Below are 136,465 nucleotides of genomic sequence, written 5' to 3' on the forward strand. Positions count from 1 at the left end.
GTGCTGGGATGCAGGGATCGCTCGCAGGGGCCTGCTTCACCTCCCCACAGCCTGGGCTGTGCAGGACGTGCACAGGCAGGGCCCGGTGGAGGAGCTGGCACCAGGGAGGCAGCACTACCCTCCTGCCCTCCCCAGGGCTGGGCGTCCCAAACCCTCGGCCTCTGCCCCGGCGGCCAGAGGACCTGCCCCGATGCCTCAGCTCCAGCTTAAACCCCCCCCAGCCCCAGCTCCACTCCATGCCCAGGGAAGCTGTGGCTGCCCCATCCCTGGCAGTGTTGAAGGGCAGGTTGGATGGGGCTTGGAGCAACCTGGGCTGGTGGGAGGTGTCCCTGCCCCTGCAGGGGAGTGGGACGGGATGGTCTTTAAGGTCCCTTCCCACCCAAACCAGTCTATAATGAACCCTCCCCGCACACCCCACAGCCCCTCAGCTCCAGCACCCTCCCCGCAGTGCCCCCACCCCGCTCCGCAGCCCCCGGCCCCGCCGTACCGCGCTCCCGCCCGGCTCCGCCGTCTCCCGGCAGCGGCGCCCCCGGAACCTCCGCGGCCGCCGGAAACCTCCGGGCCCCGCTCATGCGCCGTGCGCTGCGGGGGGAAGGGGCCGGGATGGAGGGGAGGGTCCCGGGGCTGGAAGGATCCCAGGGCTGGAAGGGGCCGGGCTGGAGGAAAGGGGTCGGGGCTGGGGCTGGAAGGGTCCCGGGGCTGGAGGGAAGGGGCTGGGGCTGGAAGGGGTCGGGGCTGGAGAGGAGGGGTCCCGGGGCTGGAAGGATCCCGGGGCTGAAGGGAAGGGTCCCGGGGCTGGAGGGAAGGGATCCCGGGGCTGGAGGGAAGGGATCCCGGGGCTGAAGGGAAGGGTCCCGGGGCTGGAAGGATCCCGGGGCTGGAAGGAAGGGGTCCCGGGGCTGGAAGGAAGGGGTCCCGGGGCTGGAGGGAAGGGTCCCGGGGCTGGAAGGATCCCGGGGCTGGAAGGAAGGGGTCCCGGGGCTGGAAGGAAGGGGTCCCGGGGTCTCCCCGCCGCTCCCCACACCTCCGAGGTCCGCGCAGCACGGGCAGAGTTGGACCTTGTTAGAAATGAAATGTAGTGTTGATTTTGCGTCCCAGTGTTAGAAACATAGTGTCGGGTTTGGTTCATATATACATATATATACATATATACTCTAGTGTTAGGAATATATGGTTTGCTTGAGATAAGTGAGATACCTGCACATTCCGATTACACCAAGAGTGGTTTATGGCCCAAGAAACTGAGGGACTTAATTGGGCTCCACCTGGGGGATCTGGACATGGAGAAGGATTTATGGCCCAAGATCAGACCCAACAAAGCCACCTCTATCTTGCTCCTCGGGGCAGGATGGCACCAGCAGGCATAGATCATTTTGTTAATTGGGAAGGCAGCCAAGGGGGCAAGAAAGGTCAAAATTTTACCTTAAAAGGTAAAAAGTAAACTGCTAGAATGGAATGTGTAAACAGGGGCGGGAAACTTAGAGGATAATTTGAAGCGTGGGATGGGCTGTAAACCCTGGAGTGCCCAGCCAGGGGGGAAACAGGGGAGGGAACTTTATGTCAGGAATAGGGAATATAAACCGTTATTCACCTGACTATGGGTGTGCCTGCTTGCTTAGGTCACCCATTCTTGCAAGGATGTAAATAAACTGCTTCGCTGAAGGATCTGAGTGGGCCTGTGCATTGGCACGACCTGGGGCCCGGAGTGTGGGTGTCCCGCGTTTCCTCTGCGTGAGGGAACCGCGGTGCCGCTTCGTGGGGACACCTCGGCCCTTCAGTTGCACGGTGCCTCCAGCCGTGAGCCACAAAGGCACAAGTATATCTATTAGATATATATTAAGCTTTTCCTGGGGTGGTCCCAGTGCATCCTCAGGGCCTCCCCCAGCCAGCGCCGGGCCTTGCTCCCCGCCCGTGGCCCGGCCGGTGAGGTGGGGAAGAGAGGAGAAGGGCAGCTGGAAAAGGGGGCCCAGCACCCACATCCCTGCCAGCCGGAGCTCCCTGGGCAGCCCAAAGGCAGAGAAGCTCCATAATGACCTGGTCAGAGCTCCAGGAGCTTCAAAGCGGGGTCAGGCAAACTTGGGATGGGAGCGGGGCCCAAGAAGTGTGCTGGGTGTAGGCAGAACTTCAATGCTGAGCAAGGGACTAAACGCTATTAGAGGGAGATTTTTTTTTCCCTGTTATGGTTTGGTTGGGTTTTTGAGAGGACAGAAAGTCATATCCCACAGGAGTTCAGATGGTGATGCCTGACCTCTGGATGAAACTGGAGTGTGCTGTGGCCACTGCAGCACCGGCCAAGTCTTACAGAGATGAGCCAGGGGCTCCTGAGCTAACAGGAGACAGCAGGGTAGCAGCCATGAGATGCCTTGGGGGAATAATGACAACTTCTTAAGAAACTGACAGCCCTGCTGGAGGGGATTGTTAGTGGATCCGATGGACACAAATGCAAGTGAACTCATCAGAGATGTTGAAGGCAGATGTTGTTGAAGGCAGCCTGGGCTGCAGTCATCATGCACTAGTGCATTTCACTGTCCTAAGGGGTAAGAGGCAGATGAGAAGCACACTCAGGACTCTAAATTTTAGGAAAGCAAACTTCCAGCTCCTCAGGGAGTTGGTAAGTGGGATCCCATGGGAAATGGCCCTCAGGGACAAGGGAGCAGCACAGAGCTGCCAGATCTTTAAGGATGCTTTCTATAGAGTACAAGAGATGGCAAAAGCCACCAACGTACAATTGCAGCCCAGAGGGCTAACCTCATCCTGGGCTGCATCAAAAGAAGTGTGCCCAGCAGACTGAGAGAGGTGGTTCTGACCCTCTGCTCTAGTGAGACCTCACCTGGAGTGCTGTGTCCAGCTCTGGAGTCCCCAACACAAGAAGGATGTGGACCTGTTGGAGCGTGTCTGGAGTAGGGCAACAAAAATGATCAGAGGACTGGAGCAGCTCTCTGATGAGGACAGGCTGAGTTGGGGTTGTTCAGCCTGCAGAAGAGAAGGCTCCAGGGAGACCGTGTAGTGACCTTCCAATACCTGAAAGGGGTCCATAAGAAGGCTGAGGAATAGGTGGACATGAGGGAAAAGTTCTTTACTATGAAGGTGGTGGATCATTGGAACACGTTGCCAGGAGAGGTGATGGAGACCCCATCCCTGGAGACATTCAAGGTCAGGCTTGATGGGGCTCTGAGCAATATGTTCTAGTGTGAGATGTCTCTGCTGATTGTAGGGGGGTTGGACTAGATGACCTTTAGAGGTCCCTTCCAACCCAAGACATTCTGTGATTCTATGAAAAATGACTCATTTAACTCCAGTGACCAATGGACACAGACTGCAAAACGGGCTCAGTGTCATGTTGGGGACTGTCCCGGGCTGAGGGTCGCCGTGGGCAGGTTGGGTTCTGCTCCGTCCTTTTGGCTGTAACCCGTGTTTTCAGCCAGGAGAGGGAGTCAAAGACAGTCGTTCAGGGAGTGGGAACCCCAGGAGCCTGCAGTGGTAAACAAGGCCTTTCTGGAGCACCTGAGATTCAGCTCTGATTTATTTCTCTTCCAAAGTTTCATCCTTCCAAGGTGGAAAATATTTCGGTGACAGTGTGCCTGGCAAGAGATTTGCCAGTGTGGCAGCAAGCTGAGTGTGCCACGGGTGTTTATCTGCACAGACACTGCAGAGAAGGGGAGTACATTGATTCAACCCCATGCTGGTGTTGCAGTCCACCCCTGTTTTGGGTCAAGCTAGCTCAGAGCTGGGTGCAACCGGGCAAACTGGTGCCTAAACTGAGATCCGTTTGGATCTATGTTAATTAGACCTGTTCATGAAGTTGCTCCATGCCCTTTCCAGTAGATTATGGGACAAATGAGGTTGGAAGGGACCTCAGGAGGACAAGAGACTTTGCTTTGGTCCTTTTTTGATTTGTGCAGCTCCTGGGCACAGAGACCTGCAGCACAAGCGTGGGAAAAGCAGCCAGGAGTCCCAGGGCAGAGGTAAGACCCTGAAACTGGCAACTGCAGACATAGTTTGGAGGCAGCTGTGTCTGGGCAGGAGCCATGTATTGGGAAGGCAGGTCTGTGGCCTCACAGCTGAAGGGATGTGGGAGATTCCCAGGTGCACCTGATCCAGCTAATTGCTGAAATGAGCAGGGAGGCAGGGCTGATGGGAGAAAAGGCTTAAAAACACCAAAGAGCTGGGAAATACTGGAGCTGCAAAGAGGAATTTATGCTGTGGGTTGCAAAGTCTGGTTGGAATTTGCACCCCTCAAACAAGGGAGGAAAATAGAGCAGGGAGATGATGGTTCCAGAGCTGACTGCTTAATAGTTGCTGGAACAGGGTGTCAGGAGTAAGCAGGGATGTTTGAAAGGAGTGACGTGTGAAGGAAGCTCTGTTTGGGGAAACAAGAAGGGCAAGGAAACACGTGAGAATCCCCAGCAACTGCATTGAGAGGTGTGAAAAAGGATGCAAAAATAAGAGCAAGAGTCTCAAGCAGGTAAGAAAGAACAAGGAGGGAATGTGGAAGTGGGAATACTGCAAAGTGAAGAAGTGCTGGTGGTGAAATGTGATTTTGGGGTGGACCACCAATGAGGTGACTACCTTCCCTCAGTTTTCCTTATGTGGGGAATGTTGAGCTCGAGGGGAATGGTAGGTGGTGAATGGAAGTGAGAGGTCCAAGCACCAAGCCAAGTTGTAGGGGGAATTGTAAAGTACTGGCACATAAAATCACAAGAATGGTAGCAAGAGTTTATGTGATTGACTCTAACTGGTGTTGGCATCCTGTGACTAGAAACCAGGAAAGGCAGAATGTGGCTATAAGGAAGTAAAAGCTAAAAACTGAAAACAAACATCCAGGCAGTGACAGTCCTCCCCTAGCTGGAGAGTTTTGTCCTCACCCACAGCTGCAGGAGGGAGGACATACTACACCACATGCACACAACCCTCTCCAGCCGAGGAGATGAACTGCACCAGCTCTGCCACTTCATCAGCTCCAAATCTACAGTATTTTGAAGGACCTTCAATCAGGGCTTGTGCTGCCTGACCTTGAGAGCCACACCTGGAGCCCTGTGGGGAATCCAGCCCTTCTCATGTCCATCTCTCCTATCACATGTGATACGTACCTTTCTCAGCCCTACTCCTGCCGTTGTGTTATAAATGAATGGCTGTTGGTGTTGGTTGATATTTAATGAAGCTCATGTCATAGTTTTCACTCACTTACTTATCCAAACAGTCTTAATACCCAGCCTGGGAAAGTTATCTTGGCTTCTTTAAGCTTTTCCACCATTAGCAATAAACATTTTACAGTCTTGGCAAGCTGAGGCAGAAGAGAGAGCATGACTTCAAACAGTGTTGCTCACAGAGAAGGCTTTAAACTGATATTAAATCACTAAACTGTGCAAACATAACAGTCCTGTAATAAAGATAATCTATGTACAGTTCAGCTAAGAGGGGCTCTGATCCTTGGGGTGCAGGTGAAACCTCTGGGCCCCACAAATTACACAACCCTTTTGGGTAGCTCAGTGTCAGAACAGAGAGCCACTGGTCCTGTAGTTTTGGGTGAGGTCTGCCCATGTGTGGGGCTGTGTTGTGTCTCGAGCCTGAGCTGCTTCTGTTGCACCAGTCCAGGAGCATGGAAAGGGCTGTAAGGGAACAGCAACCCCTGCTCATCTCCCTGGGCCAGGCTGGTGTAAACCTGCTCCCAATGTGGTGCTTGGCTGTGATACAATCCAACAGCTGTGCCTGGGAAAATATGCCCTAAATTAGCATAAATATTCATGGTCTCAAAGCCTGGATGTGTACATCCTCCAGGACAGGTTTCCATGCCTACTCTCACCCTGTGTGTTGTTGTGTGAGAAGGGGATCTCCCAGATGACACCCTCAGTTCTGGGAAGCAGAGTTCATGCTGCAGGGGGTGGCCCCTGCTCTTCACGTGCTCTCCCCACACGTGTGGAAGTCAGAGCTGCATGCAAAGCTATGGAAACAGTCACTGACACACAAATGCACCCAAATCTTTAGCATCTGCCACCAAAGCAGCTGTACACAGGCAGGTGCCCCCCACCCAGGCACATAAAGTCAAGCTCACATGGTTGGACCTCCAGGAAGCCAAGTGTGCAGTGCAAGACAGACAGAGCTGTGCCCAGCCAAGGCTTTGAGAGAAGACTTACCCTCCTCCTTGTCTTGACTGCCTTTAAGACCAGCCATGTTTTTGCAAGAGCTTGGCAAGGGATGTGCTTGGCAGGGCCTCTGAATGTTTTAAATATGATGGGATTTTTGTAGTTTAATTTACTCTGATCTGAGTGTTTTCCCAGTCTTTCATGGTGTGTCACCGTGCCCTGGCACACTGGAAGGAAAGCAGCTGTCTCTGCAGCAGGGTGGGTCCCTGGCAAGATTAGTCCTCATGTGGGGCTGTGAAGTGTTGCTCAGGGACCTGTGCTCCTTGCAGCCCCTCCATGGTAATGCCTGCAGTGCTGCTTAGTGTGTCAGAGCAGGAGAAACTCTTGGTTTTGCTTCTCTAGGAACCTGGTTGGTAAGTGGTGTAGGATACTTTCCAGGGGCAGGGTGAGGGAATCTCTGCTGCTCCCTGGGTTGGACTGAGTGCTTTTGCTCTTGGGGCTTTCAACATGGTGCCCACCACAACCCCTTAGATCAGTGGCAGTGGGAATGTGTGAAGCAAGGTTTGGTGTTGAAGTAACTTCTAAGCAATAGCTCAGGCACTTGCAGAGCCTTGGGGTGAAGGAATCCAGCTGTGTGATGGGCTGGAAGGAGAGGGGCTGCAGGCAGGAAATAGTAGGATTTCTTTGGAAATGTAAGAGCCTGCAGTCCTGGAGCTGTGGAGGATCACAGTGGTCATCCTTCCTCTGTGCCAGAAGTGCTGTAGTCCAGAGTCAGGGATTCTGGGCCTGGCACTAAGGGCTCTCTTTGCTGCTTCTGACTCAAGCTCAGTTTTCTGTTGTTTGCCATCTCAGCATGCATGAACTGGAAATGTCCATGTCTCTTTAGGTGGATCTTTAAGGCTTTGTGTCCTCTGCAAATCAGCTCTGAGCAGATCCAGGATATGCATGAACCAGTGTGCTCCATGTCAGTGGTTAATGGTAATAACCCATGGGTAGGATTAATTAATGGCTGTTTTTAAGACACAGCCAGAGAGAGCTGAGTTACATTGTTGTAATGATTTTCCTAGTCAGCCAGGAGAAACAGGTCATGTTCCAGCTGTGCTAACACCTGGTTGGCAGCTGCAGGGAAGAATTCCTGTCTGGCTCATGATGCTTTCTGCTGTGGGTGTCTATCCAGGCATGTCCCTCAGGCAGCTCTTGCACTGCTTATTGCACCCGTGGCAGTTTCTGGCAGGAGGCAGGGAACCATAACAGCTCCCCCAGACCAGAGTCATGTAGTATGGGGTTCCTCAGGCTCAGAAGGGCTCACTGGTTTTGTGTGTCTATGGGGTCACGAGGAACTGCAGGTCCCAGCCAGGCAGAGTTGCCAGATGGGAGGGACAGAAATGGAGCATGGCTTGCAGAGCCCAGCAGTTTGTGTAACCTGTATCTTCTACTGAGCTCCCAAGTTAGGGGTGGCTTCAGGCCTCTGAAAGCTGATGAAGCAGCCATGATCAGGCAAGCCTGGCATCGCTCCAGGTCCAAAGCCAGAGTAAGCCTCAGAAACCACATTCCTTCCCAAGACCCAGGTTAGACTTGGAGCTCTTCTCCCCCTGGGCTTGAACTGGGAGCACTGTTGACCCCAGAAGCCTCTTTTCTCTTGCAGAGGACACTGAACTGAGGGACGTGACTGCAGTCTTGTTTGTGCCGAGCTCTCCTGCTCCCTCCACACCTAATGAAGCTGACACTATATTGCCATTTTTATTGGCCTGGCTGGCAATTTTTCAGGTGCTAGGTGTGTTTATGATTGTCAGGGTCACACCTCAATTAGGAATGGGGAGAGGGATTTTAAACATACCCACACCTTACCCTCCCTCCTCCAGCTTTTGCAGGTGGAAAGGGATTGTGAGGTGCATGGCTTGAATTCCCAAACTGGTTGGTGATATCTGCACTCAGCCTTGAGGGGACAGGCCAGCCTGGCACACAGAACTGCCTGGCTCAGCAGTGCCACGTTGCTGAACCATCCCTGCTGCCTCTTGTGCACGACTATCTGTGCCTGTGTGTGCACTTGCAAGTTTAATAGCAGCAATAGTTGCTTTTGTCAGAGAGATGTGAGCCATAAAACTTGTTTGCCAGTCTTTTTTTTTCCTTCCCCACTGAGATATGAAAGCTGTGGAAAAGGCTCCAAAGCCTGTTGGTGATCCCAGATGAAGATGATATAAGGAATATGAAAAGAATGCATTTCATAGTGGCCAGAGGACCTAAAAATACCACTTTCACAGCTTGGACATTGTGAAAAGATCTCGCAGCTGGAGATACTGCTTTCCAGGAAATCATCCTTAGTCTAGGTTGCAAGCACAGAAGAGGACAGTAAAAAGCTCTTGTGTCCAAAAACAACATAAGGAAGTTGTCTTAAAAGCTGATACTAGTTGTCCCTACAACAGCCATCTTCTGTGACATGGGATGTTGCCCGTGGGCTCCAGGGAGCCCAGCAGGATAAAACAGAGCCCATCAGTGGCAAGACCAGTGTCTCAGGGTGATTCCAAGCTGGAGTGGCAGAAGAGATGAGGGTTGAGACAGAATGCCACTGAAGGCCAAGGCTGTCACTGGGGCAGCGTGTGGGGTTCTTTGCAAGGGAGCTGAATCCAGCACTAAGAAACTTCCTGTAGGGACTGCACTGATTTAAGATTAACCAGGTAAAGGGCAACCTTGATAGAGCAGTTCATGGGAAGAAATCCAGGAGACTTTATTACTTCAAAGATTTGATATTATATGGAGATTTTAGGGGTTATACCCGGGTAAGACCAACTGTGGGTCACAGTATTCCTGGGGCAGGCAGAGGAGCCCTGCTTTTCACTCCACACTAAAGAGAAGGAACCAACTTCCTTTGACTGGACTCACAACTTGGACACTGTGTCCATAACACATGTCCAAGTTCTGCCTCTGCTGACCTTGCTCAGGCATTCAGTGATGGCATCAAGGCTCCAGATCATCATAGGTGCACGCACAGTAAGGACATGTCTGAGGTCTGTCCTGTTCTGCTGGGTCCTTGGCCCCAGAGTGGAAGGCAGGCTCTATCTGCTGTCTCCACACAGTGCTCAAGCACAGTCTGAATCTCATCCCTGCATCTCACACCTGCTGAGAGTTTTCACCAGCACTCTGGATGTGCAAGTGGGATGGAAGATGAGGCTGCTTCTCATCCCTCATACCTGGGATGAGACTGCCCACCTCATTTCACATGGAGGGCAGGACATGGGGGAACATGAGGGGCATCTCCTGCAGATCAGAGCTGAAAATGCTGGATGTTGTTCCTCCCCAGATACCTAATCTTTACAGCCATCTAGACCTCTCTCCCCTCTTCCTGTTATCTTCCTGGGCATGCTACAGCTGAGCGCAGGCTCCCGTGATCAGAGGAGCAGGTCATTAAGAGCCTTCTCTAATTGTTGGTGTATTTCTTCACCTTTACAACCAGTGACAAATTGACTTTCACTTTATCATCTTCTGGTGCCCTGTGGGCTCAGTCTGCCTTTGGCTGCACCTGTGCAGCGGGCTGGCTGTGTGTGAAGCAGAGCAGAATCATCACCACAAAGTACTCAGAAGTTACCTTTGAAATACAAGAGGGACTTAAAGATGAACATGTTCAAAATGCTAATATAACATATTTTGGCTTCCTTTGCTTGGCTTTCAGAGTGTGGTTACTTTTAAGTCTTTAGTCTCTCTGGAATCACGAAAGAAAATATTTATTCTTCATGTTTGTTTTTCTTTTAATGAAAATTGGGATTGTTATTCAATATTATGACTCCACCACAGGTGGCTTCAGGACAGACATCAGCTAACATGAGGCTTACCAGGAAACAGTGACAGCTGGCAACAGCATCAAACACTTGTTTGGGCTTTTTCCTCAAAACACAGATGCTTTGTGCTCAGACCAACAAGGAGGTGAGCCCCTTGGTTTAAAATAAATCCTCCCAGAAGAAAGAAATCCATCTGTCTGGGAAAAGTTAGAAAATATTTTTGCATTTATTTCTTTTTTTTTCTTTTCTTTTTTTTTCTTTTTTAAATGAATACAAACTCTAGTGAAGAAATATTCCTCTGTTTCCATTGGAAGGCAGTAACCAGCAAAAATTAATGTACAGTATTGAGGAATGCTTGGTGCAAATGGACCAAAAAGGGCTCCCCACAGAGTGTCTCTACGTACAGGAAAAAAAAAAGGTGCTGCAGTTGGAAAAGACAGCCTGGTTATCACAGGGTTGTTTGGGTTGGTTTTGGGTTTGGTTTTTTTTTGCATTTAATCTCCCAGTTATAAATAATCAATGTGATTTACAAAATAATTTACAGAAAATGATTGGATTCATCATTGCAATAAATTACTGGGTACACTGCCACCAGCCTGCAGGGGGGATCCAACACTTCTGGCACCCTCAGCACAGGGAGAGGTGTTTCATCTTTGCTTTGGGGATCAAGGGCCAGACCTGCTGCTCCTCTGGCTGGACTGGCTCAGTTTCCTCCCCACCAGGGACCTCTCGTGGTTCCCCCAGCCCCATCCTCCTGAGAGGCCAGCACCCCACACAGTCCATGGTCAGTGGGAGCTGCTGTGGGTGGTGCTGCCAACAATGGCTGGAGCCTGGAGCAGTGCAGCCGGAGAGGTGGGTGCGGGGGGGCTCCTGGTTCAGCTGTAAACCAGAGGTCAGGCTTGTGGCACAGGGAAATGGGGATGGGAGGGAGCAGGGTGGGTGGGCAGGAGCAGACCCAAGGCTGGGGCAGACCCAAGGGGCTTGGGTGATACAGGGTCTTTGCTTGAACTCTGTTCTTTGCAGGACTCGAAGCCTTGTGGTTTTGAGATTGTTATGGCTCCTTCAGACCCCAGAGGGTTGGAGAGCAGCAAATTCTGATTGTGTTATGAATACCTACAAAGCTGTTATCAGCCACTCTAAGCTGAGGGAGTGGCACTGGACTGGACAGGTAGATTATATGGGCTATCTCAGCATTAAAGCTGGGTCTGACCTCAGATCCTGGGTGACAATGCTCCCAGCATGTGGGCAGCTCAAGGCTTTGGTCCATCCTGCAAGGTTTGGGCTTTTCTTGCCCTCACAGGTCCCTCCATATCATACATCCTCCCCAGCCTGCTTCCTTCCAAATAGGCATCCAGTGGTCTTCTTCTGACCACTGAGAAGCAGTAGTGGGGCCAATGTTGTTTTGGGCAGTGCTGCTCATAGCCAGCCTGTGCAGGGGTGAGTGACCCCATCCCATGAGCTGAAATCTCCTGAATCCCATGGTCTCCCAACTTCCCAGTCCAGGTAGACAGGAGGCAGTAGCAGTGTAGGGGAAGAACTTGGCAGTGGTTGTCTCTCTGAGCCTTGTGGTTGGAGAGCAGTCATGGCACAGAAACAGCAAAACCCCTCAAAAGGCAGAAGGATCCAAATAGTGGAGAATCCTGGTGGGCCAGAGTTTGCACCAGTATCAGCTAAAACAATCTCTCAGAGCTGGCTGTGAAGGTTAGCTTTTTGGATGGGGACACCATGCAAAGACCTGGGACTAGCCAAGGCTGAAGAGCAGTTCTGCCAGTGCTGCCTGAGCAAAACCCATGTGCTTCACCTGCTGCAATGCTCCCAGGGGAGCATCCACATCCATCAAGTTTGGCTGGACTGAGAGCTGTCTGGGAAGCTGGTGTGGCTGCAGGAGGGAAGCTCTCCATTCACACAGCTCAGAGAATTGCTTCTTCACAGGGTCTGGTCTGACTGTCCCCAGCCAGTCCCTGTAACCTCCCCACAAAGGAAGGTGAAAATCTGGCTCTTCTTACAGGGACTGTGGGTTTCAGTTAGGCTTCAGCCTTAGTTCTGGGACTCGGGGCTGCCCGTGGGACAAGGTGTCCACAGCAGGAAGACAGCTTTTGGTAGTGGTGGACTAGTCCAATAAGCAAGTCCGTGTGTTTGCACCCAAGGACCTCTGGATGGCTTTTCTTTTCACAGTGACAGAGTCAGTTTGGGCTTTTCTCCAACACGGTCTTCTCAACAAGGCCAGCTGCTCTTCAGATTGCTAGATGACCTCCTGTTTTGTGATGGCAGGTTGTGGGATGGAGGTGGGCTGTTTTGCCACGGTTGCAATGGCTCCAGGCAGCAGCTTGTATTGCTCTGCTCCTGAGCCCGCAGGTGGAGATGGCTGTGGAGTTTCTGGAGTAGCTACAGAGAGAGAAACAAAATTAGAAGAGTACCTCACAGACCTGACAGCACTGGGATCTGTCCTCAGTTGTGCAAGGTTCAGGTGTAAGCAAGGTAGAGGCTTTGTAGCAAAACCACAGCTCCAGGTGGCTTGTGTGTTTGCTGCAAGGCAGCCTGGAGACACAAGCATGGTTACATGTCCTGGAAGATCCACAATAGCAAACATTGAGTGAGGGGAGCTACTGGCATTTTGACCTGTACTGGCCACTTTTTGAACAGCTGAGGTCATCTCAGCCCAAATCCCCAAGTGGTGGCCCTGTATGGTCGACCACATTCTCCTGTGCTTTTGTAGATGGCAAAGTGAGGTGTGTCTGAACCATTCAAGGGCAGGGAAGCCTTTCCACTGATTTCAGTAGGCACTGGATGGGATCATTCATACCGGAATTTAAGAGCTATGGAAAAGTTAGAGGCTGCCAGGGAGCATCCTGTTGAATCAGTCTAGCCTAATCTAATCTAACCCACCTCTCTGTCTTTCCCTCCTTTCTGCAGAGGAATTTCTCATACATTCATTATCAGAGACTCTGTCTTGCATGGACATTTCCTTGGGTAAGGGTAGAAGCCACCTCCACAGGCATGCTGGAAAGCTGCTGGGAGCTCTCAGTCTGGCAATACTCACACATCTGCCCGTTGTGCATCTGAGGAGGCATTGTGTTGGCCACAATGACATTTGTTCCCAGGTTGTTCTCCTGGATCAGGTGGGGGTGCAGGGGGTGGTGAGCATGCGGCGTTTCACTTGATGAGCCTAAAAATGTGCATATGACATCAGTTGCCATGATGACAGAAGGAGACAGTTCAGATGGGCAGACTCACTGCACCAAAACAGCCAAGGCTTTTTGTGTGTGATCAGCTGGTGCATATGTGATTGTAGCACACCTTTCCTCACATCCTCCATGGGTTCCTTGGCTCACTAACCCCTCCCTGCTGCCTGCATCTCCCCTTAGATGGGATTACACAACCTCCTGGGTCACATGTCCACGTAAAGAATATGACACAAAGAAGCGTCAGCTTCTCATTTTGTTTTGTCTCACTGGATGTTTCCAGTAGAAAATCTGGGACGCTCTTTCAACCTGACCCTTCAGACCCTTTTGTTTTGATGACTCCCTTCTGGGACTGAGGAGGATGAGTGAAAGAGCTGCTGGTAGGATTTTGGTGATTGCATAGCAAAGGTTGGCCACGTGCAGAGAGCTGGGGATGCTTCTCTGTAAATAGATGCACAGCTAACACATCTCTTTGGGGGAACAGAAATGAGGACACTTCCATCACCAGTGCCAGTGACTGGGGGAGATGATTGTGTGTGAGTCAATGCCTAACCTGCATGCAAGCTACATGCACAGTTTTTGGGGTAGGGAACAATGGCTGTGGAGGTTCTCAGAGGGATGGTGGTCAGGGAATGCTGAGAGGCCTCTCAGAACCCTCATATACTCACCTCCCAGCAGCATCTCCTGGAGCAGGTTGTCAATCTTAGCCATGCCGAAGAGCTTGACAAACTGGATCTGTTCTATCATCTGCCAGGTGATGCTCTGCAGCACGGGCAGCAGCAGCAGCAGCTCCCCGAAGCGGCCCCGCGAGTCGTACTGCCGGTCGTTGATGTAGTCCTCCAGGCTGACCTGCACCTGGTACCGCATCCGCTTGATCTTGGAGGGGTCACTCAGTCCTTTGGCATCTGAAACAACCCACAGAGCAAACTATCCAGGCTGCTTCCCTAGGAGCTGCCCTTCAGTGGGAGCGTGAAATCCGGGCACAGGCCGAGGTGACCTGTCTCTGATGACCACCTGCTGCCCTGGGTGGTTTTTCTCTCTTGTGGCTGACTTCTCCCTCCCTCTGACAACAGTTTGGCCCAGAGAGGAGACCAGGCAGCATTTCCACAACTCAGTGTTGTCAGCCTAATTCAGACTTAGCCCCCTCTGATGGTAACTCTCACCGAGCTGGAGCATACCTGGGTCAAAGAAGATGATGGCTTTCAAGCAGGCATATTCGTTGTCATCTATCTGCAGCTCCTGGAAGGGCAGGACCAACTCGTCCAGGATGCGGATGGCCACACGGTTCACCTCCACCAGCTCAGGGCAGTTCCTTGGGATGATGTGGTCATTTCCTTTGGACAAACACCACAAAGACCATCATCTTGTCATTGCCCAAGACTCATCAAGGGTAGCAGGGAGTTCAAAACCCAGGTAACCAATGCTGAGATCATTTTGAGGAATGGATGAAGATGGAAGTTCCTCCTCCTGCCCCTTTCCTGGCTCAGCCTGCCAAAAATGCTGATCTGGGTTGCCAGAGCAGCCCTCTTTACTCAGGAGTCACTCAAGCAAGGAGAAGCTGACCGTGGAGCAAGAGCCTTTTTCTCAGTCTCACCACAAAGCTGGGGGCACAATGTGAACTGTCACATTGTTCACAACCCAAAGGTTGTGCCAGGCTCACTAAAATACAGAAGACATCAAGAAACCACCCTGCACGAAGGATGCCCACAAACACTGAACCCCCCTCTCCTTCACCCTGGCAGGGAAACTTTGCAGAAGCAGAGGGGACAGGAGCAGAAGTGCTCCATTTACCTAGCAGCAAGACATCCTTGAACACCATGGACCTCTTGGCAGCTCCCAGTAAGAGATGTTCTCCTGCGTGTGCTCGCAGCAGTGCTACCTGCAAGGGCAGGGAAAAACTTTTTTGGTGATGCAGAGACAGAGACAAGCTGTGATTTCACATCAGCAGGACAGAAAGCCCAGCATTCCTGTCCTGCACTCGAGGATGGGGAGTGAGAGCCCCTCTCCAGTCACAGTAAGATGTCAAAAATTGTTTACTCCTGTGCATAAACAACTATAAATCCAGCAGAACCAGTAGATAATAGCACCTGAAGCATCCCATATTTGTGGCACATGTCAGGACCAACATGTTAGCCTGTTCCAGGACCTCAGGCCAGCAGTGGTTCAAGGTCCCACTGGGCCATTTACAGACAAAGCAGCCAAGAGCAGAACCAGGGACCATGCTCCAGCCTGGGATGTGGGGAGAAGTACAATCTGCTGCTGTGGCCAGTTGCTGTCCCACTGAAATAATGTTCAGGAGGGACCCACATCCACCCAGCTGCTGGGGTCATCCTCTGACCATTCCTCCCCTCCACAGCAATGGGCATTTGGGCCAGGGAAGCCAAGGGGATGTTTTTCTGCCTTGACGTTAATGATTGAAGTGTTTCATTTTACACCCTCCAGTGGCTCCTGAGAATGTTCTGAATCTTTTGCCCTCCTTCAGTTAAAAATTTCAGAGATTTAGGGAGAAACAGAAGTTAACAATTGGACAGCCTGACACAGAGACTTCTTAATGTCCAGCCAGGAGCCTCTGCTGGAGAAAACAATCATTAAACATTAATGAAGAGGTACTGAAAAGTGTGTCCTGATGGGAATGGTCCCCTCTTTCAGTGTGTTATTCCTCAGCATCAGACAAAACCAAGAGAAGTCCTACCCTGCCAGAAATGCCAGGAGAATGTGTCACCTGTAGGACAGAGTTCTGGTTAGAAAAGATGCTGGTGCCTGAGAGAGGCTTTTGGGGTTTTTTTGCAAAGGGTGAAAAAGAGTTATGCAAAATAAACAGAGTGGAGTTCCTTGCAAAGACTACACACATGGTGCTGGGGAAGCTGTATCTATGTGCCCAAATCTAGCCTCTCTCTATCCCTATCCAAACATGGGTGAATGTGTTGGCTGAGCTGCTTGTAATTTCCAGAGCTGCACAAACCTGAGCTTTCCTGTCTGATGAGCCTTTGAGAAGGACAGAAGAACTGAGTCCCAGGGGTGAGCAAAGCCCTCACTCAGACATTTCCTACCTAATGCAAGTTCAAGAAAGCTCAGGTAGGAACCACCATTTTTGCTTCCATAAAATTTACTTGTTTGAGCAAGGTTAAAGTAAATTAGTTCCAACAAGACAAAACCATCTCATTTGATGTTTTTGTGTGCAGTGATCAACCTGAGATACATCATTCCATTGTGAACTGGGATAAATATAAAAACTGTAACACAACAAAGTAGAACTTCAACTTTGAAATGGCTTTGCCCCACCAAACCCAGTGCTTTGACATTTTGGTGCAGAGGAAGAATGAGGGGTTAGATATGACCTTTCCTATAAAAATGTTGGCAGAGATGATTCATTCTCAGGCAACATTTGAATGGCAACGTAACAGCGTTTCCCAACTTTAAATGTTCCCACTGGACATGTCTTGACTGGCTCTCGTGACCCTTGGGCAGCTGCCTTGCACATAGTTTTGCTCATTCCTGCTCCTTGGCATTTCTGTCCTTCCTCCTGCACTCCCCTAAGTATCTGCTGCCTCTTCTCACACTGTCCTTTGAAAGCACAGATGTCCTTAATTGAGTAGTTTTCATGCAGCCCAGTTTTTCGTCTCCAGTCCTTTGGGACAGATTGGGAGCTGCTCATCATGGGAATGGCTGGTCATAACAGCAGACCTGTTTCAGTTGAGTGGAGCCTGTGGAGCATGCTGAGATCAGCCTCTCCCCTGTGGGAAGGCAGGGTTCAGACAATGACACCTTTAGGCTTTATTTTGTTCTTTGAGAAGTTTTGCAGCCCCGCTATTGTAAAGTGAGCTCACGTGGGAATGGCTGTAGTTTGTGGAGTTATTAACCAGGGTTCCTGCCTCTGTTCCAGAAGGCACAAGGATGCAGTGGGTCGTGAGAGCTGCCCCAAGCCTCCATGGGCTGCAGCCTGTTTGCTGTGTAAATGTTGTTTGCCATTGGACTCCATTTTGCTTTTCATCGTTTTTGAGTTGTATTTGCCTTAGGAGTTGAACGGATTTCTTACCATTTTGAACAATTCAGCACTTTCACTCAATAGAAAAAAAGGGAAATATCCTCCTGTGTTAATGGTTCTGAATTCCCTGGGCTCTGTGCTGATGGGTGATGACTGAAGAGCTCAGATTTAGCGGGTTTTGGTCAGCTGGATACTCTCACTTTCTGGATGTACTTTTTCTTCATGATATAAAAGCTGCCTCAAGGCCAGTAGGGCTGGAGCCTGATCCTGCTGCCTTTGTGCCTGTACACTGGGCAGATTGGAAATACCTTCCTACCTGTGGCAAGACCTGTGCTGGCCACTGCCAGCAGCACCCTATCCCTTCCCTCTGGAGCCTGCCCACCATCCACATGTGCTGTTCAAGGCTGGGCAGACATAATGTCACAGAATCCTGTGCTGCAAGACCTCTGAAATTTAGACTTACACAGGAGACATCTCCTTGTATCTCTTTGAAACTGCCTGAAATCCTGCAGTGCAGTTTTGTAGAGGATATCAAGCCCACTGTGCTTTCCTTGGTTAGGGAATCAGCAAATGTCATTTTAGTAGTTTGTGTTCAATGAAAACATACTCCTGTTTTTTAACACTGAAGGGAGATATTCTTATTGCCTTGGGAGCAAACCTGTGTTTAGTTTCAACAATTCCACACTAGGAGAATGGATACAAACATGCTGTCAGGCAAGAAGCAGAAAGATAAGCAGGGAGATTTGGTTTTAAGTCTTCAGCAGACCTTAGGCTAGAAATCTGTCCTACTCAGTCTGATGACCCCAAGCTTTTGTAAAGCACTTCAGGTTTTCAAAGTGCTGCCCAAACTATGATGCATAAATCACTGATAGACCCATGCAAAATGCTCACCAGATTATGTATCTAATTTGAGCTCAGTCTTATCATGCCTGTGCTCATCGACTGATTAGCTGCCCATGCAAATGCCATTGTATGGATGCCATTGCCAATCAGCTGCAGCAGGTAGGATAACAGTGAACAATGCCTATTTTCTCTGAAGGTCTCAGCTGCCTGGCTCTCCTTTGGCTCCCTGCTGCCTTGACCAGGGCAGGGCAAGGTGGGGTGAATGGGGGGACTTGCCTGGTCATCCAGGGGCAGCTCACAGAAGGCAGGGATGTACTTGGCCCACTCCACCAGCACCAGCAGCTGCTGTTTCATGGACTCGCACACGTCAGAGATGTTGGCAATCTTCTTCCCTCGGATGTCTCCATTGATCACAGGAACTGGGGATGATATCTGGAAGGAGAGAAGAGATCCTTCAGCTTTCAGAGATAAAACAGACACCTTGGATGTGCTGATGCAGACTCCTGTATCAATGATTACTTTTTCCTGTTGCACACGCAGCCCCCAGAATATGTGGCCCAGCACAACTCAGTTTAAATTGAGATCAGCTTGAGGATCTGTGAACATGAAACACTTCAGAGCTGACACTGTGGATCATCATGATAAACTGTCGTGCCTGAAAAGCACAGAAGAAATGTTTGTAAAGCCAAGATCTTCCTCCCACTGAACGAATGTGCTCAGTCAAGATCCAGGAGGCAACAGAGTGGCTAGTGTAGCAGTCAGCCTCACCAGCAGCAAGGACACATCCACCAAGTGCTGCTGCATGAGATACTTGGTCCCACCAAAGGGCAGAGAACTGCTCCCCTTTCCACCCTGCTCTGGAGCCAGTGCTTGGCCAGACCTGCCTTGTCTGCTTTTGACAGGAGACATGCAGGCTCTACTTATCCTCCTGTCTGAGGCATTCTGAGCACAAGAAGTCTCTGCTGCAGGTAGCTTTCCAGGTCTGACATTGCTTCCTTCTTCACCATTGCATTTAATGGTGAGCACCATTCATATTTGACGTTATCCACTTTGAAATGCTAAAGACAGAGTTTGAAGTAAAACATCTCCCACCCATTCCCAACTTTAAAGCCCTTTTGGCAAAGCTGTGTATGTGCAAATGTGTCCACAGGACAGTTGCATTTTTTGCATGGTGAATTATTTATGATTGCAAAGGCAAGTGGGGCCATTTCATTTGCAAAAGACAAGCCTGACAACTCTGCAAGTACCATCACACGGAGCTGGAAAGCACATCTCCCCCAAACCAGGCACCCAACTTCCTGCCCAGTTCTCATGCATAGCTGCTCACCCAGCTCATCTAAAAATTTGCCCTTAGTCACTACTTTATCCTCATGCTCCTGTAAGCAATTAACTCAAGCCCATCACTGCCCTCCGCCTGCCCTTTCTGCTCTTCTACAACATCAGCTTTTCCTGTCCTGTTCCTGCCAGCATTTGCAGCTTGGACCCTGCCAGCCTCCCCAAGGAAATGGAGTTCAAATGCCACCTACTTTTTTCTTTTTTTTTTTTTTTTTTTTTTTCAGGTTGCAGCACCTGGAAGCTTTCCAGCTCTCAAGCTATTATTGAATAAATAAGATTGTAAAAATCTCACCATGTATTACCCTAATCAGGGAGCCCGGAAGGCTTAGCAAATAAATAAAGACCTCTGAGTGAGTGACCCGAGATCTTGGAGAAAGCAGCTCCTCAGCAGTATCTTGTTCTAATTAGCTAGGCACAAAAAAGTTACCAATTACTGTGCTGGAGCCTGCCTTGTTTAATGAGTCTCCCTGTGCTCTGTGGGAGAGCAAGAGCTCCCCTGGATTTGTCGATGGTTGTAGTTTTTATCAGCAGACCCTGCTTAATTTACACATGATGCCACTGCAGGACTCAAGAGTCCCGGAAATGTCCTTCACTTGTAGATCTGGTGACTTGAGATCCCATTATCTCACACCTCTGGGAGCAGCACCAATCTTATTTTTATGGGGTATATAAATATATGAGGGCCTGCGTAAGACAAGGTGAGATGTGGGATGAGATTGGAGGTGCTTCTCGTGCACTGGATTGGCCCATGGCCCTTCTGGCACATCCCTTCCTTGAGGAAGTGGACCTTGCAGCCTGAGCCCTAGTGTGGAGCCCAGAGCATGGCACATCCTGGCCTGGAGCATCTCCCTGGACAGCATCTTCCTTCAGGGTAATGTGACCCTTGAAGCAAGGAAGATCATGGACTGTCAACTCGAATCCCTCTTCATTTTTCCTGGGACAAGGAGTGCTGCTCTCCCCAGCTCCCTTGAAGAGTGGCAGCTCTTGCCTCCAGCACAGCCCCATCCTCATCACTTGTTCTCACAGACAAACCCTCCCCACAGCCTTTGTGCTCCCCTCCCATCCTGTCCCCTCCCAGACAGTGCTGATCTGATGGACACCATTTGCAATATCCAGATTCTTAACTCAGAGTCATCTTTCCAGGTGAACGCTCTAGGAAACAAGTCTTGGCAGTCTGCTGGTGAAATGGGGAGTTTCCAGCAAACACTGGAAAGAGTATCTGTATAAAACAAACCTGAAAGTGATTCCTTGTGAAACTGTGCAGGAAGCCAGAATCCAAAGTTCCTAACTTTGGGCAAAGGAGGCTGCTTGTGTGAGGCCAGCCCCTTAGCTGGCTTCGGCAGCCACAGCTCCTTGGGTTGGTTGTACCCTGTTTTCTTCAGCAGGCTTTCCAGCCTTCATGTGTCCCATCAAAGCAGAACTGAATATTGCATATTAATACAGTTGAGTTCTGGACCAAGGAAGGATGGTTTCAGGTAACAAATGCCTTTGGAAAACCAGTGTTGACTTGGCAGAGAAGTTACTCATAAAAGAGGTGGTAATTCGAAGACTGGGTTGTTAAATACTCTGGCTCTACTGGCCAGATTGTGCCTGATGCTTTTGGATTTCCCAAAAAAGAAGGAAGAGGTACCTGTTGTGCCAGGACTTCTGCCTGCAGTAAGACATTGATGGAGGGCAAGCTGCTGTCTTCATAACTGGATCTCCGGGTGCTGATTCGGTCCCGTTCATTTTGTACAGCTGCAAGAGAGTATTTTTGGCTGAGCTGCAGGTCGTTCGTGGCAATGCAGCCTGAAAGCTAGCACAGACTTTTAGCATTCCCCTTCCCTAGCTGCAGTTTCCCAGCTTCCCTGCCTGGCAGGGGTGCAACTGTGTCTGGTTTGTGGTGGGATGCCTGTGGAGATGACTACATCTGGCTGCGCTGTTTTCACATTTGTTTTATTAGGCTTTCCTGGGATGGGTTTTTTTCAGAACCCAAATACCTGATTCAAAGCCTGTAGAGTTAAATGGGAAAGTTTCCTTTCAAAGGCTCTAGCACAAAGTTTTTTTGTCAAGAGATGGGGTCTGAAACAGTGGCTGTGCTTACACATGCAGCCCAGAGCTTATGTGTGAAATGGAGGAGCTGAGTATCTGCCTGGCTGCTTTGTCCACAGGACTTCTGTGAGCTCCCCTGGAGAAGCTCTTGCACTGGGTACGTGCAGCTGGAGAACTTCTGTCTAAGCTACAGTAAGGAAGGAAGTGCACAACAGCTCCTGCTTATCTCTCCAGAGCAACAGAGCTCTCTCATACCTTATTGCCAGGTGTCCCAGAACAGATTTGACCCCAACGTGCCTCCCTGCTTGGTGTAGTCTGGAGGAGCTGGGCTTTGAGTCTCGAGGTGGCAGCAGCCAGAGCAGAAGCAGTGGTGCTGAGGGGGAGGATCTGCCTCTCCCTGCCACAAGGCTCTGGGCTGGCCATAACTCACCACGGCCGTGCCAGTCAAAGCCATCTGCTCAAATAAGGTATTGATCGATGGCAGTGGAAACAGAACAGTCCCTGCCTTAGGCTGGTGGCTCTCTGGATTGATATGTTCTCAATGTATAAATCCACCTGATAAAAAGCAATAATGAGGCTGGGCCAGAAGAAAAGCCCTGCAGTCAGCGGCTGTAAATAGGAGCTCTCAAGGTTATGCTGCTTGTTATCAGTAGCAGGCCCCCGAGTTCAGTCACGCCATGATGTTTTCCAAATGTTTGCTCAGTATTAGCTGGTCATGCACCTAATGTAACTTCTATTGAATATTAACAGACAGCAGCAAAGCTCTGGGCATGGGATGAGCAGGCACTACAGGGAGAGGAGGATTCCTATGTTCTTCATGAAGAATCAAGCCAAGTTCCTTGCAATACCTTATCCCCTTTAACAGGGAAGAAATGTTCCTGCTCAGAGGTGTTCCTGCAGGCTGGTGTTGCTGGGGAAGCCACCCACGTACCACTGGTACCTCCCTGTTGTCTTCAAGGACCCTTTTTCTCCTAAGTTTCTCCTTGAGGGGGTTTGAACCGGGAGGAGCACAGGGTTTAATTTCTCTGCAGGGAACAACAGGGCCAAATGTCTCCTGGTTGTCCCTTTGCAGACATCTGTGGGGTGAATGCTGAGAGGTGCCAGGCAGCTTCTCTGGGCTGCTCCTGGCAGTTTGTCCCTGAACCAACAGGGCCACCTCTGGGGCCACCAGCAGGACCACAGCAGCCCCAGGTTTCTTTGCCATTTTGAGTGCTCCTGAGAACAAAGCAGGGAGGAACAGGGTGAGTCCTGTCACGTCTGAGTCATGGGCACCTGGGAGGGCTGCAGAGACAGAGAGGCAGGGCAGTGGTGGGGTGGGCCTGGGCCGTGCAGAGGGCTGGATATCTTTACTCATTTTATATGGAGTTAAATAACCAAAACGTTCCATCTTGCTCTGGGACCTTTTTGTCATGGCTGATCTATCAGATAAAACCAAGCTCTCTGCAGAGGAGCAGCAAGAACTCATATGCCCATTAGGAAAAAAAAAGGGGCAAAATGACAGTTGGACCTTTGCTGGTCTCACCCAGCCAGCTGTAGATTTCATGGTGACTCTGAGGCAACAGCACTTACAGCAGTTTTCCCAAAGTGTTTCCAAACTGTGCAGGACCTCTTTGGAGTTTCTGCTTCTCACTGATGTTGAGAAGTGTTCCCAGATCACTCGGATGCCCCGGCTATGTGGGAGCTCCGGTGCTGTTTGTCAGTGTGAGACAGTGAGCTCAGCAGCCCCTGCTGCAATTTGTGGGGCAATTCTGGGACACAAGCACGGCCCTGTGGCACTCTGATGGACTTGTCTTTGCTGGTATTTTGAGAGGTGCCCTAAGAAGGGGCCCTGAATTGAATTTGGAAGCACACAGGCCACCCCCTCCCCAGCCACGCCTTGCTTCCAAACCATCCCTACACCCCCTGTGAGGAGGGTCTGGGTCTGTGCAGAGCAGAGCACTGTGGAGGGGAGCCAGGCTGGCTGGGTGAGCATGTACACAGCAGGGACTGGCCTTGGCCTGCCCGGGCTTCCACAAACAGCCAGTGTGGCTGCTGCTGCTGCCAGGGGGAGTGCGGGGAAGCCCGAGCCAGCACCCACCTTCCTTCTTCATTCCTGCCCGGAAGCACTTCTTAAGCCTGCAGTATCGGCACTGGTTTCTTTTGTCTTTGTCTACCACACACTGCCTGTTAAACCTGGGAAGAAAGAGAGGTGTGAGGAGCAGCAAGACTGAGCCTGAAGGCAGGACAAGACAGAGCCTCAAACTCTGAGATACTCTCAGAGCAGATTCTTGAAGCTGACCCTGAGAAAGGAGCCCCAGTTTGTGCCATTTTCACCCTTGCTTTAACCTGAGGTTTCTTCTTTGCACTGAACACCTCAATACCTTGCTTTACCTCTGGATGTTTAGTAAGGATGGGCCAGAGCTGACAGCCACATGCAGGAGCTCAGGCTAACCATGAGGCACAGGATGCTCATGATGGACTAACAAGCCCGAGTGGAGTTAAAAGTGTGAACCAGGAGGGTCAGAGTCACCTTGGTAGCCTCTGTTTTAATTTAGATCCCAGTGAGAAGACAGGAAGAATGCATTTATTCTGGATTTTAAAAAAGGGTAGAAGGTTGTTCTGGAGCTAGTAAGGTTAAGAAGTAGGTTTAAGTTCCTGCATCTCTCCAGGGCTTGCTTCTGATCTCTGGACAGCATCGCTGGTGTGTGAACAGCTCTGCAGCCTCAGAGAGGCCTTGAGAAGCAACTGGCTCCTTCCCTCCACATTTGTGTCACCAAATCCATCACACATAGCAGGGCAAGCACTGGTCTCCCATGGATGTGGCTCTTGCATGCAGCACGAGCCTGGCAGCCATTGGCAGCATGAATTTCACTTGCAAATTTGCTCTGATTTACTGTTGATTGATCAAGCTTGTAAAGACAAAGGCATACAGAGCTGGGAAAGGGCTCCCAGCCATGGCCACTTCTGGAGCTTTTGAAAACCCTTGTCTCTACTGTACTTTTTAAAGCCCCAAGCTAAGATTTCCCCAAATGGATGCCTGAAAGCAGCTTTTTTAAGCATTTATGTGACACTTACATAAAAGCCTTGGTCTCCAAAGAGCTGGGCACTTTGGCTTTTCCCACTGGAGCTGTGGGGAGTGGGCTCCCTGGACAGCCAGCCCCCATAACCCTGGGATGCAAGCAATCATCTGCTTTGTGGGCACTCTTGAGCCTAGGACTTCCTTCTGTCACTCAGAAGTGAGGGTCATGTTGCTGTTCACATTCCCTGAGTGGCTGTCAGGCCATGAGGGGTAAGTCACTCAAAAAGACCAAGTGATTTAGACACTGAGCTGAGAACTTCTTGGTTTTCCTCCTCCACTCTCTGTGTCTCAGTCACTCAAGGAGCAGGCAGGTCACAGCTGCTGAGGGCACAGGAGAGCCATAGGCTGCCACCACCAGCACGAGGTGCAGTGTGTGAGCTGCAGGAGCAACATGGGTGCCTCATCCTGAGGCATGCACGCTGTGCTGCCCAGCTTGTGTCCTGGGATGGTCTTTTGTCACGGAACAGCATTTTAGGTAGATGGCAGACACGCTCCCATCTCGTGTTGGAGAGGGATGGGAGGCCACTGAAGTGCCCCCAGGGGGTGCCTGGGGTTTGTGCTGCTCTCAGAGCACAGAGTAACAAGGGGTTTAGCCCTTCTAACAAAGTTTCCCCTCAGCATCACCTTGCTTGCTGGTTGCACCCATGGTTGGCCACGTCCATTTGCAAAGAACTTGTGGTGAACCTGTAAAGAACAGGGCAAGACCCCCCAGGGTCTTTAACCAGGGATCATTACAAGGCAATCCCAGAGTGAGGACTGTCTCTGACCCTTCCCAGCTGGGGGCGCGAGGTCAGGGAAGACGATGGAGGATGCAGGGAGGATGAAGGACCATGCTGCTGTGCCTGAGGGCTCTGCCAGAGATGGTTTTGTCTCAGCCACGTGCCTCTGTCCCCTCTGTCCTTACCTGCAGGAGTACATGTGGTTCTTCCGGACGCTCCTCCTGAAGAAGCCTTTGCAGCCATCACAGCTGGAAGCCCCGTAGTGCTTCCCCGTGGCGCGGTCCCCGCAGATGGCGCAGAGCGCGCTCACCCCGATGCTGTTGGAACTGTTGAGGTTGGCTGCTTCCGATGGAGACGTGTCTGCTTGGGGAAGGAGGACACAGGGAGAAGAGGACAGTGAGACAGACAGCCAACATTTCCTAACTCCTTTTCCAGTGAGAGACTTGCTTGTCGGAGGAACCGGACAGCTGTGGTCAGGCTGCGCAGCAGGGGCCGGTCTGAGAGGTGTGTGAGGAGTGGTGGGTGCTCCAAGTGTCTTAAGTCATTGCATTTTGAGTTTGCAAAAGGTCCCCACGTGCCAGGGTGAAACAGCTCTTCCCAAAGGCCTGACTCCAGCCACACCCTCAGACAAAGCGAAAACCCATTTGCAGGAGTCACAGCACAGAGCCAAAATTCCTCAGGGATTTGCAGACACTTTGGCCTGCAGCAGCATGGCCAGAGAAAAACCTGGTGCAGAGTGAAAGCTGAAGTATTACAGCTCAGGGTGAGCAACTATTTGTGTTATAGCCCTGAAAAAGCCCAAGGGAGTGCTGAGCAGATGCTTTTAGAGAAACAAGGTGACCACCTCCCTTTGCTGCAAAGCCTTTCTGCCAGGCATGGAGCTCCAGCCTCTGTGACAGTTCTTTGGGAGGGCAAAACTTCTAAGTGCACAAAAACCTCAAATTACTTCATCTGGAAAACTCAGCTGAGCAAACACCACCCGTGCGAGGAAGGACTGATCAAGCTAACCCAGAAAAAAAGGGTGATGTATTGCATGGGGGAGCCTGTACACTGGTTATCTTCCAGACTCTGGTAGCACCGTGGCTGACACCGATGTGTCTTAGAGCCCTTGCAGACCAAGGGAGCTGGGATTTGCAGGACTATTTTGGGAGAGCAAGGAATTGCAGCACCCTCTGTAGGAAAGGACATCAGAAAGGCTCACAACCATACAAGCCCTACACTAAAACCCTTCCAGCAAGCCAAACAAACCTCAAGGCTGAAGGGATAAGCCCTTAATTCAGTTGATCTAATTGTCCCCTCCCATGCACATTTTCCTGTCTCAGCATGGGCCACATTCCCCTGCCTCAGTGGAAATCCTGGCTGTAGATGATACCCAGCATCTATAAAGCCATAGAAACCTGCTGGGATTTTAATAGGAGAGTCTGTTGGTCCCTGGTCTCTGGGTTTGGCAGGGACACAGTTAACTCTTGCTCAGGAAGGGTCACAGCTGCTCCCACTTGGCACCCAGCAGAAAGGGGGCTGGGTGCTATAAAAAGGCTGGTCCAAGCAGAGCTCTCTTTGGTAGCTGGAGCAAGGGTGGTGGGGGAAGCTAAGGTAATGCTGCCTGGGGCAGGGCTTCAATTTTAGCATTTATTTTGAAGAGAGAGGGGTGTTGGCAGCAGGTGCCTCACGGCCTCCTCCTGCCATCCCCTGGCACAAGTAACCAGGAGTGGATCTTGTGATCTCCAGCAGTGAGCTGAGTCAGCCCTTCCCTACCTTTGGCAGCAGCTTTTATTTCCCTGCCTGCTTTCTGTCTTTCTAATTCCTCGTGTTCCTCCTATATTGCTTTCCTGAGTCAGTTTGCTGCCTCTGTGCCCTTGCCTGGCACACCCTGTCATGCGTTGCACTCTGTGTGTGTGGTGCTGCCTGTGCAAAGCACCTTTCTGCTCCCAAAGCCCTGAGCTCCTCCCCAGCCTGCCCTGCCTGTCTCTCATCCCTGCAAGCAGATTGCCTCCAAAACCATCCTGCCTCCAAACACGTCCCGAAGGCTCGCCTGGATGAAGATTGTTCCAGAAGGCAAGTTAGATACCCAGTTTCAGCTAAACACAGGTCTTGCACCAGAGAGGAAGAGCTGACCTGCCTGTAATGATGTTACTTGTCTGTCACAGCCCAGATAAACCCCCTTTTTTCTAGCATGCTGCAATCAGATGAACATAGAACAGGAAAAACTGGCACCATTATCAAAGAAATTACAACATCTCAGCTTAACAGCCAGCTGAAAATGAAGTTATTGCCTAATGGATAATTTTCCAACTAAGTTTATTTTGTAGTGCCAGAAGTGGGGGCTTCTGGCTGCTGCAGTGAAGTGGGTTTAATGGGATTGTTTTGGAGATAAGGTAAATAGAGGAAAGAAGAAATTCTACTTAAAATGTGAGATGTCACAGTAGAGACTCATGCTAAGGAAGCCAGGAGCTCCTTGAGAGGTCTCCAAGCCTGTCTGAGCATGGGATGCATTTGGTCTGTGACAATGGCAGACTTGGTCACTGCTGAGCAGCCACCTCTGGGCTGGAGCTGTGCAGGGCAGGGGCTGAGCTCTCCTGCAGTCCTCGGCCAGAAAAGGTGGTGGGGATTTTGCAGGCAGGGTTTTGCAGGCAAAAGTTTAGGCAGCTGCCAGAGTGCCAAAGCAGCCCTGGAGGTGAGACCTGCCTCTGGTCTGGAGCTGGGCAGAGGAGGAGAGGTGTTGGTGCTGCCTGACTCAGCTGCCTCACCCACCTCTAGGACATACCTTGTATTGCTTCTGATCATGACATATAAAATTATTGTGTCCCTCTGCCTTGTGGAGCCCCCAGCCTGGGGGGGCAAATCACAGCCACCTGTGCAGAAGCTTCTGTGTGGGAGATGGGCATGGAGATGGGGCAGGACCTGGGCTTGTCCTGGAGGGTCCAGATGGGTGTCAGCAGAGCTGAAGGGGGCTGCTCTTATCCTCCAGCCCCTGGGCGGGCAGGGCCAGCCTGGGGATTGGAGAAGGGCAGAGAGCCAGGGCAGCAGCAGAGCCACTTTGGTACCATGGTGTCACTTCTGTGACAGGCCAGAACCAGAACCTGGGAAAGACCCACACGGGCTGTGAGGGGAGAGCCCACACTGCCAGCACAGCCCTCCCAGGACAGGGGTGCAGCAGGCAGGAGGAAAGGGCTTGGGGGGTCATTTCTGCTGCTCGCTTCGTTTAGTCATTAACCTCGTATTTAGAGAGACTTTAGGGGGGACTTGGAGAGGAATCTCCTGTTATCTCTAAGCACTGAATCACCAGGTCCCCAAATGGGTGGACCAGCTTTGCAAATCCTGGTGGGTTAAGTGTGATCTCACCCTCCTGAGGGGATGGGAACACTTGTCTATCCTCGCCAGGTTCCCTTGCCTCTCTTCCCGGGACTGGGAGTTGTGCTCCCAGGAAAGGGGATCCCACCCTGCACCCCAGCACTGCATCGCAAAGGGCTGTGGCCTCGGGGCAGCTGCAGGGGCAGCACATGAGTTGCTTTTCATAGTGATTTCCATCCTTGCCAGGTGCTAAGTGGCTTTCTGTTCTGGCAAAAGCCAGCTCCAGCTGCTGCTGGGATGGGACTGGCTCATGGCTCTGGAGCCAAGAGCTCAGTCATCTGTCCAGGGAGCTGTCAGCAGAGTTTCACTCAGAAACTTTTGGCTGGTCATTTCTCTTGGTTGGGGTCAGGGGGTGGTGAGACCCCCCCACTCGTGCTCTGTTCCAGCCCTGCTCCCGGGGCTGAATGCCCAGGGAGGGCCCCCTTGTTGCTCCTGCTGCATGCCTGCCCCCGAGGTGTCTGGGCTGCAGGGCACCATCCTGCACAGCATTGCTCCACCACCTCTATTTCTCCCCAAAGGAAGCAGAAACCCCTCAACGAGCTGCCGGGAGCCCCCCTGTCTAACACCCCTGCCATTTCTCAGCCCTCCCAGGGAGCGTTTTTGGCGCCCGCCCTGGGGACTTCCCCTCCTGCAGCCCCCAGCTCATCCCACCCCAGCGGAGGGAAGAAGACTTACCATTGCCCATGGCCAGCACCTGCATGTTCTCAAACTCCAGAGTGGTGTACGCCGGGTCTAGCGCTGCGCTATAATCTGCCATCTCCATGTCTATGAGGGCTTTGGAAAGGCGCATTATCATCAGCAAACACAGGCCAGATTGTACCGATTCCCTCGTCCGGGGCTATTGGCCCTTCTGCCTCCCTCTGCCTTCTCTGCGTCCCCTATCTGTTGTCTTCTATTTCAAATATTTCTCTGAAAGGATTTGCTGAGCCTCAAGGCCTATACTCCCCAGAGGGGTGGAGGCAGGAGGCAGGGGGTTAATCTTTAATCATCTCACCCACTGCCGAACGCTGCTAAGCTGTTGGTTTGTGGTTTGTTTTTTTTTTTTTTTGTGGTGGAGCAGCAGTGATTCTTGTTGACTGTTTATTATTGAATCTGGAGGCTCTTGGCCGAGCCTGGCTCTGGGTGCAGGCAGGACCATGGGAGCAGGAGCTCACCAAGGAGGGAACACCTTCCTGGGCTGTTGACCTTGATGTTGGGCTGCTGGTGTTGGTCATACTTGTTGTACCTGGGGTGGAAAGCTTGGAAAAAGCCCTGCTGGGAGAACAAGGTTGCTCTTTGCTCATGTCAAGGTTGCTCTTTGCCTTCTCCCCTGCACCGCTGGTTGCCTTCTCCCCATGATTTTCCCTTCTCTTGCTCCCTCTACCCCTCCCACACTTTTTCCTTTTCCTCCTCTCCTGTCAGAGAAGGTCAGTGCCTGACTGGCTATTTACACGTTGCTACACAAAGTAGCAACATACAAATCCTTTACTTCCCTATAAACCGAGTTTTACAGGGACTGGATGCTCTATAAACAGATCCCACTCTGCAGCTGTGCTCAAACGGGGAGCAGAGCGAGCAACAGAGCTGCCCATGCCCTCCTCCTCGCTCACCTGGGTGCTCTGCCTCCCAGCTGACCCTGGGCACATCATCCCTCCACTTTAGACGGGATCAAGACGTTTCAGTGTAATTGCAAGATCAGTGACTAGGAATTTAATTGATTCCTGAATGGCATTGGCTGGATGGCGCAGGAGACCCGGCCGTTAATGGTTCAGCATCAGCAACTTTGCATTAAAAACATGCCCATGATTTCACAACCAGCAGCCAGTGGCTGAGTCCACAGGCTGCTGATCTGGGCTCCCAGCTGGTTTGTATTTTTGCTTCCCAGGCACCTCAATGCAGCCCTGGCCCCACTGGTGCCCTGAGCCACCCTGACCATGGTGGCATCGCTGCCACAACGTGGCACCAAGGTCACTGGCTCCACAACAGCATGTGCCCGTGGGCAGTGATGCCAGCAGTGATTTGCTATTTACATTTTAGAAGCACAGGGGACTATTCAAGCAGCCCTTGCCACCCAAAACTATGACCTACGAAGCACTTCCAACCACTTCCACTACCCTAAGGTCTGCAGGAGACAAGCTTAGCACAGGGGAGAGGCCCTGCACTCTCATTTGGAACTCGTAAAGGGTCCTTTGCTGCAGGGACAGTTGTCATCCCATCTGTGCCCCTGAGAGAAAGGCCAGAGCTCTCTGCACTCATGTGCCAGTGGCTCTTCCCTTTGGCAGCAGCAGCCCTGGGCCAAAAAAAAGGTTTAATAATGTGCACACTGGGATGGGGATGCTAAGGTAGAGCATAGCCCCCTTTGTGGCCTTGTCCCAGGGACCTCCATCCCAATCCTGGCCGGGCCACAGTGATCCCTTTGATTAGATAAAATGCTACAGACACCAGGTCAAATATGTGCAGGATTTGCCACAGGGTCTAGTAAAAGATTGTAAAGGCGCGACCCGTTCTGCTCTGCTCAGCAAAACACACCGTGTGCTTAAATAGCCTGCTGAGCAAGGAAGGCTGCAAAGGCCGTTTGCTCCCTGGGCAAGAAGGATTAGTAGGGCCAGGAATAGACACTGGAGAGGCAGCACGTGTGGGAGAGCAGCAGATAAGGAACGGGGAAGTTTGGAGAGCATTAGGCAGCTCACAAGGCCAGGACCATCAATGGGACGTGGCGCTTCCCGCCCCGGCGTCGTGTTTACTGTCGTTTTCTTGCTAGCAGTGTCCCCTCCCAAATCCCTTCTCTGTGTGAAGGTGGAGAACCAAACCGGCCAAGGACATCCCGTGCCTCCTTTGTGCCCAAGGCTTGTGTTGGAAATGCTCTGGCTGCTCCCCAGGCATGGCCTGCTGCAGGAGACGGATGCCTGCCCAGGGACGTGCCGCCTGGGGAGTCCTTGCTCCCTTCAACATCCCTGCAAGGTGGGTTTTCAGACAGCTTCCCAGTGTAGTCATGGCCTGTATTAGCTAACAGGACCCTGCAGATGCTTTAGGTTGAAAATGTTCAAGTCAGCAGGAGGTTGTGGGGCTGATTCAAACACTTCTGACCTACAGAAGATGTTTTGGCATTTTTTTCCAGAGAGAGACAACTCGGAGCTGGCAAATCCCCACTGGTAGGCAAAGGCTGTTCCCAGAACAGATGCTGAGGGGAAGTTCAGCTTTCAGGCCCTCTCCTCTCTCCTCCTGTCCCCATTTTCTGTCTCTTCCACCCACTGTTTCCTATACCAGGAGATGACTGCAAAGGAGACCATGACAGCTCCAGGGCATGAAGTGTTCTGTGCCAAGTGACTATTTATTTTTTATCTGTTAAGCAGTAAATCCTTTCCCACACTGACACATCATGACACCAATTCTGCCTTATCTGTATGTCACTGACTGGCAAATTAATCCAAATCAAAAGGGTGTTCCCTGAAAATAAAATTTGTACTTCTCAGTAGATGAGGATCAGGAATAGGCTGTTTAATAGAGTGTTTATGATAAGGATACTATCAGCTACCATGCTTGCTAGATCTTCTTGTTGAGTGGGTTGAACAGGGTTTTGTAAGATCAAAGAATAAGTGAGGTTGGAAGGGACCTCAGGGTCTCCAACCTCCTGCTGGAAGCAGGGCCAGTTGTGAGAGCAGCGTGGGTTGCTCAGGGCTTGGTCTTGTTGGGTCTTGAACTACTCCAAGGATGGAGATGGCCCAGCCTCTCAAAGCAACTGATGCTTGACTGTTCTCTTAGTGAGTAAGTTTCTTAAACACTGAACCTTTCTCCAGTTTTTATGCCCATCAATCTCCTCCTGCCATGCACCCTGTGAGAAGCCAAGCCCCATCTTCTCAGTGTCCTCTGTGGGATATACTGCTGAGGTTCCTGCTGAGGTTCCTGCTGAGGTTCCTGCCGAGGTTCCTGCTGGCCCATTTCTCCAGCCTGCTGTGGGGCTGGGTCCCTATCCTCCAGTGTATCAGCCAGAACCCCTGGTTTGGGGTCACCTGTGGACCTTCTGAGTGTGGACAGTGGTCAGGCTGGAGCCTGGGGCCCTCCTGCTCTTTGCTTTTCCCTCTCACAGCTCTGCACTCTCAAGCAATCCCCAGCAGAAATGCCAGTGCCCAGAGCCCACAGGACCAACCTCGACTCACACCAGCGATGCCACTGCTGCCCCAACTCCAGATCCCTCCTACCATGGCACTCACAGCTCCAAGGCCACTGCAGGGCTGGAGTAGCTTTTCCTTGGCATGCAAGTGAAGCAGAGACAGGCTCAGCTCTGAAACCTCTGCAGAGCAAGAAGTCCCTGAATGAGGTCGAGGCCCCTGCTCAGCCCAGCACTGTTCGGCCGAACGAGCGGCTGGGGAAGCCTGAAGCGGAATCACAGGGCAGAGAAGAAACGTCCCAAGGGAACGTCACCAGCGTAGTCATCTCCACACATGCAAAGGTCCCTTCTGCCTTTTTTTTTTTTTCCCCTTTGAAATTTCAAATTCCAGTTTGTGGACAAAGTCCTGCCTATCTGAGAATATAGATCTCCGACCACTGACCAAACTCCACTCCAAGCAGTCCTGAGGGCTGCTCTTCCCTTGCCCATGGACACCTCTGCTCAGACCCTGGATCTGCCAGGATTGCGCCCAAACTTTTGCACCGGAGCAGAGAGTTCCTCCTTGCACAAAACGGATTTTGTGTGTTTCAACCTCAACATCAGCAGCTCCCTTTCTCCACATGGAATGGCAAGGACCATCAGGAATAACCAGGTAGGAGCCTTATCACCTGCAATGTCTTTGGGCAGCCATTGCAGATAGAAGATGAGGAGGAACAAGGGCTTCCATTGTGCTTATACCAGCAATTTTAGCTCATCATTTAAATTAGGAAAACGGGGGGGGGCAGGGGGAGAAAGACAGCTTCAGAACAGATGGAAAATGAGAGGAAACATAAAGGCAGATCCCCTCTGTGTGGTTAACTGATAACTCCAATTTGCCTCTTCCCTCTCATCCTTTCTGATTCTCCCGATTGAGCTCAACTTATTCTCATGCTAATAATTTCTTGACCTGTTTATTCTGCATTAAAAAATTAACAGAGAGCAGTTTACTGCTTGACTTGCTCACACAAGACTGCTGCAGATAGGCAGGCAGGCTTGAAACCTCCCTGCAGGACTTTTGGGTCTAGCAGCCAGTCTGCGCAGCTCGAGGATGAGCTTTTTTTTCCTGTTTTTAAAGAACAGCTTTTTCTAAAGTCAATATAAATCCCCCTCCCTTCATGCCTTAAGTATATTTGCTCTGTGGCTATTTCCAAATGGGAAAGATAAAGCCAAGGGCTTGTGTTTTGTCAGACTTTTTGTAAACATGGATATTTAGGCCAAACTGTCAAACCCCTTTGCCTTCTGCCTCGGCATGCCGTGACTCCAGAGCAGAATTGTCAGTGTGTTAATAAGCAGCTCCAAGGAATTTGGCAGGGACTGGGGGGCTGCAGGTCAGTGCAGATGACACGAGCCCCCAGTTCAAGCAGAGGATCTTTGCCTCCACTCCAGGCAGTCATATAATGGACACACAGACCAGGGTTTGCTCCCGGGTCTATCCCCAGCAACAGTGAGAAGCCTCCAGGAAAACTGATGACTCAGGAGAAGCTGTTTAGGGTCTGTTTGCCCCTTACCAGCCACACACGGCCCATCCCTGGCCCAGAAAAACACTTTGTGGAGGTGAACTAGAAAGATTCTGGCTGGTGGATCAGAAAGATCCAGCTCCAAGAGGCAGGTGGTGGCCACAGTCACATGTCAGACCTGTGACCAGGGGAAGACACAGGCATTTTATCATCCTGTTCAACAACAAATCACTCTCGGTGATTTATTTTCCCCAGCACTGAAGTGCCTGTGGCTGTGGTTGGGACAGATGCTGTTTGGAGCTGGGGGTGATGCCCAGGACAGACAATACTTGAGCAGACACTGGACGTGCTGTTACTGATGAGGCTGTGACATGCAGTGACACCCCGAGCTCCCTGGCACAGCTAAGGGTGACAGAGGCAGCATCACCACAACCTCCAGCTATTTCTCACCAATGCCAAAGTTATCAAAAAGTGGCCAAACCAACCAGAACTGTGCAGGCCCCAGGCCATAAAAATCACTGTAGAGAGAATAAAGGCAGATTTTGGATATGGGGAAGAGTCACTTCAAAGGAGGGAGCAGGCTCTGCTTGAACTCCTCTCCAAAAGCAACATGTGCATTTCAGCCGAAGCTGGGATGGATATTGGAGCTGGAGGGAATTACTGGAGCTAAAATAAATAGCTGCTATGCAAAAGCAGTAGGGAAAGAACTGCAAACACGGGGACAGACAGACCAGTTCAGTATATACTGCTCTAGCCGTAACACTCTGGGTGCCTTTCATCCCAGGACCAGAAAGGGGTTTATTATCCTGCCTAAGTGGGCTCTGAACACTTGAGAAGGTAATTCCTAGTACTTTTGGGAGCTGTTGTTTTGCAAGGACAGTAAGTCTGAGCTGTTCTCAGAAGGGCAGCTGTGCTGGAAAATGCCAGTGCATTGCTGGGGTGTATTTGCAGTCCCCCTGCCTGCATTGCAGCCCTGGAGGACAGCATCTTGTCCTCTGGGACCCACAGTCAGCACTTGTGACTCTGGGAATCTGGCTGCTGTGTTTTTAGGTAAAATCAGGCAATGAACCCTAGGCCAAGCGAGGAGGAGGAACAGTTAGATTCATCTTCTTCCATTACACCACAAGCTGCAACTTGGCCCAATCCACAGCTCCCACCACTCATCCCACTTGTCCCACTTAAACCCCCACACTGTGAGTGTTGCACTCCATCCAAACCCCAGCCCAATGGAGACCCAGACACTTTCCAGCAAAACACTCTCCTGCTGATTTCGAAGGAAATCCAGAAAAGCTCTGACTTTGCCATGCACTGTTCCAGGTTCACTGTCTACACTGGCAGATGCTCAGCTCGAATCCAGCCCTGTTTCAATGTGGGAGCCGAAGCCACAGGGAAGCAGCAACACTGGAGAGAGGATTTGCTGACAGCAGCAATCACCTATTGCTTTCCATGCCTCGCCAGCTCACACATTTAGTGTGGCAGGGATCAGAGCATCCCACATCTGGACCTGGAGAGAACTTGTTTAGCAGGTGGATATGATCCCTTTGGAACTGAAGTAGCTTCCCAGGAAAAAGATCCCTACTGAGCTTGCAGTCTGGCAAGCAAGTAACTCTCTCTTCACCCTTGCCAGCTGTTTGCAGGGCTTTTGGGTTTCATTGACTTTCCGTGTTCAGTACATGCACATGAAACAGCCCCTGAATCGTTCCAGCTGGTGGAGCAATAGGTGGAGGAGGAGAACAGCCAAAATCAACAAAAGTTACAAAGCAAGTTTTACTTTTTTAAAAGTGCATGTTATCTTTTTGCAAAGGTGGATGCATCTGCACACCCTGCCTGCCTGCTGGATGTGACCTCCAGTCGCTGCTGGGGCTCTCGGGACCAGCTCTCACTCACCAGAAATTAGAGCAAAAGAGTGCAAAGCTGTTGGGAGTGTGGAGGGAGAGCTGCAGTGGGGTGAGGGCAGTGAGGGGACAGTCTGAGCCCATGTCCCTGGAGGAGGGCAAGTCAAGGGCTTCAAGGGCAAAAAGCAGCTTCCTGAATCAGAGATCCATGGGCTGCTCCAGCTGCCTTCCTCCTGCCCTCAGCTGGCTGGCAAAGTCAGCCCTGGCTGCAGAGCTGGAGTTTGGGGGAGCATCTAAGGAAAGGGCCACGTGTGTGTCTGATGCGAGGCAGCAGAAGGGAAGGGGAAGGCTGTCACAGGTGGGAGCACTGGTCAGGGCTGAACAGGGGCAGGTCAGCTGGGCATGGCGGGGTGGGGGAAAGAAAGGGTGGTAAGTTAAAATGGAGAGATTCTGGTTCCTGGAATCAGAAGGAAACAAGTTAGTGCAAAATGCTTTTTCTCCACAGGGTGTGCAGAATGCCTGAATACCCTGTCCTGTCCCCAGTGTCCTCAGCCACCACAGCACTCTCCTGTGCAACACAACCATCCTGACTGCTGCCACAGACACAAGAACTGCCACAGAAACACCACCAGCAGAATGCAAGGTATGGGAACATGGGAGCTTTCTTATGTGCAAGGTTTGTTGTGGTGGGGAACAGCAAGGCGAGGGGATCACATGTCTCCACAGTCCCATAAACCCATGGCCAAGACACTGTAATGCCAACTGCCTGGCTACCAGCTAACAAACAACATAGCAAACTGCTAATTAGCCTCTGAGTATTTGACCTCTGTCTCCAAGACAGAGTAATACTATTATTTGTCCCTTTACACTCCTGCAAGGCCCAGTGCCATTGGCCTCTTGTATCATAAAGAAATTAAAATATATTATGACCATAAACTACATCATTTAAGGAAATGAACCATCTCTAGTAAACGTATCATGGGATGCCAAAGCCATGAACTTTTCTAAGTCAATCACCAGCTGATAAAGACCACAGGTATTTGCTGGGAGCAGCTCCAGTACATGGCTCCCAGAGTGGCCCTGGCCTGGGGAGCTCATCCTGCAGGATGGTGGCTCAGGGTGCAGGAAGCCTGGGAGGCACAAACCCAACTGCCCACACAAGCCCTGCTTGTGGGGGATTTTCTCAAGCAAGAGGATTTTTTCTGTGCCTCAGGGTTGAACAGGGGCTGTAGGGATGTTTTGTGGATGAGGCTCTGCGAGGCACAGCAGCCCTGAGGCTCAAAACACATCTGAGTGCCTGCAGACCCCCCTGCAGCACCCTGAGCCCAGCCAGCCTCCTTGCTGCCTCACCTCAGCACCAGGGTCCCCGTGGGTGCTGGGCCCCCACAGAGGTGGGAGACCTAAAAAACTTTCCTAGTAAGAGCCCTGTGCAACTGGTAAGGTTTGCATGAAAAGTGGGGGGGTTTCTCTTAGTTGTTTTAAGCTTTCATTGTGAGGGTTGGGTAAGTCCTGCTGCAGACCTCTTGGGTAAGGAGCAGGCAGCTGACTGGTCAGGACCCTGTGACACAGGTTGGCAGGAGACATCCCCAGACCCTCTGAGGCTGCAGCACGGGGCTTTAGTGCCAGTCACTGTGAACTGGGCTGAGAACAACCAGTTTATTTCCCAAGTGGTGCAGACAGTCACCGGGACGTCCATGGGGCACCAGCCCGGCTCCTCCACCTGTGCCCCCTTGAGTCACAGCACCCTCCACCGTGGCCCCCACATTGGGGTTCCTCTCTGGAGAGCCCCAGAACCCATCTTGGGAACATCAGCCATTGCCACCCACAAACCTGGCCTGTGCATTCTGCACGAAGCCAAACAGAAACCAGAGAGGTGGGGGGTCCCCTCAGATGGGGACCGGCAATAGGTACGTGGGGGATGAGCATAATTTGGCGGCTCCAAAACCCCACTGGAGACCCGGGGGTACCTGGTGTTTCCTGGAGCAGGTCATATCTGCTGCCATTCATCTTCCAGGGGTGCTCAGCTCTGCGGGCAGATCTAGGGGTGTCTCACCCTGGGATGGGGCCGTCCAGCCAGCGAGCCCCCCGGGGGCTGCGGGGCACGAGCCATGCCCGGCGCTGGCTGCGGGGCGGCCCTGGGACCAGCTAATCCCTTAATGCTGGTCACAATGAGATTTGATGATGGGGAACAGGAGTTTGTGCCCAAGAGCTGCAGGTTTTAAAGGGTTCTGGCCACTGCCCGGAGGAGAATTAAAAGGTGGCTCTGGGTTTGCACCCAATTGCCAGTGCCTGCAGCAGCGCCCGCTGCTTTCTGAGCCACCTTTCCGAGGTGCCCTCACCCTGGCCTCTGGTCTGCCACTGTGTTTCTGCCAACCACATACGCAGCTCTAGAGGCTGCTCCAGAAGATGTGCCTGGGTGTGTTTAACAGTGGGAGCAGCTCTGACTTCCTGGCCAGGGAGAGGCTGGCTCCTTTCACTTTAAAATGTTTTTATATAAATACCCAGAACACCGTATCCTTGAGAAACAACCTTTGTCTCTGCTCCCAGCCACCATCACAACATGCAGGGCTGGGACAATCGAGGGTGAAGCAGGGTAGCAGGCAGGGAGCTGAGCACACAGTGCTCCCCATCTTTGGGCAGCCCTGAGCTTTGTGTCCTGCAGACCATGACGAGCATCTCCAGTGGTTCAAACTGCCCCAGGGACATGGCTGCCAGAGCTCTCCCACAGCTCCCCCAGGTGCCTGCCTGCTCTGTGCCAGCACCATCCTTTCCCCATCGTCTCCTGAGGAAACTGGAGAACTCTCAGGGCTGAGATTTCTTAATTGATTGTGGACATTGGTGCTGCTGATGGAGAGTCCAGGAGTCCCCATGTCCCAGGCAGCCTGAGATTTCAGCTAGTGCCTTCCACCATGACCCACCCAGTGCAAGCCCAGCAGGAAGAAAAGGGATTTTCCAGCTGCCAAACTACAAGAAAGCCCTCTCTGCCACCACAGCACTGCACTCTTTGGGTTGTTTTTTCTGGAGATGAAGCTGCTGTGACACTTTTGTCTTGACTTGTTTGGCCCTGGTCCAGAGAGGAGCATGGAGGCTGTTGAGCACCAAGGTTTTTCTCCTCTGCAGGGAGTGTGTTGTGGCATGTGTGGCCCTGCTTAGCCTGGAGGCGGATGGCACTTTTCTGGGTTTTCACAGGTGCTGAGCAGTGAAGTCAGTGCTGAAAGGGGGAGCTGGGCACCTTTGCCGTGCGAGCTCAGTCTCACTGGCCTCTGTGCCTAGAGGAACCAACTCAGGGCCAAGCCCCTCTGAAACACTCACTTTCCTGCACTTCCTTTCCTCCTCAGATGACGTTCCTCCTGCCAAACCTGCCTCTCTCTTGCTGTGCTAAGAAGGAAGGAGCTCATTCCTGCCCTCTGGAGATGTTGGACCCTGAGCACCATCTCAAAGGCGTGAGTCCAGTGGAGGAAACCGTTCCTCAACTGTTTCTGTCCTGTCTCCACCAGCCTCCACTCCCACCCAGAGCAGCCTGGAGTGCATTTAAGTTGATTGGGAGAGCACATGGCTGCAAGCAACTTCCAGAAGGCTCCTGATGGGTTAGTAATGGGGAATGACCAGCAGGTCTGTGCCTGGGGAAGGGGTGCACTGGCAAGGGGAGCTGATGCCCAGCGGGCCCATGTGAAGCAGGGAGCACCACTGAGGGCAAGACTGGGTCTGAACTGTGTGTAACACCTGCCTTCACCCCTCTGTTTCCACACCAGTTTTAATGCCTGTAATAGAGAAACACACCCAGATCAACTGAGGTTTCTCCCAGACACTGCCAGTCCCTGAGCACACACCCATAGATGGAACCACAGGCAGCACCTGTCTCTGCTTCCACCAGGGTGTCCACATGGTGGCAAAGCCACCACCTCCGTCCCACCACCATTTAGCAGCAGACCCCAGGCAGGGGGGCAGCCAGGGCTGTGGGTCTGTGATGTTCATCCCCTTGCCCCTCCCGCCTCCTTATTTCACCCTTCACTTCCCAGTGCCACCTTTGTCCTGCTGACACCAGGCTCTGCATGGGCTGGGTCCCCTGGGCATCCACTGGGGCCTTCTCTGTTCCTCTCTGCTGGGACCTGGCTGAGCCTGCCCATCCCTGGGGCAGCACCTGCTGCTGCTCACAAGCCGTGGTGGCTGCAGGCGAGGGGCTGTGCAGTTTTGCTGGACCTGCAGCACCAGCAGGGCTTTTTTCTATGGGGCAGTTGTTACTTGACACCTTCCACCAAGCCCCCCAGTGTTGTCCTGTCCATTAACCTGGCACACCACCCAGCCTCCCAGCCCATGGCCAAATTTCCTTGGGTGACCTTAGCACCAGTGACTCCTCTTCCCACACCGAGCTGCTGCTTTTCACTGGTATGGTTGGGAGGACCCTGGCAGCTGGGGCACATTGCAGAGGAGCAGCAGCAGCTTCTTCTCACAGCGGGGCAAGGCTTTGGGGACCCTGTGGCAAAATGATGAGCAGAAGGGGAGAGAAGTGGGTGAGTGGGGCAGGAGGAGCCGGGCTCTGCAGCCCCCGGAGCGGCGCTGGGCCGGGACCGCGGCGGCTGTCGCTGCTGTGTCTGCAAACACCTCGAGTGGGCTTGACTGTTGATTCTCACCATATAAAAGGCTGTTGTGGCACTTGTTCAGGTTTGTGCAGGTTTTACAGCTCTTGTTCTGAGAAGTGCCCGTGTATTTGGTTTTGCTCCTTCCTTCAGGTCTATCTGTTGACTTTGGCTCTCCTAACCAGAGCGTTGGGCCATGACAGGAAGCTGAGTGTACAGCTCTCCCCACTTTTCCCTCTTTCCCAGGGGTTATCACCTATAAAATCTTGCACACACCCTTGGCTGGGACATGTTTCTGGTGCAGAGGCAGGTGAAAGGTGCCTACTGGTCCCACGCTAGTGGGTTCAGGTTTGGCCCAGCAGGAGCTGAGCCACCCACCCTGTCAGATTAGTTTTAGGGTGGATAGGTGGGGAAGGGTCTGCCCTGGGCAGCTTGGGGTGGGATGAGCAAAGTCAGATCTGTACAGATGGAAGTCTGAGTGTCAAAGCAGGTTGGCTGGGAGGGAGAAGGTGTCAGGGCTCCCTGACCAACATCACAAAGGAGATGGCCCACACGTAGTGACCCACAGCAGAGTGTTACCCCTTCCCCACCTCCAGTCCTCTTCCCAGCAGGAGATGCCAGCACTGGCTGAGCTTCAGGGACACCTTGGTGCTGGGTGGTCAGAGAGCTCGAGCCTGGGGTGATGTCCATCAGCACAGGGGCTCCTGGTGCCATGGGGATGCAGCTGGAGTCCCTCTGGTGGCTGCAGCATTTTGGGATAGAAAGTCTTGTCTGACCCTACAGACCATTGACTTTTTTGGAGCCAGAATCTGTCTACCCCTCGACTGTGGGTGTCTTTCCACAGCCACTTGCTCTGCATGGAACTTCTCCTCTTGCACCTTTGGTGCATGATCCAGAGCCCACCATTGGTTTTTGAGGCATGCATTTCCTGAAGGGTTTTGCTGGGTGATTTCTGTTGATGTTCAGGCTGAAGGTTGGGCAGGAGCCATTCCTGGGTGTTATTACTTCTGGAACACAGCTTAGCTGGAAGGCCCTTGTGGGAATCTAGTGCCTCTGCTTGGCACTGGTGAGCAGAGCCATAAACCCTGACATGATATAGCCACTACCTTGAAATTTACCTTCTGTGAAAATTCTACATTTGCCATTTCCTCAAACATTTCTGCCAGGAACGTTATTTGCTTGGATATTTGAGGAAAGCAAACAGACAAGGAACCTGAACACAGTTGTGGAGCTTTTTTTTTTTTGTTTTTGCCCCATTCTAACCCTGAGCTTGCCAGCTGAGACACTTGCAGGTATCCCCCCCTGCCTAATGCACCCCTTGGCTCTGCCCTTTGAGCTTTCCTGTCCCAATCCCACTGCAAATATCATTTAAGAAATGCCAGCAGCAGACTAACTGACTTGCAGACCTCCACCTGCCCTGCAGAGCTCAAAATAGCTCTCAGACACTCCTCAAACCTTGCCAGCCTCCTGCTGCTCACCTCCTCGAGCTGGAGCTCCCTGCCCACTTATAGGAGCCCTCTGTGCTACCTCCCCCTTGTAAAAATACCATAGTGTTTTCAAGTGAAGCCAAAGACAAGGGTGTGCTGCTGACTTGGTAAGTGGCTGGGGTGAGGTGGCTGTCCCCACACAGTGGAAGTCACCCTGTGACACTGAGCAGCATCCCTGCAGCCCCCCACGATATGGGGAGCACTGAGCAGCATCTCTGCAGCTCCCTGTGATGGGGGGAGCATCCCCAGCTCTTAGCCAAAGAAACCACCACCAGGCAGCAGCAAACAGCACTCGGGATCAGGCCAAGCTGGCTCAAGCAGGGATTGTCCCTTTTGCATCCTGTCTAAATACCAGTGCTTATTCCTGGATGCACTAAGACCCTGCTCAGATGTTTCTTGCCCCAGTAAGTGCTGGCCCTGCCAGCACCATGGCCGCCCTCAACAGCCAGCAGGGATGGTGGGAATGGGGATGGGAAAGGAGGCTGTGCTGGGTGTCCTAACACCCACCCATCCCTGACAGCCTCTGGGACATGGACACAGAGCACAAGGAGTAAACAGGAATTAAAGAGCAGCTGACATGAGAAATGAAGGGGAGAAAAGCTCAGTGTGGGTAATATCTAGTGGAAAGCTACAAAAACTTAGATCCATTTGGCAATGGAAAACAATCACTTTGCACTGAAAAGTAAACATTTTTAGAAATTCTGCCCCCTTTTGTGTTCTTCAGCTGAAAACTATTCCCCAGATCTGACCAGCCTCTCTGAACAGCTCTGACGTCTCACATTTTTCAGCGAATTTCCAAAGCTGCTTTGCAGAGCTGGCCCCAATCATGTACTGGGCCCTGCTGTAACCACTGGCCTCAGGGATCCCCAGCTCCAAGAGCTGCTCCCAGAGTACAAAGGAGCAGTGCTGCCTGCGCTGGGATTGAGGGGAATTGCCTGGATTAAGCCCAAGTCTCACGGGGGGGTAAAGCTGGAGCTGGGGGCTCGTTGCCTCCTCGCTGCCCAAGGGTGGACTGTCCCCTCACCCCCTCTCCATCCCCTACCCTCTCACACACCCGTTTGCAGCCTTCCCTGGTGATTTAGCACCAGCATTCCTGGAGGAGCTCACTCCAGCTGACCAGTGAGTGCTGATGAGGATGCTGAATGTGCCCCCAGCCCCACAGCTCTCCAGAAGAGATGCATCCAAGATGCACCCAGGGATCCACGCAGGGTGCTGGGGACAGGAGGCATTTGTCACTGCCTGGCAGGGCGTCCTCCAAGCCATTTACACAAGGCACAGGCCTGATAGGAGGGAAATAAGTGTCCCCGAGGTATGGTTTAAGGGGAATGCTGGTGGCAGTTTGGGGCAGGGATGGATGGGAGGGATGCTCCAGTCTCTGCTCTTACTGATGCCACCTCTGCAGAGAGCGGGCTTGTCCCCAGGACAAGTGCCAGTGCTCAGCTTCCCACTTAGATTGTATCCCTGGCTTCACATGGATGCTGTGACCCTGAGAAGGGTTTGGCTACCACTTTGCCATCTGTCAGTGGAGCATCCTGGCTGCTGTGCCCACTTTGCTGCCCACCCCAGCCCCAGCCCTGAGGCACTGCAGGCTCCCTGGGAAGCCAAGCACTGCCCAGTCCCCCATCCTGGCCAGCCCTTCCTCACCTCTGTTTGGATAACTTTTTCACCCATTTTATTTGTGAGGACTCCCCTCCTTCTGCCAACACTCCCAAGTTTCCTCTTGCTTTGGTCTGGGAAGCCTGTCTTGCTTTTTTATTCTTACTCTTTTTTTCTCTCTCCCCCTTGCAAGGCCCCTGGCTCAGCAGCCTGGCCCTGAGACAGGCAGGTCTCTTTGTTTGGCCACAGGAGCAGATGGGGAGAGGGGCTGCAGGTGGGACCTGCACTGGAGACCTGCAGTGATCCTTCCCTGGCCACCCCACAGTGCCCTTCTCTGCCTGCCCTGGCTTGGCCCGTGGTTTGTTCACTGACCCTCAGGCTGAAAAATTAGGAGAAGATCAGGATTATTAAAAAAAATAAAATAAATCAGGAGAAAATTAGCAACACAAAGGGTTGCCTGCCTGTGTTTAAGGTTGCTGATGTGCTGTGGCTGGCAAGCAGCTGCTTGCATCTCAGCCAGCTGTAAATGGGCAGAACTTAATTGTAAGTGATTAAAGAGCTTGTTCAGCTCCTTAGGTTGTATCTACCAGGCAAAGCCTGTTGCTTGCTGCAGGAAGGAGGTTGGATTTGCACACCAGGGCAAAGCAGAACACAGGGACCTTGGATTTGGGAACACCTGGACCTGGCTACCACACACCTCTGTGTCTCCCAGGCTGATGGGTTCATCACTTGAGCCTCCCCTTCTGCAAGTGAGGCACAGGTCAGTCCCTACAAGCTCCGTGGGTCACAAGCCACCTCCTTGCCAGCAACAGGGAGGGAGGAGTGTCCCTTCCTGCACAGTGACTGCCTTAGGGCTTCGGCCTGGAGGATGCTCAGCAACTGCTTCTGCCAAGCCATCCCATGGAGGTGTCCTCACCCCAGGATCTGACCCTCTGAACATCTCAGAGGCATCAAGCCTTTGTTTCCCCATCTCATGAGGAGCCTTCATCATGTGGCTCCTTGCACATTGTTCAAGCAGCACCAGCTGGACACAAAACCGCAACCTGCACTGAACAGACCAAAACCTTGGCATTTTTCTGAGTCCAGCTTCTGTGAGGCCCCATCTTGCTGCTTGATCCTGCAGCTCGGAGCCCTGGGTGGAGGGAGCTCCTCCAGAGCCCTGGCTCCTGCTGGCCTGGGACTTTCAAAGGAGCAACCCAGCAATACTATTGCAGATCCTATGCAATGGGTATGTTGCCATTGCAATGGGCCATGGACCCACCAAAATGCCAGTGAGCCCTGTCTGGCTATGGCTCACCATGGGGCTGTGTGAGCTGAAATGAAAGGGATCTGGAGAGCACTGGAACTGGAGTGAGGAGGCACAGAGCCTCACTGCAGCATGGATGCCCTGCACAAGGGTGGAGGTGGTACCCACAAGAGGCTGCAGGTCTGGAGCAAGAGAAACCACCAGATGGAATGGGGCTGGTGAGGCTGGGCGTGCTCGTGGCTGGGGTGTGGTAAAGGAGAAGAGGAGCAGAAGGTGAAAAATACAGCGAGGAGAGGTGAAGTCACATGATGGAGAGCCAGGGCACACGATGGAGACCCAAGGGAAGTGATGGAGAACCAGGGAAAGTGATGGAGTGCCACAAGGACACGATAGAGAGCCATGGATCGTGATGGAGAACCTCGTAATTGTAAGTCCTCCTCTGCAGGAGCCTCACTCTGCACCCTGGCCATGCCCAGGATTCCCGTTCCACAAGGGACAGAGCCAGCCCCAGCTCCTTGCCCTGCAGGGCATCGTGCTGCCTGCTGCCCTACCCTGCAGAGCCCACGAGCTGTGTTTGTCCAGGCACTGCACTCCCTGCTGGAAAACCTGCCCAGCACCAGCGCAGCCCAGCCCTCCTGGAGGGCAGCAGGGCTGGCCGGTGCCCGCTGTGCCCGCTCCCGCAGCCCGGCTGTGCCACTGGCCACCCGCAGCCTGCGCGTCGGGTGCGTGTCCTCGGGCAGCACGTCACCTCCTTCCCAAACTGCTTCCAGTCCTGCTGCCCACCCTTTGGCAGCCCCCTCAGCCAGCGGGTCGCACCTGGGGGCACGTGCCTTTCTTCTTTGAGCCAAGCAGAGCGAAGGAGAGAAAAAGACACAGATACGTGTTGCTATTACCCTTCTTGTGCCTCCACCTCCAGCCTTTCGCAGGGGCGGGGGGCGCGGCGGGGCCGGGTGGTGGGGCTGGGGGGCTGCTGCCCGTTCCCAGCCCCACTTCCCACTCCCAGCCCCACGTCCTGCTCCCAGCCCCGCTTCCCAGGGGCGACGGCGGGGCGGCAGCGCGGGCGGTGGGAACGCTGTACTCACCATATGGAGCCTCCATCTTAGCGCTTAGCTGGGTGCTTACATTGACCATGTCTCGCCGGCTACTGCTATGGGGACTTGGGGGTGAAAACCAGAGGAAGTGGAGGAGTAAAAAAGAAATCTAAATAAATAAATAATAAAAAAAATGTCTGTCACTAAGGAACTAGGTGAAGGCAGGAGGGAGCGCGGAGAGGCAGGGCGAGGAAACCTGCCTCTCCTGTTATCTTATTGATTCGCTTAATCAGGGCTAATGTGGGTGGAGATGTTAAATAGTAACCAAGCTCTTATGGAAACCAATCTGCAAGGTGCCGTTGCTGTAGCTATAGTAACTGCTGCCAAGCTAGAAACTCAAACACGGCTTTTACTGGACTCTTTTGGGGCTCCCGTTTCCACCTGGTGTCAAGGCCAGGGCAGGCGCCGGGCTGGGGTTCATCCCCGGCCGTGAGGGGACGGGATGGCTGGATCCAGCTCTGCAGCATCCCGGGTGCTGCCAGATGTGGCGCCACGATGGGAAAACCAGGGCTGAGCCTGCCCGCAGGCAAGGGGCTAATCCTGTGCACGGGTCCAGGGGCTGTGGGAGCAGCCGTGGAGGCTGGAACAGGCAGAGCAGAACCTGGCTGAGGCACAAGGGGTGAAACACCCTGGCCGTGGGTTGGGGCTGGTCCCCTCAGTGCAAAACCGAGGGGTGACTTGGGGATGGGGAGCCACGGGGATGTGCAGTGGGATGCAGGGTGGTACTCTGAGCTCAGGGCCAGGGTGCAGCTCCTCCCTGTCTCACTCTGCTTCCCAGACTGGGAGGACCCACAGGGCACCACAGCCTCGCATGGACACTGGTGCTCCCTCCAGGACTGCAGCACCCAGGAGGAGCCACAGGGACCAGGGTCTACAGATGTTCTCTCTGGCCTTGAAGTAGAGGGCAGGAGCTCTCTCCTCTTGGCAGGACCAGCCCCTGCTCCTGGGGGGCCTGCGCTGGAGTGAGGGGGGGCACGTGTGAGAGGTGTTGCTGAATTGATGCTGAATATATGGGGGATCCAGGGCTGGAGCTGAAAAATGGCTTGACCAGCAGTGTGGAACCTCCCACCCCTCCTGTATGTCTTGGGAAGGGGCTGGGCTGGAGGAGCCAATGGGGGAGCAAAATTATGGACATCTGCTCCTCTGGATGGCAAAGAAGGGAGCGTGCAGTGGGGCAGGGGGTGAGCTGGCAGGGGCTGCCAGGGAGTGCTGTGCTGCAGGGCAGGAATCCACAGCTGGGGGCTCAGAGCCAAGGCCTGGGAATTTGGAGACCCCCTGAGTGTGCTGAGAGGTCCTAAAGAGGGAGGAGAGGAGGATGAGGAGGTGCTCGGTAGCCCGGGGGGTGAGGCAGCCTGGGTGCGACCGGGAGCTGGTGGCTCTCCAGCATCGTGTCGCCGGGTGTCCCAGCAGTGCTGGCTTCTCCCGCACGATGGAGCAAAGCGCCCGAGCATCTCCTGCCACCGCGGCCCCGCCGAGAGCTTCTGCACCTCTTCCCTCTTTACTCCCCAAACCAGAGCAGAGGCGCCTGGCTCGGTGCGACCCCGGGGCTGCGGGCTGCGAGTGAGGGACCAACACGAGCACGGGGGTCTCCAGGCTGCTTTATTGGGGGGCTCGGAGCCGGGGGCCCCGTGGTTGGAGGGGCTGCTGCGGAGTGGGGGCACACACGGGGCTGGCTCCCCACTTCTCCAGCTGCTTGCCACAAGAGGGATGTCTTGGTGTTCGCTCACACCAGCCTCTGCCTTAGCATGGGGGGCCAGCGGGGAAAGCCCCCCGCGTCTGCAAAGCAGGGACTGTGCCAGCCAGCCCCGCTCCCTCTGTGCACCCCAAAACCATCCCTCTTTTGGGAAGTAGGGGCCTGAACCATCCCTATTTCCCCCGAAGTGAAGCAGCTGGACAAAGCAAGCTCTGCTGGGGAGGAGGTGTGTTAAAAAAGCGGTTTCCTACGAGGCTCTAGGGATGCAGCAGGTTGGAGGACTGGGCAGCTCAGAGCCACCCAACGCGGGGCAGGGAGGGCTGAGAGGCAGCCAAAGCAGTTCGGGGGGTCAGTGTTATAAATAATTCTGGTTCACCCCATCCCGGGAGCTTCTTCATGGGGTTGCAGCCCCTAGAACCAGCTAACTTGGTTGGATTTGAGTCCGGTGAAGCACAGGTTGTTGGAGCAGCCGCCGCCGTAGGTGGGAGGGCAGGCTGAGCATGGCCGGCCCACCTTGTAGGGAGCTTCTCCCAGCCAGTTGCCCCTAAAAAAAAAGAGAGGAGGGCATCACCTCTGAGCACTATCACCTCGCTGCTGATACTGGAGCAGCCAGCCAGGAGGGAGGAAGGCACGGGGGTGAGGGGACTTCTCTCCACACACTTACTTGATGGCATAGTTGCAGACGAGGAGGACGGCGTGTTGCCAGGTGCTGCCCCACACCTGCACGTTGGCACAGGCAGCCAGGGCACAGCCCAGGCGACTGGAGGATGCCCACACCATCTGCGTGGGACAGACAGCAGGCACCGTTGGGGACTACCCAGCACGGGTGTCCCACAGCCCCATCACCCCGAGACCCCAGCCAGGGCTCCGTCCCACCAGGGAATCGCATCCCGCCTTCCCGAATTTCTTGTGCTGGATGCTGTGCCCCTAGTGGGCAGTGCTTTGTCACCAGAGGGCGGTTTCTTGTTGTCCTTCTGCCTGCAGCCCGTGCTGCCCTGCCAAGCTCACTTAAATGATCAGCAGAGCCCGGGACACTTCTTTGATTTATCCAAATTAGTTCGCAAACTTCACCATCACTGGCAGCTTACCCTGCAGGCAGGGAGGTGAAACAGAACCACAGGCTCCTCCTAAAGCCTCTCCGGGCTGAATTTCTTCCTTAAAAAACGTTATCTTGCCCATTTGTGACCCGGAGCAGCCCCATGATGAGCTGCATGGAGATGCAGATGCTCTGGTGAAGGTTGGAGCTGTGCAGAGGAGGTAATTAGGGGTCGGCACAGCTTTGTCACTGCCCAGGGGAGTAGCGGGATGTTTTCCACCTAGTGCTGGCCAGGTTCCCACTGGATGTGCTGGGAGAAAACGGGGGCTGCATTCCTGGGGAAGCCAGATGCAGCTGGGGGCTATAAAGCTGCTCTATCACAGAGAGGAGGATTCATGCTCAGCGAAAGTACAAATGGGTTTGTTGTTTTTTTTCTTCACCACCTTTGAGGTGCCAATGGGGTAATAATTAGAAAAAAAGCCAAAGCAGGGAAAAAAGCTTAAATACAATTAAATCCTCCTAGCTAGTTGGCCAGAAGGTCCCTGCTGTGAGCTCCTGGGACCTCCCATGCAAGCAGCCAGATTCCCACAGGGAATTCCCTCAAGGTAGGAGGGCATTGCCGCTGGCTGCCTGCACCCCTCTGGTGGGCACAGTGCCTGCTGCCACCCCCACTGCCTGATTTGAAGCAGGATTTGATCCCAGATCCCAGCTGCTCCTGGGAGAAGGGCTGCTGCCCTGGTTTGCAGCCAGGTCCTGGGGGGCTGCGGGGGGGCTTTGGTGCTCACCTGTGTGTAGTGGCTGCAGACTGAGCCACTACATTTGGAAGGGCAGCGGGGGTTGCACTCGTGGGGGTGGGGGAAGGAGTAGTGCTGCTTCTCCTGGTGCCACGATTTCACCATGTCCACAATGGAGCGGTACCTGCAAAAGGAGCTGTGTGTAAGGTGGACCTCCTCCCCCCCAGAGGTCATGGGCCAGGGAGAGGAAGAGGAGGAAGGCTCCATGTTGAGGGAATGGGGGAGAGAAGCAGGATAGAGCAGGGGCAATGATGTCCTTGTGCCAAATCCACTGTGTCCAAGGCCAGAAGACCTGGCCCTTGCTGGAGGCACCTGAGTGCTCAGCTGTGTAGTGGAGATCCAGGACCCATGACACAGCTCCATGAGCCAGGCAGAGAGGGGATTAATGCCATACGCCCCAAAACAAGCAGCAAGCACCTCTGGTTTCCCACATTTACCCTGCTGCAAGGGTTGGACCCTCCTTCTCCTCCCTGAGGGGCTCAACGTGCCTCTTGGCTCCATCTCAGCCCTCCGCTGCCCCAGCTCAGAGCCTCTGTGCTCCTCAGCCAAGGGGTTGCTCCTCCTCCAGCACCGTGGGGTGCGAGGAGTCCCCAGCAGCCCGGTCCACCTGTAGGGCACTCACCTTCCCGATTGGATGGAGAGGTTCTGCCCCACATATTTCATCAGCTGGGGGGGCCCGTGGTCCCACAGGCAGCGCACAGCCCACGCCTCTGCTGCCCCGGCCAGCTGCTCATCCCACACCTGGCCGGGAGGAAAAGAAAAGGGCAGGCAGGGATTTCGGGTGCTCAGAGGAGGGAAGAGTAGAAACCTGCTCCCTTGTGCTCACTGCGGGGCGGGAGATGTTTCTGAGCATCCATGAGGGTCCAAAAAACAACTCTCACATCAGGCTGGAAAATGTCCAGGGGAAAATTACCCTGGCAGCGGGTGCAGGAGCCATGAAACCCCCCTCAGCTGCCCATCCCTCCTCTCGGTGGTTCCCTGTTTCTCCTCCCTTTAGGGCTGGGTTATGATCTGCCCGTCGCGGCTGCTGGGCAGAGCTGCCCTGAGGCAGTGCAAGCCCTGGCTGTGTGATTCCCTCCAGGAATGAGCTGCTTCTGTGGAAGGGGGAGCTGAGCCCAGGGATGAAACCCCGCAGCTGCTGTTGCTGCAGCTCCCAGGGATCCTCAGCCCTTCCCTCAGCCCTGGCACAGAGGGAGCGGGGAGGACAGCGGATTCCTTCCTGCATTATTTAACGGTTCCTCACCCACCCTGAACCACTTGGGGGAGATGACTGGGAGTTATTTTGGGAGGTAGGGATTTAGGCAGAGCAAGAAGCCGAGCAGGGAAAGTCTGACCTGCTCTAGCACACAGCAAGCCGGGCTGCTGCAGGCTTCCCTCAAACCAGCATCCAGGGACAACCCAGTCCCTTTGGCAGAGCTCTGGTCCCCTCCCTGGAGCAGAGCAGCGTGTGGCACCTCCTGCCCTGAGGGTCCCGCTCTGTGCCAGCTGGAAATCCCTCCTGTTGGTGGCTCCCCATTTCTCCTCCCTTTAGGGCTGGGTTAGGATCTCTAAGCAGAGTGGAGACGTCCCGGGCGAGGCTCTGTCCAGGGTGGCTGGGATGCAGAGGAGGTGCCCGACCTGGTGCAGCAGCTCAGCTTTTCTCTCTCTTGCTCCTGCATGTTTCTTCTCCTGGGAGCTGGCATCCCTGGGCACACTCCTGCACCAGCTCCTGAGGGACCCTGGAACTTGGGACAGAGCCGTCTCTCCTGGCTGCAGTTGGGGCAAGGCTCCCACCTGGGTTTTGGGTTAGGACCTGAGCTTTCCATGCTTGAAACCACCTCCCTTCCCCTAACACTGCCTCTGCAGCTCAGCTGGATAGATCCTGTCATCCTGCAGCCTGCAAGCTCCCGGACATCCCAGGCATGGCACCAGGGGTCCTAAATCTACCCCTGGGTGGAAACATCCCCCCATCGGGACCCCATCCCTCCTGCATAGAGGCTGCATGGGGTGTGCGTGAGTCTGCCCTGCAGCAGGGACACAAAACATCCCCGGGCACAGCTGCAAATCCGGGGCAGCACCTGCCACCCCTACGTGTGGGTGTCCCATCCCTACCAGGTCACAGGTGAGCCCCTCGCTCCCACCACAGCTGCCAAGAGCCAGGGAACACCCCACGGGACCCCCAACTCACCATATACTCCATGTTGGCAGCAGGAGGGGACACCTGCGCCCGCGCTTGGTTGTGATAGTCCAAAATGCTGCTCATGTCGCGGGGGGAGAGGTATCGCTTCCGACGGCTGCGGGGAACCCCCGCGCCCCACAGCAGCCCCACAGCCCTGCCCCTGCCTGGGGACAGCAGCTCGGTGGCGTTGGGCAGCAGGAGGGAGCAGGTCTGCTGGCTCATCCAGAAGCCTAAGGCGCTGAGGTACAGGGGCCAGTGGAGCAGAGTCATGCTAGCCCGGCCGGATCGGCTGGTGGCTTCTTGCTCCCACACAAAGTGAGGACAAGGCGGGTCACCGGTCCCTGGCACGTGGGTCTAGGAGAGGAATAACACAGGCACCACTCAGGTTTGCCATGCACATGCAAACAGCGCTTCCTAAAACAAGATCAAGATAATTTTCCCTTTCTTTTCTTTTATAAATATATATTTTTAAATTAATCTCTTCGATAACCTCATGTATCACAGCAAATTCCTCAAAGACCAGCAGGAAGATGGCCAGGGAATTGTTTTTGGAGTTGTTTCTTTATAGAAAACAAACAAAAGGAGTATGAAGTCTCCCCTGATTTTTTACTGCTTGCACTTACCTGCCAGGCAGGGGCTGATCAGGAGCACGCTGAGGTATTCGCTGCAGCTGCCTGCCCTGTAACTTCCCAGGCATTTGGTGTGTTGAGTAAATCCCCAGCACAAATGGAAATATCAGACAGATACAGAAATGCACGGCAAGCTTGAAAAGCACCAGCAAGAAATCCTAACGACTCTTTATCTCAGGGAAAGAAAAACCAACCACCACAAAACCAGAATAACTAAAAAAAAAAAAACAAACCACAAAAAACCAACAGCAGAGAAAAAGGCTGGAATATCACCTCATCTATCAGCTGATGCACCTCCTTACATCCCTGGCAGCCCTTTCCTGGAGCAGCAGGGAGGATATTCCCCCAGCTACGTACCTTGAGGACTGAGCCAAGAGCAGCCGAGCCCGGCGGCAGCGGCAGCCGGTGGGATTGACCTTTGCAAACAACCTGCTGGGGCAGATGCAGGGGAGAGGCTCAGCCTAGCCCTGGCGGGCAGCCCGCCGGGGCCTCTGACGCAGAAGCTGCATCTTAACTCTTCCCCCCGGGAACGTCCTGAAGTTTGGAAGGAGCTCTGCTAGGAGATTTATAGGCTGGTGGATGCCCCGGCGCGCACAGGCGCACGCAGGCACGCGGAGCCCTGCACCGCGGGGGGAAGGCAGCAGAGCCCGGCCAGCAGCTCCAACGGGCAGGGGGGCTGCTCCTCCACTGCTGGCTGGGGTTGGGTTTTTCCCTAGATACCTACAGGGAGAGATTCCCAGAGTCGTCTCTCTCCTGTTCATCCCTCCCCAGCTGGGGTCTCTCTGGGAGCTGCGGAGAGGGAAGCGAATCCAGGTCGGTGAGGGATGGGGAGGGGGTTTTGCCCTGGGTTGATGGCTGAGGGGCTGATGTTCACTACAAAACCCAGGGTCACCTTGCTTTGGTGTGAGCTGAGCAGATGGCAGAGACAGCCCTTGACAGGGGTGGCCGGGAGGGGACCTGGTGACTGTGTGTGCCCCTGGGCCAGCAGCTCTCCGCGTTAGAAATGAAGCCAGTTGCCTGGTGGGCTCCCCAAGGACTAGAGTTTGCTGCAGACCAGGGGGGCTCTGCCCAGCTCCCCACCGCCAACCTGGGCTGGTGATGCCTGGCCAGGGACATCTTGTCAGGGGAAAAGAGCCCTTCCTGTGTGAGTTGTGCTGCCCAGAGAGCCCAAGCGATGTCCAGGGGTCTGTCCCCGGGGAGGGGAAGCAGCATTCCAGCAGCATCCAGGGCATTTCCCTACAACATCCCGAGCTGTCACGGTGCCTGAGACTGCCTGTTTTATTGCAGGTCACAACAATGCAAGCCTGGCAGGCTCTGGAGGGGCTGCTCACACTGCCGGTCACATCTCCTCTTCCTCCCACCAGGCCTGGAGCCAGCAGCAGCATGTGAGCCATGGAGGGCTTGCTGCTGTCACCATCCTGTGTCACTGTGTCCCAGGTGAGCAAAGTGCTGCCCCACACCTCACCAGGCCTGGGCTCCCAGGGCACAGGTGGGCTTGGAGACAGGATTTGGCTCTTTGGTTGCATGAGGGGGAGCACCAAGGCCAAACTGCTTCTCCTGACTGGTGGGAAGCACGGAGCCAGAGGCAGGGAGCAGAGACCAGAGTGCACCAGGGGAAAGCTGGTGCTTGGGCAGGGAGACAAGGAAGCTGCTGGGATGGTGAGGGAGGAGAAGGCAGTCCCACAGCAGCAGCCCACCACTGCTTCTTGTTCTCACTGGTTTGACTGGGAGGAGAATCGAGGATGCTGGCCACAAGACTCCTGCCCTGTGCTGGGACTGGTGCACATCCCAGAGCCTGCCAGCTGCAGCCAGCAGCCCAGGAGACCTGCAGTGAACAGAAGCCTACCAGAAGCTCAGGGGGGATCAGACCTGGGTGTGGAGAGGGAATAACACCCAGGTGCTGAGCTGATAGAAAGTCTCACCCTGCTGTGAGATTGTGCTGTAATAGTTCCCTGTGTATATTTTTCCTGGCATCTGCTCTCCCATAAAGCAACTCGAGATGCTGTGGGTCCTGGGCAGCAGCTGGAGACATGTTGGAGGTATGTTTCCATCTGCTCCCCACCCAGTGGATGGGATGATGGATATGCCAGAGAGGAGACAGGGAAACTGCTGCTGAGGTGTCTCTGGCCTTGCTCTGGTGCCATGGAAGGGAACCCTGGGTGCAGGGAGCAGCAGCAGCCATGGCTGGCAGGGCTGGGCATGCTGCAGGGGCCAGGCTGTGACACGGGGCTGGTGCTGGGCTCACTGGAAGGTCTGAATGGCCCCCAGTGTCTGCCAGCTTTCCAGGCTGCTTGTTGCAGGGGATCTGACCAGCTCAGCTGCACCTTCCCAACACCAGACCTCCCCAAAACACCAGCCATCTCTCTGCAGGTGCTGGCATCCCCAGCTTGCCCACACCCAGGTGGGACATTCACCTGTATGCAGGGGTGGGTGCCTGCTCCAGGGACTGGCAGCAGCTCAGCCCTTTGTGCCACACTGGGCACCTTCCCCTCAGCCCCAACTATCAAATCTCTCATTAGTAAGGCTGGAAAAAGCAGTTTCATTCCCAGCGGATTAGAAAGGCAGATGGGGACACGCAGCAGCGATTCAACTGGGCTGACTGGGGACACGATCTGGGCAGGCTGGGAGGAGCAGCCGCAGGGTAGGAAGGGCTCCGGGGTTGTGTTACGGGGAGGGGTTTTTAATGTTTTATTATTTCACGAAAGACAGAGCCCTGAGCAGCCCTGGCTCACCCGGCACCGTGAGCTGCAAAGCTTTGCATGTGAGAAATTGTTGTTAAAGTTTTGGTTTCCCCGGGGCTCAGGGAAGCAAACCCCGCAGCTCCCAGCGCCGGCAGCAGCCGAGCCCCCGCGCCCAGACAGGGCCGGGGCTTTGTCTTGGGTGCAGGTGGAAAGCACTGCTTAATCAGCACTCCGCGAGACAATCCACATTCCAGGAACTGGAAGGGGTTTGTGTCCCTGCCAGGCGTAATATCCTGCAGCCCAGACTGGCCTGGCTGCCAAAGCACACGGTATCTGCAGCGAGGACCTTGCTGGGAGCCAAGAAGCACAGGCATCCGGCTGGAGACAGCAGCAGAGCTGACAAATCCTCGTTTTAACGAGCATCAGGGGAAAGACAAGAGATAAATCACCAGGTTCACAGCACTCCCTTGGCCGAGACACCCACCGATGCTTTTACAACTGACACATGTAGCAGCTCGCTCCAGAATAAGCCAAAAGAGGACTTCTCTCTTGTGGTATTTTCTCCCAGCTGTTGGCTTCAGACATCACCCATCACCCGTGCATCACCGATAGTGACATGAGCCCACAGGGCTTTGCCTTTTGTGGAGGGATCTGCTGTGGTCCCTGAGCATCCCTGTGCCTGGAGGAGCTTGTCCTGGCTTTCCATAGCAGGAGCCTTCTCTCTGCTGGAGTAAAATAAAACAAAACCAAAGCCGTGCTTGGACAAAACTGTTTTCTCAGGTAACACACAAAATCTGTTGCTCCAGTAAAATATTCCCCTCTTATGAGCAGAAAGGCTCATTTTCCAGCTTTGCTGTTCCTTTCCCCCAGTCCTTTCCCCAGGAAGGAAAGTGGGGCCTTTGATGGCTTTTTCCATTTCTAGAGCTCTATAGAGGTCCAACATATCCAGACCTTGGTTCCTCCCCATGCATCATGAAAAAAAGATCTTCCTTCTGACTTAGAGCTCAGAAGAGTTATTTCCACATGTTGTGACATGAGAAAAGCCAGGCTGAACTCCCATACATTTATTTGTGTTGTCCCTGGAATGAAACACTCCACTGAGTGTAACCCAAGCACTTTCTCTTAGCACTTACATTTTTTCATTGACTTCTCTAAAGGGTTCTCATTACTTTTTTCATCTGGTAGGGGAGATGGTTGATGTCCTGGTATCACCCTGTCCACATGGCACAGCTCATCCAGACCCAGATTTCACATCAAGCTAGTCAGGGTGTCCTCTTGGTCCTGTTCTTAAAACTTAGGAGCTCTGGCATTTTCAGGAATCTTTGGAGCAAATTTGAAGCAAGGTGGCCCATGGGCTTTTGCCAGAGCTTGCTGGATTGTTTATGAAGGGTTCAGTTACTGGGGGTTTTTTTAGGAATTTTTTTCCTGCTGGGCTAATGCATTTGTGGCATTTGTTTGGGGGTATTAACTGAGGTGTCCCCCAAGGCTAACTTGCATCCTATGTGATCTCTTTGGCCAGCAGGTGGGTGTCAGTCTCCCCACCTCTCCCCCTGTCCTCTATGGCACCGTTGGACCTGTGGTCCCCACCACCACCCCACGAGTGCCTGTGAGGAAGCTGTGAAGGCCACAGGCTCCAGCCAGCACCAAGATATAATTGGAGCCTTTGAAAGGCAAGAAATTTTTCCACCAGCTCTAGAAATAACCCCCTCTGAAGCCGAGTGCTGCGGGCGGTCCTTTCTTGCAAAGGTGTTTTTTACAGTAACTGGGCTAAGTTTAGAAATCCACTTAACAAACAACACGGAAGCTCCTCTCAGCACCATTCTGAAGGGGGTTCATTTGCTGTTTGCTAACGATTTATTTTTCAGCCCAGCGCTGTGGCTGCAGGATGGTCCTGCTGCACTCTGCCAAGGTGAGAAGGATCTAACAGGTCAATGGAAAGAGGAGCCCACTGCACCTTGAGTCAGCTGAGACCAGGATAGACCCAAACCCTGGAGCTAAACAGCAACTGGGACCTCCTTGCCAGTCACAGGCAGGCTGGGTACCAGAACACTCCACTGACCCTATCCCCACTGCACACCCACTTGCCCACCTGCCCACAGACTCATGTCAAGGACAGCAGCCCTGGGAACATGATGGTGGTGGGGTTTTATTGTGCTGGTGGTCTGCTCTCCATGTGGTCAGCTTTTGGGCTCAGTGGTGGGAAACCCATCAGGCCCACCCAGGGCTCCTGGTGGGAGTTTTTCCCAACCCACGGGACAAAACCAGCCTGCACGAGAGGCATCATCCAGATCATTTCTTTCCTCAATATCTGACCCAGCAAGCTCTACCTGTGTAATGGTTGGGAAATGCTGCAGCTCCAGCAAAGGGCTGGACCAGCTGCTGGTTGGGGGCTATGGGATCACAGCCCTGAAAGCCCAGACCCAGTGAAGTGAACTCAGGACACCCTGGCAGCTTTACCATGTAATTTTCTTGCTTGGGCGGGTGTGTGCCACAGCCTGACTGCAGCCCCTGTGTATTCAGTCCGTTCCCCTTTTTTTTCCAAGACCAGAATTCAGATAGAAGCTGAGCCCCTGGCAGTGCTTCACAGGCGGGTTTGCCGTGGCTGCACAGGGAGCTCTTGTTCCTCTTCTCAGTGGTGGCCCCGCCGCTCACGTGCCCAGGCCCCCCGCCGTGGCACCAGCAAACACCCTCCAGCCATCCCACCAGTGCACGGTTCACTGTCTACAGCTGCAAAATGATGTTTTTCTGCAGAAAAATGTTGCTGATGTTTGTTGGTTTGGCTCAGATCAAGTAACAGTGGGGCTAAGGGAGATGCTGCTTCTCCTCCCTGGCTTTGGAGGAAGAGGGGAATGTTTGCAGTGGTTTATTGTTCCTCAGGATGTTGGGATGAGGTCTCCTGAAGGTGTAGCTTCTCCTCAGGGTCTGTCTGGGGCATGTCTGGCAGGCAGAAGGACGCAGCTCAGGTGGGTGGTGATCACTCAAAGCCTGGCCAGCTTTAAAAGCAGACTCTGGTGAGACCAGGGGGGTGGTAGGAAAGGAAAGACACGACACAGGAGTTCCAAGAGGTGTCTGGAGGAGGTGAGGGGGCTTTGGACAGGAAAGATGTGCCTACAGGGGCTCTTGGTGTATTAATATATCCTCACAAGGCTGATCAGCAGCAGCAGCTCAGCTCCCCAGGGAAGCCAGCAGTGCTGCAGCAGAGAGAGCACTTCATGAGTGAGACAGGGGTGTAATTCTGAACCTTTTGGTCACCTGAGTGACACTGGACAAACCACTTTCCATACCTATTTCTCTACCCGTACTATCACACCGATGAGGGCTACCAGAGAGCTTTGAGGGTTGCTGCTGACCAGCCCTGCATTGGAGTTGGTCCTGTCCCTCCAGAGGAGCAGGGCAGGACCACGCAGGATTTCTGCAACTTCTGCCTCTTTCTGGCATTAAAGCTGAAATGAGCCTCAACAATTTGTGCTCACTTTTAAAATCTCTTTCTGTACCTGCACATCTTGGGGCTTCCTGGCTTCTGCCAGCAGAAAAGGAGCAGCCTGATGGACACTGTATCCCGCCCCCCCCCCCCCCTTCCACTCTCCCATAAAGATTTCTTGTGAATCTTTGCCAAGAAATCTCCCTTTTCTCATGGGACTTCCAAACTTTCCCACGTCCAGATGTCTGGACCCAAGCCACCAGATTTCTCTCTGCCTAGACATGACATTTCTCAGGTTCAACCACAGAGGCTCAAATGTTTGCAAGGCCCGTTTTGCTCAAAGCTGGACAAAGGCTGGAAAAGCAGAAGATGATGGCCTCGGGATGCCCTTTTTTTGCCTTATTTCCTTCACCTTCACCTGAGGAAGATTATGTTACCCTGCAAAACCAGCTGGTGCAGCCCCTGCTCTGGCACAGCAGACAGGACACTCGAAGTGGGTGGACATGGGGGTGACCATCCCAGCAGGGCTTGACTCCCTGATGTGCGTGTGCTTTAATCTGCCAGAGACAGAGGGTTTAAAACACATAGAAGGGGGGGGGGGAGGGAAATACAAACCCACATATTTAGGAAGATACGGAAGGGAATCAGATTGCAATCAAAGCCTTGGAAGGTCAGACAAATTAGGACCACGGATGATGAGGTTGCCTCACTCTCCCCACTGCTGCTGGGGGATGTACCGTGCGGGCAAGCCCGGAACAATCCAGCTTTCATCCCGCGGAGGGACGGGCCGGTGCCAGCTCCCCCAGCTCGCAGGGAGGCTCAGGGGGAAGGAAAGCAGAGAGGGACAGCAGCAAGCACCGAGCCGAGCAGGCGGCTGTTGCCCTTGGCACGGCCCCATCCCCGCTCCGCTTCCCCCGCAGACGCGGGACGCGGTTTGACCCGACGGCTCCTCCGCTGCCGGGAGCTGCTGCCCAGCCCGGGGCCCCGGGCAGGAGGGAGCCCTGCGGGGAACAGGGGCACCCGGAGCTTCTCCTCCCGGTATCTTCCCGGAGCCGAGGGGAAAGGCTCCCCGGGGGCTGCACGGCTCCCGGTGGGACTCAGTCGCAGCCCCGGTGGTTCCTCTGGGGATGGTCACCACCCGGCTGCGGTGGTCACCATCCTGGCTGAGAGCAGGGCAGGCTGGCATTGCCCCGGGGGGTTTGTCAGAGCCGAGGGTGCTGCGGCAGGTCTGGGAGAAGGGGTGAGGAATGAGCCCGGCTCCACCCGTCTGCAGCCTTCTCACCCGGTGCTCAGCTCTTCCTAGTCTTTTCCCTTCCCTTTTTCATCCTTATGCGGGCATTTTCATGCCGTCTTGACAAGAGACAGGCAGCCTGGCATCTCTGGTGGGTGGTTTGGTGGCTGGGGCCGGCTGCTGGCTGTCCTCCTCACCCCCTCCACTGGCTCCTACAGTCAGACCCCAGGGGCAAACTGGCCCAGCAAAGCCCCTCTCTCCAAAACCCAACACCTTGGATCCCTGTCTGTGTACTGGGAAGATGTCAGAAACTAGAACGTGTTACATTCATGGAAGTGTTTTTTGATCTTACATCTTCTGGCATGGGTGGCCCACAATTCCACCCTTAAGACCTGCTATAGCAGGTGGGAGATGCAACGTGCTCTCATGCTCTGGCAACAGCTGATGCCCATCTGGAGTAACTGGGGTGAATGAGGTGATTATAAAGCCGCATCAGCAGGGCTGGGGCTGGTTCTCTTCCTTTCTTTCCAGTCAGGAGCAGGACTGTCCTCTTCTGCCTGATCCAGTGATGGAAAGGATGAGATGTCCCTGTGAGTTCATGGACTGTGCTAAGGGGACACCTCCAGATCTCCCAGCTGTGGTGTTTTGTGTCTCCCTGCTTCCCGAGGTGGTTCAGTACATCAACAAGGCTCCCCTCTGTGTCTGCTGAAACCCCTCCAGCCACCTCGCACAGATGACTGTTGAGGTGGTGAGGAGGGTTAATTGACCCTGACAAATATTTACCAGTGTCTCTGGGTTTACAGAAACCTTGCTCCAGCTTCAGCTTTGAAGTGGAGTTCAAAGCACCAGCAACTCCCACATCTTGGGGGGACTGAGCTCACGCCAGCGTGCAAAAATGCTGCTCTGCCAGGAGGGGAACTGTGTCCCACCTCTTCCTTAGAGGACACCCAGCACAGCTCTGACATCTTCCATCATCTCACAGGGTCCTGCTTGTCTCCCCACACCAAGGTAAGACCTGCTTTGCCAATTGTTTGGAGCCTACATTAAATAAGCAGCCCAAAGAAAGGCCTTTTTTTTCCCAGCAAAGTGGCAGAACATGTTTCTCATGTATTTTTTTCCCTAACCTCTGAAGGGTGTCAACAGAGATTGGGCTGAGTTGCACATCTGTGGTGGGCTCATGCTTTTAAAAAAATAGCTTGTTTGAACTGTACAAATAAACACTTGTGAACAGAATCCTGTTTCTTTAAGTGAAGCTGGTAAATGCTCTGATTTAGTTAAGGATTTGGCTTTAATCTTATTTTTCACCAAACTTAAAGCTAGGGGGTGAAAAACATGTTGTTTATTCTCTGAACAGGTAGAGTCTTAGCAGCAGGATCACAACCTTCATCATCCCCCTCCTCCTTGGACTGTTGGTGAACCCTCTTCTCTGTGCACTGTTGACCACCCTCCACATTTCCCTCCCACCATGGTAAGGAGCAGACTGGACTGCTGTGTTTTGGTAGGTGCTCTGGTCCTGGTGGACTGGAATGTGCTTCCTTCACAAGAGTTGGGAGCAGCCAGTTTGGTCTGCTTCATGTTGGGAAAAGGGGCCACACTATAACAGACCAGTTAAAAATTGGGTAAAAATTGGAACAGTTAATTTAAATAAATAAATTATTAATTTAAGCATCCAGATAAAGACTGGGATAATCTTGAGTGCACTGACCACTCAGCAAGCCCTTTGAACATCTTTTGTAGTTATTACTGTATCTACAGATGGCAATAGTGATTATGGTCAGGGCAAATTAAAATCTCATTTCCACCCAACATTATATCATTAACCAGGCTGGTAAAGCACAGATGAAATAGGATGTGTGTATGTTTTTTAGTTTTAAATTTTAATATTTGTAAGTATCTATTTCACTGAAGTGGCTACAGCTCATGTTATGTGGCTGGTTGCACCAGTCAAGAAACATGAGCTATGGTCTCTGCAGTTAATCATCACCAAGTCACTGCCAAGTTTTACACCTGAACACCTGATTGTGAGTCTTTCCTGCAAATATATGATCTAAAAATGCACGAGTAAAGCTTGAAAAGTTCAAATTTCTGAATGACAATGAATAAGTACAGACAATTTCCTTCCCATACTTGCTCAGTTCCAGTAGTTTCTTCCTTTAAAAAAAGATGCTGTAACTTGCAAGGTAGCTCAACCCAGCAAAGGGTTCCATGGAAATGGTTGTTGTGAGTTTTGCATGATGATTAATCTGTGACTGATAATCAGTATAGAAAGGGAATGAATGGAAACCCCAAACACCACCTTCAGCATGTGGCTAACAGAGAGATTAACTCGACTGGGCAGGAGTTACTTCCCAGTGACTGTGCAGCTAGGAGAGCATTGCCTGCTCAGCCTGCAGGGAAAAACCTGCCCAGCAGCTGCACCAGAAAGGCAACACTGTGAGAATCAAATTAATTCAAACACGCAGGGCTTGGGGGGGTGAGGATTTTCTTTGGCAGATGCAGAAGGGGGCATTATATCCTGTGCAGAAAAGGGGAGTATTTTAGCTGCACAGGCAGCCACCACAGCTGCTTGAGGAAGTCAGGTCATTATAGGTAAACATGACTAATTGAGACCATTTCATGCCCAAGTGCATGTACACTTAATCACATTAATTATATATTTTAAAATTTGTAATCTCTTCCCCACTTCTTCTGTTAATGGGCTGTTTAATTTGTGTTGTAGGAAGAGTAACTAATTTACATCTTGGTGAACTCTGGTTATTTTTATCCTTATCGTAGCCCTCTGCAACCTCACACTTCTCTCTGAAAGAAACTTAGGGTGGGGGAGAACAGAACATCTTCCATATCCTGCTCTCAGGGTATGGGGATGCAGAAGCTAAGAGTCTTGCCTATGGCTGGAGATGGAGTTTGTCAGAGCCACAAAATAAACCCAGCTCCTCAGAGTCTGTGCTCATCACAAGACCATTTCCCCCTGCAAATTAAAACCCATCGTTAGTCTGTTCTGCTGCAACCTGGCTGTGCAGAACAAGAAATGTAAATATTTTGGAGCACTAGGTATTAATTTGTAGCATTGGTCAAGTTTGCGCCGCTGAAAACTGAATTGATTCTTTATTGCACTTTGCCCTGTATCCCAAAATATTTTGATCTTTGGATATAACCACCAAATATGCTAAAAAATTCCCTGCAGCTCAGATCATTCCCTTCCTATTCATTTGAGGAGGGGTGGAGGGGGAAAATGTGTGACCTGCAGAGGTTTTCATTCGGGATCCAGTGATGGTGCAGTCTGTATAAATTCCCTGGGGTTAATTTCCACCCCTTGTTTTGAAATTTCTTGGTGTTTCAGGGCTGGAAAAGACCTTTCCCACAGGTGCTGAGCTACCATCATCTCTCTTTTGCCTCTCTCCTCAGCACCTCTGCTGCAAATAACACAGCATTGGCTCAGGGGAGTGAGACTGAACCTTGGTTCTGTCAAGACCAAAGGCTTGTGGGAAGAGCATGGCTGCCCAGCAGAGAAGGGCAGCAAAGCTCTAGGCCAGTGTGAGGAGAAGGCTGCTCTGCCCCTGCCCCAGGCTGCATTTCAAAGGCATCACTGGCACAAGGGAACAAAGCACAATATTATTTTTTTCCTATTTTTTTTTAAGCTGACACTGAATAGAGCAGGCTGCGGAGCTGAAAGCACCGAGGCTGATGGACAGAGTCTCATCAAAGGGCTAAAACTGTCTTAAACTCCAAGCTTAAGCTTCTATTAGGCAAAGAAAATACAGGACACATTCTGCTTATGTAGCACCTCTCGTGTGAGCATCCCAGGGCACTCCACGATCGAGCTCAAACACAATCAATCATGGAGATGTGAGCAGTGCTCAGCAAGGGCAGCAGGGAGGCTGGGGAAGCAGCAGCAGCACGGCCACTACAAGCACCTGCTTTCCAGAGGGAAGGGCTGGGGGGGCTGGTGAGGGTCCCCCCAGTGGGGAATGGGGAGTCAGGAGATGCCAGCAGGGTGTGGGAATCCCTGTGAGGCAGGAGGACAAGCTGGGAGGAGAGGTGGGGGTCTCAAGAACCCACCTTAGCCCAAGCTTAGGTTGGAAAAGAGCCCTTGCTGGTGTTTTGTGAAAAAAAAATATAATAAAAATGGGGTAGATATTTTTTCTCTTCCTCCAGGCATCCTTCCTTGGTGGCAAGAGAGGATCCAGAAATCCCACCAAAACAGAAAGATTCCCATTTGGCACAGTCAAGAGACTCAGTGTGACTGTTTGAGCTGAGGATGTGGTGCAGAGCTCTTGGTCCTGCTCCATAGCAAACCTCCAAACCTTGGCCAGCTTATTCTTCTGTGTGGGGAGGCTCCTCCACTGGGGCAGCCACGAGGGCTGAGGTCCCTGCAAGGCTTTATCCAAGGGCTGGAGAATTAAGACTCCAGCGACTCATTCTGCAAATGGCTTTAAGGCAAGCTCAGCTTTTCAGGTCTTGCCTTCTTCGAAAACATGCAGTGTTTTTTGGGTGTGTTCAGCAGGGAGAACTTGTGTGCACTGGGTCATCGTGATACAGGTGGGTGAGGCTGTGATGCTGCTGCAGTGTGCCTGGGGACACCATTGTCTTCCAAGTGACAACAGCAGCACCATCAGCCTGAGCAAGATGCTGCTGTCTTGCAAGAAGGTCTGAACTTCTCCACAGCTAACTTTAAGCACCCAGAGGAGGTGTATAGTTGCCCTAGGCTCCTGGCAAGAGTTGGTAATGTTGTCTGGCTGCACACTGAGACTGGGGTGATTCTGTTTCCAGATGAGGATCCCCCAGTTCTGCAGAAGTTATCCATACCATAGTCTCACATCAGCAAGGCACACTTCTTTAAAATCAAGCTGATTGACAGATAATCAATGGAATCACAAAAAATTAGACAATTTCCTAAGCAACTTGATGATTTTAAATCATTATCAACTCAAGGCATCATTGTTCTTGCTCCAATTAATAGAGAAATACCTGATACAACATGAACTCTACGACCAGGAAAGATTTCCCCTGAGCCTGGTCTAGCTCAGGAGTAAAGATGCTGTTCCCAGATGTGTTGGATCTTCCTTCAAATCTCTGCTCAGATGCTGGGTTCTCCACATCACCCCTCCAAATAAGTGCCCGAATTCTGGGTGAGTGGGACAAGGTGGGGACAAGGTTCACCAGCCACTCTTCAGCTCTGCAAGTGGTTCTACAGTCTCTAATGAATCTGTGCCCTGCATGATTTAGAGGCAAAATGTGGTTTCTCAATGAAAGTGAAAAAATTTGCTGGGAGTTTTGTTTCAAATTCAATCAGATAAAAAAACCAAACAACAAACCCAAAGCCCCACAACCAATTTTTTTAGTAAAATAATCTGGAAGATTTTAGCTTGAATCAAGCAGTGATTTGATGATGTTAAGGAAAAAGGTAGGAAGAAAGGGAAGATCAGGCATATCTGCTGTACCTGACAAATTAATTCAGTTTAGTGACAGGTTTATACCTGTCACAGCTCAACTAGTTGTCTGTGAGAGCTCTTGGGGGACCTTCTGCAGTCCTCCTAGAACTGACTTTATTCCCTGTTAATGAATAAAAGCCTTTCTGCAGTTTTAAAAGGCCTAAATTCCACTTCTCTGATTCTTTACAGGGGAATGGTGGCCAGCTCCTCAGAAGAACATTGGCCTTGGCTGGTGCAGATGGCAGCAAATACATGCCCAGAAGTAGAGATTTACTCTAACCCTGCAGGACACCTGGGCCCAGCTGCGCTTTGCTCACTGCACTTGCAAGAATCTGTGATTTACAGAGATAATCCTCAGACATTTCAAGCTGGGCTGAAGAGAGACACATTTCCAGCCCATGCCATCAATTCTATTCATCTGGAACAGGTGCCAGGCTTATGAAATCCTCCTGCCTGGTGGTAGACTCCACATGCTTCATTAGCAGCCAGCCGAGCAGCCACCTCCAGCTCGTCGGCATTGCAAACAGCCTGGGGATCAGAGCCCCAAACCTGGGAAGCAAAGGAGGCAAGGATTCAAAGGGAAAGGGGGATTTAGGCAGACAATGCCAGGCTCTGTGAAACCTGCTCCCAGCCCCTCTTGTCCTCCCTCGTTCCAGTGAACGCAGCTGCCTGTCCTTGCTAATTCAGGGGTACAATGCTGTGCTGGAAGTGCTAGACGTGGCCCTGGCAGTCTCATTAAAAACAACATCTAATAAATTGCCAAATGCCATTTACCCTGGATAACCTCCTTAGCTGAGACTCTCTGTATCTCCTGGAGCTGCTTTGATGTCTCCTCCTGCTCTTTCAGCCCAGATGTTGTCACAGATTTGCTGACAATGGCTGCAAACTGGCTTTGAAACCTGCTCTGGCAAGAAATACTTTCCCATCCTGTCTCAGATGGGGTCTGCTATTTTTCTTCCCCCCCCTCCCTCCCCACCACATTTTTCTTACTGAGGCCGTTGGGATGAATAAAAGCTCTTTGTTCATGTGGCCGTTTCTCTGCTCGCTGACGCTTTTTAAATATGTTTTTAAAATGAAGTTGAAATGACAGTGGCAAATAGATGAAATAGGTCTCCAATACCACAGTGGTGCTCGGGCACCACTGCCAGCTGTGAACATGAAGAGTGGAAGGGGGGCAGGAGCATTAAGAGCCCCAGAAATGCTTTCTCCCCCTCTCAGGGAAAAATAATAATAATAATAATAATAATAATAATAATAATAATAATAATAATAATAATAATAATAATAAACATTATATATTATATTATATATAATATATTATAATATTATATAATATATGATATTATTATTATTATTAATTCATTCTTATGAATGAGGAAATTCTCAGCTTTTTCTCTCGGATTAAGGTGCCAAGGTCCAGTTCAGATGTTTAGATCCACTCTCTTGGAGGTTAGGAGGGTCTTTCAGAGGAGCTGGCATCTGGCTCTGAAGCAGTGGATGCTCAAGCACAGGGTGAGAGCGACGAGCGTCGAGGGAAGGACCAGATTGGATGCCAGGGAATGCTCGGATGGGATGTCAGGGAAGGACCAGATTGGATGCCGGGGAATGCTCGGATGGGATGTCAGGGAAGGACCAGATTGGATGCCAGGGAATGCTCGGATGGGATGTCAGGAAAAGCCAATTAACGGAAGGACTGCCAGGCAGCCCCGGGGAAGGGGCTGAGCAGGCAGCCCCGGGGGGCTCGGGGCTGGACCCGCGTCCTTCCAGCCCGTTCCCACCCGCTTCCCGCCCCGCACCTCCCGGCAGCGCCGCGCGGGGCCCGCAGGGGGCGCCCTCCCCTCCCTCCCTCCCGCCTCGCCACGCATGCGCAGAGCCCTCCCCGCCACCAGGGGGCGCCGGCGCGGGCAGGGGGCGCGGTACGGCGGCCGGGAGGGGCGGCGGGGATGGAGCGGAGCGGGCGGGGGCTGCGGGCAGCGCTGGCGGGCGGGCGGCTGTGCCGGCGGCTGCCCTGGCTGCTGCTGGCCATCGTCCTGCTCGGCTCCGCTCTCAAGGACGGCGACATGGTGCCCGAGACGCCCCTGCGGAACAAGCGCAACCCGCTCAACCTGTGAGGAGGAGGGCGGGGGGGGTGGGGGGGGCGGACAGCGGCGCGGGCCCTGAGGGGCGGTGGGGCCGGGAGGGCCGGGAGGGCCCGGTCCGAGCGGCAGCGGGGCTTGTGCCGCCCCCCGGCCCCTCCCGGGCTGTCGGAGCGGCCCCGGGGGTGCGGAGGCCTCCGCGGGGCCGGCCCTGGCGCTCGGCGGAGGGGGCTGCTGGGGGGCTGGGGGGGGAGCCGGGCAGGTGGGGATGGGACCCGGCTCGGGAACCGGGGCTCCCCTCCGCTGGGGAGCGCGGCGGGGCAGGGCAGTCGCCGTTGACGGGAGGTTGGCTGCCCTGAACGCCTCCCCGGGGCGGTTCAGGACAGCTGGAGTTTCTTGCTCCGTTTTTGTTGGAAGAGGAAAAGCAGGAGCTTTATTTTGTCCTTCCTGAGACCCCAGGCAATTCCTCAGGTTAGTTTCTGAACTGATCTGAAAGCAAGCTGAAGAAAATAGGTGTTTTAGCGTCTGTTGTAGAAGCAGAGCTGCTGCCATCCTTTTCTAATACTTAGGCAGCGATTTCACTGGCTTAGTCATGGTTTAAAACTTCCTTTGGACGTTTTGAAGGGCATGAGGCAGGTGAAGAGCTGGCCCAGCACCTGTGTGCTTCCCCTGCTGCAGATCAGAAAGCAAAACTAAACTTGCTGGTGTCCCCTGTGACTTGAGGAGTTTTGTGCTCTACTGATACAGCTTTGTCATTGGGTGACGTGTGGGAGAGGAGCTGCTTTCAGTGTGATTGGAAAAGAGGATGGGCAGGAGCACTTGGAGAGTGAAATTGATTTTGCAATAAAAACACCCTGCAGTTCTAGTTCCCCTTTTTGAATAGAGTAAGGTTATCTGTAGGGACAGCTCCTAAACTATTCCCCCCGCCCCAATTACTTGCCTCCTGGATTGCTAGCAGCAGTGTTATTAGCAGCCTTTCTTGCTTTTAACTATCTCAGTAAAATTAGGATTTTACTTTAAAATACTATTCTGTGGTTGCAGCTGTAGTTGCCAGACAAATATCCCCTCCACTGTAAAACAGAGAGTAAAGCAGCTACTCCTCAGAGTCCCTGGCAGGGCCCTGATCATTTTTGTTAGGGTCTTGTTGCAGATACAGAACTCTCTTCCTGCTTGGATTGATCTTAGATGTTGAGGAGGTGATGATTCTGTGAGGTCTGTGTGTGTCCAGCTGTAGCTCAGCCACAAACTAGAATTCTGCTGTCTGGTTTTCAAACTGGAATGTGGGTGAGGAGGGGGTTGCCCAGCTCCCCTCTCCCACCAGCTGCGTTGCAAGGTACTAAGTGGAGACAGAAGATCACAGGCTGTGGTCTCCTCAACTTCTACCTGCTCCACTTTGAGACTGGAAATGAGGACTAGTTAAGTGGTGCTGTCTCCTGCTAAACAAGGTATCAGCACATCATTGGGTGGCTTTCAGGATTTTATAGGCATCACAGCAAAAATGTTCAAGGCAGAGAGTGAATTTAGAGATGGGAGGGTTTGTGTTGGCCACGGGAAAGCGCTTGTCAGCTGGAGGAGCAGGAAAGGAAGGAGCACATGGTGCTGCTTTGTGTGTTTTATTAGGTGATCAGGGAAGAGAGTCAGCCCTTCTCCTGGCTGCCTTACTCAGTACTAAGGGGGTGAGGGTGTGAAGCAAGGATTATTGAGATGAAGGGTCAGAGAAAGGGCTACTGTGGCCAGGGTGCCAAGCTAAAAATACATCCTTTGCAGCTACAGTCTGAGCAAGGCGGAGTTGAGCGGGTTTGTAGGGTAAAAGTGATTGCAAAACTGACCTGCAAGTCTGAACGAGGGCCCTGGGCCCAAGGGGAGGCTGCCTGGGAAGCAGCTGAAGTACCTGGCTGAGGGAGTGCTGAGAGGCTGAAACAGCAGGGAGAGGGTCAAGGTTTTAGCTGTGCTCTGATTGAGGGAGGGCATGAGTGTCTGATTTGGCAGCTCCAAACACTGACCTTGAAAACCTGCTTCAAGCACCACCACTTACACCACTTGCTGTGAAGTTTCACATGTGTTTTCTTTCTCTTTTGGCATTTCTCTGGCAGATACTTTGTCAAGGTGGCTTGGGCATGGACATTCTGGCTTCTGCTGCCCTTCATGGCAGTCACCACCTACCAGTTTGCCAAGGCCAAGTTCCTCTACGGGGCCACCAAGAGCTTTTTGATGGTGCTGCGGCGTCTCAGCGCCCTGCTGGTGGGCACTGTCATCTGGTATGTCTGCACTGGGCTCTTCATCTACATTGAGAACCTCACTGGTACCTGCTCCACCTCGGGCCAGCCTGGCCAACCCCACCGGGTCTATGCCACCAAGCAGGAATGCCACCAGGACAATGGCATCTGGAGTGGATTTGACATCTCGGGGCACTGCTTCCTGCTCTCCTATTGCACTCTGATGATTGTGGAGGAGGTAGCTGTGCTGGAAGGCTTGTCTGTAGACCAGAACTCTAAGCTGCATGTTGTGATCAACAGCCTGTTTGTCTCCTTGTGTTTTCTCTCCATGATCTGGGTGTTCATGTTTCTCTGCACTGCCATCTATTTCCATGACTTCAGTCAAAAGCTTCTTGGGGTACTGATAGGGCTGTCAGCCTGGTATGGGACATACAGGTTTTGGTACTTAAAACCCTTTTCTCCTGGACTACCTCTTCCAAATATTCCTTTGAGTTCAAAGAAATACAGTTATAGCAGATAAAATGTTTTTAAATGTTTGGGTTTTGCTTTCGGTGCTGAAAGTTTGCAGTAGTTGAATGTAGAAATGGTTATGGTATCTCCACAGTAAGGAACAAGGTGATGGGCAGGGGGAACCAGATCTGCACTAGCTGATGGCTGGCAGGTAGTAATGAACTTCTTCCTTGGGAGAGATAAAAAGGATATTGGAAGAGGACTGCTCATGTTGAGGAGCAAAGAAATCAGAAGTTGGATCTGTTTCTCACACTAATAAATGGAGGAGCAGATCCAGGGCTGACAGAGGCCTTTGCTCTGTAAGAGCATGACTGATGTCAAATTAATTCTCTCTCTTTTAGATTGATTTATGCCAAAATACCGTGGATGATTCAAACATCCTACTTCTGGTTGTGCTTTTTTTTTTAATATTCCTGATTGTATTGCCTTATGGGAAAGGTCTAACAGTGACAGTGCTGCCAAGGGTTGCAAAAACATCAGTGCTCCTCAAAGCAGTGGGTAGCCCTGTTGTGAAACTAGAACATCTCACCTTAACAGGTGTTATCTACACTAACTTGCCACGAATGTTCCTTGGCTGTCTGCACCTTCTGCAACAGAGAGAGAAAATGGGAGATGTCATGTCTTTAAGCAGACTGTGAATCTCTGCAAAATCTCTGCAAAAACAAGCCTTAACTTCCTCCTTACGTGAAGGATCCGTAATAATATTTTGTCATTTCATTCTCAGCACAAAAAAAACACCCAAACTCCTTCCAATTTTGCTAAAAAGTCTAGTGTGAGAATTGGGGTTTTATGTTTATTTTAAAAGTCTTTTATGAGTTGCACACCTTGCAACAGTGAGTACTTGGTGGTGTGTTTCTTCTGGAAGAACAAGGAAATTCTGTTGTGAGGAGCAAGTTAGCTAAACCTGTTGTTTCCCAACCAGCCTGCTTGGTAGTGAATGAAACACATTGTTTATCCCAAGAGCTGCAAAGCAGTGTACTTGGAGCAAGATTTATTCCTGCTTACCCAGCAATATCCATAAGCTGCCTCACTGAATTGCACATAAAGCTGTGGCCACCTCTGATGTGGCTGCAAACCCACTACTGAATAAAACACTACTATTAGATAATGAATAGGGATGAAGTGGGATGGGTTTCCTCATCATATCAGTGAGACATTTAGCATCCTTTTTATCCTGAGGAGCTTTTTGTTTCTTTCATAAAGGTTTCTTCATGTTGCAGTTTCACATAATCTGACACATGTGAGTCTGAGAGCAGGCTTGAGCTGTCTGTGGTGTTTGGCTCCAAGGTGAGTATTTTCCTGGATATGGGGTGTGATGCACCACAGCCTCATCTCCAGACCTTTCTTTTTGTCATCTCACCAGCTCCCTTCCAGCAAGGGAGCAGCAGCAGCAGCATTTGCAGTAAATACAGCAGTGTTAATTCCACACTTGTGATCTGCCTCTTGGGAGAGCTGAACTCTTGATTTTCCACTGAATTCAGTGGCATGTGGGAGTTGTGGTGTGTCCTGGGAAAGTACAAATCACCTCCCAGAAAGAAACTCTTTAAAGGAGGTTGTGTGTTTTTTCTGTCAAGCTCCTCCTGTTGTTTTTTAATTGAATTGCCTTTTAAGCTGAGTCTTTGGGAAATTTGCACTGATTAACTCATATTTGGTTTAACTAAATGTATTTAAATAATGCAAATGCATTTGCAGACATTCTTTTGATATGAGGTAAGCCTGTTCCCAGTAGAGTTAAGCTAGACCACAAGCCACTTTCACCATGAAAAAGGATTATATACCCAGAAGGTGTTCTGATTAATTTAATTAGATTTAAGTTTCTATTTTAGGTTGTATTTATGTAACTTTGCTACATAAAAAAAGCCTTGGAACAGGAAATGCTATTTATTTAAACCAACTGACTTGCTGAAGTGATCTTCAATTTCAGAAATGTTTTGTGCAGTCACTACCTGGATATTCCTCTGCACTTGTAACCAATGTCATACAAACTTTTTATGATGGAAGTTATGTGGGATATGTTTATTCTCAAAACTTTTATTTAAACAATGAAAGAAAAACAAACCTTTGTCAGTGTTTGTGTCCTTTAGAATCTTTTTCTGATGTCTGTAAAGGTACTGTTCTTCCTTTCCCTGAATGATCCACCCTCATGGTGTTCTTGTGACTAGCAGGATCAAACTGACATGGAGAATTCTGCAGCATTTGAGTGGGCAATACAGGACAGATTCTCAAAAGTGTAGGGTTTAAAAAGAGACAAAACAAAAAGCCATGCCTGATGCAAGCAAGTTTCCTAGTCTGTTCTTGTTGCCCCAGGCAGTTGATGTTGTAGACATGGACAGTTGCTTATTGCAGCAAATTGAAAGGCTGATCCTTTGAAATATATGGAGAAGTTCCCATGTGCTGCAATACCACTGATGAGTTTGGAAATCTTGGCATTAGTCTTTCTCAGTGCCCAGAGACCATGTGGCAACTGTTTGCATGGAAAGTTCCCTTGTGCCCCAGACCTTTTCTTTGCTCCTTTTGACTCCAGGTCTTTGTTTCCTTGCACTTCAGCTGGAAAAGCTGCACATTTTCCATTCATGTATTTGCCATCCCCTTTACCTGCCCTACCTCCCCCAGATACACTTTTTTTTCATTAAAATAAAGATGTGGCCTCTCTGTGACAGGTTTGTAGCCAAAGAGCAGCTGTGCTGTGAGTAGCTGAATTTGATCTCCTGTGCCAAAGGCACAAATTTGTTTCAAGTTGTTTTACAAATGTAATATTTTAAAGATAACTACATTTTGTGCTGCATTCCAAAAGACAGCAACTTCAAATCACAAGAGACACTTGGGACTTCCTCCCCCCCCTTGTTTTTTTTTGGCTTTTCTGCATTAAAGTATTCCTCTTGTTCCTTAAGAGTTGCCTTCCATGTCTGGAAAATGATTTTGTGTCCAACATCTTACTGACATGTTACTTATTTCAACATAAGTTTGCTAATTTGTCACTGCCTGTGTTGGTCCAGCCTGTTTCGTGGGGTTTGTGTCAGAAGCAGCTCTTGGCCTGGCTAATGTGGATGAGTCAATTCTTGGTTTTGGTGCCTTAAAACATTTTCCTCCACTGCTGGCAGCAGGGAAAGGAGTCTCAGCTACAGCTCAGGGTGAAGATTAACTGGATTAGGATTCATTTCATTCGATTCACCTGGGACTGTGTCAAATGGTGACATCACTGGAGGCAAAATCAGGCAAACAGGAAAGTTTAGGTCTTTCGTAAGAGCCACCTGCACAGTTCAGACCTTGAACAGATCTGAAACTGGGGTTTGTTTCTCCCTTAAACTTTGTTCAGAGCAACCTTGTTCTGTGAATGCTTTGCTGGTGCTAAAAGGTATTCTTGGCTTGCCAGTTGGTGTGTGCTGAAGTGAGGTTGTGGAATGGCTGCAAAAAAAGTTGTTCTTATGATGAAGTGAGAAACGCCCAGTTATGCCCCATGGTGTGCACTGTCATGGGAAAACTAGAGGCTGCTGTTGCACATTACATGTTTTGGAAAATCAGGGTTTAGTTACGAACACAAGTCTACCCTCACTTTTCATAGTGGAACAATACCTGCTTTTCCTGCTGTAGCTGGAAGCAGATCCCTGCAGCTTCTCTGCAAATGGCCTTTCCAGCTCTGTCCCTTTCAGCAGCCTGCATTTATCTCTCTTCACTCAGAAACCTGTTTCCTGGGATTATTTCTTTTCATAGCATCATCTTGCCTCCTAGAACAGAGATTAGTAACAAATGTCCTTTACCTCTGCTAGATAAATGCATTCTCTGTGTTTTGTTTTGCCCTCTTTTAAGTATTTTTGCCAAAGCTGAAGATGAAGGTGGTTAGCCCTAGCCAAAAGGCTTGTTGTGACTCTGAACTCATGATCAGCTGTTGTGAAAAGGACTTGGTCTGTCACTGTAATGGTGAAAAAAACACAAAAATGCTGGATTTACTGAAGCAGAACTACACCCCTGTGCCTGAAGGCATGGGAGGGAAGAGGAGGGGATGTGACAGTGCCACTTGGTTCAGTTGGCTTTGTCCTTTTCCTGGGGAGCAAGCACTGTATTCCTGTGCAGAGTAGCTTTACCCAGGTGGTTAGCAGGAAATTTTAAATTCCTTTGAGTGTGAGAAGGGTACCCTGGTACTTATGCAGAGTATAGGAAGAGAACATAGAGGTTACACGTTGGAAAAGCAGAAATTACTCCTGGGATCAAGTGCAGGCCCTGAAATTTCAGCCCATTATGTAGTAACATTCAGTCTGAAAGATTATTTTTAAACTACCCTCTGGCCAACACAAAGCATGAGCAATGCCATGTGCCTTGTAGCAGGCTGAACAACTTTTCTGTAACGTTTTGGAACTGTAATATTGCTGCCCCAAAGAGCAGGGTCTGTCACCTGAGGTACAGGAAGCTGATCCACACACAGAGTCCACAGACTTGCTTGAATATGACAGAAAAAGGAGCCAGGTGCTATTCCACAGAGCTGTGTCAGCTTCCTGAAACACAAGGGCTACTTTTATACACAGAAACATGTACAATTATTTTATCTCTAATTATGTTCTATCATTCAGACCTGACTAGTGAACTCGTTTTTAGCTTCCAGCTTTTAGGGCTTAAAAATGTCACTGCACCTGCTCACAGAGGAGGGGGCTTTTTGTTAGCAGGGGTCCCTCTAGCCTGTGGGTGGGTATTTTAGTATGCTAATAGTACATTAATATGCTGATGAGATGTTAATAAAGTGAGTCTAATTAGTGTTTTCTACCTAGTGTTCAAGCCTATAACCAAGGTAAGTTGTGGGGATTGCTCCTTTCCATCCCTTTCATCTGCCTGGTTCTCAAGGACAGGCTGTTGACTATTTGGGTGGTGTTTTCTGTGTGGTTCACTGTTCTGGAAGTTCTGCTTTTATTCTACATCTCTCTTTGTTCTAATGTACATGATTTTTTTCCCTAAATGTTACTTATTTCAATTAATAACAGACATCAGTATGGCACAGAAAGTAAGTAGGTGAAGAGCTTCAACAGTGTTTCGAGAGAGCTGAACATCAAGGGCAAGAAGTACTTGGAAAAATGCCTCTTCCCAGTCTTGCTGTTCCTGACAGTGCATCCAGTGGTGGATCTGCAGTTGCACTGTGTATCTCCCCAGTAAGGGTGAAGAAAGCAAAGCATGGAACAAAAGGAAATATAAATGTGCTCATGTTTCTCTGGAGCCTTTTTCTGTGTGCATTCTTGGCTCATTTTGCGGTTTGAGGTCACGAATTCCCTCGGTTGTGCAGTTTAATCTGTGGGAAGCATTGATGTCAGAGCAATAAATAGGCCCATCCGTAGTGTCAATGTCAGCTCTCCTCTGGAATCTCTTCCCTGGATCCTGTGGGGCCTCTGTTCTGTCTCTGCTCCTGTCTCGTGGGGCCTGGGGAGAAGAGCAGTGCCAAGAGGTGACACGCGGCGTGACTGCCGTGGTGACAGGCTTGGCACCATGACTCAGGGCTGGGGAATATGCAGCTCAAGAGAGATGGTGGCTAAAAATAGTTGCCTGTGATGCAGAAAAGCACACAAAATTAATGGAGGAGAAGGGTGATGCTGAGCCCACAAAGCCTGTTAGCCACGTATCCCAGCGTGAGGAGAGTTGCACCCAGAGCCAGCAGGACTGTGCTGGCTGGGAATGGCACTGGGGGGCTGCCCGTGGTGCTTTGCAGGTGATGGAAGTGGGAACTGATGGTCTGTGTGCTTGGTACAGTGTCTGATCCCAGCCCTTCCCAGCTCTGAGCCCTGTTGCTCCAGCTTTGACATAGCCTGACCCAGCTGAGTTGGATTTTGGAAGTACAGGAGCGATAGAGTTTTGAGTTTTTAAGAAATACTTTTTTTTTTTCCTGTTGATTGTCATGATTTGGAAGTTAAGAGAAAATAATGACAACAAACTGTCAGGGTTTTTGTTTGGTTTTGGTTTTTTTTGTTTGGGTTTTTTGTTTGTTTTGGTTTTGTTTTTTGTTATATTTTGTTTTCCAGGGATTTTTATTTTGGTTGGTTTGGGTTTGTTGCTGGTGGCCAAGAATCCTCCCTGTTGCTGTTCTGTGGTGGTTGGCTCTGAGGACATGGAATGGCAAGAAATTTGCTTTTGGTAAGCAAAAATAGAAGAGTGTTCCAAGAGGCTTGAGGTGGAGTGACTTGACCTTGGGACATAAAGAGCATCGGCAAAACATGTCCTAGCTGTGCAGAAGGCTCAGTTCTGTGTCAAGAAGTGCCTGCAGCATTATAAAGCACCCTCAAACCTGGTTACACTCTGTTCTGATTGCAAAGTAGCTGTATTTGGGTAACTCTCCCAGAGCTAAAAAGGATTTAGGTCGCAGGAAAAACGTGGTGCTGGTAGGAAAGGGCTGAGACAGGAGGCAATGAAAGTGGGGGGTTGGACAGCGCTATTTTTAAAGACAGGCTTCCCAAGTTGTCATTGGTCTGTGCTGTTACTTAAGGGCTTTTTTAGCAAGACTATATTATTTCCTTCGTTTCTTAGCTTGCTTTCTCAGAAGGTGGAAATGAGAGGTGCAGTGTCCACCCATGCAGAGCTCCACAACCTGTGGGATCCTGACCACAGAAATGTCTCTGAAAATGTTGATGTACCCCTGGCTGTCTGCAGCAGGAGGGAGAAACCAGGGGGTTCCAGGAGAGGGGAGAGGGGTGGGATGGGAGGGAAGGATAAAACAAAAAAGAGCTAAAAGTAGATCATTGTGCATATGAGAAAGAGAAAAAAAGGGAAAAATACTATTATGAGCTCTCAAGGAGTGGGTGGACATTGACACTTGGCTCATTGCTGCTCTTCAGCATCCAAGTTGCAAGGAAATAGAAATAATCTGCTTTGGCAACAGCAACTGCAGGTAGAGCCCTGGGCTGCAGCCCCCAGGTTACTGCAGCCTCCCTCTGCTGCAGCCACAGACATCTGTGTTCTGACAAAGCAATTGTTCCCTGAATTATTTATGGCCTGTGTGGTATTCTTGCTTTCACTGGCAGGCAATTAAAGCAGAGTGATTTCTTCTGTTTAATCCTTCGGAGGAAAGCATGTAAAACAGAGTGAAAGACCATGATAGTAAGTATGTCATTTGGGCACATTTGGAAATCAGCATGAGGGGCAAAAAAATGGGAAATTTGTTGTGAATATGCTTTATCTGAGAACACAAGTTCCAGTGGTTTTTTCACTGTTGCTTAAAACCTTAGATGGAGCATTAGAAATGACTTGGTCTGAAACCTCACTGAGGCTGTGCTTTAGGAAGTGCTTCAGGGATATGAAACCTCCCCCTGTTCACAATGCAGATGTTTTCATTCCCATTCATACCTGTGGGTTTGAACTTTTGGTTGTGCTGAACTTGGGCTGGGGACTTTATTCTGTCTGCCAAGGCAGAAGTAGCTTTCCTACAGGTTTGTGTAGTGAGAGCAGCTTTGCTGATGGTGGGAACAGATGGGAAATTACCCTCTGATCCTCTGCCACGCCACAGATAACTGTTGTGTTAACTGCAGAGCAGTTAGCTGTGAGGTTGTACATTGTTGCTTGGTTCTTTGGTTATTTCGTTTTTAATCCCATATCACCATATTTTGTCTTATCCTTGGCCCTTTCAAAATACTATTAGCATTTTATCCCACATTAATTTAATCCCATATATCTCTCAGGAGCCTGTGAGGTTTAGTTGTTGTCACAGTTTGGGTGCCTGCCTTTGATCTTGGTGAGGGCTGTGAATGCCACAAAACACAACCCGAGGTTAAATATTTTCACAAACTTTCATGTTTTCTCTTTGCTGTTTTCAGCTGGGGAAGCCCTTTGTTTATTTTCACAGCAGAGAGTTTCCCCTCACTTGAAGGAATGGTTTTTATACCATCCCCCTTTCCTCCTTAGCCAGGTTACTGACATTGCAGCTGGGAGGTAAGGATGGTTTTTTAAATTCAGGAATGGAGGAAGACACAGCAATTAGTTTCTGGGAGGGCCACGAGATGGTCATTAGGTATTCTTGGGCATCCTTTGATTTCCTTGGCAACCAGTGACAGAGAGTCTCTGTGGTGTGTTCCCTGTTCTCTGGCAAGCTTGGTTTTGAAATCCTTCATTCTGCCTGGAAAGGTCTTCTTCTTCGTCCCTTGACAGGCAAAGGAGAAGGCTGCCAGGCAGCTGCAAGATTGGCATGTACATGTCCAGTTTTCATAATTGAGTCTTTTACCCGTAGGAGTAAAAAGATGTCAGGAGCTGTAGTGCTACAAATCTGACCATGGGGAGCCTGTTAAACAGGAGGCTTGGGAGGGAGAAGGGAGTGACCACCCCTTGTGAGCTGGCTCAGTGTCATGAAGCTCCATCTCGGAGATGCTCGGAAGAGCATCGACCTGACTTTCTTCCCTCTGATAGTTATAAATTCCACTTATCAGCACTGATACAGATGTTAAAGCCCTGAGGGGCCTAAAAGCACATTTGCCTCTAAAACCCAGGATAAATGAATGAAAATTTGTTTGGGTAAATAAGCCCATATGGGGTAAGACCTGAGAAGGACCCTACCTGGGGTCAGATCAGGTACACACAGGTATTTGGTACAAGATGCAGCACAAGCTGTTCCCTCTGTTGTCCTTCAGTGACAGCAGTTGCCACAGAATTGCTCAGCAGTGAATGGTAAGGTGTCCCAGAGCAGACATTTGCCCCAAATAGTATCTCTGAGGTGCCTCACCTTCCAGCCTTACCCCTTGGGTGCTGCTCTCACCCGCACCATTTGCTGAGAGCAAACCCTAAAGTCCTGGACTGAGAACACAGATCTTTTTTTGCTATAATTTTCATATTTCTGTGCACAGAAAGGGCTTTGGGCAGTGAACGTTAAAGCAGGCAGTGTGGTGCTCTCCCCTTTTACATGGAACTAGAGCAGAAAAAGTCTGATCAAGCTCAGATCAGCTGGAGCAAAAGCAGCTTGGTGTGATGACAGCCTGTGATCACCACAGGGCTGCTCACAGGAACCCGCTGATCCGGATCAATCAGGGTGCTGAGATTCATCTCCTGCTTCCTTTCAGCATGGTCTGGAACTCCAGTCCAGCCTCTGCCTCTCCCAGTAATTGTCTTTTATCACTCTCACAGAATTGCTTTTCCCTGGAGCAAAGTCCTGGTAGTTTTTCATTACCATGGCAGGGAGACAAGGCTCCGTGACAGGCAGTTGCACTGGTTTAACTGATTTTTGCTTTTTTCAGTTTAGTTCAAAACAAAGGCTTGCTGTGCTCCAAAACAAAACAAATGCTTATTTTCTTCAATGTTTAGAGTTCTGTTTTGTTCCATGATTAATTTTTTTTTTTTTCAGGGTTTTTTTTCTTAAAAACCCACAACAAAACAAGGAGCAAAGTAACCAGCAGCAGCTTTTCCAAGCAGGTTCCTTCTGCCTCATTCTCCATCTGAAATCCTGGGAATTCAATGAGCATTTGCTCTTGTTCTCTTTGTGTTTCCTGGCCTTGTAACTCTCTGAATATTCATTTCTACACCTGGCGTGTGCATTTCATCTGCTTGTGGAGGTCACTAGGAAATGTGTAAGTGGGACAAGGGACAAAGGTAAAAGGATGAAATCCTGGCAGGGGTTTCATGTCTCTGTGTCTTTATAAATTCTTTTGGGGAGTTTAGTGTCAGCTGATGGACCAGATCATGTGTATTCTTACATCTTTCAGATTCAGCAAAAGGGGTGACCTTGGGGGACTCTATTACCTCCCTCTTCCAAAGGAAGCAAAGCAACTATTTATTCCCAAGTCACTGATACCTGGACACAGATTTGTACCTTCATGGGGGACGTGGGGCTGTTGTGTTTCACTCAGTACCTTGGCTGTGGGTGCCTCATATGAAGGGGCAGGTGGTGGGTCTGGGTTCTCCCACACCCATTTGAACTGTGGCCCTAATCACTGGGGGTAAGATGGGAACACAGCACCTTTGGAGCTACACAGATGATTGTATTCCAGAAGTATGTCAGGCCAGACAACTATGCCAAGCACGGCATAAATTTGTGCATTGTATAATCTCTGTGCTCATCCTTTGTAATTCCTGTTAAATACTCAAAATTCCCTGACTGGCCAGGTTGTATGAAGAATGAAAGCTCCTGGGAAATCCTTCTGCTTTCAAATACAGAAAGATAATTTTTGAGTTAGAGAAGAATGCAATTTGTGTTGCTCCTGCCATGCTTGGCATACGTTCCCGAGCCCAAGCCATGCAGCACAACTAGGGGTCACTCAGAGAACCAGCCAGAGGTGGTCCCAGCAGGTTGAGTGCTTGCAGAAATGAGTGCTTTGGAAGAGGAATACATGTGGTTTCCATGCAAGGTTTATACGAGTGCAGTACCTGAGAAAAAGCACCTGCACGTCCCTCTGCCCGTGGACGTGCTTTGAGATAAGACCAGAAGGATGTTGAACACATTTAGAAATGTGAAGCCGTGACTCCTCCCATACGGTTTATTGAGGATCTCAGTTTTCAAAGCATGAGTAGCAGTGAGGCCCGTTATTCTTTCCAACATGCAAAAGGCACAAGAAAGTCATCAATGTGATTCTGTGCAAAGTGTCTCTAAGAAAACACGTCGCGAGGAAATGACAGAGAAGAGCCCCCGATGGCAGAGAAAGCCAAAGTGCCTTCAGGAAAGTGCTGAGAAGTTCTGAAAATGGTCATACTTTTTCAGAGTCCAGTGATGCTCAGTCGGTGAAAGATGCTTTGCAAATCCGTGAAGGAAAACTCAAGAGACAGAGCAAAAAAAGCCTTAAAACAATCATCTCCTTCGTGTGCCAAAATTCAGGATGGAAGTCAAAACGGTTTCTCTCGGGAAAAAAGTGCGGCAGTGAAAGACAGACATTAAATTCTTTAAATCATAAAAAAAAGCCTACCAAAAAGTAGAAAGTGGATACATTCTAAGAGCAGCTCAATAAAAAATATTCCTTCTCATGAAAATAATTTTTGTAATGGGTATCTGAAGAACGCAAACCCACCTTGACTGTGACCAGCTACTGCCCCCTGCTCCCAGGAAAGCCTCCGAGCACGACAGCACAACACCACCTAGGAGAAGAAAGTTCCCACTACCTGCGTGTGTGACATGTGGCTAGTGAACAAACACAAACGTATAGGACCGAGTCTTTGAGTCCCATTATTGAACTTGGGCGTCGGGAAACTTCCCAGGGCTCCCATCTCTCCCCCTGGATCAGGCTGGTGCTGGAGGCAGCGGCGCTTCCTGGTGGGCAGGGCTGAGCCCCTGAACCCCTGAGCCTCTCGCTGGAGTTGAATACTTAAACCTAAAAAAGGCATTTACAAGTTGACGCAATTTGTTGCTGTTGTTGTTGTCTTATTTCCTTGCAGTGCACGTTTCTACTTCTAGACTATGGAATGTTACATTAAACAATATAATTATTCATTACCTTGCTTCAAATTTCATTACAGTTACTGAGGCTTCATCATAATTTCACACAGCACAGAGACACCAAACTAAACACCGAGCAGCCAGCACTAGATGTATTTTTTCTTTAAGTACCAGTAAGCAAAATATCCCATTCCCCCCAGAGATCCCATCAGGAAGGAGGCTCCGAAGAAGGAGGGAGGTTTCCGCTTGACCAGCCTGAAGGCGTTGGGGAGCACTGCAGACAGGAGGGTGGTGTGTATATCTCCCAAAACTTTCCTGAAGGCGAAGCGTTTTTGTATCCTGTCGAAGAAGGACTGGAGGTTGGGTCTGCTGCCATCTTCCCAGTATTTCTTTGAGAGTCCCAGAAACTTGAGGCGGTGCAGGGTGGCTCCTAACAAGACATCAGCCAAAGTAAAGACGCAGCCGCAGAGCCAGAGTTCACACTTCTGCCCTGGAGAGAGAAGGGATGAGCAGGCAGGGTAAGAAGAAACCCTTGGGATGGGCACCTGAAGGCTTGCTCAAAAGATCCACGAAGGCAGGAGCATTCGCACTGGACCTGGGGTGATTTTTCTCAGCTCTCTGATGTCCCAAGAGATCAGACCCGGCTATGGGATCTACCAGGCTATGGGATGGAGGATTTGTGGGGCCACAGAGCTGGGAATAGGAGATGATCATTTATAGCCCGCATCAAGATGCAAATTGCTATCTGCAAAATGGGTCTGTGGCCTCTCTCCCAGCTCAAGAGCAGGAGGAGATGGCACCTTCCTGTGCCCAGGAGGTCCCTGGAAATGGGTCCTTGCCCCCCCCTTGAAGGAAGATGTGGTGCAGTGACCCCTTCTGCTGTGTTAGTGCTTGGGCAGAGCAGCAGCATTTGTCCTTGGCTGCACCAGGACCTGCTTCAGGGGTGTCATATTAACTTGTCCTATTTTAGGGATGTGAGAAATCCTCAGGACTTAAAACCATTTGTTGGCTGGTCTGGCTGCTCTCCCTGTGCACTGTCAGGGAGGTCCTGCCTCTATCCCCTCTCCAGCAGTGGGGACCCTGCTCCAGGACACCAAAACTGGCAGCACATCGGTGCCCAGAGCCAGGTTTTGTGGGAGGCAGAGCTGGGTGTGAATGCTGGGTGTGAAGAAAGGCAACAAGGCACTCATGGCCCCTGATAATGGTTGACCCTGGAAATAACCCCACCAGAGAGACACCTGGGAATAAACCAAACTGTTGCTAGGCTGGAAGAAGTGGGGTCAGGCCAGGGTAGTCTTAAGCACTCTCCCAGTGCCTTCTCAAAACTGAGGAGCAGGGCTGAGATGAAGCTAAGGGAGCTGGAGGGAGGTGCAGGTAAGGAGGAACAGCAGAAGGGGCTGGCACAATCCAGACTAAGCCCCTGGCTTTGCACCAGATCCTTAATTTTGGGGCTCCCCAATGCTCTGTGGCTGTTGCATCAGGGAAGGAGAGAAGGGCATCTTTAGTGCCCCCTGCACCAGCACTGATGCTGCCGGGCTGCCTGCAGGGTCAGGCCAGGGGAATGACTGGTAATTAGCAGCCCTCGTTTGTAGCCGATTGGCTGCCTGCCTAATCCTGCTAGAGGCACAGCCCAAGTGGACAGATTGCCTGTGCCTAATTAGTCAATAAATGTTTGCAGTGACTAATGAATTGTGGGGGTGCCACAGCCAGAGCCTCCTGGGTGTTGCAGGGATGCTGTGGATGCCCTGGCTCAGAGGTAAGGGATGTAGAGCTGAGGTACCTGCTTGGATCCTGGGCAAGGAGAAAGCACACCTGGGGTTGGTGGCTTTGTGAGAACGGTGGCTTCAGGAGAGAACTTTGATCCAGCCCTAACCCTTCCTGTCTCTGGGCTTGTACCCACTGCTGATGCCTGGCCCTAGCTTTGTGGTGCCCTGGGGCAGAAGCATGGGCAAGGGCAATTTGTGCCTTTGGCCTCTGTGGCAGCTCCAGCTTGGAGCAGCCTGTCCCAGCCAAGGAATGCCTACGGCCAGGGGTCACCCCGTGCCCCTGCAGCATCTCCCACCCTCCTGGCCTGCCCTGCCTGCCCGCGTGGCTGCAGGTTGGACCAGCAGCCTGGGCTGCGTGGGAGGAGAGCTGCTGCACTGCGGATCCTGGGAAGCTGCCAATGGGCTGGTGCTTGTGCCTGCTGCTGAGATCCTGACCTGGCTGTGGGCACAGTGGGGGAGTTTGGAGGCCTGGAGCAGAGGGCAGGAGCAGAGAGGCAAGGATCAAAGGCAGCGGAGTGCTTGGGTGCCAGCTGTAGCCACCATCTCTCTGCTCCAGGCAGCCGAGAATGTCCTCCCAGGGCATCTTGTTAAGCTGAGCTCTGCTGCGTTGTCCCAGCTCTTGAGTCAGTTAATGAAGGTGCTTGTTAGAGGCAATTAGGGCAGGCAGGGTGCTGCTGAGAACGCAGCAGGGCTCTCAGTAAATCCGTGACCTGCTGCCTTGCAGGGTCAGACCTTGGCACCTCCGAGGCCCTTCGGTGCGACCCGGGCTGACGCACGGCTCCCCACGGCCAGCCCCGGGGGCAGGGGCAGCTGTGGGGCCACCCCCTGGTTGACTGTGTCTGGGCTCTGCTCCAGAACTGGCACCACAGTGCTGGCAGCCACCAGCCCTCCTGGGGCTGAGGTTTTGAGCCCTGCTGGCGGTGGGGACAAGAGGATGACGGCGTCATCCTGGGGTGATGGCAGGACAAGCGGTGCCCAGCTGTGCCCAGGCATCCCTGTCTGCCAGGCACCCAGCAGCATGTATTTGATGTTGGAGATGGCTGGTGTCACTCTCTCCCACCTGCTGGCATTTGACGCAGGTCCTGTAGAGGGTCCCAGCCCTCCAGGGCCCCTCAAATTCCCATTGGGTTTCCCTGGCCATGCTCCACTGGGATGTGCCACAGCCCCGTGGCCGGGGAGGTTCTCAGCTGCAGGACACGACCCCAGCTCTGGCTTTTGGCAGTCTGTGTTCCTCAGGGTGCTAGAGCCAGCCCACTCCTTCCTAAACCAGTCAGGACATCAGTCACTGGCAGCCCTTTCTGGGGCAGAGGGGACCTGCCACAACCCCACAGTGACTCTGGAGGTCCCACAGAGCAGCCATGAGGTAGAGGGGTCCCACTGCCCCTATGTTGAGGGCTGATGGGGCTCCCCAAAGCAGGGGTTGTTTGCCAGAGGTTAGCAACACCAGGCTGCAATGACATTGGTGTTCCCCAAAACAGGAGAGCCCAGCAGCAGCCCAGGCCCTGCTGGTGGTTGCCCAATGGGGGACATTCATCAGGTGTTGCATCTCAGCCTCATGTGGAAACCCCCCCCATAAATTCAGGCCAGTGCCTACCTTGGTACTCCAGTTTCCTCTTCTCCAGCTCGGCTTCAATCTGGTCCAGAACCATTCCCAGCTCACCAAGGATCTTCTTCAAGTAGTTCACGTTGTCGTGCTCCAAGATCTTGGCCTGGGTGGAGAGCAGGATTAGGATGGAAGGATGGACATGCATCTTTGCAATTGTGCAGTGACATAAGGCACTGGGTGCCCATGGAGGGTTTGTGAGTCATGTCCCCTCACCACCAGAGATGTGTGTAGCTTTGATGCACTTACCATGAGCTTCTTCTGCTTGGAGAGGTAGGGCTCTGATAGCTGTGGCTCCTCTTCATGGTCCAGCTTCATCAGATCAGTGCTGGCATTAGCTAAATGTCCTGGAGGGAGACAGAGAGAGGGGCTGGGGGGGCTGTGTTTGGCAGGCGTAGGGATGACCTCGTGTCAAAGCACCTCATCCTGTGTGTGAAATAGTGTGACACCAAGAAAAACACCCTGCAGAGCTGAAATGGGCCAAATTCATGGACTGCTGCTGCCATGTTGCCATATGAGTGGGTGCCTGGGGCACCACACACCCTCCCAAGGGATGTGGCTCCTCCAGCCCTCCCATCCCCTCACAGCAGGGCAGGGGGGTACAGCAGATCCCTCTCCCTGGCTCTCACCCTGCAGGTTTCAGAGGAGGGTTCAGGTCTTCATTCCTCTGCTGGCTTCATGTCCAGGAATTCAGTTTGGCAACATGAAGCCCATTGTGAGCATGGAAAGCCCTTTCTCCTCTCTCCCAGGGCACAGAGAGGATGTGAAGGGCTTTGTGGAAGGGAGGTAACAGAGGGAAAGGAGCAGAGTAAATGAAAGAGGAGAACAGGAGATGCGGAGTAACACCTTAGGGACAACATAAATTACCCGAAGCTGGGCTAATGTCTTCCTGCCAAGACCATCTGTCTCTCCCCCCTTGTTTCTTCCAACAAGGACTTGGCTCTGCTGATGTGCAGGGGTGGGAGGTGCCAGGGCTGGGACAGCAGCCATCAGCTGTCACATGCTGCCACAAAACAGTGAAACTCCCTCTTTGCCACCAGGAGCCTTGAAGCTCATACTCCCTAAGGCTCCCAGCTGGCTCTCCTGGGGCTGTAACTTGGAGGGAAGCCTGGATATCACCCTGGTTTCATCCCCCTGTTCCCTCTGGGAGAGCCTGGCCCTCAGTTCACACTCTCCTTGGGACAAGACTACACGGATTCTCCTCAGCAGCTGAGCTATCAGCTGGGCATAAGGGGATGTGTCCCACTGGCACTGGGGCTTCCCATGGACTTGCTTACATCCCCTCCATTGCGATGGCTTTGAAAAATGCCACCAGCAAGGAGGTTTGGACAGGGACATATTCCTAAGGACCTCAGCAGAGTGCTGGAGAGGGCATGAGAGGCAGATGGGGTCCATCACAGCAGCACCCTTTGGGGATGGGATGGGCTCTGCACCCCACATCTGCCCAAGGTCTGGGGGTGGAGAAGACACTTGGTAACACCAAGAAAGCTGCCTGTAGAGGGTGGCAGCAGAGGCAGGGCAGACCGTGAGAGGCACCTCAGGAACAATCTATTTCTCTTTGTGTGAGAGAGCATCCCACTTCAGAGGAACCATCTGTGATCTGGACAGCTTGAGGGGGAGGAACAGTGCTGGTTACAGGCACCATTTGGGCCCAGAGCCTTAAGGACAGGAGACACATAGGGCACACCAGTGGTTCCTAACAAGGTGACTTTTTCTGGCAAGGGACTCCCTCCAGGAGTGATCCTTGCTGTTGGGTTATATTAAGCATCGTCAATGTTTCATGAGCACTTGAAGGTCAGCTTCATAGTCTTATGCCGATTCATCCACATTCTGCAACTCCACCTGCCTGTGCCCTTCTCCCACCTCTCCTTAGAGCTGCTGGAGGCAGAGAGGACATGCAGGAGAGGGAGCAAATTCCTGTGCCCCAGAGAGAGCAGGGCGAGAAGCATGGAAGCTGGACACCCCCAGGGTTAGGAAGCCTCATACAGGGTGCCTGCAGCTCCCAAACGATCTGTGCTTTGCCATTTCCCAGCTCTGGCCCTGCCCATGTTGGTGGAAAGGGGGAGACGAGCAAGAGCAGGGCGGCTGGCCGGGCTGCAGAGCCGAACTGAGCCTGAAGGAAGGGCTGGAGGAGCTGGCCCTGGGCAGCCCTGCCGGGGAGGCGACTTACTGCGGATCTCAGCGGTCGCGTACTTTGGGATCATGGAGTCGGTGGTGAGCTCGGGGTGCAGGATGCAGCCGTGGGTGTAGGCGTCCATGGGCAGCGAGTCCAGCAGCTCCCGGTACTGCAGCACCCGCGAGTGCAGCAGGCTGCCCGGCTCCGGGATCAGCTGCGTGACGTTTTCTGGGAGAGCAACGGGGAAGGTGTTAGTGGGACGCTCGTTAGCGGCTCGTTAGCCAGGAGTCCGTCCAGCCCATCCCAATGGGCAAACCCACAGGACACGGGGATGTGCATGTCTCATTACTCAGGCCTGTCCCCCACGTCCCCAGGAGCTCAGCGTAGCAAGCCCTCAAGCCCTTCCCCTCTGCAGCCCCTGAATTTGTACACTGTGGTTGCACATCTCTCAGAGATTTTTGTTTGGGATCTCCTGAATTATACACTTTTTACACCAGTGGCAATGAGGCACCTAATTCTCTTGGGCTTTCTTGAAAATCCCATCCAAAATGGACAATCAGGGAGCCGATGATCAAAGAAGGAGCCCAGCACATCTTCTCTCCATGCTCAGCTGGTGCCTCAGCTGCAGGAACATCCCTCACCCCGGCTCACTCTGCTCCTCCTCACCTTGCTGGGCTTTACTCATCTTCTGTGGATGGCAGTTTGTATCCTGCTCTTTTTTATTACACTCTCAGCTCAAAAATACGTGGCAGATGACACCACAAGGAGTGAAATGCTGCTGTTCTCTCCCCCAAGAACATCAGGTCTGTTTGTTTGGGGGTTTTTTTATGGGATCATAAATGTTCATGGCTTTTGCAGACAGGAGTTAATAAGTAGTGAGTAAATCTTCCACTGGGACTCAACACACCCGGGTTACCCACCTGCAGGGCTCACTGACTGCTGGGGGCTGTGGCTCAGAAGGGGTTTGGCACACATGGGCAATGAGGCTCCTTAATTGAGAGCCTGAAATGACAGTTGTGCCAGTGGCAGGAGGAAGGCTGGGGGCACAGCCCAGTGCTGCCCACAGACACGCAGCTCTCCCTGCCCAGGGACAGGCAGCATCGTGCCCGTCGGCACCTGCAGCTGGGCAGGAGCCAGGGAAATTCTGGCAGCTCCTGCAGTGCAAACCTCCCAGCAGCTCTTAGCCAGGTTCGGTAGGCTCCATAAAGTTGTTCTGACTGATGGGCATCTAGGCCACTGTCCCCTGAGTGAAGGGAGGTTTTGGTAGCTCCTCCCTGCCCGAAGAGGGCTCGCTGCCTGGGCTCCAGCTCTCCATGTGGGGATTTTCCATCCAAGAAAAACGACTGGCTGAATGAAATAATAATAACTGACCTATAGCCTGCATGCTTCATCCACAGGGATCCTGGCCAGCACCCAAAGAGTGGGTGCTGAGGCTGGAAAGCATCACACACGGAGTGACTGCCCCGTCCGGCAGTGAGACGGAGCGACCACAATGAAACAGCGGGGTGCTGGCTGCCTGCTGTGTCCTCCAGCACGTCCCAGGGAGGGCTTTTGCTGGGATGGTGCTTGCTCTGCCTTTGTCTGGACCTGCACGTATGGGCTGCTGTCACAGAGTCAGCAAGTGATAGGCTATGCAAAGGTGGAATGGTGGGGAACCTCAGACGGCCAGGGCTGGGAGCTGCAGCCCCTCACTCAGGCTCTGAGAGATGTTGCCACCAGCCAAACTATCAGTGGTTTCTTGACACTGCTGGGTCATGCCCTAGGGAAAAGCCACCCTCAAAGGTGGCTTATTGGCACCATTCCCCGCTTTTCTGGGGGAAAGAAAACCGCTGTTCCTCACACCACCCTTTACTAACAGCAGATGCTCAGGATGTGTGCAAGCAGCTGAAAAAGGCCATCCTCCCAGCCCAAGGGAAAACCAAACTCAGACAACACACCTTCTTATCAAGGCATTTTGCAAGCTCTGCAGGTTTCTTCCAGGATGGCCCTCCAACCAGCACCACAGCATCCAGGTAAGGCTTTTGGCAGCCAGCTCGGGGGGCCATGGCTGGGGGCAGAGCCTGCAGCAGGGAGTGATGCCCCAGGCCCCCCTCCCTCTGCCCCAGAGCCTCCTTCTCCATCGCTCAGCAAAAAGGCAAGAACTTGTACCTGGCTGGAAAATCTCAACGACAGGAGTTTCCCAGTGCCCGGGCAGTGCTGTGCGTTTCCCCCCCTGCTGGGGACAGCCTGTTGTCACATATGCCAGACCACCTGCCCTTCGCAGAGACCGGGCAAAGCAGTGTGGGGACTTCAGCCCCACGGGTCAATGCTCCCCAGCGTCCCTTGGTCCCAGGGCTGCAGCCAGTCAGGAAAGTGTCTGTCATGCCCTGGGCTCCTCCTGATCAGTCCTGTGCCCTCTGCCCCGCTGGCAGTGAGCACTGTGCCTCTTCTGAGCAGCACCAGCAGGGCCGGGAGAGGACAGCAGCTGAGCTGGCAAGACGCCCTTGCTTGGGGAGCTATTTTGAGATGTTTTTGATGTCTCTGTTGCAAGGGGGATGGATGCTGGAGCGAACGTCGTGATGGCACAGCCTGAGCTCCCTGCTCAGCTTTGAAGCCTTCCCGGCAGAGTGTCCCAGCCTGACAGCTCACAGGGTCAGGGAAAGGAGGGCGAAGGGACATGAGTTGCTGGGCAGAGGCTGCTTGCCACAGCAGCTGTGCCAACAGCCACCTGCCAGCACCACATCAGCATCCCAGCCTGCTGGGCTGGGCCAGCCGCTGACACAGCCCTACTCCAGGGAAAAGACAAGCGTCCCTCTCCCTTCTGTCCCTTTGTGTCTCATCATCCTCCCATGGTTCCCAGCACCACAGGCTTTCTTTGACTAAGAACCTGTTTTCTCTCAAGGACATCTGTCTGTCCTGCCCATGGCTGGTAGCACAGGACCCATCAAGAAAGGGGACAGGGGCAGCAGCATCTGGCTCAAACCCACCTTCTCTCAGCGGGGCCACTTACAAGGTGTTACTGGCCTTTTTATACCATTAACTGAGGCCAAAGTACAAAGGTGGACAAACCTAGAAGTACTTCCACAGGCCATGCCTCAGCTGTGGCTCTGGTGAGATGCCACCATGCACCACAGGGTCAGGGAGAAACAGTGTGGTTTGGGAGCCTAACCCCCATGGCTGAAAAAGAGGGGACCCAGCTATGCTTCCCTCACAGCCCCTTCCAAGGGGCATCTGGGAACTTCTGCTGGAAATCCTTCATTTTCATGGGAAAATGACAAAGTCCAGGGAGAAGTTGCTGGTCTTCTGGGATAAAGCTGAAACTTTCAAGAACAAAGTGCCTGCATTTGGCAAACAGCATCTGGATCAGACCTGAGTTTCCCCCAGGACGCAGCCCACCCCTCTCCTTACCTCCCGTGAAGTTCTTCTCCATGTAGTCGATGATCTGGTTGTAGTCGCTGATGATGTTGTCCTTGTGGATGATGACAGGCACCTCCTCCCCCAGGTTGAGCCGCATGAACCAGGGCTCCTTGTGCTCCATCAGGGGCATGCTGACATCTCGCTCCTCACAGGGCAGCCCCTTCTCCGCGATGACCAGCCGCACCTGGGGCAAGACACCGGGGACACAGGGCTCAGCCCCCCACACTGAGCTGGCCCTGAGAGCCCTTGAGGCATCCCAAAAGCCCCACCACTGCTCCATCACACCCCTGACCCTCTCCTGCTGCTTCTGCACAGCCACGTGTCAGGACACAGCTCGTCCTGCAAGAAGCCAAGAAGCTCTTGGCGTGGCACAGCTGCAAAATTCAGGCATCTGAGAGGGGGGTTTCCCTTCCCAGCAAATGGGGGAGACCCAAACCCATCCTAACACTGTGGGATGATGGACCATCCTCCTGTTGGACGCTGGTGGGCCATGCAACAGGTGGAGGAGCTGAGAGCCCGTTCCTCAGCAGCAGGTGGAGGGAGGCAGCAGCTCCCCAGCTGAGAAGGATCAGTGATGCTGCTCCAGGTAAAACATAGCCCAGCACATATCAGAGGAGCGAGAGGAGAAGGAAGAGGAGGAAGCAGCTTTCCATTCAGGGAGTGCTACTGTCCAGCTTGAAGGAGGCCTGGATGTCAACTCAGGTATGCCCTACTCTCAGGGATGGGCTCTGGCTTTACTGTACTATGGGTGGGAAGGCCAAGCCTGGCAGTGTGGAGGAGCAGGAGGAGGCAGGAGTGAGGCTGGATATAGGACACTGGCCCCCATTGCCCATGGGCAGCCCTTGGAGCTCATCCTGCTGCTTTGCTCTGTGCTGGAGGTGGCATTGAATATGCACTCAGGGATGGCATTTTAGGCATCTGGGTTATAAAAATCTGATTGTTAAGAACTAAGTATGTCAAACAGGCAAAAAAACCCCAAGACCTTGGGGGAAGTGAGAAAGCCACCTTTTACAGAACCATTGAGTGAGGGAAAAGCATTTATTTCCCTTCAGCTTGCAGCAGCTAAAAATACAACTGAACAAACTTAAGCTTTTCTATCTATTTCAGAGTTCCTCGGGAATTATTCATTAATTATTTACAAGGCTGGCAAATTAGTTTTTTTCTTTTTAAAATCAAACAAGGAAAACTCTAGGTCCCTCAGCTGCAACTTGCTCTTGGCCTTTCTCCTCCCAGCTCATGGATAAACTCTGGCCAGGACCACCTATGGTATCTGTCCCCAAACTCCTGGTGCTTCCCTGTTCTGCCATGAGGAGCTGAGGCCAAAGGCCTGGCAGGAGGCAGCTGCTGAGCACGGGGCAGCCCAGGCAGGAGGGCTCAGCTCCTGGGATAATCCCGGTGCTCACGAGTGGGGGGAGCCCCTGCCAGCACCCCAAGGAGGGGTCCCAGGGTTGATGGAACCTGCCCAGTCCCTGCAGCGCCCGCACGGCTGCGATGAGGCATCTTGTGTGAAAACCCCATGCTGGCTGTAAAACTCCAAAAATCCCTTTGCAGGAAGGGCCGGATCCCGGTGGGGGCTCGGCATCCTTCCCACGAACAGCCCCAGCACCCGTGGTGGCCGAGCAGCTCCTGGGGCAGAGCAGGAAAAGCTCCAGCAGCAGCCGGGTGTGAGCAGAGCTCCCCTGCAGGGAGTTCCCGTGCAGCCCCTGCCGTGCCCATCGCACCAGCCGGTGCTCTCCCGCCCTCCAGCACACCCTCGTTCCGTGCGAATGACCCCAAAACCGAAGGTCGAAGGGGTGCCGAGGTTCTGGGGTGCCCTGCCCTGTCCCCAGCATCCCCAGCCCCGCGGCAGTGCGGTCGGTTGTAGGAAACCCCCTACACCAAGTGCCTGAGCCGCTGTTCCCAGCTGCTGCTGGCCAGCTGAGCAAGACAAAAGCCAGCAGCCAGCCCGGGGAGAGGCGGGGGAACCGGGCAGGAGCATCCCTGGCCGGTGGGGCCCGGGAGCCCATCAGTCACCCGCTGCTGGTGGAGGTGAAGCTGACCATGTGCAGCCAGCCGGCTGCAGCCAGCACCCTCCCTTCCCTCCTGCCTCCCGGTAGGAACACTCGGCCCTGCCCTTGGCCTCCCCACCGGCCTGCGGGGGGGGCTCTGTGTTCCCCTGGCCCCTCTGAATAGCCCCTTCCCCATTCAATATAGAAGGCGTGGGATCTGGGGCTGGGAGGAGAAGGTTGGGTTTGCTACACAGCTGCTGTGCTGCAAAATGAGCATTTACTATTGCCTGGAAAATGGGATTTCTGGCTGTTCAACCTTGTGAGCCTTGCCTGAAGCTGAGGCACCTCGGGAATAGGATTTCCAAGGTGCTGCTGCAATGTCAGGGGTAAATTGTCACTGCGTGCTGGGGTCTGCTCTGTGGAAGGAGCCCAGCTTGGGGGCCTCCTTCCCCTTTCCCAGCAGCTGGGTGGTCCCAGGGCCCAGCTCAGCCTTTGTCTGTGCTCCTGGCCATGGCAGAGTGGGGCTGTGAGCCAGCACAAAGCCAAGGTGGATCCCCGTGCAAGCTACAATCCCAAAGCAAAAGCAGCATTTGGTTAAGGCCCCCCCCCCAGTCCCCATCCCCTCCCTGGCAGATGCTGTTAAAATGCAGAACCACAGGTACAAAAGAGCTGTCCTGCCTCATGCTGCTGCCCTTGCTAGCCCTGGGGACGAGCCCCTTGCTCTCCCCACCATTGCATCCACCCTCCCCCGGCAAGGGGATGCCCGGGGGGGGGGGGGGTTGGAGGTGATTCTCCCCCGAGAACCCACCGAGCGATTTTTTTATTATTTTTTTTTAATTTTTTTTTTACCTTTTGTGAGCTGAAGGACTGGGTCCAGTGGTACAAAACCAGTCTGTCCTGGGATTTGAGAGCGGGGTCTGTCGGGTCCTGGCTTTCCTCCCCTTCCGTGGATTTCCCTGCGTCGGTCTCCAGCGCCGAGATGGGCCACCAGCTGCAGTTGGTGGGAGTAACGTTATTGGGAGTCGCCATGACAGCCTGTGAGCCGGCGGGGAGAGGGACGGGGGAGCGAGCGGCGCTAGCCCAGCATCACATGGGCTCCTGCCAGCAGCATCACTCCCGGGGCAGCTCCATCGCCCCGGCTGGGGCGGGCAGCGGTCGGTGGGCGCCGGGGGTCACAGGAGAGGAGGGGGACGGGGGTGAAGCCTCAGCCCGTCCCCGCTCGTGGCCGGGCTCCCACGGCAACGTGCGGGCATCGCTTCAATAGGCGGGTGTCAGCAGCGGAGGCTCCTGCTGCCTGCCTGCCTGCCAGCCCGGCAATCCGGGGCAGCTCCAGCCCCTGCGGCTCCTTAGGAATATTTGCGGCAGAGATTAGGACCTTTTTTATTTTTTTCCCCACCTGTTTAGACATGCTAGATACGTGATAAATGGCTGCATTGATGGATACTGGCTTTAAAATGTCTTGCCTGCCTTTCAGCCTTCACTGAAAGATGCACCAATGGCTCTTCAGAGGTGCTGGGTGATTGGGAGTACACACTAATTGCTGCCTAGTGGGTGTGATGCTGCCTGTCCCGGGGTAGAGCCCAGGAGCCCTCACTGTGTCCCAGAGCCCCAGGGTGCCTGCTCAAACCGGACAGGCATCTTGCACCAAAGCAGGCAGGGCTCGGGGGGAGCTGCCAGAGTTGGCAAGGTGTGTGGAAATTGCAAACGGGGTTCGTTCCTCTGCTCGGAGTGTGCTGGGGCTTCTGGAGCTGCTGCTCCCCAGGCACTACCAGTATCACCCAGAGGTTTGCTGGAAAACGTACAGGCAGCTGGTGGCTTTCTGGGCACAGTGATCCAGACATGTGGGCCTGTGCTTTATGACACTTGGCTTTGTCACACTCTATCTCCAGCAATCTGGCAGCCTGGAGATAAGTTCCCCTATATCTGCCAGTATGGGGGAGGGGGGGGTTAGAGGTAAAACCAGCCTGGCAACTTGGGTTGTAGGGGCAAGTTCTGGAGAGGATGGAGGAGAGGACTCTATGGGCACAGGGAGCCAGTCTGTGTCTTGGTGCTGTGCGAGGGCTTTGGGTGCAAACACGGCTCCTCCGTGTGTTGCTCCTGTCTCCACCCACTCTGGAGCTGGTGAGGTTGCCCCAGGTGTGGAGGGAAACAGGGGGAGGGTTTGGGAGAGCTGGCTTAAGTGGGGAAGCTGAGGCACACTTCCCCCCAAAAGCACTGGGAGAGATGGGGCCAAACTGGTACCCAGACCCATGAGCAGAGCACTTTTTTGGGAACTGGGAGGTGAAAATCCATTGGTGTCGTGATGTCCTGCTGCCGGAGGTGTGCGGGAGGGCGATGCCGGAGGGAGAGGCTGGGAAAAGAGCAGCTTGACCAAGCAGAAGCGAGTCTCTCCTGCGGATCAGTGTCCAGAAAGCCCCATCTAGTGGTAGATTTTGTGAGGCATTAGCGCCGAGCTGCTGGGAACTCAAAAACTGACGAATCGCTTTGTCCCTCTGGGTCCTGCCAGTACGTGCCACCTCCGGAGGTGCTTGTTTCTTTAGTGGGCTTTGGCTTGCTAAACTGAGCAAGGCTTGAAGGGCAGGATGGGTGCCAGCCACCTTTAGAGGTGCCCTGACCTTGTGTGACCTTGTCACCACATCCAGCTCTCATTCCCAGCCTTCCTGCCTGGAAAGGTGTCAATGCTGGGCTGACCCCATAGCTGGGATGCTGTGTGGACAGACCAGGTGGCATCAGCAGAGCCCTGGCAGAAGGTGTTATTGGGTCAGGACTGCAGGTGCTGGAGGTTTTGGAATGCACAGTCTGGGGTGCCTGGTCTCAGAGCTGATGCCAGCACCACAGAGGAGAAGAAAGCAGGTGGCTGGAATTGGTCACAAGACTTTGCAGGCACAGAAGCACCTTCCTTGTTTTAGAAGGAGGGGATGGAAATCAGGCTGTAGAATCAGCTCCATTGATTTTTTTTTTTTTTTTTTCCAGGTGGCCTGATGCAGCATCTGCCAGTGTAAAGCTTAGATAGGACTTGGTTTGGCTTCTGTAAGGTGAGGAATACATTTCATTGATCCAGCTCCTCCAATATGGAGGTAGGTACAGGGCAATGTGTAAAGTGACACCAAATTGAGAAGCTGGTTGCATTTAGTTTGAGAGCATGAGGCAGTATCATGGTCTAAGTAACTGCATAACACTTGGGAGCAACAGAATAGTTTGTGTTATGATAACTTAAGTTGGATTTATTTGAACTTTAAATCTCAACTTCCTGGATTCGTAAATTTTAGGGATGATTAGAATGAAATCTACAGAGATCTAGAATGGCCGAGACTTCTCCAGCACAGAATGCAAGGCCAGCTCTCTACATCTGTTGCAATCTATTTTTATACAATGCTTGTGACTCCTTGGCATACTGACCACTGATTTTTAAGTGTGTAAGTGAGAACTGCAGTATTTTACTGCAACACAGTTGTTTAGCATGTCCTGACACTGAAAACAGACCTTCACGTTTGTGGGGTTTGTTGGGTTTTTGGTGTTTTTTTTTCCTTAAAATAAGGTCAAGAGGGGAGATGGGTGTTAAGTCAAATTATTCAGGCTTGAAATTGTTTTGACAAATATTTATTAATGCAAGTCTCAGCAACAACATTTTTTATTTCCATACTTCCAACCAGAAGCAATGTTACAGCTCTACACCACAAAGCCTCTATGATACACACCTCCTGTTTTTAGCCCATTTCCACACTGCTTTGTGTATCAAACATCCCCAGAAACCATCTGTAGAGATGGCTCCAGCATCTCCACTTCTGAGACAGCACGGCCCAAAAAAAAGGTTAGCCTGCTTCACTCCCTCCTAAAATATTCCCTCTGTAAAGCACAAATAACAAAATATATTTTTTTGCTTCTAAGAGCTTCACTTATCTGCAGAAAAATAGAACTGCTTTAGAGTGAGCTAGTCAAGATTATGGAAGGGTTCAAGCCCACACCCTGCACATTCTGCACCTCCCAACAAATCTGTGAGGAGGAAGAGTTTGCCAGTTGATCCAACTAAAAAGGAGCCAGCTAGTGTTCAAGGAACAGAAATCCATCCTATCCAAAATACTGAATACTTCTCATTCTTCTCTCTAGAGCAAGATGAGGATAGAACTGCAGCTATGAAACATTTCTCTTAAGTGCAGGGACACATTAAGAATGAACCTTCCAAACACTGCAAAAATTCAGAACAAAACCTAAAAGGCTTTTTTTTTTTTTTGTCCAAGGAAATACTGAAAACAGCATACAGAGCTTGAGTATCCACAGAACAAACTGAGAAACAAAGGGAGTTCATTTGATCTACAGTGCTTTTGTTAAGGTATTCAGAGACTTTAGTGCATTCTTTAGAACTAAGCTCAAACTATACTCCATTTTTCATTTTATTAGAAAACTAAACTGTATGAGGCAAAGAACATTTGATCAAACACACAACAGTGAAAACATGGCACTGACAAGGCATTTAACCCAACCATTATCACAAACTCTGATTTGGGATTCTCTATTGCTTCCAGTCAGGTATACATCATTTCTGCCATGTGAGACATTTTCTTGGGAATATATAAGTAGTATTCCATGTATCCAGACAGATCTTCAATAGTCACGTCATCTACAAAGGCTCGAGCTTGCTCAGAACAAGATCTAGGAGAACCTGCTGGCACTGCCCCACAGGGGGATCTGTGAAGAGACTGGGCATGGGCTCCCAGGACTGCCTTCTCACATTCCGACAGGACGCTCCGCAAGCCGGAGAACGAGTACACTTCCATGGTTCTCCACTGTTTGCACTGGCATTTCCTGTCCGTACAAGGGCACTGCTTCCCATTGCTAAGCATGGATAAGGACTGGAAATCAGAGGTTTGGCTACAATGCAAGCTGGTTTCAAAGGATGAGGAGAGAGCAGGGAAATTCTCTCTTGACTTCTCCAAAGGCTCTTCGGCGGTGAAAGCTTCCGAAGGTTCAGTCCTGTCCTCACTGGCCTCCAGGTGAGAATCGTGCCCGTCCTTCGTACCATCTTCTGCTGCAACAAAAACGTCTGAACTGATACTGCCCTGGGCTGGGTCTGCCTGGGGGCTGTGTTTCAGCTGGCTGGTGGCTTTCACGTTGCAGTATGTAAACTTGGGAGGATGCAGGACAGGAGACTTGGAGCGTCTGCGCCGCGGGACTCTTGCTGACCCTCGGGAAGGCTTTCTCACACACCTGCAGGGTTGCAACAGGTGAGCAAGTAGGTAACTCCAGAACCTACACCATAGCTCAGCAGCTGTAAAAGGTAGCTAAAAATGCTTTAGAAGATTTTATTTGGTTGTTGTTTTTTTTTCTGCACAGAAAAACCGGGTGACTGGTCACTGACAATCTCTGACAGGAACAGCCAAGGAGGCTGAAGAACTTGGGGCTCCCCCAAAGGACAAACAGCCCTATTTTACAGGTACTTTCCCCCCAAATGGTCTGTGTTAATTAAACAATACTTTGTCATTCCAAATTGGTCTGTAGTGCAGAGCCTGGATGTTGGCTGGAGCTGTTGGCAGAATCACCTGGAATATCCAGGTACCTCAGTACAGAAATAAAATAACCCAGGACAGGGATAAGAGGGGGTTGCAAAGGTGTAAGACTTGAACAAAAGGAGGAAATAGGTGGAAAATAAAGTTTTAGGTACCCCCTCTAAGATAAGAGGCCATATTGCTTTTAAAGTCTTTGACAAAATGCCCTTAAAACCCACCACATCAAACAGATGACAGTAAAGTTTTGTAATAGAAAAGAGAGAAAAGAGAAGTTGAAGCAACTAATTCCAGCTTTCACTAGAAACAGAAAGTGAGTGCTGAGTGCCTTGGCACAGACAGGCGGGCATGGGGCAGTGACCAGTGTGTTTTACCCATGCCATGTGTCCTTGGAGCTGCCAGGCTGTGGCTTGGCCCCCTCTCCAGCTGCTCTCACTGATGTCCTCAGCAGGGTCCCATCACCCCCGGGCAGAGCTCCCGTGCATCTGGGGAAACAGGGAGACACCAGGTCAGAGCTGCATTGTCTGAGGAATCAGGGAGACACCTCCTCACAGCAGTGCCTGGACATGCTGCTTCAGAGCTCCAGGCTCAGCCTCTGCTTTAGAAACATCTAAGTTTGCAGCCTTGAGTTCCTCTGTAGTCAGTGGTTAGAGACAGAATATTACAGAGATTTATCAACCTGCTCTCAGTGTATTGACCTCAGTCAAGTGTCTAAAGAGGGGTGAGATGAGATGAAGGGAGGCCAAAATGCCCAGAGGCTGAGGTCATGCCCTCTTTGTACTAGAACACATGAAAGGAATGTAAGCTCAGGTTCCAGATGCTCCTGTCAGACAACAGTAGTTAAAGATAGGCTCCTTACTCATCTGAATTGCAGTCAGGAACCCACAGCAGCAGGCTGAGCAGTCAGGGGACAAGTGGACAAGGTACAATGGACAAGGACAGATTCCTAATTTACTCTCATTAAATTTCCCAGATAAACATGGAATGCAAAAAAACCCAAACATCTGGCCCTGGAGGTTCAGACAGCAAAAATAAATGCCTGAGCAGGCAGATCTGTACTTATGGTGGCTGTATGTGTGATTTCAAACACAGAATAATAAAAAATGAGGCTGAAATTCTAGCAGAAGAGCCCAAGCACTCTGCTCAAAGTTGATCTTAAGGGATTAGTCACAAGACTTGAGCTGTTCAAAACACAGGCCTGCAAAACAAGATCCTTTTATGCCTAAGAAGATATCATCAGGAATCAACCAGAACTGTACACAGTCTTGTCCCTGGTAACACATCAGAATTAGCAAGCTTAATAAGCACAGTTCCCTGTTACAGACCAGCTGTTTTTTTTTCCACATGTAACAGAAGACCTCCTGAAGCAGAGGAAACAAGTAACAAAGCAAAATACATTTCAATGTGCAGAGGAAGTCATGAGTTCACAGTATGGATGGCTGTGGAGATGAAGTCACAAGGTAACACTGGTTATCAGTACAAAGCTGTCTCTTGTGTCTCTGAATTCCCAAAAGATTTCAAGTGAACTTTCCCACAAAGTCTTAGGCTGCCTGATTTTATTAACTCCTCATTTCAGGGAAGATGCTTGTATTGCATATTCTCAGTACACCCCGTGTGTTCTGGAGCACATTTTTAGTGCAGGAATCCCTGCAGACTTTTACTCTACGCTGATCAGAAACGATCAGTGCTCATGTTCAGCCTGATGATTTCCAGGGAGACTGGGCTCTCCAGCACACCACCCAGGGATGGTGCTGGCCTGCAGATGCTTTCCAAGCCAATCTGCAGGGACCACAGGGAAGGCTGATCAGGTGGTTGATGGCACCAGTCTTTACATGAATGGACAAACACGTTCTGCTCCACAGCAGGCGACTTCAGTTAGGAGCAGTCCCATGCCCTGGGTGAGTCACCTCACGTTCTCATGTGTGATTTCAGTTGGATATTGTGTCAAGATCAGTCAGCAATAAACCCCTGCTTTGCCTATTAGACAGTTATAACTACTACACTTCACGTCAAGCGATGCAGTTGTCACCTCCCTGACAGTAATGACCCTTTCACCAAATTAAATTTGTTTTGAGGTTCAAAATAATAGAGAAATACAAATCTCTAGTAAGAAACTGACCAACGACACGGTCCTTTCTGTTGCTCCCTTACCCTGCTGCATCCACCCTCAGCTTTTTGAAAGCTGTTTGCAGACTCTCTTCCTCTTCATCTTTAGCCTCCACGTCCATGGGGGGGCTCTCAGCGTGATTCCAGCTGTGCCCCGCAGCACCAGCTGCCAGGCAGACGTCAGGGGCTCCGACCTCGCTCCCGGCCGGCGCGGGGAGCGCAGCAGAGGCTCGTTTCTCTGCCGCTGCCCTCCCTGCCCTGGGACAAGACCTGTCTGGAGCTTTTCACCCTGGCGGACCCCGCGCTGGTCCGCGGGCTCCGAAGCCCCCGGCAGCACAAGGTGTATCCCCCAGGGCAGGATCCCCCAGGGCAGGATCCCCCGGGGCCGCCGCCAGGGCATGGAGAAGAGGGCCCGTTCCCCCCGATCCCCCCTTTTCCCCCCCCGGTGCCCCCGTTCCCCCTGATTCCCCCCGGTTCCCCTGATCCTCCCCATATCCCCCGTTCTCCCCCGATCCCCCCTTTTCCCCCCGGTCCTCCCCGATCCCCCTCGGTGCCCCCGTTCCCCCCCCGGTTCCCTTGATCCCCCCCACACCCCCCGTTCTCCCCCCGTCCCCCCCGATCCCCCCTTTTCCCTCCGATCCCCCCGGTGCCCCCGATCCCCCCAGATCCTCCCGGTTCTCCCGATCCCCCTCGGTGTCCCCGATCCCCCCGGTTCCCCTGATCCCCCCCATACCCCCTGTTCTCCCCCGGTGCCCCCCTTTTCCCCCCGATCCCCCTCGGTGCCCCCGATCCCCCCGCCCCCCCTCTTCCCCCCGGTCCTCCCCGATCCCCCCCGGTCCCCCCTTTCCCCCCGGTGCCCCCTTTTCCCCCCGGTGCCCCCGATCCCCCCCGGTCCCCCCTTTCCCCCCGGTGCCCCCTTTTCCCCCCGGTGCCCCCGATCCCCCCCGGTGCCCCCTTTCCCCCCCGGTGCCCCCTTTTCCCCCCGGTGCCCCCTTTCCCCCCCGTGCCCCCCCCTCACCGCCGGGCTCTCAGGGGTGCGAGGGGGAGCGCAGCACAACAGGAAGTGACGCCCCCGCCGCGCATGCGCGCGCCCGCCGCGCCTCCCGCCCGGCGCGCGCGCGCCGCTGGCCCCGCCCCTTCCCGGCTGCCGTTAGTTCCGGTGGGAGCGGCGGGGAAGGGGGGGGGCGGCGGGACCGGGCTGCGCGGCGGGGCCGGTGAGTGCGGGGCGGCCTGGCCTGGCCTGGCCCCAGCGGGACCCGCCTCTGCCCTCCAGGGCTTCCCGAGCTGCTCCGGCGGGGGCGGGAGGGCTCCGGGGAGGCCCCGGTTGAGTCACCCCCGGGCGCCGGTTGGGCCTGTGGGGCCGGGTGTCCGTTGGGGCCTGCTCCCGGGGCCGGGGGGGGTGGGCGCTGCCTGGGGAGGGGGTCCCGGTGGGCGCTGCCCGGGGTGGGGGGGGTCCCGGTGGGCGCTGCGGGGCTCTTGGAAGCCCGTGGAGCGGCCAGACCCCGCTCGGGGTGTCCTCTCGGGCTTCCAAGAGCCTCAGGGGGAACGTCTTGGGGAGTTTATAATCCTTCTAGATGTCCGTTTTTAAACCCAAACCCGTGTCCCAGCGCCGCGGGGGGTGACGTGCTGGGCACCGAGCAGGGTCGGTGAGAAACGGCTGGAAACAAAATGGGAAAGGAGGGATGCGTTGGAGATTAGAGCACGAGTTTCAATGTGGTTTTTTTGACACAAGTGAAAACTTTGGCTGCTTTTCGTAGTAACTCGGTTTTTCTGGCTCTCAGGGCTGGTTGGTGTTTAAATGAAGTGTCTAAATTTAGTTATCGTGGAGTGAGGGGGGTTTTGTCTGCATCAATTCCGTGTCATTTTCAGGGTTTACTGTGACGAAGGGCAGTGCAAGAAAAAACTTAAGAGTGGTTGTATGTTTTCAGTGCAGTACAGTGATTTTAAAATATTTTGCTGTCCTTTTCTTGCTAAGATTATGTAACACAGGGGTTTGGTATTAAAAAAAGGGTTGTAGACTTATTTTTAAAGAATTTTTTGTTTGAGTCAAGGGAAAAAAAAAGCCTTCCTGAAGTAGGGGCCATATGTTTCACCAGAGCAGTAGTAGTTGACTAGGAGAGGAGCTAAAATAACTTGGATGAGCACCATGTTGTCAGTCTCTGTGTTAGTTTCCTCCTCTCATGTTTACTGGCTGTGTGACTCACTGGACAACGTGTGCCCTGAAGCTGTTGTGATACATTATCCTCCTGTGTGTGTGTCATAAAAGCTGCAATAGCAGGTGTCCAGATGGAATTGCAGCAGAGCAAGCAGGAGCAGCAGCAGGGGTGGGGAGAATGAGGTGGTGAGGGAGAAGAAATGTCCACTGTGTGCCTGCACAAGTGGCTGAGCTGCAGAGGTTCAGATCTCTCCTCTCTTCACTGAGACCTTTTCTGTGCTACGAAAAAGCTGGAGCTCAGGGGGTGACAGTTGTGCTAATGTGGGTGTTGTTGCTGTGTGGTGAGGCAGAGGCAGTGCTCCCTGGGAGTGTGTTCTTGTTATGGGGGCTGTTACGATTTGCTGGGTTTGGATAGTTACCTTTGTAATGCAAGAGCTTGGCTCTGTCTGCTTTGTACCCATCCTCTGGGTCTTTATATAGAATCTCATGGAATCATAGAATGGTTTGGGTTGGAAGGGACCATCTAGTTCCAACCCCCCTGCATGGGCAGGGACAATTCCCACTAGACCAGGTTGCTCAGAGTCCCATCCAACCTGCCCTTGAAAATACACAGCAATAAAAACCCTCCTGAGCTTTTTTCTTGGCTGAGCAGTCCCAGCCCTCTCAGCCTTTCCTCCTAGGAGAGATGCTCCAGCCCCTTCATCATCTTAGCAGAGTCTCCAGCATGTCAGTCTTTATAGCAGGGAGGCCAGTGCTGGACACAGCATTCCAGCTGTAGCCTCCACAGTGCTGAACAGAGAGAAGGATCAGCTCCATCAACCCACAGTCCAGGATACCATCAGTCCCTGTGGCACAGGGACACACTGGCTTATGCTTGTCATTGTGTCAACCAGGAACCCTTGGCCCTTTCTGCAAGGCTCTGCTGGCACGTGGGCTCGTGCCTCCCCAGGGACAGGGCTTTGCACTTCCCTTTGTTGTGGTTAAAGAGGTTTCTTCAGCCCTTTCTCCAGCCTGTTGAGGTCCCTCTGGATGGCAGCATGACCCTCTGTGCATCAGCCACTGCTTGCTGTTTGATGTCATCAGCAAACTTACTGAAAGTACACCCTGCCACATCAGCCAGTTCATTAATGAAATGTTATATCTGGGCCTGGACACAGTGTTGGACCCCAAGGTATACCACTAGTTACTGACCAAGGTCACTGACCTCCTTGGTCAGTAACTAGTGCCACTGGTCTGGCCCTCTGGGCTCAGCCTTTTTGCTGCTTTACAGTCCCCCTCACTGTTTGAAGCCTTCCCTATAAGGGTCTTGTGGCAGTCAGCATCAAAATCCTCACTGGCAGAAGATACCTGCTGCCCTCTCCATGTCTACCAAACCAGTCTCATGGTAGAATGTTGTCAGGTGTGACAACTTCATCATTAAAAATAAATGTTCTCATCACAACCCATACAGTGTGGCCAGAGGCTCTGTCAGAAATGGTGCCCACCCCAGATATCCCTGTTTTTTCAGAATGAGTCAGCTCAGAAGCATTAAACCAAGCCAGGTAAACTTCCATACTGGTGGTGTGAGGCAGGACTGGGACTTGCTGCTCAGCAAAATTAAACCTGAGCTGAGGAAACAAACCTTTATCAAGTATTTTGCTGGTGCAGAACTGGACAGTACTGAGGAACATAACATTTAGAAAGATTTGAGATTCCTTTGTAGCTAAAGTAAATTATAGCCAGGGTAGATTTTAAATAAATATATGAGCCAGTTTTTATCAATCCCTTTTTTATTTAAAATGAGGCTTATTGTTTACTGATTGTACTGGTGTTTGCATTTGTACTTGTGTAAGACCTTCTGATACAAAAAACCTGTTAGTAGCTGTTTGCAATCAACACATGTTCTGATAGGAGCATGTTATTCTTGCTGGGATCTAGATAGACACAGGATCAAAAAATGCTGTTTAGCTTATAACTTTATTTTGGTTTAGAAAAACTGTTGATTCAGTTTTTTTAAAAATTTGTATCAAGTCCAAAGTTAAAAACAGTGATTGTAGAAAGTCAACTGTTTCTTGGTCTTCACCCCTCCTGGAGTTACTCTGGTAACACTCTGAGACAAAGAGGAGAGTCTGTGTAAATCACAACAGGTGTGCCAGATGCTACTGACACCAAATTTTACTTTCAATTGCTAATTGACCCCTGTAGTCGTGCAAGATACTGATTGTTCCATTCTTGAGTATGGTAAAGGTTGTTCTGAATCACCTTTCAAAAATGCTCTGCTAGAATGAGCTCAGCATTGTGCACTCCATGTGCTGATATGAGTTCACTTTCATGTGTTACTGTGCTGCTGGGCCACTCATGTTTCTCACAAGGTTCTTACAGCCCTGTCTTTTTTCTGCTTGCAGCAGTACATGGTCACTGTCAGCTTCTGGCCATCCCAATAATGAAATCAGAAACTAAGGATGGAGAAGAGGAAAGCCTGCAGACAGCATTCAAAAAGCTAAGAGTTGACACAGCTGGGTAAGTAACACCACAGGGAGGAGTTAACATCTTACAGACAGACTTGGAGGGAACACCCTTGCTGTTAAATTTGAAGGCATGAGGTAATTCCAAAAGGTTGGGCACTGGAAGCCTTCGTTCTGCTTAAACCCACCAGCTGCAGCCTGCACCCCTCAAGAAATGGTGATTTGTTTGATTGCTCTTTACTCCCAGCAGGCTTGAAACAAACCTAATGAGTCAGCAGTTGACAGCCAGCATGTTTGAAAAGAATTTTGGCACCAATCTGGCTGCCAGAGGTGATGTCCAGAGCTCTAGAACTCTACTGTTGAAGTGAGTGTATTGTCCTGGCTCTGAAAGCCTGTCCTGAGCATTCACTCCCATCTTGTCCCAGGAGAGAAACGTTCTTTCCATGTCAGTAAAGTGTTAGATGCAGTGCATGATTCCCACACAAACTGTTTTCACTGCTCTCATTTACAAATATCCTGTTTATAACCAAAATCACTAAATGAGAAAGAACCCTTTTTGTGTTGTCTTGTGGGAGACACATGGGGCACTTACCCTCCCAGTCCCAGGTAGCAGAACACGAGCAGCATGTGTCTTCTCTTGGTCATGGTAATTTTTTATCTGACATGAAAAAAAAGCTTCTATTTAATGTGTTTGTTTTTTTTTTTTCTGCTGACAAACGTGCAGCATTACAGATTGCTGGTACAGCACTGTGTTCCAGTGACCTGTTGTCAGTGATGCAGTTATGGCAGTGACTGAAATGAAAGAGTAGGAAAGGCAGATCTAAATATCAAGGTGATAATTAGAATTACTGGAGGATCTAGACTGTGAGTAGATGGGCTTCTAAAGTGTTCTTTCATTTAAGTAATTAAACTCATTAGAAATGAATCCCCACACAAATACTTCTCATTTCTTTAGTATCTCTACTCCCACACCCTGGTCAGGCATAAGTAATTGCTTTGGGGTTTTTCCTGTTGGGCTTCAATTTTCTACTCTGAGTTCATTGTCCTTTAAATGGAAAATAGCAGGTGTTTGACAAATAGTTTGGACTCTTAAATATCAGCTAACCCTCTCCTAGATCAGTGTCTGGGGACATTTTCACTTTGCAGAGAATCTGCCCTGCTTACAAACCAATTTGATACAGGATTTGAGAAATAATTTCCTTGTGAATTCCAGTGTAATATGTGAAGTTGTAACTTGGAAAAAATTGTTCTTGGGATTATTACAGCTCCTTGAAAATAGGAGTTTGGGATGAATTTATAGCACCAGGAATATTAGTACATCTTCTAAGGTCTCTGGCTTGAATAGAAGTTGAAGGTCTGACACAACTCTGTTGCTCAAGTGATTGAACTTGCAATAGTATGATGAGTTTTAGTTTATGTTGTCCTAGACAGAGGCTTAAGTGTTCTTCAGTTAGAAAAAGGTCTATTTATGTCCAAAGAACGTTTATTTTTAGGGAAGAATGGCTTGTTTGTCTCTGGAAAAAGAGGCATGTTTCTTCAGTGATGGTGTTTTTCCCCTCCCCTCTCCCTGGAAACTGAAATTTACCCATTGTGTGTGCTTAGTCATTGACATGTGGAGTTGGGATTTGCAGTCGAGCTGCTAAATGGCATCATGTTTGGTGAAAGAGTCTGTTATACAAACTTTGGAGATAGGAATGTGTAAATCCTGTCTTTCTGATTTGAGTCTTTGTGGGCAAATCTTTTAAGACATAGTGTAAATTATTTGGAGCAGTCTTTTATGGGAAAGAAGATTCATAAGCTTTTTCATATTCACAATGCTAACCAGTCTAGGCTGTTAACTTTTCATTCCCTCTTTCACAGATCTACTGCTTCTCTCTCTGTGGGTGAAGGGACAAGTTCAAGAGCACTAATTAGAACAGTAGCAGATGAAACTAAACCTAAGAATGTGTGTTCTTCTAAGGAAACCTGGCATGGGTAAGAGAAGCTTGAGATTATCAAACTATATAAAACTATACTGCACAGAAAGGGAATTTTAAATAGACAGGTTTTGTAGTAACTACACCCCTACACAAGGGAACCAAGTTGTTGTTGTTATACTCTAGTATTATAATACTCTCCACCACCTTTTCCTCTTAACATGTGACTACTGCTCTTGTTTACAATTTTATGAAGTGAAAGGAAATGCTGTTCAGCTGTAGGTTTCCAAACATTATGGATGTGTCATAATAGAAATGTGAATTGGTGCTTTTGAATCAGTCAGTCATTAATGCATTTCTTTCAATAACTGTTTGACATTCTTGTCGCTGTGCCTTGAACTAGATTAAAATAAAGAATTGGTTTCTGGAGTGTTGATGTAGAACTTCATACTCATCTATTGAGGCAAAACCACCTCTTGACCATCATTCTTTAGTTTTGTGCTGTCTTGTTGGAGGTTATTTTGTCATGTCTCACGTGCTTTGCTCTTTTTCTAACCTTAAAAGCACTCATTTGAGGATTCATTTCTCAGCTGTTCCTTTTATATTTTATACTGTTGCTTGGCGAGAGCAAAGTCAAATTGCATGACAGTGAAATACCCTGAGGAAATACTCTGAGCCTAAAGCTCTTGCATGCAAAACAAATGCAGTGGAGATCTTCCCCAGTGTTATTTGTGATCCGAATCTTCACTCCCTTTCCTGTCTTGCCCTGATAGGTCTGTGAAGAAGCCTTTACGAGGAGTTGTGAGAACCCAGCGTCGAAGGCGTTCCAAGTCTCCAATTCTTCATCCTCCCAAGTTTATCCATTGCAGCACAAAATCACATTCCACCTGCAACCAGCTAGTACACAAGAGCCAGACTGATGCCCCGAGTGACAGCAGTGGGTTTGGGGTGGCAGTCCCAGCAGAAGGCTGTGCACACGAACAATGCAGTGTTGCTTCTGATGTTGACCCAAAGAGAGCTGATGTCGAGTCTTTGGGAGCTTCTGTTCCACAGTCAGTTACACAGAACTCTCCAGCTGCTGTTTCCCTAGTGTCCAAGGCAAGCCTACAGACCTCAGAGCTTGCTGACTTCCAGTCCATGTCCAAGCTGAACACCAACAAGCCATGTACATGTGCAGATAAAGCCTGTCAGTGTAAACGATGGCAAGATATGGAAGTGTACAAATTCTCTGGCTTGCAGAACACCCTCCCAGTGGCACCTGATAGAAGAACAGTTTCTGAGGATCACACCCAGTCTTTGCCATCAAGAACTCCTGCAAGTTCCCCACGTTCTTGCTCTGAGCAAGCCAGGGCCTTTGTGGATGATGTGACTATTGAAGATCTTTCGGGATACATGGAATATTACTTGTATATTCCGAAGAAAATGTCTCACATGGCAGAAATGATGTACACTTGACAGCAAAGAGCACTAAGACCAGAAGGGTGGGTGGTTTAAATCTGCCCTCTTAGCACACTCATGTGAGATGCAACCCACTCCCTGCTCACTGTGCTTGCAATAAAAACACTTCTTAGCATCTTAGCTAATGTTTGTTATTTAAGCTGGACAAACAGGCTAGCTCAAGCTTTACAGTTTAAGCTTGAAATAGATAATGAAGTAAACACTGTGAATGTGTTTAGAGGGTACCTGCCTTTACAGAAGTGACCCAACATTTGGGGAAATTCTACATTGTTTTCAAAGTCCTGTTTTGATTTGTTTAGAGGGAAATTTCTAGATTGCTTGGTAATTAGAGCTCTTACTGTGAGAAACTTGGTGTAACTCGGCTGCTTTGAAATTGCATTCACCTCAGGTTGTAACCCTTATGTTTTGGGCTCTTGTGCCTGTGATTCTATTTCATAAAGGAGTGTGACCATCTCCTGTCTCCCCCTTACTACTGTCACTACTCTGAGCAAAACCAGGAGACACAGTCACCTTGGGTAGGAGGCATTGTTATTTGTGTGTGCCTGAAGAGGCTTTATTTCTGATGGGCTGAACAGACATCCTCCTGCCCTGACTTTGTTTATATGGTCAGATGTTATTGGGTTAACACAACATTTGCATGTTGGGCTGCCTGGTGAGGAAAGAAACTTGGAGAATGAAAGAAAGATTGTTTGCAGAGGTTATCCTGATCTCTGTAGTGCTGGAAAATGTAAAGCAAGGGTAACTTTGACTGTCCAACAGGCCTTAGAGACTTCTCTGCAGCAGCAGAGTAGGGAAATCTTTCCCTTCCAGTCTTTCTGATGAGCCATTGTCACTTAAATGCCTTGTCCAGGTCCAAGATGCTGGTGGAGTCTTGTGCTCTTCCTGAAATTTACTTCTCCAGAAACAACCACTTTGCCATACTTTGTGCATCAACGCAATCTGTTGTTTATAAACATATGTATAGCAAAGGAGAACCCCACCAAAGAATAAGATTGGTTGAAGGAGAGTTGTGTGAAATTTGTCTTTACAATTTGCAGTACCTGCACTTTTCTGGCCTGTAAGGTCTGGAGAAAAAATGGAGACAAATGTTTCTCTGCAAAATTCTTTGGTGTTAACCCTGGGCTTTTTTGTCATTTCTCTGGCAGTACAGACTATCTTAGAACTAAGTGGCCCTGCAAATGAACCTGCTTGGCCAGTTGTGAAGTGTCATCTACCCCTTGCAGAATGTACTTGGGTCCCTCATCACTTTTCCATTTCCCTGCTCTTAACAAGCTGTATTTTTGTGTTCTGAATTCAAGGCGTTTGGTGACTCTTGTCTGCAATACTGGGCAGACTGACCTTAGTTTTCAAGTTATTATTCTTTACAGTTCCCAAGTGGTTGCAGGGAGCAGCCACAGCACTGTTGTGGGGCTGAGAACACCTTCCAAGCCCACACTGCTTTTAACCAGTCGTTTCATTAGTTACCACAGACCTGTAACCTGCAGGGTTTGGGATTGCAACGTGAAGTGGTCGGTAGGTAATGTCAAAAAAAAAAGTAGAAAGATGTGAGCTGGTGCAGACTGGGAAGGGAGGCCAGCGGTGCTGGGCCACTAGAGGTCACCCCCAGGCTGCGGGTTGGCTGAGTGCAGCGGCTCTTCTGGCCTGCTCAGCCTTCAGAGGAGAATGTGACTTTTTCTGCCAATAGGAAGAAATCTGACCAGCCCTGGGACCTGCCTTAGTGCACACGCAGTGCTGGTGCATTCTGAAGTTTGGTTGTGTGGTCAAGAGGAGCTCTGCACATGCCAGCATTCCCCTAAGTTATTAACACTTAAATGAAGTGTGTTATCAGTTCACAACTGTGCTATGCAATTAGGAAGAGTTGCTAAGTAAATAATTACGTTGTCCTGAACTTGGCATCCTCATAGAGCAGTTACAACACATTTGGGCTGGTAAATGCTGGAACACTGTGACATAGAAGATCATGGGCAGCTGCAACTGCTGCCTTAACACTTTCCCTTCTGTTACTACAGGGCATTTTAAGATGCTTTGGAATACTGAGAAACCACAAAACCAAAACCTTCTGGTTATGCTTTGAGGAAATGTTCATCTCCAACCCTTAATTTTGCAGAAAGAACTTCACTTGGTCATGCTTTCAATCTAAAAGCTTAGCCTTAAAAGAAAAAAAATCAAGTCCAACTTGAGCCTAATTCAAAATCTGACTTTTTTTTTTTTGTGAAGAAAACTTTGGAGGATAAGTTCTGCCAAGCAGCATTTTTTAATTGTCTCAGAGTCCCCTACCAAAGTGCCCATTCCTTCCTGTGGCTGAATAAAAGTGTAACCTTTTGCACTTTGCAGCTGGTCCTTCTCACCTGTGCCTGCAGGTATTTGGTAACTGGGTTGCTGTGTGTACATACTTAGCTTTTGCAGTTACATAGTCTACATTTTTTTCTTAGCTGCCTCTTTTGTAGAAGCACTGATGTAGAGGCTGTCCAAGTTGTAAAGCTGTGTCGTGCAAGTCTGGAGCTCGTCGTTGTCTGTGGCAGCTTTGCTCCAGAGCTTGGTGTGGGTCTCAGGAGCTCATCCCCAAGGGCAGAGCACAGCCTGCTGGCAGTATGGTCTCACCCCACAGCTCTTGCATCTTCTCAGCAGCTTGTGGTCAGTGAGGGGAAGGTCATCTCTTCATGGTCTTGCTGTGACGTGTCTTCAGGAGATGGAAGAAGGGAGGATTTGGATTAGCCTGTTACCTGGTGTTTCATTCCTTGTCCTTTCTGCTATCTGATGACATGGATTCTGTTTAGCAAGGTGGGCTGCCACTATTGATGTGTCTGCAACTGTCCCAAGGGTAGGGTCTCATCACCTTTCTCTTCTGAACAGACTAAATTTGCTGCCAGCTGTTAGGGGATTTTGGTAAGTTTGTTGTTTGGCAGAGGACAAATGACAGTTCGAGGCTAATTATTTATTTTTTTTCCCCCACTACCCTAAAGAAGCCCTGGAAATTCCCTTCAGAAGCTGCGGGCAGGGAGGGGAGTTCAGGTGCCCTTAGGTGAGCAGAGTGCCTTTACTCCTTGCTCTAACTCTGCCCACAGAAACCCTGGAGCGAACCAACCCGCCTCCCCGAAGGCTCAGCCCGCTCCCCTCCCGGCTCTCCGGGCATCCTTCCTTCCTTCCCTGCCTCCCTCCCTCCGGGGGTCGGGCGGAGCGGGGACCAGCTCTCCCCCCTCTCCTGGCGCGGCGTGGAGGGAGCTCCGCGGCCCCTTCCCAGGCTCTATTTTAAGCAGACATTTACTTTCCCAGCCTCTTCTCCGCCTGGATCCCTGCCCGGGGGGGCGGGAGGGGGGGGGGGGTTTGGATGTGTCTCTTCCCTCCTTCACAAAAGGGCCCCGAGGCGGAGGCCGGGCTCCGGGGGGTTATTTTTGGGAGCAGCTCCTGGGATCCGATGGCCTTGTTAGGGCAGCGCTGACCTTTCTCCCGGCGGGGGAGGAGAGCGGAGCGGGACGCGCCGGGCCGGGGGAGCGCGGCCGGCTCGGGGACCCCCTTCCTCGGTTCTGCGGGCTCGGCCCCGTGCCCAGCAGGGCAGGTAGCGGCTCGGCTGCCTCTCCCGGGTGGGGCTCGGGCCCGTGTCTCTCCCCTCCCTCCAATTTCTCCTTCTTCCCTGCTCCGCAGCCCCTCGGCCGGGCGAGGCGAGGCAGGAGCGGCCGGTCCCGCAGCCGGTCCCGGAGCCCAGCCCGGCTCCTTCGGGGATGCGGCAGCTGCCCCCGCACGCAGCAGCTCTGCCCCTGGGAGAGCTGCCCGGCTGAGGGGGCACCGGGGGCACCATGAGCGGCGGCAGGTTTGATTTCGATGATGGAGGTGCCTATTGCGGGGGCTGGGAAGGGGGCAAAGCCCACGGGCACGGCATCTGCACCGGCCCCAAGGGCCAGGGGGAGTACTCGGGCTCCTGGAACTACGGCTTTGAAGTGGTGGGCATATACACCTGGCCCAGCGGCAACACCTACGAAGGCTACTGGTCCCAAGGCAAGAGGCACGGCCTAGGAATCGAGACCAAAGGACGGTGGGTTTACCGAGGAGAGTGGACCCATGGCTTCAAGGGACGGTACGGGGCCAGGCAGAGCATGAGCAGCGGAGCCAAGTATGAAGGTACCTGGAATAACGGCCTGCAGGACGGCTACGGCACCGAGACCTATGCTGATGGAGGTACGGGGGACACGGAGGGGCTGGGAGGGTGATGAAGAGTGTGGGACCCAGCCTGCAATGGCAGAGGCTGGGAGTTGTCCCCACTGGAGGGGTAAGCTGACCCTGTCTCCACTAGGGAGGGCAGACAGGCACAGTGGTCCACAATGAGCCATTGGGGTCCTTCAGGCAAGAAGCAGGGTCTTGGGGCTCAACCACCTCATAAGCAGGTGTGTGTGCCCTGATCCCTGCTGTCAGGGGCAGCGTGTGCAGCTGGCCACCTGCAGACACCAGGGAGGAGCAGCCGATTGTTGCCCCCACCAGCTTTCCTCGGGAGCAGCTCTTGAGTGCCTGTACCAAGAGTTAACACCAACCAACTTGATGTGTGCAGCCTGGGACTCCTGGTCCCCCAGGGACTGGTTGCTTCAGTCCCTCTCTGAACCAAACCACAAACTCCTTGCTGGTGCGTGACCACTGCAAGCCCTTCACTCGCTGGTCAGTGAGCTGGGAATGTTTTCACATTGGATATAAGCCACCCACAACATCATAGCATGCCATGCCTATGCATTTAAAACTCCTTGTGTGCCTCTTGACAGGCTGCCTGGACATCTGTTTGCTGAACAGTTTTGGTTGAGTTCATCTAAGCTATTGAGAATTTAAGCCTTTCCCTAAAATAAAGTTCCTTGGAAGCTCTCAGCCCCCACTCGTACACAAATGCACTGCATAGCCAGATATTTGTTGTGCTCTGTAAATGCTCAGCCCAACTGTGTTCCTGCATTAGTGGCAATTTTGGGGATAGCAACATTGCAAGAATCCCTGTGCAAGTAATTCTGTAGCTCTTCAGTACTGTAATGTTCCAGGCTGCCATATTTAGGATAGCTAAATAGAGAGGGTGATTTGAAAGAAATACCCTTCAAAATATGGATCAGAATTGCATCTATATTTATCTGGGACAGGCAATGGAGTTAGTTTGTGAAGAATAATAGCAGTAATGGTATAACTCTTAAAAATCAAAAGTATTTGATTTATAAAGATTAGAAAAATGGACTAATTCAAGACCGTCTGTCAGGATTATACATGTACAGAAATATTTCTTGATGAGTTGCCTGAGTACATGGCTAACTTTAAGCCTGGGAGTATAGTTTTGAAGTTGACTCATTCTCTTTGTGCCTTTGGAGGTTGTAAGTACAGACAGGAACCTGACATTTTCTCCCCTGCTCTGCCCTGTGGCTGTGGAGCAGCTCAGCACTGAGCTGAGCAGGGTGCAGTGGGAGTTCAGGCTGGTGCACGTGTGTGCACTAGTGCCTTGCAGAAACTTCACATGTGGCTGCAGGACGTGTAGGTGACACGTAAGATGTGCTCTGGTGAGTAATGAGCAGCGATCAGGTAACTGTCAGCAACAGCTGCTGTTGGCATTTCCATTCTGGACATGTCAAGGTCTCCTATGAATTTGCAGGGTTATTTCCTTGCTGCTTCCTAAACCACATTTTTTTTCTAAGGGTGCAGAGTGACTGGATTATGAGCTAATTGTTGAGGAGACTTTTGAGAAGCGAAACTTGACATGGGAGTTTGAATTGGATTAGATCATGATCACTGAAAGCTTGGGACAGAAGAGGGGGAGAGATGAGTCAAGATTTTCTCCTGTAAGGATATAGAAGGTGTTGCTTTGGTCAGCACAGTGCTCCCTGGGGGGCTGTCCCACACCCGAGAATGTGCTGTCTGCGTCATCCCAGTGCCACCTGAGGCTGCTGGCTTAGCCCTGATCTGTGAAGATGTGCCTGGCCAAAGCCACCCTGGGCAGCCCTGAGCTGAGCCCCCACAGATCCAGCCAGACCTGGCTCATGGACCTGTGCCACGGTGCCCAGCAGCTGCTCCTTGCATTGGGCCACCACATCCTGGCTGGTCCGAGCTGTTCGTTCAACACACGAGCTTCTCTGATGGTCTGGGAATGAGTAGGAAGCTGCAGCCAGAGCTAAAGTGGGAACCACCAGCCAGCATTGTGTGTGTAGGACTTGCAGGACCTGCTCCTGTTTGTCTCTTCACCTCTACCCAGTAACTAATTGAACCTGTTGATATTTGAAGCTTAGTTTGCTGAGATTAACATCTGGACAGGCTTTGGAAATCTGCTGTCCCTTGAGTAGGGGATGTGATTCCCAAACCTCCTGGAAGCCAGCCACGCAAGGAAGAGGCTCTGGGAACATGCAGCTTTTGCCAGATCCTTAGAAGCTTTAGGTCATGGTTAGGCTGCCTATGGGTTTCAGCTGATTCTAATGTTTTAAAATAGACTTTAAATTAACATTTTTGTATATATATATCATGTACATCAATATACACATAGAAACTTTATACTTTAAAATACACTTACAAATCACAGGCAGCCCTGTAAGTATATTTTGTCTTGTGGCTGGCTGAGGTTGGTGTTTAAATAGAGCCCCAAACTGGAGTGAGGCTTTTTTAATCCCATACAGATTTTTGACGTCTAATAGGAGGTAAATTCATGGTTTAGCCCAGGCACCGGGTGGGTCATTCTCATTTTTTCTCAGCTTAAAGAGCTTGCCTTCTCTAATGCTGATTGCTATCAGCCAAGGGCTTCAGAGCTTCTGGTGTGGCCAGGCAGAGACAGTAACACTGTGATCTATTTCCTTGGGTTTCCAAGCTGAAGGTGTGTGTGTGGTTACCAGCAAAGAGCTCAGAGCCTTTTATAGAAGGAAGATGTGCTCTAAGAGAAAACAGTGGTGTCAATTAACTGCATGTGGAAACAATTAGACCATTCAGTTATCACAAGACCACAAGAAAGGGGAAAAGAAATGCAGAAGTCGGAGATATTAAATGGGGTGATGTGGAGCAGTGCTAGGTCTTCAGGTGCCTGAGGTAGGGAAAGCCAGGTGGGAAGGGGCCTGGGATGGGGCAGAAGGAGCAGCATCCATGGGGCTGTGGCTGGGGAAGCAGGAATGGGCTCTGGGTGAGCCAAAATGGTGGTGGCTTGTGCATGCTGCCTCTGCAGCAAACTCCTGCGTGGCTGGATTTGACCCATGAATCAACACTGTGAATATATTTCCCCTCTCTGTTTTTCTTTGTCTGCGTTTCTTTTCCAACAGAAACAACCAGATAATGCTGTTGGCACCAAAATGAAGCACTAGCTTTTGCTGGCCTGTCTCACACATGGTGTTGTGCATTGATTTCATATCCCTGGCCTTTTACACTGAGCTCTTCTAACTCGCCTGTCATCACAGTATCTGGGTAACAGCAGGGGATTGTAGGACAGTGATAGGATTTGAGTTGCTTTCATTATTTACCTTGTTGTTTGTATTATTGACATTCATCACTAATTATGCCAGAACTTTGAGGTGGGCTGGGAAAGGGATTTGTGGTGCTGCTGATCATGGCTCTTGATGCTGGGCTGGATGTGCACCAGGAGCTGAAACTTTTGCCTTGGATGGAGCTGGACATGGTCCCATCCTGCTACCAGGGCAGAACAGAGGGTGCTGCCATCCTGTTGGAGTGTTTGGAGGTGAAGGCTGCAGGGATACCATTTTTATTAATCCCACAGTTTAATCCTTCCCATCCTGTGAAGATACTCAAGCAGGGGCACCCCCCAGCTTTGGCTGGGGATGGGCAGAGGTGATGAACCTTGTACCTGGGGGTTGCAGAGGAACCAGTGGTTATTGTCACTATGACAAGAAATAAAAGGATTACTGGGGTCCGGTCCCCCAGTAATCACACCCTGATGGCTCTGTCCTACTGCCCTGCTGAATCAGGCAGGGATTGGAAAGGCAGGGAAGTGGGACTCTGTCCCATTCTTATCCTAAATAGAGGGGGTTTTCACATCCACTGTTTTTTTTAAATTATTTTTTTTGCAGAGTCTGGGACACGTGTGAGTGCCTGGCAGCAAGCTGTGTGTCCTGCCTGGCCCCCCTTGGCCAGGCTGCTTTGCTCTTCAGGGGGTAAGGGTGGCTCAGGGAGGTGCAGCCCTGCTGACCCCGTGTCGCAGAGGGGGTTTGCACAGCTTGATTCTCTCCTGAACTGGCTGCACTGGTACATACTGGTGAGCTCAATCCCTGCGTGCCCTGCCGCACGGCTGCCGGCGCCTCCGGCCGCTCGCAGCAGCCTCTGGCTCTGCTCCAGGGCTGGTTCATGGCTCTGTCCTGGCACGAAGCCTCAGCTGGGCTCTGAATCGTGGCATGACAGGGACACGGCGGTGCCCGCTCGCCCTGTGCTGGCTGGGCAGCCACGGCCTCTTGGTGCCCTCTGCTAAGCCAGATGTAGTTGGCAGGGTTGGTCGCACCAAGCGCCGGAGGGACAGCGTCGCTTGTCCCATGTGGGCTAAAAGCAGGCAGTCAAGGACAGCCAGAAGTGCTGGTGTCACACCTTGTGTTGAGGGTAGGCACGTGTGCCCCTGAGAAGTGGCATCGCATTCTCTACTCCCTGAGAACCTGCTGTGACACAAGGCTTTCCCTATCCAGGTGGCTGTGGTGCCACTCAGGAGATAGAGGGGCCCAGGGACTTGCTGGAAGGCAGCGACTGCTCCAACTTGGCCCCTGAGGAGTGGCTGAGCCCTCCTAAACCTGCGACCCTTTTCCAGGGTTCCTCTTGCAGGGGGTTAACAGGGTGGCACTATCAGCTCCAGCCTGCCATCTGTGAAGTTGTCCTGCTCTAGGAGGAGGTCTCCAATGTCACCCTGATCGTGTGTCAGCCCTGCTTGTTAGCTGGGCAGGAGGGATGGAGCACTCACTTCACCAGCTCTTGGTGCGGAGAGACAGGGGGGTAGTACAGGGGCCTTCATAACCTCATTTTTTGCTAGGAAGACTCATCACCATTTTATGGAGAGGGATTTAGGAGCAAGGAGGAACCCCCCTAAGTGCCTGGGCATCTCCAGTCATGGTCCTTGGCTCTCTGCCTATGCCTGAACCCCTAACCAACACTGCCCACCTTATTTTTCTTAATGGAGCTTCTCCACAGCTGGCCACAGCCCACAGATGCTCTCTGCACTACCTGAACTCTTTTTTTTTTTTTTTTTCAGTAGGACAGACCAAAAATTTGCAAGGAGCCTGAGACCCTTCAGGGTGGGCAGGGGCTGGTGGGGGTGGCTCACCCCAGGGTGGCAGCTGCTGCCCGCTCGGGTGCTGCTTGTCTTTCCTGGCCCCTGGCTCTGTAAGTCAACACCCCACAGGCGGGTGCAAAGAGGATTTCAACGAAACCTGAAGCTTGAGAGTGGAGATTATGCTGCAGAAGGGGCCTGGGAGACTGTAAAATACGCACTCCCACAATCACCAAAGAAGGAACTGGATTTGCTCCCCGGAGAACAGGGTCATCCCTGGTCTCACTAACAGTGTCTGAGCAGGGAGCTAAGTGCCTTGAAGACAGGTCACTCCATTCTGTCTCAGCCCAGCCCTGCTGAGCCTCCCCAGGACCCTGGGAGTGCTTGCTGATCTGGCATGAGCTGCTTTTCCCAGTCCTTCAAGGTGTTTCTACCAAGGTCCTGCTGGCTCTTAGCAGGGTCTCATACCCGGGGTGCAGCCCCACCATGGTGAGCATGATCCTCTGTGTGTCCCCTGTCATATGACACCGTGTGCCCTCTTGAGCTGTGTCTGGAGGAGTGTGGTAGGGTGTTTTTTTGGGGCAGAGCTGGAGGAACCCTGCACTGCGCTGCTCTACTCCTCTCTTTCCCTTTTTTGCCCATCTTTTGCTTTGTGCAGTGTGGCACAAGCCCTGGGACCATGGACAAGCTGTATGTCAGGTCCATGCAGTTGTGGCTGCAGGTACAGTGGCAGGCTGTGCTATGGCCAGGCACTCCCCTCGGGGATCTAGAGACAGTTCTGGCAGCCTGTGAGTGACAAACTGCAGAATGGGATGAAGGGGACTGTCACCAGGCCAAGAGCTCTGCCACTGCAGCTTGTGTAGCTGCTGCCACCCTCAGCACAGCCCAAACTCCAGCCCTGTGAGGCTGGATCCCTGCTTGGGATACAAATCCAGACCCCATCCACTAACTGGCTTTGGGTTTGGACAAGTGTCCCCTGGCACCCCAGCCCATTTCTGAGGAGCTGTGGAAAGGAGCTGTGAAATCCTGCCAGCAATGGCACTCAGCCTTGCCCTCTGCCCTTTTCCCTCCTAGCGAGTGGCTGCTTTTCCACGTGGGTAAGCGCTAGCAGAGTTGGGGCTCCTCTCCTTGGGGGAAGGTGGATACATCTGCTCTAGGGCAGCTCTGCCCTGCAGCCCACCTTCCTGCGCTGGCTCCCTCCCCCATCCCAGCAGCGAGCTGCCTTTTCACCCCATCCCTCTTCTCTCCCGCAGGCACGTACCAGGGCCAGTTCACCAACGGGATGCGGCACGGCTACGGCGTGCGGCAGAGCGTGCCCTACGGGATGGCCTCCGTGGTCCGCTCCCCCCTGCGCACCTCGCTCTCCTCCCTGCGCAGCGAGCACAGCAACGGCACCCTGCCCCAGCAGGACTCCCCTGCGGCCAACCCCGAGAGCCTGCCCCTCTCGCCCACCATCACCCGCGGGGGCTTTGCCCTCAGCCTCTACGCGGAGGCGGAGGCCGGCAAGCCCAAGAAAGGGGGGCTCTTCCGCAGGGGCTCCTTGCTGGGCAAGCTGAAGAAATCCGAGTCCAAGTCGTCCCTGGCCAGCCAGAAGAGCCGTGTCAGCTTCCTCAAGAGCGAGAGCGGGATCAGCTCGGCTGCCAGCGATGCCACCTCCACCGTCAGCCTGGGTGAGGGCGCCGAGGGTGAGGAGTTCACCCCCTTCGAGTCCGACATCGACGCCACCACCACGGAGACCTACATGGGCGAGTGGAAGAACGACAAACGCGCCGGGTTCGGCGTCAGCGAGCGCTCCAGCGGGCTGAAGTACGAGGGCGAGTGGCTGGACAACCTGCGGCACGGCTACGGCTGCACCACCCTGCCCGACGGCAAGAAGGAGGAGGGCAAGTACCGCCACAACGTCCTCGTCAAGGGCATGAAGAAGCGTGTCATACCTCTCAAGAGCGCCAAGATCCGGCAGAAGGTGGACAGGAGCGTGGAGGGAGCTCAGAGGGCCGCGGCCATCGCCCGGCAGAAGTCGGAGATCGCAGCATCCAGGTAGGCGCTCGGGGCTCCGCCCTGTGGGTCCTGGTGGTGGGGGTTCCCATCCCGCGTGTTCCTCGGGAGCTGTGCTGTGTGCCTCCTTGCTGTGTGCCAGTGGAGGGGTCAAGCAGGGCTCCTTGCAGCATCTACTTAATTCTTTGTACTCAAGGCTGGAGGAGCGGGGCTGAGAGCCCTCATGGCTCATGGTGGTGTTCAGGACCTGTCCTATTTCTCATCCCTTCTCTTGTCCCCCTGTATCCCTGGTCCAGGAAGGAGCTGCTGGACAGCAGGGACTGGTACTGGCCCTGGCATTCAGTGGGATGGGGAGCAGCCTGATGCTGTGCCAGGCTGCTGGAGCTGCTGGGTGTCATTGTTGGGGCAGGATGAGAAATGGTGGGGTTTGGCTGTGGTAAATTCAACAGGCTTGTGAGCAGCTGGCAAGACTCATCCCAGATGAATTGGGTCTGCAGCAGAGTGTGGCTCTGGCCCAGAGACCCCAGTGTGGCTCTGTGGGGAGTTTATGGGCTGCATTAGAGTTGTCACTTACACATGTTGGCTCAGTGTAATGGGATCCCTGGGACAAGCACTGCTGTGTTGAGATGCTGTGGACTGGGAGACAGGACCTGTGATGGATACTGAACCAAGGAGGGGGCTGCCTTGAAGAGTTGCATCTGCCCCCCAGGACCCAGCTGCCCTCAGCCAGGTTTGGAGCAGGGGTTTCTGCCATCAGGGAGGTGGCAGTGGCAGCTCAGCCCGTGCTGGATAGCTGAGCCCAGTCCCACAGCACACAGCTCACAATGCTTAAGGATGCCAGGAGAGAAGAAAGCAGGGAGGGCTCAGCCAAGTTTGCCCCTTTTGTCCCCCCGGTTTGTCCTAGTTGAACCCCAGGGGTGGGAAGGGGGCTGTGGCAGCCAGCAGCATGCCTGGGGATGTGTGCACATGGGCGTGCAAGGGGAGAGTGGGTGAGGGGCTGCTGAGAGCATGTGGCAGCATCTCGTTGCACTCCCTTGCACCAACAGGCATTTGCTCTGTCACCCTTCCCAGGATGGAGGAGGGAGCAGATAAAAGAAGGGCTCCGGGGTCTGCCTGGGAAGGGCAGAGCAAAACCTCCTTCTCCTGCTCGCATCCCTGCCTGCATCCAAGCTGTGCTGGCAGCAGGCTCCTCCTCCCACAGCATTCCTGCCAGTCTTGGAGCTGGTCCGGCAGGGACCAGAGGTTGTCATGAAGAGTCAGAGCCTTCGCTCCTTTCCTCTTCCTCAGGGAAACATAGTTGTGAGAGACCTGGAAGTTTCACCTTGCCTCTCCATTGAAACCTGGCCCTGCGCAGCCTTTGCTCAGGCTGCTGGGCAGTGGCTGGGACTCCAGGGCTCCTTTTGCTCCTTTTTAGTGCTGTTTCATTAGCAAAGTTCCTCATTACCAAGCAGAGATGGGAAATAATGGCAGCAGGGAGGGTGCCTGTTCCCAATCCCCATCCCTCCCCTCCAAGAAACTCCAGCTCTGCTCTCTGGTGGCCATTTCTGCTCCAAAGTTTTGTGGGGAGGGTGATTAATTTTTAGCAAAACCCAGTTACCTCATAGACTGGCAGAGAAAAAAGGGTGGGTTTGGAAGTGAAACTCTGTGCGGGGCCAACCAGGATAAAAATAACAGGTTGGGGTGGTGTGGGGCTGCTGGGTCCTCCCTGCTGTGCCCGGGAAAAGCAAGTGGCCGTGGTGCTGGGTGCCCGTAAATAAGGAGGCTGGAGCTGTGAAAGCGGCTCCCCGAGAGCACGGCTGGTTTACACAAGCTTCTTTTTGTTAAACACTATTTACACTTTGGATCAGAAGCAGCTCGGCAGTGTTTTCCATCGGGGCTGGAATGCGCTCGCTGCCCTGACGGGGCACTGCATCCCTCCCCTGCCTGGCTGGGGAATAATTTCCTATTAAGGAAACTCTGGAGCTGGAGGAAATAAAGACGTTAAAGCCGGATTCCTCCAGGGAGTGCTCCCCTTGCTGACCCTGGGGTAGTTGCAGGGGAAGAGGACATGCTTTCGGCAGTGCCCCTGTCTCTGCAGCACTGCCTGCAGCTGAGCTGGACCCGCTGCAGGAGGAGAATTCGGGCTCCTCTGTCCTGTAAACTATAACTCACAGTTTCCATCAGCATTCATTCCTGGTGTGTGTTGCTCTGGGCAGAGCCATTCTCTCTATCTGCTGCCTTCTGAAAATCTGATTCATGTTCTCCTTCCTCCTCCTTTCAGCTCAGTTTTGCTATCAAGAGTAAATATAGGTATTTTTGCCTTGAGGGCGTCCTGAGGTTAAATCCCAGCTCTGGCACTGACTTTCTCTTTGGCTTTGAACCTTGCCTCAGTTTCCACACACAGGACAAAGAGTGATTGCAGACAGACTGTTCAAAATCGATTACTGTGGTTTATGAAAAGGATGTACTATGATTAGCATTGCCCTGGCTTGGAACTGCAAGGTGGAGTTTTCTAGACAGACCATTTATATCTCTCCTCAGGTGGCAATTCGTACCTTACCAAAAAAAAAAAAAAAGGCATTGAGGCTGCACTAATCCTTTTTTTGGGGGAAGCTGTGACACATCTGTATGAGGTTATCACTAGGATCTAATTGGTGGGACATGGCAGCTGGGCTGTGCAGACACAGCAGACTCTGTACCTGTTGTCTGCGGGTGTTTATTTCACCTGCTTCTGGCGCCTGGGGGAGCCCCTTGCAGAGCTAAAGTAAAGTAACGATCATGTCCAGCCTGCTGCAGTCTGGGGGTGAAACATCAGGAGACCAGATTTCACTCTCTTGCACCATAAAAGGCTCTTGAAGGCATAGAAATCCTGAGGAAAACAAGGCTAAGTGCTGGAAGCTGTCTTGGCTGGTTGCACCGCAGGAATGCCAGGCACGTGCCGGGGCTCCGGGGGTGCGTGAGCAGGAGGCTGCTGGCAGTGCTGCTGCCCTGCCTGTGATCTGCCCTGTGAAGATGGGCAGGACAGTGGCAGATGATGGTCAGCTGTGGTCAGCAGACCATCCTCCATCCCCTCTCTCTGCTCTGTGGGTGTCCAGAGCACCAGGCTGCTCTGCAGCTCCGGCCCCGCCTGCCTGGGTGCAGGGCCAGCGCTGTGGGCAGTGCCAGCTACTGCCTGGCCTGGCCTCCTCGGCTCCCTCCCCAGTCCAGCTGCTTTCCCCATTGTGCAAGAGGCTGAGGACAAAGCTGGCATCACCTCACCACCATCTGAGATAACTGCAATATTTATTTATTGATTGATTCTTTTTTTATCCATTCTGTTTGTGAGAATCCGTTGGCATGAGGTCATGCTGTCTTGAACAGCCCAGCCCAGCAGCTGCCCCCTCACCCCGGGCATAGCCCCTTGGCACTGCTCAGACATTGGGCAGAAACCTCAAGCATGTCTACCAGCAGCTCTGAGGATCAGCTGATGGAAGTTAAAGTATGAGGAATCCTGCCCCGAGCTGCTCTCACTTGGGATAAAAGTCACCCTGAAGCATATATAAAATTAAAAGCCAGAAAAAGGGCAGGACCAGCTTCAGGGTGAACCTTTGATTTTTTTGAAAGCTGTGCACTCAATAGCCAGGCAGCTCATTCAGGGGATTTCCTTCTCACTGGTGCTTTTGGGGGGCAAAATGGGTGTAAATACTGTAAATCCCACCTCCATCCCACTGCGACAGTGTCTGCCTCTGCAGAGGGTTGTGCTTCCCAGTGACTTGGACCAAAATCAGTGGAGGAACTTGGCTGTGTGTCCTACAAGGCACGGGTCTGGCCATGCTCTGAGATCATGTGATGGGTGTGTGTCCTGTTAATAACACCTCAGATATGTCTGCCAGATGTCACAGGGTCAACAGGAAAGGAACGTGTAAGAGGCAGGAATGGCTGGTGTGCTTCACTTCTTTGTCTTCAGGTACCTCTGTGCACCTGAGTGTCTTATGCCTGGAGAGGACAAATGAATAGGACAATGAGTGAGCCTGGGCTGTGTTCAAGCAGTGCAGAGCTGGGGTGAGCTCTTGGCATCAGACATCACCTTGGTGCGGCTTCTACCACAGCGACACGCGGGCATCATTCCGAGTGCAAGTTGTTGCCTGGGTTTGAAGCCTTGCTTGTTTCCCTCTCTGTCCCCGTGTCTTTGAGGCATGTGTTAGTCCTCCCTTCAAATAACACCAGTGCTGGATGGCTCCCGTATCGCTTTCCGAGCCTCCCTTGCCCAGCCGCATTCCCGGCAGCGCAGCCGCCGTCTCCCTGGGCTCAGCGTTTCCAGCCGGCCTGGCCGAGCGGCACTCGGCGTCTCCTCAGGGAACGCGGGTGTGTGGTGCAAATGACGTCCCGAAATCGCTGGAGTCAGCAGAGCCTCCTGACTAAATAAGGGCAGGCAGAGCAGGGCTTTATCAGCGCTGCCCCGGCACGACAGCTGCGCCCAGGGCCTGTGCAGCCCCCGCCGCTGGAGCTCGGCCGCCTGCTCCCACCCATGAGGGGCTTTATTTGGCCCAACGCTGCCCCAGCGAGATGCCCAACCTCCTCCCCGGCACTCTCGGGGGGGCAGGTGGGCAGCCAAAGCAGTGTCTTCCTTGTGCACCTCTGGTGAGGCGTGACGGGCATCCCGGGTGCAGCTGGGCTGGCCGATGGCTGGTGACGCAGCTCGGCGTCCCCGAGGCCAGAGGGCTTGGACCTGGGATTTTCAAGTCTGTCAAATCAGACTCAGGGGTTGCTATGAAAGAGTTTTAGGATTTATTCATAATTTTTTTTTAATATATATATTTTTAATGACCTTGGCGTTCTGCTTTCCCTGGTTGTTTAATCAGAGGTGTGGGCGTTAGACACGTCAGTGTGTTCCCAGGCCTTTATGTCTGAGGCCAGAGGGCAGGATGCTCAGGGCCGCCTGCAAGAGCTGGTAGCAATGGCTCAAGGCAGCCCCTGCCAGGCTCTCCCCTCTCAGGAGAGTGGCTGATCCTCCTCTGCTGTCCCAGCCACGCTCTCTTTGCTCCAGGACTGCGCGGTGCTGGGTGCTGGATGGGTGTGTGACAAGGAGGCAGGAGATGGTGCCTCCAAGCGGGAGCTGCCAGGAAGAGATGCGGGAGTTGGGAGCAGCATTTCTGCAGCTGTAAGATCAGACACGGAAGATGCTGCATCCTGACCTCTCAGGAGGATGAAAGGGTGGGTGGGTGCAGATGGAGGGGGGCAGGACTGCCCCAACTTCATTAAAATTCCCTGTGGGGTACAGGAGGGTGCCACATCCCCAGGGGGGATCGTGTTGAGCAAGGTGTTGCTGCACCAGGAGGTGGCTGAGTGGCAGAAGCCCGGGGCAGGTCCTTGACGGACAGGTGTTCTGCCTACCCCAAGGCCCCCATAGTGGGAATCAGCATCTTGCCGCTTCCACAGGAACAAGCAGGGAGAAATGAGGGTTGTCATATGGGTCCTGCCTTAGCTGGGTGCCAGGACACAGCAGTGAGGGGATGGTCCTTGGTCCTGCTCTCCCAGCAAAGACGTTTCTCAGACAGCTCAGTGTGTTTATAAAGAGGATAATCTTGTTTCATTCACTCTTGGCTAATAGAAACCCAGTTGCTGGCACCTACTTCCAGACCAACGGAAGCCTGGGGCTGGGACTCTTCTGCTTTCTGCACAGCACTCATGCCAGCAGCTCTCCCTTCTTCCCTTGACACCAGGCGAGTAAAAACCTTTTCCTCTTGCAGCTCCTGAGCAGGTGTGACCTCCTCTGCGTGGCTTATCAGCACAAACTGAGATCAGTGTCCCAGATAACCATCCACGGGGACAGTGAGGGGGAATTTGCCTGACCCGTGCCACCACAGCCAGGACCACTTCAGCTTGGGTTTCTCCTAAAGCTCTTGGAGCAAGAACGTGCCTGGCTGCCTTGTGCCATGGTATTGCAATGTCACCACGTGTGGTTTGGTTAGGAGGAATGCTTCCACCTGAGCCTCCCCATGTCCTGCATCAGGAGCTTGAGCACTTTGTGTCACTTGTGTCTTGGAGATGGGGGACACCCTGCCCCTGTCCCAGAGCCAGGGCTTGGTCTTTACAGACTCATGACTGGGACTTGAATAGGGGTGAGTTGGGCTTGGTGGAGCTGTTTTTTTTGGAGGGGTCTTGCTTCCCCAGAGGAGCAGTTTCTAGCTCTGTAGAAGTATTGCCTGTTTTGAAGTGCTGCCTGACCTTTGTAGCACCCTCCTCATCCCACCCCAGAGACCTTTGGGCTCACCTCTGCCATGCTGAGCAGAGAGTGAGCTTTAGGCTTCTGGTGAGGGCCTCTCCATTCCTCGCCCAGGCACAACGTGTGTCCCCTGTGTGTGAGACTTTGCAGGCTGGTTGGGTGCCATGGAACAAGTGATGGTGTGATGCCTTCACCCCTTTCCTTCAGCCTTTCCTGGAATGACCTCCGCTCCAGCCCAGGCTGGCTGCAGCTCCAGCACTGACACATTTTTGGCCCACCCTCCTTGTTACACTGAGATGCGTTTTGACTCCAAAGGAGAGTGCACACAGCTTTATCTGTTTTCCACCCACCTCACATGAATTTCCTTAGGCGCTTTCATGCCCTATTTGGGTAAGAGGGAGCACGCGCTTTCAGAAGCTCCAAGGAGAAAGCATTGGTTGGGCAGCAAACTGCTTTCTCCAGGGCTTCCCAGGTCTTTGGGGTTGAAGGAAGTGGGGCTGTGGCTTGCAGAGGTCCCTCAAGAGGAGCAGAGTTGGGATGGCAGGACATCAGTCCCAGCGATGGGTACGACTCAGGTGGCCAGGCAGGGCAAGTGGAATGAATGGACTGTTCATTCTGACCTTGTGGGAATCCTTATCTCAACAGCTTACAAACACAGAAAGGGAAAAATGAAGTGTGACTTTAATCTGCAAAAACGACTGTGCAAATGGTAGTTTCTTGTTCAATTGGTCTGCTGCTGTGTGGAGCAGGAAGGCTTTGACTCTCATCCAAGTGCTTGAAATCAGGAGGCAGGGAGCTGGCCTTAAAATCATCTGATTCCATCAGGCTTTGCTCCGAGGTTATCGGTGTTTCAGTGGAATGTGAAATAGGCTTATCTTGAAAAAGCAAAGTATTACAGTAAAATGACCAATTTAAATATAAAGCCTGAGATACAGAAACCTTCCCTCCTCCTGGAGGAGGTGTGGGTTTTTTTGGCTTATCCTGGTTCCAACCTTTGACTTTCTGAGTCCCAGTTTTTGTTGTTTTGCTCCTGTGAGGCCTGCTGGCCTTTCAGTGAGTACCACGAGGAACCTGGTGTCCCATCAGCCTGGGAGTCCTCAGCAGCCTTGGGTGCAGGCACAGAGGACATGGGTGCTGCAGCCCTGGTGGTGGCCTGGCAGTCACCACAGGTCCCTGCTCTCCCTCTTGTTTCTCCTGGATCTCAGATCACAAAGCAGACCCTGCAGTTCTTTGCCCTGTTGGTTTGATTTGCTGAAATCTGAAAAACATCAGAGTTAGAAGCTGCTAAAACTTTTTAATGAAAAAAACAAAGATCTTAGAGGGAAAACACATACTTTCTGATTTGTGTAAGTGCTGGCAGGGCTGGCAATCAGGTAAAACATGCTGGTTTGTGTGTGAGTGCTGTCCCTTTGGCAGAGCTTGGGGCTGGACAGGAGCTCCTGGGTCAGGCTGGGCTCCCTCGGAACAAGCAACTACTGCAGCTCTGGGTTTTCTTGGAAGTGGGAATTATTTCCCCTGGTCAGGACAGAGGAGCAGGAGCAAGTGGGGGATTAAAGGCTGTAAGGCCTAGATTGCCTGTGTGCTGTTGGTGCACTCACCGGTGGGATAACCCAGCTGCTTTGATCTTGCTGTGGTAGGTAAATTAAATCCCTAGAGCATTACCTGAGGCTTCTTGGTAATGGTGTGGTGGAAGATGGAATCAATCAGTGGCATTTGGACATAGCCCCAAGGCTGTGCTGCCCTGGGCGACTCCGCTCTGGACTCCGCTTGACCTGCACCCAGGGCAGCACTGAGGAGAGCAGAACTGAAAACCTGGGGTGGGGAGGAGAGAGTCCAGTAGGCAGCTGCAACTCGTCCTTTTTTTTCCCCCAAAGCTACCTCTGTGGATGCTCCCATGAGCTGCTCTGTGACCCTTTGGGCTGGCAGGCTCTGGCTTGCACCACTCCAGGTAGAGCCGGCTCCGGGCAGCTGCTGGCCGGCATCTGAGGGCTGCAGGGGAACTGGAGAGCACCTGCAGGCTGTGCCAGCCCCCCTGGCTTGTCACAGCCACTGGCTCCTGTGCAGGCTGGCATGGCCAAGCCCTGCCAGCTCACTGCCCACCCGGCTCCGCTCGGCTCACAGGCAATTAGGGTGGTGGAAATTAATTGGGCAAAATCTCCCATACGCAAGGCTGGGGTGTGTAGGTTGCAGTCTTATTGAAGACAGCTGCAGATCTGTCTGCTGGAAGATTAATATCACTTTAACTGTTCCGAGGGGAAGTATCCCTTGGTGAAAGATGCAAGTGGCTCTGGGCTATTTAGAGCTGAGGATAACATTTCGGTATTTTAAAAATTCACCAAGTAATCATAAAGGCTAATGCTTGCTGAGCTCGTTAGGTGGCAGGGAGCTCTGCCAGGCCTGTGCTCCTGAAGCACTGCACAGAAAAGGATGCTTTAGTCCCAGCTGAATGCCTTGTTCGTGCTCTTTCTGTGGAAGGAAGAAGAAAAGGTCCAGTTTATCCAGCTAAGTAGCCTGGGCATATTCATACCCAGGGCATAATGCCAGCACTTCTGTGTGAGCGCTGGTATCATGAGTAAAAAACCTGGGGCACCTCATCAGTTGGCTGCAAGGGAGGGGAGGCTGGAGAGCAGAGCTACTCTGCAAGGCCAGGATGGTTTCTCTTGTTGGCTTTCTTTCACAGTGGTATGGAGGTGTCTCCTTTAGGACGCAGTTTGTGTTGATTTATGCTTAATTCACAATTTAGATCACACTTTGCAGGTGCAGAGTCCATAATATCAACCAACACCCCAGGGATGTCAGAGTCTAAACTGTGTGGGTATGTCCACACAAGTGATGGAGCAAGAGGCAAGTAAATGTGTATCTGGCTCTCAGGACAGGGTGGGACACACAGGTGGGTTTGAATGTGGGCAGGGAAAGTGGCACGAGCTGAAAAGGGACATTCAGCCCTACAGAGGTGATGTAAGTCCAAAGACAGTGTGGAAAATGGAGAAACCAGAAAGGTTCTGTCCTGGTCATGTCATAGAATTATAGAATGCTTTGGATTGGAAGGAACCTTTCAAGGTCATCTAATCCAACCCTCAAAACAGGTCTGTGTTGGTCAGGTCTGTGTGTCCTTGCCCTTCATGATGTAAAAGTAGAAGGGACCATGTCGCCATCAGCAAAACCACTTCTGCAGCTTTCCATGTATCCCTTTTGAGTGCTGCTGACATTTCTGCCAAGACAAACCATTATCTTAATTTTCCTCAGAAGGACAAAATTATTCCTGGTAGATACAGGAGGAGGAATTTGACTGTGGGTGGAAAAGCCAGTTTTGAGGAAAGGGGAGCTTAGCCGTAGAGCTCACTGATTAATTTTATTTGCATAAAGACCTTTTCTGCAGGTTGGTGTATTGAGAATGACAAGAAAAAAGTGTTCAGTTGGTCCTTCCTCAGAGTTTACTGCATCAATGCAATGAGGAAGACCCTGGAGAAGGAAGGACAGTGCTGGATGAGTCTGTCTTTCCCTTAATAAGCAAATATGTGATCACTTGGGCAGAGATCTGAGCTCTTCCCCAATTTTAGCCACAAGGTCATTGCTGCACCTGCAGGCACCCCAGCCCTGTCTGGTATTTGCAGTATTCTCTGCTAATTCCAATCTCATTTGCAGTCTAATCCAATCTGGATGTGCAAAATCACATAAACTGTCCAAAGAGACAGGCATGCTGGCTTGGCTTTGGGTCTCACCTGTTAGCACGGTGCTCAGCTGCGGCTCATGTATCCCCAGGGGATTTGAGTTGTAGTCGGAGGAATGATTCGAGCAGTGTTTCTGGGAGATGGCCAGGAAAGACAGAAGTGGTGCTCTGTCCTGCACTAGTACCAAAACCATTAGAGCATTAGAGCCCTGCCAGAGGGGCAAATAAAACAGCAGATGCATTTAACGCTCCCTCTCCCACCTGAGGTGTGAAGCCTCCCTGCCTAGAGTGGCCCCAGAGCAGCCACCATGACCCAGCAAGTGCTGGGGCAGAGCTGCAGACATTGCCCACATACCTCCCCTCGGTGCAGGGCTGCTCCTCCTTCTGAAGAATTCACTGGAGCTATTTTTAACAGCCCTGCCTGGGAAGATGGCTCAGAGTAAAACAGGGAAGCAGTCATCCCAGGGTGGTACTTGGGATGTAGAGTGCTGGGGTTGGTTTGTGAAGGCCCTTCTTTGTGCTTGTTGCCCCAGTGGATGTGCTTAATGTTCATGGTTTGTTTTCCATCGCTGCTGGGAAAAGGGGCTTTTGAATTTTGCTGCTGGGTGCTAGAAATTCCGTGGGCCTCTGTTTCAGTTTCATCCTGATCCCCTCCATCTCCAGACTTTCTTCTCTATGGGTCTTTGTACAGGCTGCTTTCTGCAGAGGGGTTGGGACCTGACAGCACAACCAATGGTGAATAAAAAAGCATGGCCCTGATTCAAGTGCTGCCTGAAAAGTATTACATTTATATGTATATAAATACAAGGCCAGCATTTTCCTTTTTGTAAAGGCTCATTCTGTTTTTTCATCAAATCTTAACTTGGGAAGAAGTTTGTCCTCTTACGTATTTCATGTCTGAGGTTCAAAGATCACCTTCCTGCCTCCCTGAAACCTCCTGGATTTTCTCTTTCACCCCTGCATGCAGCAGACCTCAGGCCATGGGCTGGGAGAGGCTTTTGTGTTGCCAGTTGTGTGTGCTGAGCTCTCCCAGAGCAGCTGGTATTTGTCTCCTGCTTTGCAGCCTGGGCCAAGTTTTTCTCTGTGTTGCGCTCCCAGGCACTGCCAGCCCTGCGGGTAAATAATTAATTCAGAAATACTCTAGGCAAGTTAGGTGTTATTGTTGTGGCTGGGCTTTTTCTTCCGGGCTGTGCTTTGTCATGGTGTTACTAAGCCCTCAGTGCAGCTTTCTGAAGGGCTGTGAGCAGCAGTGCCTTCCCTTCGTGCCCCGGGGCTGTGCAGCTCAGCCGAGAGAGTGGGGAAGACCTGCTGCAATCACCATGCTGTGTCTGCTTAAGCCAGATGTTCATCATCTGGCTGCTGCTGTAATAAGTGATCTCAGCAACGCTAAGACACAGCACAGGGCATCAGCATTCTTGCCAGGGGACAGCAGTGCTCTGCCATGGGCATGGCTTCCCCAGGATGCCAGCAGGGCCAACACGTGGTTTGCCAGAGGTGCCAGATTTGAAGCTTCAGCTGTGTTGATCTCAGTACCCCCAAATCAAGCATTTCTAGATGACTTTGCAAAGAGGGGGTCAGGAGCAGAGGTCAGGCAAGTCCTGCATAATTAGGAACTGCCTTGTCACCTTCAACACTCCCAGGCTGTTCCCTTGTGTTGGCCCCAGTTCCTGGGGAGAGCCGAGCATGTGGGAGCTGCCTGCACCCCTTTGGCGACACATCAGCGTGAGTTGCACCGTGTCCACACTAGCAGGGAGAACAGAGTCTGCATCCAGTCCATTTCCAGACTGCTTTTTTGGAATTCACCTGTAGGAAACCATCCACCCACTTGCCAGGAGCTTCCTGGCTGCTCCCCCAGCTGGGGCCAGCTGGCTGGTTGTCTGGCTGGGAAGTGGCTAGGATACCTCTGCCTGGCTTAGCAAGTGGCTGAAAGGGGGGATTTTATCTCTGTGTGATGAATCCAATGAATCCAGTCCTTCAAGAGCAGCAGGACAAAGCCAGGGGCCAGAGCATGTCCTGCTGGGGTGAAGAGCTAGACCCTCACTTTGCAAGCTTCTTCCTGGGGCTGGCGCCGGGCAGGCTGAGTGCCCCAGGCACAGGGAGCCCAGCCTGCTCTGATCCCCTAGGCAAGGAGAGCCAAACATCCCCCTTGGCCCCTGCCAGATTATAGTGGAATTAATCACGCTGATTATATGCTACCAAAAAAGGAGGTGCTTTCTCTGTTCTGAGCTGCCTCAGACCTCCTGCTTATGAGCAGCGGCTTAAAATTGCTGTTTTCTGCCTCATCATGTCTTGTCTCTGGGTTTTTTAGGAGCTGTAATAATTTTGGATAAAAAGGCCAAGAATGACAGCAATCCCAGGCAGCTCAGCTTGCGGAGAAAGCAGGGAGATAACGTGTGAGTGTGGCCAGGGAGGTGACTCATGGCTCTAGTGGAGTGGGATGTCATCCCATGGAGAGACAGGCTGAGGCATAGCAGCTCTGCACCCTCTTCTCTATCACCGGGCTCTGAACAGCATTTTCAGCTCCCCATTGAGTCACACTGTTGCCTGTAGCAGTTGGGATTATTGCCTGACGTTTAATTCTTTCCTCACAGCTCCCCATAATGGTGCATGTGTGAACATGTGTGTGTGTGTGCGTATATATACCTTCTCAGAACAACATTTCTATCACCTTTTCATTGCACCTGTTGAGTATTTGGACTAAAGCTAGTCTTGTCTGCATACTGCATCTCTTTAATGGGAAGGAATTAATCCTGACTTCATGATTGACAATCGAAAAATTCCTCTGAAGCCTTCTCTGCAGGGATGAGAACTGCAGCTTTCCTCATTTTTTGTGCTAAAACATGAACAGATACCAATTTGAGCCTGAAGAGGGCTCATCAGACACCATAACACCATAGGAAAGGTTGTAAATCGTAGTGCATTGGTGTTTGAGGCCTGCTAACTGCTTATCAAACTGCCCACAAAAAAAAATACGTGGTTTTACATGTGCAGCCAGTGTATGCTCCATTATTTGCAGCAAGGGAGATCTGGGGAGCTTTGGCAAACGTGATAGTGAGAGCAGGGGAAAGCAGCTCTCCATAAGCCCTGGGTGGAACAAAGCAGCTGAATATATAGTTCTTCACCCTCCTTTATTTTTAAGGTGCAGTTTTGCTGTTTGAAGTCAGCTCCTTCCCAGACTGTGAGCAGCTGGGCTGTAAAGCCAGCCCTGCTTTAACATAAAGATCACAGGGCCCTGAGCATGAGGCATGCGAGGAATACAACAGCCGGCCAGCAAAATACCCCAGATAGCCCCATAGAGCAAGGAGGAGATGTGCTGGGAAGGAGTGGAGAGGACTCAGGGAGCCAAGCTGCAAGGGAGACCATAGCTCTGCCTTCCCTAGCACCAGTGAGGGCAGCCCCTGGGGCTGTGATGAGTAAAGGAGCCCCTTGGATGAGCTGTGCTGTTTGCTGGAGAACTGTGGTAGAAATGTGGGGTAAAACATGTCAGTGAGCTGGGCAGGGGCAGCTGCCACTGGTGAGGTGCAGCAGCTCAGGGCTAATGACAGCAGAGTGTTGTTCAGCTGCTGCATCTGTGGTGATGCTTTAGGCATTCCTCTGAGCTAGGTTTGCAGTGCTTCACAACACGGCAGCAAGCCCGTTTTGCAGCACGTGCTGTCTGGCTGCAGCTCATGGACATGCTCGTGTTTGCAAATACACCTGCCCTGTTCCCTTGTGTGGCTCAGTGCAACCTTCACACCCGAGCCATCAGCACCTCTGTGCCACTTACTTGTTGAAAATCTGGTCTTTTCTCCTCAAGTGTGGGGTTTTGGGTCAAGCAGCCAGGCCCTGAGTGCTGTGTTATGCCAGATGGGCTGATCTTGTTCCTGGACAGGGTCCACTGCTCAAGCTAGAATGATCTCAGCTCAGGTGGTGCTCACTGTTGTCCCCTCTTCTCTGCAGAACAGCTCACGCCAAAGCCAAGGCTGAAAGTTCTGAGCAGGCAGCTCAGGCAGCTAACAACGAATCGGGCATAGCCAGGATGATGGCCAGGGAGCTCTCCCCAGACTTCTATCAGCCAGGTAAGACCAGAGGCATCTTCTAAGAGGGATTTTGCAATTTCCTTGGGGGATCTGTTCAAATCCTTCACCCGCTTTATAACTCCACAAATTGCCCTTCTGTCTCTCCTCAAGTGCAGAAGTTCATCCAGCCTCCTGCACTGGATGGTTTGCTGTCCTCCTTACACTGCTGTTGTACCTGCTGGAATATGTTACCATAGTCCACAGTCCCTCAACCTGCCCTCGTGTTTCTCCACACCCTGAAGCCCTCCCAGCACCAGGCAGGGCAGACAGTGAGCTCAGGTCTATTTGCAGTGCTCCTGTAGATATATCCCTCATGGCTTTTTCTTGGAACAGCTTTGCATGTTGACTCACAAACCTGTATCTTATGGGGCCCCCACACCTCACCAGGGTATGATCAGACTCTGCTAATTAGGGGCTGTAATATCCTATAAGAAAGATGCTAATGCAAAATACTACTTCCCTGGTTGCCTATTTATTTGTTAGCATCACTGCTAATTATTTGGTGGGGAAAACACTTGGGAGGTTCCTTCCGTGAGACCAAGCACTGAGGATTAGTACATAGGAAATGTAATATTAGAAGCAGTATTGTGGATGCCATTACCTCTCCCTAGACTGAGTTAGCTAGAAATATGTTCTTCCTCACACAGCTGGTAAGTGAGCTGACCAGAGAGGGTGCCCTCCTGGACCTGCTTCTGGTGAACAGGGAAGATCTTGTGGGGGAAGTAAAAGTTGGAGGCCGTCTAGGGCACAGTGTTCATGAGATGACTGAGTTTTTGATCCTTGGAGAAACAAGGAGAGGGGTTAGTAAAACTGCCACCTTAGACTTCCAGAGGGCAAACTTTGAACTGCTCAGAAGACTGATTGACAAAGTCCCTTGGGAGGCTGCCTTGAAGGATAAAGGAGTCCAGGAAGGCTGGACATACTTCAAGAAAGAAGTTGTAAAGGCACAGGAGCAGGCTGTCCCCGTGTGCTGAAAAAACAGTAAGTGGGGTAGGAGACCAGCCTGGCTAAATAGGGACCTTTGGCTGGACCTTAGGAACAAAAGGAGAGTTTGTGACCTTTGGAAGAGGGGACAGGTCACTCATGAAGTCTATAAAGATGAAATGAACCTATGCAGGGTGAAAATTAGGAGAGCCAAAGCACAGCTAGAGCTCAAACTAGCTACAGCTGTTAGGGATAATAAAAAAATGTTTCTGTAAGCTCATTAACAGCAAAAGGAGGATTAAGGAAAATCTCCATCCTTTATTGGATGCAAAAGGAATCTTAGTAACAAAGGATGAGGAAAAGGCTGAGTGTGTTATCAGTAAGTTTGCACATGACACCAAGCTAGGCAGGAGTGTTGATCTGCATGAGGATAGGGAGATCTACAGAGAGACTTGGACTAATGTTAATGGTCTGGGCTTCAACAAGGCCAAGTGCCGGGTCCTGCACTTGGGCCACAGCAACCCCAGGCAGTGCTCCAGGCTTGGGGAAGTGTGGCTGGAAAGTGTCTGGTAGAAAAGGACCTGGGGATTCTCATTGACAAGCGGCTGAATATGAGCCAGCAGTGTGCCCAGGTGGCCAAGAAAGCCAATGGCATCCTGGCTTGTATGAGGAATAGTGTGACCAGCAGAAGTAGTGAGGTGATTGTCCCCCTGTGCTCAGCACTGGTGAGGCCACACCTGGAGTATTGTGTCCAGTTTGGGGCAATTCAAGAGAGCTATCGAGGTGCTGGAGTGAGCACAGAGGAGGGCAATGAAGCTGGTGAAGGGCCTAGAGAATAAATCTTATGGAGAATGCTTGAAGGAGCTGGGAATGTTCAGTTTGAGGAAGAGGAGGCTGAGGGGAGATCTCATCAGTCTCTACAGCCACCTGAAAGGTCATTGTAGAGAGGTTGGTGCTGGTCTCTTCTCACAGGTAATTAGCGATAGAACAAGAGGGAATGGCTTCAAGCTGCAACAGGGTAGTTTTAGACTGGACATTAGGAAATTTTTTTTTCACAGAAAGAGTGGTTAGACACTGGAATAGGCTGCCCAGGGAGGTGGTTGAGTCACCATCCCTGGGTGTGTTTAAAGGTCGTTTGGATGTGGTGTCTGTGGATATGGTTTAGGGGAGAACTTTGTAGAGCAGGGATGATGGTGTGACTTGGTGATCCCAAGGGGCTTTTCCAACCTGAGTAGTTCTATTATTCTATGATTCTATGATTCCTGGAAAGCTTTCCTTTCCAGAGAGAGAAGGTATGAAGAGAGCAGAAAACAATGATCCAAGCACCTACATTTTCATCCTTTCTTATTATCCAGCTGAGTTACCTGGAACAAGTGCCCTATGACTGCTGAGGCAGGATCACAAGAGACCATCACAGCAGCAAAACTGGGGGTAGGAGCCAAATGTTGGCTGCTGCTCAGCAAAACCTGTTTCTTGCTTTTGCCCTGTTTTCAGTGCTTCTGGGTCTCCAGTTCTACACCCTGGCACAGGGCATGCAGTGGGAAAGGGGAATGGCTCACACCTGGCGCTTGGCCAGGGAGAGTCATGCTGACAGATTTACCTAAATTTCCTGTACTCCCACCTTGTCCTGCACCTACTAGCTGGGGAGATGCAGTGCTGGAGGGCTGCCCGTTCCTCCCCCCAACAAAGCAAGGCCCATCAGAGCTGGCTTTGAGTGAGGAAACACCACAGTGTCCAGGCACAGACATGAGCCAGTATGTGGCACTTCATTTAACTATAGCTAAACATCCCTTGATCCTGACATAAGCCCCCAGCTGCCACTCACTGCTCCACATTCACCCTTTGCACACTGGAGTATTTATAGCTCAGAGCCAAAGGAAACTGGAATTCCTGATGGGAGGTTTTTGACATCTAGCTAGATTATTTTTTCCACCCGTGGCAATTGTATGAGACAATTGAAACAGTCTCTGCATGCCGGCGGCGAGGGAAGCAAGCAGTCCATCTGCAAATGCCTGAAGCAGCCTGGCCTCTGCTGCTGGTTCCTTGGGTGCTGAATCCTCTCACTGCTTGTACATAGGGCTTTGCTTGCATCTCTCAATGGCCTTGTAAGCTGCTGACATGCTTTTTTTTTTTATGATTCTTTTAAATTTCTAAATTCCCTAAGTGCACAACAGCGGGAAATATCTCTTCTTGTATGGCTGCACTTGTCCAGGAATGAACAGACAAAAGTCCACCCTTGGATTTTGCTAGGAGTCAGGGGTGCTGGTCACACAACGAAAATAACCTGGCAGTGTTTGGCAGCTGTGTCTCCCCCTGGTATCCCTGGGTTTGCACAAGGCAATCTTGCTCAGCAAATCTCACCTCTCTAACAAGTATTCAGCCCTGGGTTTCATTTAGGATATCAACCCTAATAGCTTAGAGGAGAGGGATGTAAGCTAATGCCCTTGCTGAAACATAGTGGGACGTGAAGATGGGGAGGTGAGGAGGATCAGGGCTGTGTGGTGCCCTCCAGGCAGTTGTGTTTTTCTGGTGTGAATTATTCAGGAGTAGAAGAAAGCAGGAGGAGAGAGCAAGGAGCCTGGAGCTGCAGGCAGCCTATTTTGAGGAGCCTGAACAACTGTTGAAACGGCTTCCAAATAATCCACTTGTGGCTAGAAATAAATGGCCCTGAATGGGTCCCCTGCTGATGGACAGGAGCGTGCAGGCAGGGCAGAGCAGCTAAAATCAGTGCCCTCTTTCTCCCCACTACCCCCTCCGAGCTGAGGCATTGCCTGCGTGGGCAGGAGTTAGCTGCCTGCAAATCACACCGCTGATGTATTAGAGGGAAAGGAGCACCAATCCCAATTTCCCAACCTGGCTCAAGTCCTTGGGGTGGAGGAGAGAAGGGAAGAAGCTGGGGAAGTAACTGGGGAAGGTGCAGCTCGAGGGTCTGTGCTGTTCAAGGGCACAGAGCAAGCCACGTGTGACTGCACCTCTCAGCGTCGCTTGGATTCAGCAGAATGAGGCCAAAGCCACTTTCAAAAGTAGGTGCTT

The 136,465-nt window shown here is 51.8% G+C and overlaps 7 protein-coding genes and 2 long non-coding RNA genes across 14 annotated transcripts in view; 5 read left to right on the top strand and 4 right to left on the bottom strand.

Moving 5' to 3' along the window:
- Positions 1-10,063: 10,063 nt before the first annotated feature.
- On the bottom strand, positions 10,064-29,274 carry HNF4A (hepatocyte nuclear factor 4 alpha). 2 transcript variants are annotated; one of them, XM_051633240.1, is made up of 10 exons: positions 29,036-29,274; positions 25,195-25,369; positions 23,310-23,404; positions 20,832-20,938; positions 18,143-18,298; positions 14,830-14,917; positions 14,217-14,372; positions 13,707-13,943; positions 12,897-13,022; positions 10,064-12,241 (listed from the first exon to the last, which is right to left on the bottom strand). In XM_051633240.1, exons 1-10 carry the CDS (start codon positions 29,154-29,156, stop codon positions 12,099-12,101), a joined length of 1,404 nt encoding a protein of 467 aa, XP_051489200.1. In that variant the 5' UTR covers positions 29,157-29,274; the 3' UTR covers positions 10,064-12,098. The 2 variants fall into 2 exon arrangements, with proteins under 2 accessions (XP_051489200.1, XP_051489199.1); XM_051633239.1 differs by having other exon boundaries at positions 25,195-25,372.
- A 3,114-nt stretch (positions 29,275-32,388) lies between these two features.
- LOC127391001 (uncharacterized) lies at positions 32,389-55,517 on the top strand. Of its 2 annotated transcripts, XR_007890988.1 has the most exons (5): positions 32,389-33,099; positions 35,261-35,469; positions 36,284-36,421; positions 39,117-39,365; positions 53,373-55,517. It is a non-coding gene; the product is annotated as an uncharacterized LOC127391001 (long non-coding RNA). The 2 variants fall into 2 exon arrangements; XR_007890987.1 differs by lacking the exon at positions 53,373-55,517 and having other exon boundaries at positions 32,390-33,099; positions 39,117-43,888.
- On the bottom strand, positions 47,880-51,726 carry R3HDML (R3H domain containing like). Its single transcript, XM_051633245.1, has 5 exons — positions 51,466-51,726; positions 49,921-50,039; positions 49,290-49,422; positions 48,133-48,248; positions 47,880-48,012 (listed from the first exon to the last, which is right to left on the bottom strand). Exons 1-5 carry the CDS (start codon positions 51,724-51,726, stop codon positions 47,880-47,882), a joined length of 762 nt encoding a protein of 253 aa, XP_051489205.1.
- A 4,665-nt stretch (positions 55,518-60,182) lies between the features above and the next one.
- On the top strand, positions 60,183-65,841 carry LOC127391003 (uncharacterized). The gene is made up of 3 exons (XR_007890989.1): positions 60,183-60,426; positions 60,773-60,886; positions 65,040-65,841. It is a non-coding gene; the product is annotated as an uncharacterized LOC127391003 (long non-coding RNA).
- A 950-nt stretch (positions 65,842-66,791) lies between these two features.
- On the top strand, positions 66,792-71,709 carry FITM2 (fat storage inducing transmembrane protein 2). The gene is made up of 2 exons (XM_051633244.1): positions 66,792-66,957; positions 69,019-71,709. Exons 1-2 carry the CDS (start codon positions 66,794-66,796, stop codon positions 69,659-69,661), a joined length of 807 nt encoding a protein of 268 aa, XP_051489204.1. The 5' UTR covers positions 66,792-66,793; the 3' UTR covers positions 69,662-71,709.
- An 8,350-nt stretch (positions 71,710-80,059) lies between these two features.
- Positions 80,060-93,015, bottom strand: GDAP1L1 (ganglioside induced differentiation associated protein 1 like 1). Its single transcript, XM_051633241.1, has 6 exons — positions 92,684-93,015; positions 89,838-90,030; positions 86,505-86,678; positions 84,584-84,681; positions 84,326-84,440; positions 80,060-81,455 (listed from the first exon to the last, which is right to left on the bottom strand). The coding sequence occupies exons 1-6, from the start codon at positions 92,861-92,863 to the stop codon at positions 81,112-81,114; spliced, it is 1,104 nt and encodes a 367-aa protein (XP_051489201.1). The 5' UTR covers positions 92,864-93,015; the 3' UTR covers positions 80,060-81,111.
- A 2,403-nt stretch (positions 93,016-95,418) lies between these two features.
- LOC127390955 (oxidative stress-responsive serine-rich protein 1-like) lies at positions 95,419-100,544 on the bottom strand. Of its 3 annotated transcripts, none has more exons than XM_051633145.1 (4): positions 100,460-100,544; positions 99,487-99,699; positions 97,710-97,820; positions 95,419-97,039 (listed from the first exon to the last, which is right to left on the bottom strand). In XM_051633145.1, exons 1-4 carry the CDS (start codon positions 100,522-100,524, stop codon positions 96,358-96,360), a joined length of 1,071 nt encoding a protein of 356 aa, XP_051489105.1. In that variant the 5' UTR covers positions 100,525-100,544; the 3' UTR covers positions 95,419-96,357. The 3 variants fall into 3 exon arrangements, with proteins under 3 accessions (XP_051489105.1, XP_051489106.1, XP_051489107.1); XM_051633146.1 differs by having other exon boundaries at positions 99,487-99,694; positions 100,460-100,541; XM_051633147.1 differs by having other exon boundaries at positions 99,487-99,607; positions 100,460-100,502.
- LOC127390956 (oxidative stress-responsive serine-rich protein 1-like) lies at positions 98,746-107,761 on the top strand. 2 transcript variants are annotated; one of them, XM_051633148.1, is made up of 4 exons: positions 98,746-98,795; positions 103,981-104,095; positions 105,901-106,014; positions 106,730-107,761. In XM_051633148.1, the coding sequence occupies exons 1-4, from the start codon at positions 98,771-98,773 to the stop codon at positions 107,409-107,411; spliced, it is 936 nt and encodes a 311-aa protein (XP_051489108.1). In that variant the 5' UTR covers positions 98,746-98,770; the 3' UTR covers positions 107,412-107,761. The 2 variants fall into 2 exon arrangements, with proteins under 2 accessions (XP_051489108.1, XP_051489109.1); XM_051633149.1 differs by lacking the exon at positions 98,746-98,795 and adding an exon at positions 100,578-100,655.
- Positions 107,762-110,864: 3,103 nt separating this feature from the next.
- JPH2 (junctophilin 2) overlaps positions 110,865-136,465 on the top strand; it is a 32,148-nt gene continuing 6,547 nt past the window's right edge. Inside the window, exons 1-3 of the mRNA XM_051633082.1 lie at positions 110,865-111,587; positions 117,855-118,638; positions 132,390-132,508. Coding sequence (XP_051489042.1) covers positions 111,209-111,587; positions 117,855-118,638; positions 132,390-132,508 — 1,282 coding nt within the window. The 5' untranslated portion in view covers positions 110,865-111,208. The remainder of the gene's footprint in view (positions 111,588-117,854; positions 118,639-132,389; positions 132,509-136,465) is intronic.

Source organism: Apus apus, chromosome 15 (genome assembly GCF_020740795.1).
Source record: "Apus apus isolate bApuApu2 chromosome 15, bApuApu2.pri.cur, whole genome shotgun sequence".
Taxonomy (NCBI): domain Eukaryota; kingdom Metazoa; phylum Chordata; class Aves; order Apodiformes; family Apodidae; genus Apus; species Apus apus.

What these genes read in the sequence shown, in the direction of transcription:
- GDAP1L1 (XM_051633241.1), bottom strand. Translation starts at nt 92,863, where the DNA reads ATGGCGACTCCCAATAACGTTACTCCCACCAACTGCAGCTGGTGGCCC. An exon ending in AGTCCTTCAGCTCACAAAAG is followed by an intron (nt 90,031 to 92,683) that starts GTAAAAAAAAAA and finishes GTCTTGCCCCAG; the next exon opens with GTGCGGCTGGTCATCGCGGA. An exon ending in GGAGAAGAACTTCACGGGAG is followed by an intron (nt 86,679 to 89,837) that starts GTAAGGAGAGGG and finishes TTGCTCTCCCAG; the next exon opens with AAAACGTCACGCAGCTGATC.
- FITM2 (XM_051633244.1), top strand. Translation starts at nt 66,794, where the DNA reads ATGGAGCGGAGCGGGCGGGGGCTGCGGGCAGCGCTGGCGGGCGGGCGG. An exon ending in AAGCGCAACCCGCTCAACCT is followed by an intron (nt 66,958 to 69,018) that starts GTGAGGAGGAGG and finishes TTTCTCTGGCAG; the next exon opens with ATACTTTGTCAAGGTGGCTT.
- R3HDML (XM_051633245.1), bottom strand. Translation starts at nt 51,726, where the DNA reads ATGACTCTGCTCCACTGGCCCCTGTACCTCAGCGCCTTAGGCTTCTGG. An exon ending in CTCTCCATCCAATCGGGAAG is followed by an intron (nt 49,423 to 49,920) that starts GTGAGTGCCCTA and finishes CTCCTTTTGCAG; the next exon opens with GTACCGCTCCATTGTGGACA. An exon ending in TCTGCAGCCACTACACACAG is followed by an intron (nt 48,249 to 49,289) that starts GTGAGCACCAAA and finishes TGTCCCACGCAG; the next exon opens with ATGGTGTGGGCATCCTCCAG.
- HNF4A (XM_051633239.1), bottom strand. Translation starts at nt 29,156, where the DNA reads ATGATAATGCGCCTTTCCAAAGCCCTCATAGACATGGAGATGGCAGAT. An exon ending in GGCAGGAATGAAGAAGGAAG is followed by an intron (nt 20,939 to 23,309) that starts GTGGGTGCTGGC and finishes ACTCTCTTGCAG; the next exon opens with CTGTACAAAATGAACGGGAC. An exon ending in CAGAAGTCCTGGCACAACAG is followed by an intron (nt 18,299 to 20,831) that starts GTACCTCTTCCT and finishes CTCTCCTTCCAG; the next exon opens with ATATCATCCCCAGTTCCTGT.
- LOC127390956 (XM_051633148.1), top strand. Translation starts at nt 98,771, where the DNA reads ATGGCTGTGGAGATGAAGTCACAAG. An exon ending in TGTGGAGATGAAGTCACAAG is followed by an intron (nt 98,796 to 103,980) that starts GTAACACTGGTT and finishes TTCTGCTTGCAG; the next exon opens with CAGTACATGGTCACTGTCAG. An exon ending in TCTAAGGAAACCTGGCATGG is followed by an intron (nt 106,015 to 106,729) that starts GTAAGAGAAGCT and finishes TTGCCCTGATAG; the next exon opens with GTCTGTGAAGAAGCCTTTAC.
- LOC127390955 (XM_051633145.1), bottom strand. Translation starts at nt 100,524, where the DNA reads ATGCGCGGCGGGGGCGTCACTTCCTGTTGTGCTGCGCTCCCCCTCGCA. An exon ending in GCACCCCTGAGAGCCCGGCG is followed by an intron (nt 99,700 to 100,459) that starts GTGAGGGGGGGG and finishes GTCTTGTCCCAG; the next exon opens with GGCAGGGAGGGCAGCGGCAG. An exon ending in CTGAGGGTGGATGCAGCAGG is followed by an intron (nt 97,821 to 99,486) that starts GTAAGGGAGCAA and finishes CTGTTTCCCCAG; the next exon opens with ATGCACGGGAGCTCTGCCCG.